The 144,179-nt window shown below is 36.1% G+C and overlaps 8 protein-coding genes, 3 long non-coding RNA genes and 1 pseudogene across 21 annotated transcripts; 6 read left to right on the top strand and 6 right to left on the bottom strand.

The window, feature by feature from the left end:
• Positions 1–37,237: 37,237 nt before the first annotated feature.
• On the bottom strand, positions 37,238–37,869 carry LOC137744266 (uncharacterized). The gene is made up of 2 exons (XR_015954508.1): positions 37,671–37,869; positions 37,238–37,583 (listed from the first exon to the last, which is right to left on the bottom strand). It is a non-coding gene; the product is annotated as an uncharacterized LOC137744266 (long non-coding RNA).
• Positions 37,870–41,975: 4,106 nt separating this feature from the next.
• Positions 41,976–47,264, bottom strand: LOC137745123 (calcium-dependent protein kinase 13). The gene is made up of 7 exons (XM_068485008.2): positions 46,243–47,264; positions 44,600–44,743; positions 44,334–44,486; positions 43,851–43,966; positions 43,590–43,757; positions 42,567–42,797; positions 41,976–42,456 (listed from the first exon to the last, which is right to left on the bottom strand). Exons 1-7 carry the CDS (start codon positions 46,862–46,864, stop codon positions 42,307–42,309), a joined length of 1,584 nt encoding a protein of 527 aa, XP_068341109.2. The 5' UTR covers positions 46,865–47,264; the 3' UTR covers positions 41,976–42,306.
• An 18,268-nt stretch (positions 47,265–65,532) lies between these two features.
• On the top strand, positions 65,533–67,267 carry LOC137746235 (trihelix transcription factor GT-3b-like). Its single transcript, XM_068486310.2, has 2 exons — positions 65,533–66,211; positions 66,537–67,267. The coding sequence occupies exons 1-2, from the start codon at positions 65,870–65,872 to the stop codon at positions 67,083–67,085; spliced, it is 891 nt and encodes a 296-aa protein (XP_068342411.2). The 5' UTR covers positions 65,533–65,869; the 3' UTR covers positions 67,086–67,267.
• Positions 67,268–75,854: 8,587 nt separating this feature from the next.
• LOC137746117 (uncharacterized) lies at positions 75,855–77,120 on the top strand. The gene is made up of 3 exons (XR_015954039.1): positions 75,855–76,110; positions 76,303–76,414; positions 76,720–77,120. It is a non-coding gene; the product is annotated as an uncharacterized LOC137746117 (long non-coding RNA).
• A 3,676-nt stretch (positions 77,121–80,796) lies between these two features.
• LOC137745914 (uncharacterized) lies at positions 80,797–82,803 on the bottom strand. Its single transcript, XM_068485947.2, has 2 exons — positions 81,727–82,803; positions 80,797–81,496 (listed from the first exon to the last, which is right to left on the bottom strand). The coding sequence occupies exons 1-2, from the start codon at positions 82,634–82,636 to the stop codon at positions 81,141–81,143; spliced, it is 1,266 nt and encodes a 421-aa protein (XP_068342048.2). The 5' UTR covers positions 82,637–82,803; the 3' UTR covers positions 80,797–81,140.
• Positions 82,804–90,637: 7,834 nt separating this feature from the next.
• LOC137744194 (omega-3 fatty acid desaturase, chloroplastic) lies at positions 90,638–93,606 on the bottom strand. The gene is made up of 8 exons (XM_068484059.2): positions 92,604–93,606; positions 92,312–92,401; positions 92,105–92,171; positions 91,907–91,999; positions 91,644–91,829; positions 91,483–91,563; positions 91,190–91,327; positions 90,638–91,063 (listed from the first exon to the last, which is right to left on the bottom strand). Exons 1-8 carry the CDS (start codon positions 93,122–93,124, stop codon positions 90,878–90,880), a joined length of 1,362 nt encoding a protein of 453 aa, XP_068340160.2. The 5' UTR covers positions 93,125–93,606; the 3' UTR covers positions 90,638–90,877.
• A 1,852-nt stretch (positions 93,607–95,458) lies between these two features.
• On the top strand, positions 95,459–96,909 carry LOC137744195 (selT-like protein). The gene is made up of 4 exons (XM_068484060.2): positions 95,459–95,667; positions 95,887–95,960; positions 96,233–96,551; positions 96,660–96,909. The coding sequence occupies exons 1-4, from the start codon at positions 95,476–95,478 to the stop codon at positions 96,750–96,752; spliced, it is 678 nt and encodes a 225-aa protein (XP_068340161.2). The 5' UTR covers positions 95,459–95,475; the 3' UTR covers positions 96,753–96,909.
• Positions 96,885–105,863, bottom strand: LOC137744193 (uncharacterized). 7 transcript variants are annotated; one of them, XM_068484057.2, is made up of 24 exons: positions 105,518–105,863; positions 105,044–105,174; positions 104,623–104,707; positions 104,351–104,404; positions 103,845–103,936; positions 103,638–103,741; positions 103,011–103,086; positions 101,835–102,294; positions 101,185–101,523; positions 100,823–101,029; positions 100,644–100,742; positions 100,490–100,562; positions 100,191–100,318; positions 99,769–100,063; positions 99,433–99,671; positions 99,227–99,351; positions 98,941–99,055; positions 98,779–98,834; positions 98,569–98,662; positions 98,291–98,477; positions 98,129–98,203; positions 97,934–98,037; positions 97,781–97,843; positions 96,885–97,305 (listed from the first exon to the last, which is right to left on the bottom strand). In XM_068484057.2, exons 1-24 carry the CDS (start codon positions 105,560–105,562, stop codon positions 97,198–97,200), a joined length of 3,354 nt encoding a protein of 1,117 aa, XP_068340158.2. In that variant the 5' UTR covers positions 105,563–105,863; the 3' UTR covers positions 96,885–97,197. The 7 variants fall into 7 exon arrangements, with proteins under 7 accessions (XP_068340158.2, XP_088536950.1, XP_088536951.1 ...); XM_088680824.1 differs by having other exon boundaries at positions 105,044–105,290; positions 105,518–105,728; XM_088680825.1 differs by lacking the exon at positions 104,623–104,707 and having other exon boundaries at positions 105,518–105,731.
• Positions 105,864–108,119: 2,256 nt separating this feature from the next.
• On the top strand, positions 108,120–112,244 carry LOC137745264 (acyl-coenzyme A oxidase 4, peroxisomal-like; annotated as a pseudogene). Its single transcript, XR_015953854.1, has 13 exons — positions 108,120–108,314; positions 108,685–108,789; positions 109,122–109,228; positions 109,346–109,423; positions 109,521–109,642; positions 109,770–109,843; positions 109,930–109,989; positions 110,120–110,229; positions 110,456–110,615; positions 111,022–111,098; positions 111,210–111,381; positions 111,462–111,554; positions 111,918–112,244. The product of XR_015953854.1 is annotated as an acyl-coenzyme A oxidase 4, peroxisomal-like (transcript).
• A 1,735-nt stretch (positions 112,245–113,979) lies between these two features.
• Positions 113,980–118,912, top strand: LOC137749378 (uncharacterized). 4 transcript variants are annotated; one of them, XM_088680819.1, is made up of 6 exons: positions 113,980–115,089; positions 116,999–117,036; positions 117,156–117,241; positions 117,946–118,080; positions 118,353–118,406; positions 118,526–118,912. In XM_088680819.1, the coding sequence occupies exons 1-6, from the start codon at positions 114,930–114,932 to the stop codon at positions 118,677–118,679; spliced, it is 627 nt and encodes a 208-aa protein (XP_088536945.1). In that variant the 5' UTR covers positions 113,980–114,929; the 3' UTR covers positions 118,680–118,912. The 4 variants fall into 4 exon arrangements, 1 of the variants encoding a protein (XP_088536945.1); XR_015953856.1 differs by adding an exon at positions 116,853–116,900 and having other exon boundaries at positions 114,949–115,089; positions 117,375–118,080; positions 118,353–118,912; XR_015953857.1 differs by adding an exon at positions 116,859–116,900 and having other exon boundaries at positions 114,957–115,089; positions 117,375–118,080; positions 118,353–118,912.
• A 450-nt stretch (positions 118,913–119,362) lies between these two features.
• On the bottom strand, positions 119,363–120,595 carry LOC148692243 (protein ZW2-like). The gene has a single exon (XM_088680818.1). The coding sequence runs from the start codon at positions 120,287–120,289 to the stop codon at positions 119,543–119,545; it is 747 nt and encodes a 248-aa protein (XP_088536944.1). The 5' UTR covers positions 120,290–120,595; the 3' UTR covers positions 119,363–119,542.
• A 40-nt stretch (positions 120,596–120,635) lies between these two features.
• LOC148692242 (uncharacterized) lies at positions 120,636–123,374 on the top strand. The gene is made up of 3 exons (XR_015953853.1): positions 120,636–121,354; positions 122,683–122,749; positions 123,327–123,374. It is a non-coding gene; the product is annotated as an uncharacterized LOC148692242 (long non-coding RNA).
• Positions 123,375–144,179: the final 20,805 nt, after the last annotated feature.

The following is a 144,179-nucleotide window of genomic DNA, read 5'->3' as shown; positions in this document are numbered from 1 at the left end:
TATCGGCAGAAAAAGAAAAGGAAAAAATCTCAAGGTATTTGAGAGGTTTTGCGCAGGACAATTGTATGCTGAGTTCAAGGGGGCTTTTCTGTTGCATGATTTCTTGTATTTATAGCACCCCATTCCCTGAAACCGAATTACATCCTTATCTGGATTAGGAGTCCTTGTCCCGTTTCAACTCTACCTCAAACAAGCCTACTCCCACTAGGACTTTGAACTTTCCCCTTTTTCGAGGCTTTATTCTTTGCCAGTCGGGAATCCTGGTCGCACCAGGACTTCCTCGACCTTTTCTATTTATCCGGACTACTTCTTAGGATAGGACTTGACCGACCCTGCCAACAGGCTCGGGATTTATCATTCAGCCCATAATATTTGACACAGCCTTAGGCCGAGCACATCCTGCTGCTCAGCCCAACAATATTATTTTGGGCCCAAACACAAGTATACAGAAAAATTAAGCAACAGACATCATGTTTTTTTTTCTGTAGAAACGGTATATAGAAAACATTATGAAGCTGAAATTGGGAAGAACCAACAAATAAGAGAATGTTACCAATGTGGGTAATGGACATAGAATTCCTGTTACCTAGAAAAACAGAGTTATTACCATTATAAGGATGAGGGCTGTGAAGATAGGTGGGTTGGCCCGTCATATGATGTGTTGCGTCAGTATTTGGATACCAAGGAATATCAGAGTACTGAACTGGCTTAGGGCCAGCAAATGGGGGAAAAGTGTCATGGCCTTCGTAGCGATGCGGGCACACAGTAACAATGTGCTGATTTATGGAATATGTGGGACACCATGGAAGGGGAGCAGTGGCTAAAAGACCAACCTCAGAAGAACGAGAATAAAAGCCGAATTGGAGAGACTGATGTGGCATGGGCTCAACCAACTATTTCCATCCAAAGGCTGGAGCCAAGGTTGCGGTACAAGAAGAGTAGGAAAATTCAATTGTTACTAATTGTTCCAGCGAGATGGACCACGATTGTCGTTGCAAGAGCTGCGATTTCCATGAAACTCTTCATTACTAGAGTCGCGATTTCCACAAGAACCATCGTGGGAAGAGGAGTTAGAAGAAAGATGAGACTGATGAAAGATTGATGTTCGAATAGAAGCATAACAGTAGAATGCGAGTTCTAGGCTTCAAAAGTGAGGCCATCCCCAACCGATCTGTCCAAAAGGCCGAAAATAGCATGAAATGTCACGAAAATCATCTCTAACTGAGGGTTAGGCCAAATAGCTCGTGGGCCCCGGGTAAAAAAAGAGGAATCAGGCCAATCGGCTGGCCCAAAGGAGGTAGCCAACTAACCCCGAGCCAGACGCAGAAGCTAAAGCAAACCGAGGAGGCGAGAACTCCTGTCCATTCTTTGCTGGTCCCCATCTTCATTAATCCATCAATCTGATCAAACTCAAATAAAAATTTTCTCTTCCATTACAACTGTGGTAAAAAACTACAAATTCGCAGGAAAATTACCACACAAATACTGAGCCAAAATTGGTCAGATTCACCTTCCCCTTCCCAGCATGCCTGATCCGACAACCTCAATCTCATCAAGATCCAAGGAATTTATTTAGATAGAGGGTTGGGGAGAGAGATAGGTAAGAAAGCTTGAAGAATAACCCATCTAAGATGACGTTGAGAGGAGTAGTGCAATGGGCATAGCCACAGTGTTGGAGTGCAGATTGCTCTAATGCAGTTGCTATGTCGGCTAGACGAAGAAGGAGGAAGAAATGAAAATAAAAAAAGATGAAGAAGGAGCAGAGAAAATTAAAAAAAAAAATAAAGATAGAAAACTGGGGGAGTGGAGAGAGACTATTAATAAATAAAATAATAATTATTTTACATTTAATATTATACCCATAGTAGCTTTATATAAAAGTTTACCAAACATCTTTACACCTTTTTTTTTTCCCTTTCTTTTTTGGTTGAAAGAGATATTGGAGAGGGCAAAGCTAAAGGTGTGTGAATTATAGGCCAATATCCACCTTATTTATGGACACTGGAAGTTGAAGATAAGAAGTGCCATGCAAATAAAAATCCTACCTAAAATTCCCATAACCAATTACATCTCAACACGGGACATTTGAAATCCTATCCGAAAAATTATTGAGATAACATATCGATCAAAAATCTGCAAAGTTACTCATAGATCGACACGTGACACTCGAAATCCGAGACGTAAACTTATTGAGATTCCTTATCGAAAAATATTGACATTCCATCTCGAAAAATTATTGAGGTAGTTTAATTTAAGTAACCATATTTAATTCAATTAAAATAATAAATTATGTTTGGTCATATGACCTTTTGGCCCCCTCGGTTGGAGATAGTTTTTTTGTCACAGGGCTATGTTTGGCCTATGACCCTCTGGCTCCTCAGTTAGAGATGGTAAGAAATATGGCTTGACACTGTTCATTAAAATATTAATTTCTTAGAGGGCTACAGGGCTAAAACGAGCCATCTGGCCCTCATTCGGTTGTAGATGGCCTGAGCAATCGAGACTGGAGACTACAGAAATCTGGCATACATGGAGCATTAACAATGGCAGTAACCAACATAGAAAAATCAGGGATGATACCATACAACACAATAGTGACTAATTCTTCATCAGAAACCGGTTTGCCTACAAGGGTAAGACATCAACCATAGATTTTTCATGGTTCAAATACTCATCAATGGTCTTGATGCCTTTATGCAAATTAAGGAGTTGGAAGCGAAAGTTGGCAATGTCGACAATAGTGCTCTGAGAGAAGTAAGTTGCAAGGCAATCCCAGATAACCTTGGAAGTGTCATAGCATGGTTATAGGGAAAACGAATTTAGTAAGAGTGGTGGTGATGTAACTGATGATGAGTTGGTCTAGACGGTGCCAAGTTGCAAAGGTAGGATTAGGAATAGAGTGTAACATCCCACATCGCCCAGGGGAGTGGATCTTGTAAGCCTTATATGTATATTCTCATCTCTACCTAACACGAGGCCTTTTGGGAGCTTATTGGTTTTGGGTTCCGTAGGAACTTCGAAGTTAAGTGAGTAGCACGCGAGAGCAATCCCATGATGGGTGACCCACTGGGAAGTTCTCGTGTGAGTTCCCATAAACAAAACCGACAAGGTGTGGTCGGGGCCCAAATGGTGGAGTCGAGCCCGAGATATGGTGGGGGCCCGGTCCGGGATGTGACAATTTGGTATCAGAGCTAATCCCTGGCCGGATGTGTGCTGACGAGGACATCGGGCCCCTAAGGAGGGTGGATTATAACATTCCACATCGCCCAAGGGAGTGGATATTGTAAACCTTATATGTATATTCTCATCTCTACCTAACACGAGACCTTTAGCTCACTAGTTTCGGGTTTCATCGGAACTCCAAAGTTAAGCGAGTAGCGCGTGAGAGCAATCTCATGATGGGTGACCCACTGGGAAGTTCTCGTGTGAGTTCCCAAACCGTGAGGATGTGGTAGGGGCCTAAAGCGGACAATATCGTGCTACGGTGGAGTCGAACCCGGGATGTGGTAAGGGCTCGGGCCAGGATGTGACATAGAGGCAGGGGTTTTATCTTTATCTTTGTGGTTAGGGTCAAGGGTGGTAGGGGAAGGACGAGAATATGACCAATTGATGAATTTTTAAAGGTCGTGACCAATAAGGAACAATTGAATATGACAGAGTCAACATAGGTATTTAGTTTTAGAGAGTTTGAGAAAATGGGTAGTGTCGGGCCCAAGAAGAGAATGAGCAACTATTGAAAAGGAGCCAAGGGATGTCTGTGGAGCCAAAATCAATCCCCAAATCTTGAGGCAACATGTGGATTTTTGGACAAAAAATACGAGATTACCCTAGTTAGATGGATGAGGCACACCTGAATTCCCACGCGCCTTCGATGGACAATAACAGCTCAAGATTTCCTCCATCCATGGAAAAGTCAAAGGTGATTATTATGGGATTTATTCAAATTTCACTCATCGTTCCCTCATTGATTTCATTCAATAAGGTAACTCCTAAAATCCCTTATTCATTTTAGAATAATTGCCACAGTAATTTCAAGATATTATTTCACATAATATCTTGAATTACTCCACACAAATTCACCATATATGGTTGACCACTCCTAACCCTAATGGCTGACAACTCCCAACCTTAATGGTTGGCCACCCTCCTATAAGGCCATCTCCAACTGATTTGGCCAGATAATGGAAAATAGGTCAAAATGACACGAAAACTGTCTCCAACCGGTGGCTAGGCCAAAGGGTTCGTGGGCCCTATCGAGCCCAAAAAGAGAAAACAAGCTAGCCAGCTACCCCCAGGCTGATCCAAAAATTTGAAACCAACGGCTACCTGGTGTTAGCATGACGCCAGCTAGCAGCGGCTAACTGACGTCATGCTAATGCTAAGTGACCGTTGGATTTGAATTTTTTTTTTTTTTCAGACAAAATTTTTTTAAAAAAAAATTTAAAAAATTCCTTTTTTTCCCTATAAATACCTAAGCCATTCCTACATCATTTCTCACATAATTTTTGCCATTTCATACTATCTTACTTCATTCTATTTCAATTCTTCACATTCTATTTTCTTACCTCATCCAATAATCTTTCCTTCAATTTTTTCAATAATTTCCAAATGGCCACATTTCAATGAAAGGTAGGGCTTGGACCTGAAAAGAAGATGAAACTCTTTGTAGGGCTTATAGATGGGTCTCAAAAGATAGTGTGAAGGGGAGTTCTCAAACAAGTAAAGGTGTTTGGACTCGTATGTCCAAAAAATACTATGAGTTCTACGAAGGCACCACTCCACCGAATACCCGAAACCATGAGAATTGTTCTTCAAGATGGAAGAAACATCTTCATCCAAGTTTGAATAAATGGCATCAAACACTATTAACGGCCGCAAGTAGACATGAAAGCGGCGCCAATTACTAGAACAAAGTAAGCGTTTTCACAATTTATTTTAAATATTTAATTATATTACATTTAATTTCATAAATTAATTTCCTTTAATTTTTGTAATTATATTTTCTAGGTACGCCAAGCGGAGGAATTGTATATGGAGGACAGCTCGAAATCCTTTAATCATCACGGTTGTTGAGAAATTTGTAAAGGGTGGGTGTTATTTGAAGATCCACCTCAACAAAGAGTAGGTCCTATGCTGTGTTTGGAAATGCATACTCAACTGCAAATGGGGATGAAGATGGATCTCCTACCATTTAAGAAACAAGCGTAGAAAATCCGTCTCCGGGTGAAGGTTCCATAGCTAGGGCTATGGGACGAAATAAGGCCCGAAAATTGAAGGAAAAGGGCAAGGCAAAGGATGGTTACACCTTTCAACAGGAAATGGTGGCCTCTTTGCGATTAATGGCGGAGCAAAATGTCATTGCCGCAGAAGAAATGAACCGTAGGCATGAAGAACGGGCCAAACAAATACAAGAAGAGATGGATGATAAGAATATGCAAAGGAACACTTCGGATTATACTCAAATGAGTAAGGCCTATTTTGATAGAAAAAATAGGGAAATTATGGCCCGACGAGAGTTGTTTAATCCCGACTATAATCCTACAATGGCAGATGATGGTGATGATGATTATAGACTTTATGTAACGCCCCTCCCTGAAATATTAATTTTGGGAAATGATATTGGTGACGGCCCAAAATAAACTTCGCTTTATTTAAGTAATTTTAAATCACAATTCTTTATTTAAAATTCTTTAACTCCTTCTCATTAAACATAAACATGTCTTAATTACCAAGGCATATGCTTAGAATTTCTTTTAAATCTAAAATTTCTTCTATAACTCAACTTCTCAACAGAAATTAACTCTTGATTATCAAATTATGAGTTACTCACAAAGTCCATAACCCATCTCATTTTCCAAGAACATAAGGTATATGTTGTAAATTAATCTCCCAATTACTCTTCTTAGACAAATTCCAATGTATGATTAATCTCGGTCATTTAAGGCTACATCTAACACTATTAGACTGCCTACGTATTTCGTAGTTCACATTCCACTTTCTACTCATTATCGTCGACATTTAAATTATTAACAATCACAAATTCGATCCAAACAACTGATTCACGTTAAATGTATTTTAAATATAGAGTCAGAATATCGAAATTTGCATGAAAAGGGCAACGTCGGCCCACTGGCTACGCACCACCGTCGGCGGCCTCAAATCGCAGGAAAATCTCAACTATTTCCAAAAATTACTAAATTTTACAAGCAAGTAGATCTCAGTGAGGGGAACAATTTGTATACCTCTGGCCAAGTCCAATTTGGCCTGGAAAAGCCTCAATTCCACAGACATCTGCCAGAACCGTAGTAATGGTTCCACTTCAATTCAATATTTCCAGTGTTTCGTTGCCCCAAATTATGTTTGGGGTTTGTTCCTGGGACCAAAACAAGTTGATCGATGGTGGTACCTGCAAAATTGATCGATCGATGCCACACCCCAAACAAACCCGTCGGCAAGCTCTAAGAGAAATCAAGGCCAATTTCACCAAATTTATGGTTGAGAAAGGAAGAAAAGAGATCAGGGGTGTTTCCTCAATATTTCCCTTGATGAAATTTCACCCAAAAAAGGGGCTGGATGGACTGATTTGATCGCCAGGGTACACGGGTCAAAACAGACCCGATCCCTTTCCTCCTTTTTCTTTCTCTCATTTCCCTCATTTCTTTTTCCTCTAATTTGTTCCCCCCCCCTCCCCCAATTCCTTCCTTCCTTTTCTCCTTTCTATTCTTTTCTTTCAATCACAGCCATCCATCATTTTTTTTATCACAGCCACACACGTGGCACAACTCATTGCTCCAGATTTTTTGGAGCCTTCTAAATGGAAGTAAAATTACCAAAATATCCCTGACTTTAAACGTTAATAACTTCTTCGTTATAACTCTGTTTCACGAACGGTTTGTGCCTACGCGTTCGTGAGATGGGGCTCTATTTAAAAATATAATTCTGACCTCAAAAGGTCTACCGATTTTAAATAATTAATTTCCAAACTTCAAACTTCATAACTAGTTTAATTTAAAACTAAACTCAAATAAATTAATATAATTTCTCGAAAAATAACATAAAATTTCAATAACACAAATACGTAATTATAATAATTCCTGAAAGCAAAACTTTAAAACTTCCTAATTCAATTTTTCCACAACCATAAATCGATTTATTTTCGATTTTCTCCACATGTGCATAATTATGAATATATAATTCATATATTTAAATTTTCAGGATATTACATTTTAAATTTAAGTTGTTGTAGTTTTTAAATTAAAATAATAAATTATGTTTGGCCCTATGGCCCTTTGGTCCCCTCGGTTGGAGATGGTTTTTTGTCACGAGATTATGTTTGGCCTATGGCCCTTTGGCCCCTCGGTTGGAGATGGTAAGGAATATGACCTGATACTATTCATTAAAATATTAATTTCTTTGAGGGCTATAGGGCTAAAACAAGCCATCTGGCCCTCCTTCGGTTGGAGATGGCCACTAAAATGCTAAGTCATTTGCTACCCACAAACTCCTAAAATTACATTCTTTTCAGAATACTAACTTTGACATCAGAGATTCTTCGGCCAAAGCTTCCCCCATTCATTGTGGTCACGTGAGGCTTTTGGCCTTAATTGAAAGTGATATTATTTTGCAGGTGCATTTTCGTCAAAGCAAGAGATGACAGAAATTTGCATCCACAAAACCATTGGAAAAGAAGGAGGAAAGCAGGATCAAAAGGAAGAATAATCCTATACCTAAGATGATACCATGTAAAGAATTATTTCGCTTGATTTCGTTCATAAGCGTATATACAATATATACAGATACATATGAGATGTTTTAGGAAAATACAATGAAATCAAATCAATTATGGAATTTAAACACTCCTAAACTTAAGGAGACAGAGAGAAATCAGCGAACCTAGAATTTTCAACAACAAAAAATATCGAAGTTGTCCTCAAAACCTTTTTTTAGCTAGATATGTTAACCTACTTTGGATCATGTAATTACTAAAAAAGCCCTCCACATAACAAATCAACACTGTAAGGAAGAAGTTTATAAATAAGGAGAACATTTAGGTACTCACTAATGAGTACTCCATATGCTCACTATGTGATCTTGGTCCAATGATATTTTAACACATGTTTCATTGTTTTAGAAAATAAAAGACATGTTAAGTAATTTTTTTTAAATTTTTTTTTTATTTTTAACTTTAAGAAACAAAGAACATGTGACATCTTTTAATTGGGCAAATAAGAAAATGAGTATATAAGGCAGAACCCTGATCATCGTCGGATCCTCTTTATGAGGATCCCAGGTAGGCCTGGCAAACGGGTCGTGTCTGTCGTGTTCGTGTCGTTTTCGTGTAACACCTATTATCATAACGGATCGTGTCGTGTCACACCCGTTATCTTAACGGGTCCTTAACAGGTCGGGTCACTTTACCCAACGGGTAAAGTGACCCGACCCGTTATGACCCACTATGACCCGTTAAGAAAAATATTTTTTTCCCTTAAATTTGCACATACCACACATTGTCACATAAATATTACTTCAAAACATTAATACACATTTGTCGTTTAAGTATTACATCTATACTTGAAAATAAGAGCCTAATAAACAAACATCCATACACTACTAATCTATTACAAAATATTAAATGTGCATGGATATGCAAAATGAAAAAGTTTTTGTTTTCAAGGTTGTGAAACCTTTCTCAAAAGTTTAAACCTTGTCAATGGAACTCAAAGCTTGCATGTTATTCCTTTTACAAAATCCTCAATTTTCATCGATCATCATGAAATAAGATTTTGTGGTATCCACTAATGTAAATATTTTAAATTGAAGATCGAATTCATCTCTGAATGTTTATTTTTTACGATTTTTGGCGTATGCGATCTTGAAGCATATACAAACAAGTTTGCCGGTTGGATCATTGAAATTATTTTCGTAGAATGTGTATCCCATCAAAACGATAGATTCACTAACACTTGGAGTTCATTTATACTTTCATTAAGTATAACATAAGATTTTGTGGTATCTACTAGGGTAAATATTTTAAATTGAAGATCGAATTCATTCATTGTATTCATATAAGGTCAAGGACTGTAGCTGTAAAAAATCATCAAAATCGGAGTTAAAATAACCGTTAAATCGTGATTTTTCGTTGATAACCGTCGAAAAGTTTTGTGCCATTACTCAATCTCTGAATGTTTGTTTTTTGAAATTTTTGGCGTATGTGATCTCGAACTATATACAAACAAGTTTGACGGTTGGATCATTGAAACTAGTTTCATAGAATGCGTATCCCATCAAAACAATAGATTCACTAACACTTAAGAGTTTATTCATACTTTTATTAAGTATAACATAAGATTTTGTGGTATCTACTTGTGTAAATATTTTAAATTGAAGATCGAGTTCAGTCATTGTATTCATATAGGGTCAAGGAGTGTAGCTGTAAAAAAATCATCAAAATCAGAGTTAAAATAATCGTTAAATCGTGATTTTTCATTGATAACCGTTGAAAGGTTTTGTCCTTTTACTTGATCTCTGAATGTTTCTTTTTTGCGATCTTTAGCGTATACGATCTTGAAGCATATACAAATAAGTTTGACGGTTGGATCATTGAAATTAATTTCGTAGAATGCGTATCCCATCAAAATGATAGATTCACTAACACTTAAGAGTTTATTCATACTTTCATTAAGTATAAAATAAGACTTTGTAGTATCCACTAGTGTAAATATTTTAAACTGAAGATCGAGTTCATTCATTGTATTCACTTAGGGTCAAGGAGTGTGGCTATAAAAAATCATCAAAATCGGAGTTAAAATAACCGTTAAATCGTGATTTTTCAATGATAACCGTCGAAAAATTTTGTCCTGTTACTTGATCTCTGAATGTTTGTTTTTTGCAGTTTTTGGTGTATGTGATCTCGAAGTATATACAAACATGTTTGACGGTTGGATCGTTGAAATTAGTTTCGTAGAATGCATATCCTATCAAAATGATAAATTCACTAACACTTAAAAGTTTATTCATACCTTCATTAAGTATAACATAAGATTTGTGGTATCCACTAGCGTAAATATTTTCAATTGAAGATCGAGTTCCTTCATGATATTCATATAGGGTCAAGGAGTGTAGCTATAAAAAATCATCAAAATTGAAGTTTAAACAACCGTTAAATCGTGATTTTTCGTTTATAACAGTCAAAAAGTTTTGTCTCGTTACTTGATCTCTGAATGTTTGTTTTTTGAAATTTTTGGCATATGCGATCTTGAAGCATATACAAACATGTTTGACGGTTGGATCGTTGAAACTAGTTTCATAGAATGTGTATCCTATCAAAACAATAGATTCACTAACACTTAGAGTTTATTTATACTTTCATTAAGTATAACATAAGATTTTGTGGTATCCACTAGTGTAAATATTTTAAATTGAAGTTCAAGTTCATTCATGATATTCATATAGGGTCAAGGAGTGTAGCTGTAAAAAATCATCAAAATCGGAGTTAAAATAACCGTTAAATCGCGATTTTTCGTTGATAACCGTCGAAAAGTTTTGTCATGTTACTTGATCTTTGAATGTTTGTTTTTTGAAATTTTTGGCGTATGCGATCTCAAAGCATATACAAACATGTTTGTTAGTTGGATCGTTGAAACTAGTTTTGTAGAATGCGTGTCCTATCAAAACAATATATTCATTAACACTTAGAGTTTATTTATACTTTCATTAAATATAACATAATATGTTATGGTATCCACTAGTGTAAATATTTTAAATTGAAGATCGAATTCATTCATTGTATTCATATAAGGTCAAGGAGTGTAGTTGTAAAAAAATCATCAAAATCGGAGTTAAAATAATCGTTAAATCATGATTTTTCGTTGATAACTGTCGAAAAGTTTTGTCCCGTTACTTAATCTCTGAATGTTTGTTTTTTGAAATTTTTGACGTATGCGATCTCGAAGCATATACAAACATGTTTGACGGTTGGATCGTTGAAACTAGTTTCATAGAATGCGTACCCTATCAAAACAATAGATTCACTAACACTTAGAGTTTATTTATACTTTCATTAAGTATAACATAAGATTTTGTGGTATCCACTAGTGTAAATATTTTAAATTGAATATCGAATTCATTCATGATATTCATATAGGGTCAAGGAGTGTAGCTATAAAAATCATCAAAATCGGAGTTAAAATAACCATTAAATCGTGATTTTCGTTTATAACTGTGAAAAAGTTTTCTCCCGTTACTTAATCTCTGAATGTTTGTTTTATGCAATTTTTTGCTAATGTGATCTCGAAGCATATACAAACAAGTTTAATGGTTAGGATCGTTGAAATTAGTTTCGGAGAATTTGTATCCCATCAAAACGATAGATTGACTAACACTTAGAGTTTATTTATACTTTCTTTAAGTATAATATAAGATTTTGTGATTTCCATTTGTGTAAATATTTTAAATTGAAGATCGAATTGATTCATTGTATTCATATAGGGTCAATGAGTGTAGTTGTAAAAAATCATCAAAATCGGAGTTAAAATAACCGTTAAATTGTGACTTTTCGTTTATAACCGTCGAAAAGCTTTGTCCCGTTACTTGATCTCTGAATGTTTGTTTTATACAATTTTTTGCTAATGTGATCTCGAAGCATATACAAACAAGTTTAACGGTTAGGATCGTTGAAATTAGTTTCGGATAATTTGTATCCCATCAAAACGATAGATTGACTAACACTTAGAGTTTATTTATACTTTCTTTAAGTATAATATAAGATTTTGTGATTTCCATTTGTGTAAATATTTTAAATTGAAGATCGAATTGATTCATTGTATTCATATAGGGTCAAGGAGTGTAGTTGTAAAAAATCATCAAAATCGAAGTTAAAATAACCGTTAAATTGTGATTTTTCGTTTATAACTGTCGAAAAGCTTTGTCCCGTTACTTGATCTTTGAATGTTTGTTTTTTGTGATTTTTTGCTAATGTGATCTCGAAGCATGTACAAACAAGTTTGACAGTTGAGATCGTTGAAATTAGTTTCGGATAATTCGTATCCCATCAAAATGATAGATTGACTAACACTTAGAGTTTATTTATACTTTCATTAAGTATAACATAAGATTTTGTGGTATTCACTTGTGTAAATATTTTAAATTGAAGATCAAATTCATTCATTGTATTCATATAGGGTCAAGGAGTGTAGCTGTAAAAAATCATTAAAATCGGAGTTAAAATAACCGTTAAATCGTGATTTTTCGTTTATAACCGTCAAAAAGCTTTGTCCCGTTACTTGATCTCTGAATGTTTGTTTTTTGTGATTTTTTACTGATGTGATCTCAAAGCATATACAAACAAGTTTGACGGTTGGGATCGTTGAAATTAGTTTCGGAGAATTCGTATCCCATAAAAGAATAGATTGACTAACACTTACAGTTTAAATACTTTCATCAAGTATAACATAAGATTTTGTGGTATCCACTTGTGTAAATATTTTAAATTGAAGATCAAATTCATTCATTGTATTCATATAGGGTCAATGAGTGTAGTTGTAAAAAATCATCAAAATCGAAGTTAAAATAACCGTTAAATTGTGATTTTTCATTTATAACCATCAAAAAGCTTTGTCCCGTTACTTGATCTTTGAATGTTTGTTTTTTTGTGATTTTTTGCTGATGTGATCTCGAAGCATATACAAACAAGTTTGATGGTTGGGATCGTTGAAATTAGTTTCGTAGAATTCGTATCCCATCAAGTTCAATGGTGTGTCTATATATATATTTATTAAGTAGATTTAAATCTATTTATTTTGTACGTATAATTGATTGGTACACGGAGTAGTACATCACGTGAGTCATTATAAAAATAGTGAGATATGTCATATGTGTGATAAAAAGTTAATAACTTAAAAATAAATAAAAAAATTCTCACCACTTCTATTAATTTTCATTTTTCCCTCTTTTTTTTGTTTCATTTTCAACTTTTCTTATAATTTTTACTTTTCCCTCTGGCAGCCTACGGTGTCTACCCATCTTTCCCTAATTCCCTCTCTTTTTTGTTTCCTTTTCAACTTTTCTTATCATTTTCATTTTCCCTCCCTTTTTCTTCAAAAAGGGCGGCACTGCAGGGAATGGAATGGAATTATCAATTATGGAATCAAATCAATGGATGCATATTAATTAATAATTATTATAGTTTTTATAAAATTTAATTCAAAATTTAATATATATATATATATATATATAATTATTATAGATAGTTAATATTTTGGGGGTATAATTATTAATTTAATATATATATATATATATATATTATAGTTTTTAGGGGTATAAAATTGTTAAATTAATATATATATATATATATATATAATTATTACATTATTTTTTTAGGGTTATAAAATTATAAAAATAATATTCTGCTTATCATGTATCGTGTTACCCACGTGTATACCCGAATCAACCCGTTATCTTAACAGGTGCTTATCGGGTTACCCGATAACGACCCGATTCGTTATCATGTCGACCCGAACACCTGTTAATTTCGTGTCGTGTCGTGTCAGGTTATCGGGTCGTGTTAGGAATTGCCAGGCCTAATCCCAGGGATCTGTCAATCTTGTCCGTTCATTGTACATCGTGTAATAAAAAATTATTTTAAATATTTTAATTTAAAATTAAACACAAACAGTACTTGACAAAAACTGACTGCACGATATACAATAAACAAACACGATTCACAGATCTCCAAGATCCTCACCAAAAGAATCCGAAGAGGATCTTATTGGTATAAGGTATTCACTAATGAATACCTAAGTATTGTCCTAATAAATTCTTGCCTTGGTCTTAAGTCATGATTTCTCCACCCACTCTCACCATTTACTACAATTATATAGGTTAAGGGTTTTTTCTTTTTTGTTTATAACAATTTCGATTTTGGTTTTTCGATTTTTACTTCGAGTGCTACTATGCCCGCCGTATAGTCTTATTTCTCCACCTAAGTTATATTTTTACCCACCACAAAAAGTTAAAAAAAATCAAATACTCTCTTCCCACCCACTTTTATTCCTAAAATATCCCTAACATTTTTAAAATTTAAATAACATAAATATAAAGGATGATTGAATCATGGATATTTTAGAAAAATGGAACAGTCACGAATGTCATTGCCCAACCTAGCCGAAAGCAACCACAACCAAGCACAACATATGACAGCGACGACTCTTTTTCTCTCTACCGTTGGGAAAGCTACATTCCTTTCTTTTTCTTCTCCTTTCTATGTTCCTCTTTTTTTCTTTCTTTTTCCCCCACCAGATCTGGATTTAAGATTCATATCTGTATTTGTTTTCGAATTCCAACTAAGACCTAAGGGTTGAAAAGTAGGGAGAAAATAATAGATAGAATTTGGGGTGGGTGGGAGTAGACGGAAGATGTAGAAGATGAAAAGGGACAGAATAATTAGAAAGGCGTGAGGGATGAAGAAAGAAAATTGGGAGGTTTGATTCGTTTCTCATTTTAAGTTTTTATTTTTATTTTTTTTTTGCTATTCCTTTTTTTTCTTTGACTACAAAGAATATATAAGAGGATTAGTTTTTTACAGGGCTTTCGAAGTCCTTTACATAAGGTTAAATTTGGTATTAAAATTTTTATTAAAAAGTGGATGGAGAAATAAGATTATGAGGTGGGAATATCAGCACTCTTTACTTTTTATGTTAGTAATACAAGAGAAATGCATGAGGAAAATGAGGGCCGAAAAAGAGTGGACGAAAGATTTCAAAATTTCACATCACTCTTCTTTCATTTTGTTGAAGATGTAAAGGTAAAAGGGTCCAACATCATCTTTCCCCTATGTATTTTCTTTATATTTGTAACCACAAAAATGATCACAAAAAACCGAAACGATTATTAAATTTGCCTTAATTAAGCTTTCACCTCCATATATCAAGATCTAGATGCCATACTTATGGTTTTAAATAATTAATCTAATATGTAATTGTATTACTGGCTGTGCACTTGACACCCAATTAAACTTTCGCGTGATGTGCAATTTCGACTGGAACACAACCATTCTTAGGGTTATAAGTGACATCATCAACGTCAATGACTCGATCTTTTTTTTTTTATTAAGGAAGCTTCATGCCTCACACCTTAATTATGATATTACAAATATAATACAAAGTCCATATTAGTATCTGATAATGTTTGGCCGACATCCCACTGGAGGGCTTAAGATTTTCCATCACGTGGGAAACATTGGCCAAGAAAACATTAAGAAAATGTGACCTAAAGCCTATATATAACCTTGGCCTTCCAGAATCGGATGCTCCCCGAAGGCCATATATTTCCAGGGAGACCTTTCCAATTTTATTTGTTTAAAATTATGTGATAGAGATGGCATATAAGAAATTAGACCATTCAACGTAAATAAAATACTTTTATAATTTATAAAGAATTTTCGTAATGTTTTTATTTTATTGGTAGGAATTATTTCACTAATTAAACGATATTAAAAAGAGTTAACAGTTCAAAACTGCTGTGGGGAGCTAACCTAACTAGTTTTTAACTTTTTGTGTTGCTTTTTTTAAAGGACACGCGCAACTTAACGTGGAATTCTAAATTGTTTTCTTTTTTCATCAACTTTTAAAGGATACGTGAAGGGTTTAAGGTTTAATATATGTCACGAGCATGGCGATTATTCTAGCACAACGACGTTGTTGGATATGTCAAGTGCGATTTCTTTTCACATTTCACTTATTATTCTAAACATATATGAATAATATCGATTCAAGGAGGTTCCAACAAGTTGTGTTTGTATATGTGTATAGGGTTATAATAATTTTTTAAGCAGTTGAATGAATGGAAAAAGCATGAAATGAAGGCACAGTTATTTCTGAATATATTTTGTGCTGATATTCAAAACAGATCATGAGGTTTTAATTTTCTCATTTTGTATTGTAATGTATTGAAATTGCTTCAATTTATGTCTTTGATCATATTAATTGTTTGATATCTCATTAAATTGATGATATGGTGACCCTTATATAGGATAACGTGTAAGCTACATTTGCACTGTATATACAAAACAACTCTTCAATTCAATAGAGGATTAGATATTCAAAGGATTTTTATAGCAAATTAAAATAAATAAATAAATAAGTGTCAAAAGATAAAGGGCTATGCTATCCACACACCCCTTTTTTATACGCACCTTCTTAATTTACGATCGTCAAATCGACTGAATTACAGATGATCAAATGACAAAAATTAACAAGGGATGTGTGAGAAGTAAAAATAGATGTATGGATAGCACACCCCAAGATGAAAATTGATAGAATTTCAAAATATTAAAATGCAATGTGAGAAAATTAAAATCTTATGGTCCCCTTAAAATCACTTTAAATTTGGAGTGTGTAAAATACAGTTAGACCTATATTTATATATACAGACTTCGTCATTTTTGTAAAGGGGTGTGCTTCTTTGTTAATTTATGTCATTTGGTCTTCTTTAATTCAGTTGATCCGACGACTGCAAATTAGTGTGTATGAAGTAAAAATGGGTGTGCGGAAAATGGTGGTTTCTACTATAAGCCACCTGAACAAGAATAGTTGATAATTTCTTTAGATAGACAAAAAAGGTGTAGGTTTGAGTTTTAAATAAGATTATATATATATATATATATATATATATATATATATATATATATGATGAGCAAAGAATAGGTGAGTTGAACTATGCATAAGATTTGGTCATCAAACTATAAAAGTAACTTTACTCTCTACTACGCGCAAAGCGATCACCAAGACCTGAGATTTACCCATCAACTACAAAAGTAGGCTACTTTCTTCCCGCTCAAAGCGATTAGAAAAGGCTAACTTCCCGACATAACGACCCCCTATCCCTCATCTTCGAATTTTTATTTAAATAAAAACTAAAAGATACAAACGGAGGACGAAGTCAAGACCTGCAAAGAACAGAAAAAAATAACTTAGCCATCTGGAGAGAAAAAAATCTAGACGTTTTGGGGGTTGCCATCAATTCTTCTTGGTCTCTTCTCTCTCCCACTTGTTTTTCTTATTTTTATTTTGGTACATAATTATCTTCATAAAAAAACGTTGTAATCGTCAAGATAGTCATCATCTTTTGGCCCCCCCCCACACACAACTAATAAAAGATTTTGACTACATTTGTTATCTCCAAAATGGATTTGGAGCTGCAAAGCGTGAAAGCTGTCAAATTACCTCGAGCTCACGTTAGCCGGTAAGACACTACGAGTTTAACCGGTATGGTGCTATGGCTCTCTTCGGGATGTCAAGAGGTTGTAAAGCGGCAAAACTGTTTGATTTGTTGGATCTACTTTCCTTCATGTTTTAAGCTCATGAATTGGACAACAATTAGGTGATGCAGTTATGTCACGCCCTAAACCCATGGTCTGTTGAAAAAACCCGAATTCGGAACATGACAAAATGGTATCAGAGCATAGGGCTTAGATATCCTTGGGATAGAATTGTGCTACCAATTAGATTGGTTGAAACTAAATGAGTTAGACCGTTTGTTCTGAACCTTTGTCTCAGCCTGAGTTCCTTTGCGTGAGAGATTAGTATCTGGTCTATGGGTAGTATTATAAGTGGATAGAAAGTGTTGTACTTCATTTCACTAGTTCATTACCATTTCTTCCTTCATGTTAGTTAGTTGTGATACAACTAACTAGTTGGAAGAGAAAATTCTGAATTTTTGTATACTACTTGGAGTCACTAGCCCATTTGGAAACTGTACATTTAGATTAAGAAGTTGGAGATTCAACCAAATAAAAAATAGTGGGTGTCTAGATTTGGTTAGATTGGCCGTTAGAAGTGTTTTCCCTAGAATTATTGTTCGAGGCAACTGTGAGTTAAAGCTTTGGGTTGACCTGTTGAACTTTTGGATTCATGGGGATTGTGTGAGTAAGTTATTTTTAAAAATTATTTCTTCGTACTAAAAGAAAACGATTTTATTCTAAATGCTTTTCGTGTTCACGTTTATATTTCCCTTTATTTATTTTGTTTCTTTGTTTTAATAAGAGAAATTTTATTCTCACCTCGTTTCAATCTTTTTTATTTACCTATTTTTATTTTTAGCTCGCGTTCCGAATTCGAGATTTTCTACCGATTTCAGGTTTAGGGTGTGGCAGGTTAGACTTGTGCGCATCATACGACCTGTAATATGATTTGAGATTTTTTTGTTATAACATAATCACCATGTAATACGATATTTATTGAAGTCTACCTTTTGTTTTGTGATTGATCATGTTTTACTGTAAATCATAGACCAAGTTTGTAAGGACTCTTTTTCTGTTGAAATCTTCATGAATATGTATTTATAATGTCTTATTCAATGAACGAAATATCATGCTTATTCTTCTTTAAAAAAAAAAAAAAAAAAAAAAAAGGTCTTCTATTTGATATTAAACTTATACAAATGCACTTGAGGTCATTATATTTTATTTTTGCTCCCCGAGTATGCAATCAGGTAGCACATCTAGTGGCATCCCTTGTCTTACGTATGGGAGGATTTCATACATGGATTCATTTGAGCCAAAGTGGTTGTTCATAACTTTGGCTTTTAATGTAAATGTTTCTATTCTAGTTTAATAAAATCTTTCTTTCGACCAAAAAAAAAAAAAAAAAAAAAAGAAGAGAAGATATCTATTTTGTTGAGAATATGAATCCTACACTAGAAAACGCTATATCTTTTTATCCATGTGTTAAGCTTGCCTTTGGGCACATACGTGAATAGCTTGCCTAATAGTTTAAATAATTTTGGATCTCTCCCTTCTATTGTTAAGTGGTTTTGGAATACGCGTTTCCATGTCACCTAATATGGCCACTTCGTGTGAAGGTGCACTATTTAACAACAATCTTGGTACATCAGCATGAGAGTGAGAGAAAAGAGGCCACCACAGGTTGATTTCCCTTAAAACTTAAAAAAGGGCAAACGAGAGATGTTAAAGTTCATGTGTTCGAATTATACCTAACTTTAAAAAGTCATAATAGCTTTTAAGTCTAAGTACTTAAAATCGATTGTGAATGAGAAATGTCTTCAAAATGTTATGTTGTTTGATTGTCGTTCTCAGTTATTGATTAAATTTACTTTCAATTTAAAGAGTTAATTGAAGTAATGATTCCCACACTTCAATAAGATAAGAGCTTGTCCTTTAACTAAAAGTCTATGAGTATTGGTACCTGAACTTAATACAATTTGTATCAATGGTTCTTTTAGATAACCCATTGAAAGTTCTGTCTCTTTTTGGCTCTTTTAAAGTCTTTATTTTTTATAAACAATTTAATGGTGCTACTCAATATAACCATTTCTCATTGTGACAAATTTATGAATCAATACTCATGATTTTTTAGTCAGTGCCTAATGTTCCAATTGAGCTAAACTTCAAACATGAATGCTTGAATTTTCTCTATTTTAAAATATAAAACTCAAATTAATATTTTACTACGAAGTAGCGTAGATTTCATTAGTATTCACATTAGAAAAAATTATTGCTTAATGATAGCACGCCATACAAATCCAATAGTAAAGCACGTGATTTGCAATTGATTATCATAATCAATCTACGTTGTCAAAAATCAATCACTTTCCATCTTAGCAACTCTTGAATATTATGAATGCGTACAGTATTCTATTCGACATTTAACTTTTCAAACAGCTTAATCCATCTAGTTTCAGCTGACTTTAAAATTTAATTATTTGTTGGTTGAGAAAGACATGCTCACAAACAGCTTCATCCATCTAGTCTTGGACACGGAAGATATTTCATACACTCAGATTTTTTGTACAGTATTCGACATTTACCTTTTCAAACAGCTTAATCCATCTAGTTTCAGCTGACTTTAAAATTTAATTATTTGTTGGTTGAGAAAGACATGCTTTCAAACAGCTTAATCCATGTGGTCTTGGACATGGAAGATATTTCATACACTCAGATTTTTGCGTGAGACACGTGGTGGCAACTAGCAGGTTCTAGCTGAATCTCATATTGATAGGAACACAAATTTTATATGAGCTTATACGGAGTTAGGTTCACGAGTGATGTTGAGCACCAAGGAAGTTGGCGAACATAAGATGTGGGATGCAAAGAACATGATGTGTGCAGCTGATCCACGTCGTGGATGGACGGTATTTAACTGCTTCAGCCATGTTTCGTGGCAAGATGAGCATAAAGGAAGTTCGAAGAATAAAAAATGTGAGATTTATTTTGAACAAATACAATGGCTGATTCAGGAAATATTATTAGAAGGGTAAGTAAGAATAGTGTGCGCAACATGCATTTTTTTTTTTTAAACAGAAATAACATGCGTATCGTCATTTCATCGAGTCTTGGTAGGCCTGAAGTCATTTGGAAAGCCATACTGCACACTTATTAATGCTTCATTTGTGTGGGTAACTAACATGTTCCAAGGCTACTCCCATATGAATGCTTAACAAAGAAATACACTTATCTTGAACACATTAACAATGTTTGATATCATGGCATCCCATTAATATGTTTGTCCAAGAATGATGATACTTTGTTATTCTCTGAGATCACCATTTCATTTACTTTGCATTTTTGGATAGTTTTTTACTTGGTTCTTTTTTCTGCCTACAATTGTAATCACAACTAACCTACAAGTCAGAGGTAAATAATATTAGGACTAGACTGTAAACGGGCAACACCTCTCTAATGCATTTTATCAAGCAGTTGAAGGGCATATATGAAGGGCAACTCCAACCATTAAAGGGGCATCACCCAAGTCATCCATGAACATTCACCGAAGTTCGGAGAGTCAGCACTCAAGTTATCTCTGGACATTCACTAAAGTTTGGGGGGTCAGCTGACCCCCCTGTCCCTCAATGCATCCGCCTCTGAACAAATACCACAATGTAGTGTTACTAATAGTCAACGTAAAAAAAAAGGAATGCGTTGTGGCCTAAAATTTAGAGAGAGAAACGACAAAGAGAAAAAAAGGGCATGATGAATTATGTGATTGATATTCCTCATGTATAGTGCCTTTATTTATAGTAATAAGTGGGAGAGGATAGCTTGGGCTCCAAGTAATACAAAGTGTGATAGAAAAGATCTCCTAGATCTCGAAAGATCCTATATTTTCTCTATTTAGGATTTATACAATGACATTGTATTAAATACTTACTACAATCATTTAGTATTACGGTCTAGTGATATTCCTCTTCACTGGTAGGTAAGAGGTCATAGGTTCAATTCTCGCCAAAAGTGAATTTGAACCACATTATTACTAGCTCATTGTGAGGCTGAGCCCACTCTCGAACCCTACTTAGTTATAGATAATATCGATCGTTAAAAAAATTACTAATTGCAACATGATGGATAAGATTTCATATTTTAGAGTATCCTCCAAATGAGACGTCCAAAGTGACAAATAGACATACAACGGTTAAAAAAAAGTAACAACACTTTCTCCAACCGATGCTTCATATCTGACTTGGAATAATGCCTAGGCTCTTGCTACCTAATTTGACGTTGATGTCAAATTTAACTTTTGGGTTTTTTAATAGATTGGCTTTCATTCAATATTAAAATTTGGGCTAGCTATAAGAATATGATTGGCTATCAGTTTTTAATATTTATTGTTCAATAAATACACCTCAAAAGGAGAGGAATTGAAATTCATATTTAACATATCAGTTAGAACACAAAATTATACAAAATGTCAAATTGCCATATAAGCTATCAAATTTAAATTTTGTATTTAAAAATTTTGATCTCCTTTGGATATACTTTTAGGATGTATTATTAAAAACAAATATGTATAACATAATTGAATTATAATATTACGTAACAAGGTGCGTAAGAGAATTTCTTAATTGAAATCGCTTTTGAGTGCTCTTTAAATAAGCATTGTTGTTTCAACCTTAATCATTTATTTTCCGTACATCTCAATATTATGTACTATTGAAGAATAATTAAAATAAAATAAAAAAATAAAAATAAAAACCCTTCTTTTTTTGATAAATGGTTACAGAGGCAAGGGCAAGTTTTGGTGCCAAAACCTTCTATTTTTGATAGCTGAGGGCTAACTGAACAGAGGGTTTGTGAGGGCCAAATTACCCTGCCAAAACCTCCAATCACATGGTAGGTGCACTCTCTCTCGTTAAGTCTCCTGCCCAATCCATGCTCGTGTTTCATGCCTCTGGTCCCGGTGTGAAAAAAGAAAGGAATATGTTGCTGATAATGTCTCGTAGCGCATTGTTACTGGTTGAAAATCTTATCGGAAGTTTATTTATAAATTGTTTACAATATAATGACATGTGATGCTACGAGATTGGTTAAAAATTTAATCGACAATTTAGTCACAAAAATTGTAATGGCAAATGATGACACAAAGCATAACATGATTGATTAGAAATCCTATCCAAAATTAAACATAAAATTATTTTTTTATTAATTATTTTTTTAAGTATAAATCTATGATACCAATTACCCGAATAATTTATTTACAAAGTAGAAATCCACTCAAACAATTACTATTTACTAGGGCATTAATGGACTTTACCCACTTATCTGAACAATTATTTTCTTAGCGGGATTGATTTGCTTTCAACCACCATCCCTTTTAGAGCAATGATAATATGGTTGATTGGTCAAAATGTCATTCACCTTTAATGATGCAAAAGTAATAACAAATTAATGTATATTTATAAAGACAATTTGTAGAAATTAGCTCTCAGTCGATTAGTGTTTCTCTTCTAAATATCTGATTCTAGAGATTAAATACTGAGTTCAAATCTCTCTTCTAGACTCTGACTGTTAGGTTTCACTTGTGACTTGAAATCGAATTCTCTTTATGAACAATTGGAGCTTTACTTTGAGAAAATGAAATTTTTACTGCTGATTGATCTAATTGTAGCTACGATGCACGGACACGTCAATTTGGTATCTATCATGTATCTAATGCAATATCAGATAAAATATTTGATGGATACAGTAAGATACGCTTCAGATACGTATTCTAGTCAAAATATACGGTCAACATCAACAAATATGCATATCGAAACTTTGGGATACGGATATCCCATTTTTCGGATACGTCTGACCTTGAAATGAAAAATCAAAACAAAAATTTAAGAGGAGAGGCCCGACATTATCTGAAAACATGATTCGTGTAGCCTCCCTTACAATTCTTCTTCTTGTTTTGTCGCGGAGAAAGAGGGATACGAATCCCCCAAATCCCAAATATTCAGAATTTTCAGTTCTTAGGGAAACTCACAAAGCACCCTATGACATTCAGGTGTGGGTGAAGACTCTGCCGATGGCATCTATCAACCTACTGCGCGGTGCTACTGCTAGTTCGATGTTTCAGAGTGTTTCTTCTCGTGGGCGAATTCTGCACCAACAACATCTATCACTTATCTTTCTAGAGAAAACTTGTAAAACCAACCTTTGTCTCCGTCTAAAAACTAACAAATATGGAAAGAGATTATCTCTGGATCTCTCATTCTAAAGCTCAGAAATCAAGTGATTCAAGACTTTAAAATTTGATCAAACGGTTAAATACAGAGAGTTAGTAAAAACTTTTAAAAGCTATAATAATTTTTAATCTTTGGATCAAATTTTAAAGGTCCGAATCATTTAATCCCTAGGTTTTGGAGGAAGAGGTCTGGAGGGGATCTCTTTCCAACAAATATATGCTTACTTCCACACATATAATATTAAAATATTTGTACTGTTTAGGTTTTTTGTTTCTAATTATTTCCACTTTTTTGTATACTTTATGAACTATGCATGTTCAGAAAAATGAGTCATAGTTTGAATTTGAAGTTGGATGATGAATTTTAATGTTTATCTTTTAAATGTTCGGAGTTTATTGTCACTTAGTACCACGATTTAGTAGTATTTTTCTTTATTTATAAGTGAGATGTCTTACGTTTAATTCTTGCCAAGATGAATTTGAATTACATTATTACTAGCTCATTGTGAGGCTTAGCCCACTCTTCATCCTCTTAATGTAGATAGTATCGTTTGTTAAAAAAAAAATTGAGTTTATTGAATGAATTTGAACTTGAGTAACAAATTTGAATTCTTATTTGATAATGTTTTAGATATATGTATTTTTAGGGGAAAACTTGATATAAATCCAACTATTTGAGACAATATTATTAAAAATAGTCCAGTTTATTAATTTTAAGATTGCTTTATTATCAATTATTATCTTTTTAATAATAAAATTTATTGCAAAATTAGATTTTATTTTCCCTAATTATTTCTATTAATTATTTTTTATTATTCCTTGTTCTACTTCCTGTTCAAAACCTCATTTATAGATTTTACTTTTAATTTTTATAATCAATCTGTTTTACAGGTTAATTGTATTTATCAACCTATATAATAGATTAACGCGTCTTTTTTGTAAGTATATTATGTTTTTGTACCTTTTAGTTAGATTTTATATATAGATAGAATATACATTGATATATTTGTTATTGGAGTTGGGTCGTATATTTTCCATATGAATTTATGTTAGTATATTAGTTTTTTTGTTAAAGATAATAAGTAAATTTGTTGAAATTAAAAGATTTTAATTTATCTTTAATACATTTAAAAGATATAAAATGAATATAAAATAAATAAAAATGGACGAACGATAATATTGGACTTCATCTAATAATCATGTTGTCTTTCGGATCCATATTGAAATGCCCCTATTTTAAATTGTTGTATCCATTTCGTATAGTGTCTTTTTTTTTCTTTCTAAACTTGATGTTTCTCCGTGTCATGTTGTGTCATATCTTCGTGTCTCTATCCATGCATTGTAGCATTAAAGGCTTGTAGCAATTGAGAACACAAAGAAGATGGCTACCCATTTTCCAATGCATGCAACATGTTTGACACAAAAAAATTCACCACATAAATAGATTATTTTTGGGTATTGACCACAGCACTAAATGTTTTGTCTCACCCAACATGGGAATCAAACTCAATGATTGAAATCTCTTTTGCCCAAGTTGATCTTAGAAAGTGAATCGAATCCAACCAATTATATATATGGAGGGTGGAAAACCAGTGTGGGGGTGCATGTGCACTAATATGTTGCAGGTAACATCAACAGTGATACTACACTTCAGATTACAAGATTTTCAACCATTTTCATATTGTCCCAATTTACAAGTGCTTTTGAGTGACCAGTCTGCAAAACCAAACATGGGAAATGAGAAACTTGTTCGTTTTGCTTGGTTTTTTATTTGACCTTTCAAATTAGCAAGTTCTCATATTTCTGAACGTGCAGAGCAAATTGATGAAAGCAATGATGACTTGAAGATGCTATTATCTTATTGTCATGTATTTCAAGATTCAAATTTATTTGTTTTTCGTTAGTAATAGATGGACAGTCAAGACGAAAACCTATTTCCTGTCTATGGAGTTTAGGGACCGTGGTAGAGTAAGAAATTCATTACAGGAGGGGTCTTTAAGCCAAATGAAAGAAATAAAATAAAAATAGTTACAAATATAATTAATTGGACAACGATTAAAGGTTTTTTTGGTTGTTTTGTATTGTCACGGAAAATTTTAATCAAACAAGACGGATGGAGATTTAAAATTTGTATGAAAAATTTAGTATTGATAAGAGTATATCATAAGAAAAGAGCTTGTTTATTAGCTTTAATAAAAAAAAATAATAAAAAAAAAATAAAAGATTAACACACTAGATTCTAACAAAAATTTAAAGTCATGCTAGCTCAAAACTATGATTATGAGATTTTTCTTTTAACATTGTTGAAAAACCACACACTAGACCTTGTCCTTTAATGTAACCAACGGCAATAGACTAAACTAGCAAACATAGAAAAATTAGAAACACACAAGACTTATATTGGTTCTGCAAAACTTTTGCCTACGTCCAGTTGTGATTTCTCTAGGTAGAGAAATAACCACTCCTTTGATTAATAATAGAGAATTACAGAACTTTTGCAAAACCTAGAACTAATCTCTCTCACTTGTCTCGGCTATCATAGTTTTTTCTCTCACCGATTTATGCCTTGCCGCAACCTGTTTATAGGCATAGGTTCGGCTTACATGTCCTAAGGCTAATTGAATTCTTATTCTAAGTGGATTAGGAAAATACACTTATCCAAATCCAAATAGACTTCTAGAAATCCAAACATAAATTGAATAAGGAAAACTAAAATTCTTTCCTAAACCCTTTAGGACAAAAATCAGTATACCTCTAATTTTCCGTAAAACAATCCTAAACCAAAGCTTGAAACCCTTAACTCAGAAGTATGGTTGTCTCATTAGAGATAACATCTTGGTTGACAACCTTTTTCTTGTTGTTGATATCCCAAAGCTTGAAACCCTTAACTCCTTTCTCAAAACCTAAGAATATGCAATGTGTAGACTTCGGTTTGAGCTTGGACCTTTCATCACTTGGAATATGTGCATAAGCACTACAACCAAACATCCTGAGCTTGGAATAGTCCACAGGCTTCTCAGACCATACCTCTTCTGCACTCTTAAAATCGAGAACTATAAATGGTGTTCTGTTAATCAAATAACTTGCATGATTAATAGCCTCTGCCCAAAAACTATCAGGCAATCCTGCATGAAATTGCATGCTCCTCTTTCTCTCCATGAGAGTCTGGTTCATCCTCTTAACAGCTCCATTTTGTTGAGGATTCTTCTTTACTGTGAAATATCTTATGATGTCTTCCTGCTTGCAGTAATCGATAAACTCATTATTTGTATATTCTCCTCGATTGTCACTTTTTATGACTTGATCTTTCTTCCAGTTTGATTCTCAGTTTCTGTTTTCCATTCCTTGAACTTTGCCAAAACCTCAGATTTCTACTTCATGAAATAAACCCAAACCTTCCTAGAAAAATCATCCATGAAAGTAACAAAATACATGGCTCCACCATTTGATTTAGTTGGTGTAGGGCCCCAAACATTTGAGTGAATATAGTTGAGTTGCTCCTTGCTTCGGTTATTTGCACTGCTACTTGCGAATGATAACTTTCTTTGCTTCCCGAGATCACAATATTCACAAAAGTCTAGTTTCCAAGATGACACGCCTTCTAACAGGCCTTGCTTGTGTAATTCTTGTCACCCCTTCTGGCTTATGTGCCCGAGCCTATGACACTAAAGTTCAGTCTTGTCTTCTATACTCTGATTTACACAAACCGCTGCTCCCCCAACAATAGTGGTCCCAATTAACTTATACAACTTATTGGGTTGTAGGTCACCCTGCATTTCCACTAGTGATCCTTTGGTTACCCTGAATCTTTCTTTTTTAGACTTGTACCCATAACTGGCCTCATCTAAAGTACCCAAGGAAATCAAATTCTTTCTTAGTCTAGGGAAATACATGACATTCCCCAAAGCTCTTATCATCCCATTGAACATTCTGATTCGAACAGTGCAGATTCCTCTTGCAGGACATGAAGAATCATCCCCCATTAAGACTTCCCTACTGCCGACTTCCTTGTAAGTATCTAACCATTCTCTTACTGCACACATATGAAAAGTGCATCCGGTATTTAAAATCCAATTTGTGAAAACCTTGGAGCCCGATGTTACTGAAAGAAGCTCCCCGTCACTCTCATGCTCAGTGACTATGCTAGCTCAACCTGAGCTTCCTTCCATCTTGGCTTTCTTCTTTTTCCAAATCTTGCAGTCTATCTTCCAATGATCAGCTGAACCACATTCGAAGCGACCTTCCTTCTTTTCTTTTTTCTTCTTGGATTTTGACCTACCTCTGTTGCCAGTTTTCTCTTCCTTTGTTTTTTCCCACCCCCTCTCCTTGCTTTGGCATAAAGACCTTAAGAGCTTTCAGTTATATCATCTAGTTTAGCACATGACTGAAGAGCTTGAATTACGTCTTCAAGCTTTAGGGACTATTTTCCAAACATTATAGTTGTTCGAAAGTGCTTGAAAGACGAAGGTAGAGATATTAGCAAGAGGATAGCCATATATCATCATCTTTGTAAGTTTCTTCGACCTTCTAAAGATTAGCTATGCAATTCTAGAATTTGCATACGTGATCTTTAATATCACCTCCTTTTTCTAGTCAAAGCCCAATTAGTTCATCCTTTAGAAAACGTTTATTGGACACGGTTTTGCCCATATAAACATTCCATTCGCCAACTTTTTCATGTTTCCTGGGCAGTCATCTTTTCGGTGATGTGTGACCAAACTGATCTTGTGAGATGGATCTCGATGGAACTCTTGGTCTTCTTGAGAACCTTAGTTTATGCTACTTCTATCATGTTTGCCGGCTTCTCACCATCGAGTGCATCATCCAAATCATGCTGTATCAATATGTTCGTCATCATTATTTGCAAGTCCGTGAAGTCATCATTGCCATCAAAGGGCTTTAACGTATGCCCTAGATCCCCATTCATCTTCCCTTTTGACATCGTAGAACACGTTGAACCTAGCTCTTGATACCAATTGTTGAAAAACCTCACACTAAACCTTGTTCTTTAATGTAACCAATGGCAATAGACTAAACTAGCAAATATAGAAAACTTAGAAACACACAAGACTTATATTGATTCGGCAGAACTTTTGCCTATGTCCAGTTGTGACTTCTCAAGTTAGAGAAATCACCTCTCCTTTGATTAATAATAGAGAATTATAGAACTTTTGCAAAACCCTGGAACTAATCTCTCTCACTTGTCTCGGCTGTCACAATTTTTTCTCTCACTGATTTATGCTTTACCGCAACCTATTTATAGGCATAGGTTCGTCTTACATGCCCCAAGTCTAATTAAATTCCTATTCTAAGTGGATTAGGAAAATACACTTGTCCAAATCCAAATAGACTTCTAGGACAAGAATCGGTATACCTCTAATTTTCCCTAAAACAATCCTAAACCAACTAGGACACTTTGACAAGCCAAAAAACATAACAAACATAATTGGTTTTTTTTTTTAAAAAAAAAAAAGGTAATTCTAAGGTTCAGATGGTAAGAAAATCATTAAATTGTTTACATAAATAAATATCAAACCTATGACTTGCTAGAAACTTTAAACTCTACTCTACTAGTGGACCATTATTAGAGCTATATCATTGAGGTGACTTCTCAAAGACAATATTCTTATCATTTACAAGATGATGGAGTTTGATTGGACTGTCTATTGCGAAAAACTAGTGTGAACTCATAACTTAACAATTGTCAATCATCAAAACACGATTTAAGAGGTCTTAAAACGTGGTAATACTTATCCTTGGTCATGGTAGAAAATATCAAGGGAATGATTTTGCAATCCTCTTAATTCTATCCATTGATTCTTCAATTATTCATTCAATCCAATAGCTAAAAACAAGAGAAGAAAGTGTAGAAGATGAAAAATGAATGTAAAAACCAATTTCCAAACCTAAATTAATCATCACTTCAGCCTAAAGCTCCTATTCATATATGTTATTTGACGATAGTAGATATTCTTACAAATGAGCAGCAAGTTGCCCTAGTAATCTTCTCGTTTCTCCTTTTTATCAAGCAATTGTCTTGTGTTTCTAGGGTTGGCCTAATGGTGAGGATGAGTCATGAGTAAGAGTATACTAGAAATCTAGAGTTCAACACCTTTTTTCACTTCTCTTAATTTCTTGACCCAATAAAAAAGTTCTAGTATTTCAGTTACATAGAAAAACCATAAATTCTAATTCCCCTTAGGGTCTGCCAAATTGTTAAGGAAGAATAATGTAATGAGTTAGTATTAGGACAAATTCAGAGTTCGGTTCCTTCTAAAACAAACTGTTAACCATCATCATCATGTTGACTGTGATGAATCAATGGTTAGATGGAATGCCAACTCATTACATCATTCAACGGTTAGATGGACTGCCAACTCAGCTTTATAGTTATTAGTTAAAGAGATAGCTTGCTAGCTAAGATTGTACTTGGCATATAAATAGTTGAAAAACACATATTGTAATTCAGTTAGGCATTTTCACAAATCAATACAATTCCTCTCTTCATTTTCTCTCTCTCTCTCTCTCTCTCTTTAGTTTCTGATTCTTTTTTGGGTTCTTCGAAGCATTGTTCTTGGTTTGTTATCATCGTATCAATAGCCCAGGACGATCATTTGGGATTCTTCCGTTGAAATTTTCGCATCAGGATGAGTGATTGTGAATGCTTTCCGAGTTATTCCTGGAATTCTCATCAGTTTTCTGGAATTTTGGTATTCTCGTTCTTCAATTCCTTTTCTGTTCTTGAAGTTTGTAGATAAACTGTTTGGTAAAATGCCTCAGTGAAATATATAAATTGTTTGGTGTGAGTATGAAATATTGTTGATCGAATAAGATGATTGTAATTGATTGAGAAGAATTTTGATTGAAAGATTATTGATTGCTAAAGAGTTAAAGATTGAAAGAATGAAAAGTTTGTTGATTGTTGAGTTTCTTACTTCATAAAAAGTCGAAGCCAGAAGTGTGAATTGTGTTTTGTACATCAAGATTCAGAAGTTGGAGAATACTAATCAAGATTCAGAAGTTTGTTGGTTGTTGCTTGTTACTTGTTGATTGTTGTTTCTTTGTTACAATTGCTATAAATTCAGTCAAGATTGAAGGATTACTTGGTATGATTACTGTAAAGTTGCAAGAAGATAATTTTGTAAAATGGAGCTATCAGTTTTCATATGTTCTTTGTAGGTATGATATGTTTGACTTTTTCAATGGGGAATCACAATGTCCACCGAAGTATTGTATTACGCCTGAAGGTGGTGTTACAAAGGAGATTACTCAGGTTTACAAACAATGGATTCAAAAAGATTCGGCGTTGTTAAGTTTACTCATTGCTACATTGAGCGATGAAGTTATGGATCATGTGATAGGGTGCAAGACTGCATAAGAGGCTTGGGAAAGTTTACAAGAAAGATTTGCCTCCATTTCTGTTGTGAGGATCAATCAGCTAAAAACTGAATTTCACATTGCCCAAAAAGGGTCTGATTCAGTTGACAAATTCTTGTTAAGAATAAAGGTTATTAAAAATCAACTTGTGGCTGCAAGGGAGAAGATTATTAAGAATGATTTGATGATTGTTGTGTTATCAGAACTACCACCAGAGTTTGAAGTCATCAAAACCATAATTCTTGCTAGAGATACATCTATATCTCTAACAGACTTTAAGACTCAGCTAATTGGAGTTGAGGGTTCTCTTGTAACAAGAATGAATAATATTGCTGGAACAATGTCAGCAATGTATGTTAATGGTGATTTGACAAATGGACAAGGAAGTCAAGGAAGCTATCAGACTTTTGAACAAGGTGAAAGTTCTAATTCACAAAGGTTTAATGGTCAAAGAAGTTTTAATGTTGGCTCTAGTTTTGCTAGAAATGGTGGAAGATCTTTTCAACAGAGGTCAAATTTCAATAATAATAACAGGATGTTCAATGGTCATAATGATAATTCCAAGTCTTATTCTAATTTTGGGAATAGGTCTTATGGTTTTAGTGATTCTAATGGTTCAAGTGGCTTCAATGGATCAGTTGACAATCAGAATGGACACTATGGTAGTTCAAACAACTTTTCTGGTGGAAATGGATTTAAACAATGAAATAATTGGCATGGTAATACAAATTACAAGGCTGCTATAACTCCAGAGTGTCAAATTTGTTCAAGAAAGGGTTATACTGCACCAAATTGCTATTATAGGACTAATGGTGATCAAGTCATTTTTAAAGGACCATTTTTTTGTTAAATCTATGGCAAGAATGGTCATACGACTATACAATGTTATCACAAGAATAATTACTCTTATCAAGGACATCCTCCACCTCAGTCATTGAATCCAACACTTATGGGTATGGCAGCTCAAACATCCAATACAACATAAGCAACTCAAATGTTCATGGTTTCTCTAATGCTGATACATGGGTGGTTGACACATATGCAACTTATCATATGACATCTAACCTTGAACATATTAACTAAGTCACTCCTTACAATGGTGAATCTAAAATCACCAAAGGTAATGGAGAAGGTTTGACTGTCAAGAATGTTGGTACATCTAAACTCATTACTGATACTCATACTTTTGTGTTGAATCATGTGTTGCATGTTCCACTTGTTGCAATGAATTTGTTATCAGTTAAGAAATTGTGTAAAGATAATGGATGTTGGTTTATTTGTGATGATTTGGTTTTTTTTTTTTTATCCAGGACAAGGCAACTCAGGTGATTTTGTACCAAGGAAAGATTGATGATGGGGGAATTGTTCAAGATACCAGTATCTGTTTTTAGAGGTTCATTTGCTGCAAAATCGAAGAAGTGTGGTGCATTTCTTGGAAAGAAAGTGAGAAGTTCAGTCTGGCATAAAAGATTGGGACATCCATATGAAGAAGTATTGTCTACAATGTTGAAGAATGCAGGTGTATCAGTTCATAAAGACTCTTGTTCTACCATAAGTTCATATTGTATTTCAGGGAAAATGTGTAAATTACCTTTTTCTGTAAAGCAAGTTAGAACAACACATAGGTTTGAAAAGATACATTCAGATGCCTGGGGTCCATCTCCTTAGAGATTTATATAAGGGTATAGGTATTATGTCAGCCTTGTAGATGATTGCTTAAGATTTGTATGGATTTTTCCAATGATAAATAAATCAGATGTGTTCCAAATTTTTGCAAAGTTTCATGTATTTGTTAATACTTAGTTTAATAGCTCAATTAAATGTCTGCAAACTGATGGTGGTGGAAAGTATGTAAATAGTATGATGAAGAGTTTTCTGGATCAAAAAGGTATTGAACATCAGATTTCATGTCCTTACACACCTCAATAGAATGGCATTGCAGAAAGAAAACATAGGCATTTAGTTGAAATTGCCTTGAGTTTAATGACAGAAGCTTCAATTCCTGCTATGTTTTGGTATCATACTTATTCATATGCTGCATTCTTGATAAATAGGATACCATGCAAAGGATTGGATAATAAGTCACCTTATCAGATTTTATTGGGTGAAAATGCTGCAATACATAATCTTAAGGTGTTTGGAACAGCAATATATCCATATCTTAGGCCTTACAATCAAAATAAGTTTCAAGTTAGATCAAGTTAGTTTGTTTTTCTTGGATTTACAATAGGGATACAAAGGTGTGATCTGTTATGATATCTATAGTAGGAAATTTATTATTTCAAGGCATGTCATACATGATGAGGATGTTTATCCTTTTAAACAGTCTTCCATTACAAAGGGTGTTAATTCAGGTGTTTCTTAGAGGTCAAATCAGAATCATATAGCTATTCAAGTACCTATTCTAGTTTCTAGTTCTCATAATGCACATAATGATGAATATGGTGTTCAAGAAGAAAATTCAGTGTCATCTGCTACTAATAGTGCTGAGATGCAATTTTCAACTCCAAGTCTCTATATTAGTTACAAATAATGATACTAGAACACAGTCAAGTGAGTCAAGGGAATCAGCTTTGGATTCACAGTAATATCAAGTTTCAAATACCCTTCATCATCACTCTGGTACATCATCAATGTTGCATGTCCACACAAATTCACAACTTCAGGTAATCTTACCTTTTTCATCACAATGTGAATCATCCATTAACACTGCAAATTCTACTGGTATAAATAATTCTAGTTCTGTGCACCAGATGGTTATAAGATTGAAAAGTGGCATTATTCAGAGGTAAGACTATAGTGCATTCATAGCATCATTTCTTGAACTACAATCTCTGAAGCTAACTGAAGAAGATCATTTTGGTGGAGGCTATAGTTTTGTACCTGCAATTACTGATGCAACAGAACCAACCACATTTAGGAAAGTTACGTCACTACCATAATGCAGCAAGCAATGCAAGAAGAGTATGACTCTTTCAGAAGCCAAGGCACTTGGGTTTTAGTACCACCTCCAAGTGATAGATCGATTATTGGAAGCAAGTGGGTATATAAAGTGAAGAAAAACCCTGATGGTAGTGTTTCTAGGTATAAAGCAAGGTTTGTGGCTCATGGGTTCTCTCAGGAGCAAGGCATTGATTACTTAGACACTTTCAGTCCAGTGGTTAGACATACCACTGTGAGAATAGTGTTGGCTTTAGCAGCAATTAATCATTGGAAGCTTAGATAGCTTGACATTAAAAATGCATTCTTGCATGCTGATTTACAAGAAGAGATTTACATGAAACAACCACAGGGGTTTGTGGATGCATCACATCCCACTCATGTGTGCAAATTAATCAATTCACTATAAGGACTGAAATAGGCTCCAAAGGCATGGAATTTGAAGTTTACGTCTCATTTAGTAGCTATGAACTTTCAGGCTTCAACTTCTGATACAAGCTTGTTCATCAAGAAAGATGATGGTGATATTGTTATCCTTCTACTATATGTAAATGATATCATCTTGAGAGGTTCAAACTCTACCAAAGTCCAGAAGATGATTGATGAGTTGTCTAAGGTTTTTTAGCTCAAAGACATGAGACAGTTGAAATACTTTTTAGGATTACAGATTTTTTATAAGGAGAATGAGGATATTTTTGTGAATCAATCAAAATATATAAAGGATGTGATCCATAAGGCAAGCATGGATTCATGTAAACCTGCGGCTACTCCATGCAAACCCCATGATCAAATGTTACTTTCAAAGGGTTTTATGATGTCAGATCCTTCTCTTTATAGGAGTATTGTAGGATCATAGCAGTATTTGACCTTTACTAGGCCAGATATTGCATATGTTGTTAATATAGTATGTCAGTTTATGAATTATCCAACACAAATGCATTATGCAGCGGTGAAACGCATACTGAGATATCTTTAAGGCACACTACATTATGGGATATTATACTCAGCTGATTAAATGAAAACATTAACTACTTTTTCAGATGCAAATTGGGCAACTGATCTCAACACTAGAAGGTTGATAACATGTTATGTAATGTATCTAGGCAACAATCCAGTGTCTTGGCAATCGAAGAAACAATGTTCAGTGTCGAGAAGTTCAACAGAGGCAGGATATAAGGTTCTTGCTCGCACTGCTGCTGATGTTGCTTAGGTTAGGTTACTGAAGGATTTAGAAGTGTTTTTGCCTTCACCTCCCACAATTCATTATGATAATATGTCTGCCATTACCCTTACTGCAAATCTTGTGTTTCAATCTCGAATAAAACATCTTAATACGGACTGTCACTTTGTGAGAGAACGTGTTCAACAAGGAGATCTAGAAGTGGTGTATATTTCAACGGATGATCAAACTGCAAATGTCTTTACAAAAGGTCTTCACAGTCCAGCTTTTCTTCGACATTGTTACAATCTTAAGCTGAGTACCCCAGCCATGATTGAGGGGCAATGTTGACTGTGATTAATCAATGGTTAGATGGAATGCCAACTCATTACATCATTCAACGGTTAGATGGACTGCCAACTCAACTTTATAGTTAGTTAGTTAGTTAGTTAGAGAGATAGCTTACTAGCTGAGATTGTAATTGGCATATAAATAGCTTGTACACACGTGAATTTCATTGCATGCAAATGATGCATCACTAAGCTCCACGTGGCATATGACTCATCACAAATAGACAAGTCATCAATAACATGTGGCACAAATCAAGCAAAAGAAGTACAAAACTTTCCAAAAATTCGGCAAAAGGGAGAAAATATCTCTTAAAATTGGCAAGGGATCCAAATTTCTCTCAAAACCAAAAAGAAAGCTAAAGCATCTTCACAAAACAAGCAAAAATTGAAGATTGCTCACAAAATAGTCAAGAATTCCCTATAGATTTCGGCCAAGCAAGGGAAAGTGGTTGAACTTAAGACATAAAACATGCCTAAATTCTCCCATGGATGAATCAAGACACATATCAAAGCCATATCCATCCAAAGGCAAGCTTTGAGAAGTCTATAAATACAAGGTCCTAAGACAAGCATAAGGTCGACAATTTCTACATTGAAGGGCCAAAATTCTCACAAAAGGAAAACCTCTGCCAAATCTTTGAAGACTAATACGCTGCTAAAACTCTCTTCAAATAACACACAACCAAAACCGAAGCTTTCTTTCGACCAAAGCCGAAGCATTCCCTTGAAGAATCAACAAGCACTTGTGCCGATTCCTTCAAGAATTTGTTGCAAGCTCAAAACTTTTAGCGACGTTCGTTTCAAGGTCAAGTCGCCAAGACCCTTGAATCAATGAAATCCTACATCAACAATACCTTTGCCGCAACCCTAAACCTGAGGTGAAGACTACCCACACATTGTTTCAAGCTCAAAACTTGAAGCGATCGTTCAATCATTCGTCCAAGATCAAGTCATTGCAACCCTTGGATCAACAACCTACGCATCTACATCAAATTTGAAGACTAAATCAGAGGAAAATTGTAAACAAAGATTGTACTCTACAAATTCAATCAATACAAATCTACTTTGTACACGTGTTCTCGTTTCATTCGTTACAGAATTTTCATGTTTACATAGCTGAAAACATATATTGTAATTCAGTTAGTCATTTTCACAAATCAATACAATTCCTCTCTTCATTCTCTCTCTCTCTCTCTCTCTCTATCTCTCTCTCTCTCTTTCTCTTTCTCTCTCTCACACCTTGGCGCTGCCTCTAAAAGTTTGAGCCTAAATAGTTAAACTAATATATTTTCCAGAGGTTTAATTTATAAGCATGCATTGGAGAGAAACAATATTTTTAGATAACATACAAAAATGAAAAATATATCCAGATTCACACAAAGGATCTCTAGAAGTTGAAAATCAATTGTGCCTGAAACTAAGGGCTGGTTTGGTATTGCTGAAAAAAAAAAGTTGTTTCTGTTGTGCTGTGAGAATAAGCGGCTGTGAAATAAAGCAGCAGAGTATTTGGTAAACTTTTTTGTGAAAGTGCTTTTTGAAAAAAAACACAGTATTATAGTGTTTGAGTAAACTTTTATGTAAAACAGCTGTGACTATATGAAATGACCAAAAAGGGTATAATACTGGATGTGCCATTAATTTAATTTTCTTAATAAATAAAGGTGAATTACTAAATATACTTTATTTTTAAAAGAAAAATATTTATAAACGTTATCTTAAATATTAATTAGTATGACAAACTACTTCAATTGAAATATTTTAGACTAATAGCTAGGATTCATTAGTACAATATTGTTAATGTACTTGAAAGTAGTCTAATTAGATGCATTCATGAAACTTGCCGATAGATATCAAGCTTTGAAGGTGATGGTAAAACACACCATAGTTTATTGTGATGAGCAAAAATGCTCCCATAAAATCGACGTAGACAGGTTAAAGGAAGCATGCACAATCTGTTTGATAAAGCCAGTAATTTATTTGATAACCCATCGGTAAATTAATTTAGTACAGATATACTCAGGCACAATTGCCACCAATTATAAAGTCTCCAGACTTTGCACATCTTCTTTTCGTCATGCAAGAATTTTACCGATTCTGGTCGTGGCTTGTGCATCAGTCGCCTTCCAGAAAGCTTTTCCGAAACTAGTACTCTTATCTGGTGGCATCAATCTAGCCCCTCAACCATGTGTTTCTGTAAGATGAATCGTCGCGCAGCGAAGCATCATGTGGCTTGTATTCCATGAGATAGCCGTGTGGAAGCTTCAAGTTCCACTTGATCGCATCTCTTAAAGCCAACACAGCCTGGTCAACAAAAGCAAGGTCAACAGATTACACTACACACACAGAAAGACTAGTCACACAAGCAGCAAATTGTTATAAATTACCAACCTGATGATCAGAAGCATTCCGGTTCCAGACACTCAATATATCCTCATTGAATCTAATGCTTAGTACCGCACCACATATGTTCTCTCCATAATCAAGCTGGTCACCCACCAAGGCAAGAACCTGCGCATAACATGTAAGTAGGTGCAGAAATAAGTTCTAGGATACACATCTCTCCTCTAACGAGCATATACTACGTTCAATTACCTCCAATCCCCACCCCCACCCCAAAATATCTGTCCTCTGATGTTTGTTCTACCTTTTAAATATACGCATATCCTAATGAGATTGCATTGCATCTGATTCATGGTCGTTCTGGAGGCACTTGCACAGGAGGCATGAGGTTGCTGTTTGATCTAGAACAAATTCAAACGTATGCCCCCCATGCTCCTACTCCTGCGCCATCTGTACGTATATTCAAATCATAGTTTTCATTTACTTTGGTGTGCAATTTTTGTGTTTTCTTTAGGATTAAGGCCTTACTTTCTCTCATGTTATTAATTTCTTATCTCTTTCAATTCCTAAGAGAGTCTCATTCAAAAATACATGGATATACCACCATGTCCGAAAAAAAAAATCCAAATTTAGCCAATCTACGAGAAGCCTTCCCGTAATCACAATACCAGCTACATTGCTACATATATCTCACATTTTTGCCATAGTTTGCATATACAACAGAAGAAGAACGAAACCACCTTAAGTTAACCACAATCGAAACGAAATGAACAACAATTGATCATAATAGATATATAAAAAGATTACTATGAACAACCAATTTTACACATAATGGCGCTTAAGATTAGGCACTTGTTCGAGTAGCCTAACCTAAACCCAATAAGGATAGGGTAGATGGATCATATGCACAAAATCAACCCGAAAAGAGAAATTATAGTAGACGACATATACACTAAGCTTAAATAATTAAAAACCTGCCTCCACCAATAAGCAGAGCAGAGTTCACAGATCAATAGCAGGACAAATCAGAAGCAGAGTTCACAGATTAGAAGCAGAGCAAAGCTTTATCCTTTCTTATATACCTAAACCCTAAGATAAATTAGAAGCAGACCTTCCACAAACCCTAATTTTTTCCCCAATTAATTTTTTCCACAAACCATATCACCTTCCCCAATTAATTTGTTCCCGACCCTCCATCCCCAATCTTTTTTCCCGACACCCATACACTCGTCCATTTGCTCTTCCCACCCCTCTTTCATTCTCACTCTCCCATCCCCAAATTTAAAAATCCAAACAAATAAATAACGACGCCGAGCAAGAGAACACGGCCTGGAGAACGAGAGAGATCGCTAGGATTGAAGTTTTCTAGTTTGGGTGCAAGAGGCATGTTGATACGAGAGGCATGTTCTGAAAGTGTGAGGAAAGGAGGGCAATTTTGGGTTATTGAAAAATTCATTAAAGATTACTGTTCACCCGTGTTTTTGAAAATAAGCTGGTTTTTGGAAGTTGCTATTTGCAGCTTCATGTAAAGCTGATTTTGAGAGTTTACCAAACACCAAAAACCCTCTCAGTTTTTTTTAAAATCATCTCAACCCCAAACCATACCTAATTCACGTTGATTAAAATGCTTTAAAAGTCCATGTCAAACCCTAGAAATTGGTTGACATGTAAATGCTAAAGTGAACACCTGGCACAGAGCCGTGTCAAAGAAAACTAAGGCCTAAGATGAAAATAAAATGGAGCCTTGCAGTACGGTTGTACCTTAATATCATTTTTTTTGTTTAACAATATTAACTCAAGAAGCATAAGATTTATGAGAATAAGAGTTTTTTTTTTCTTTATTTCAAATCAATAATACAATGAATGATGAAATTTTATGGGCAAAAAAAATATTAGGCCTAATTTAAGTAAGAGCCTAAACACATGGCTTGTTCATCTCTGGACCGTCTTTGGCCTAACCTAAAAATAAACATAAACATAAAGTTAAACGCCAACTTAAACTTAAAACAATAAGGGGGTGATATGTGGAGCTTTCACCATGTTAGAATCCATCCAAGTTGCTTTGTATTTTATTGTATTTACTTGCTTGCTTTGGTGAGAACACGATTATGTAAACAAAACTTGATGCATCATGCGCATCAGCTGCAGCAGCAATTTGGCATCTTAATCTTGTTTGGATTCGATGACAGAGACTGAGTGAGTGACTGCAGACCTGGCTACGCCTAGTACGACACGGAAATTCATCGAGTTTTTGGAGCAGAACTGTCAGCCGTCTTTTAGGGTTTCTTCCGCATATACAAGCTCAGATACTATTTATTATATGTATAAAAACATAGGAGGAAATTGTTAAACTGACTTTATAAAAAAAAAAAAATTAAAAAAAAAAAAATTTAAAAAAAAAAAAAACAAAACATCAGTATTTTCAAGAGACAAATGTCATTAGTTAATATTTTGATCTGTTCCTAGGACTGGATCAAGAAGTCATTTGGATGTGGGTTTTAAAAAACTGATAAGATTCAATGCAAAGAACAAAGATACATAGTTTCTTTTTCTTTTTCATTTTTCCTTATTTCAATTGGAAATTTTAAGGCTTCATCATCTGATGGCTTCTCAACTGTTTCTTTTTCTTCTAGAAATTATGGATTTTTTGTGTGAAATTAGGTTGGACGAACACTCTAGAACCCTGAAGTGTCGAAGTGTCACTGTTTGGACACAACCAAGACAAAGCAAGGGCTCTCTTGTAAATTTCAAAAAATATATTGGGGCAGCTTTGGAATATAAAAACTTGGGGCAGTTTTGTTAATATAAAAAACATTTTGGGGGCAGTTTTTGCAAATATTAAAACTTATAACACCTAAAGTTTATAAGTTTGGGGGGCAGTTTTGTAAATATAAAGCCCCTGGACTCCAACATTAGAGGTAAGCATTTTATATTTTGGTTGAATTTTGTGCATCTTGAATTTTCATTGACTATTGTCTAGTACGAAGATAATAGAGGTTGGTTAATTTGATTGGGTGTGTGTTGTCTTTAATATATATAATATTTATTGTAAATTTATTATATTTTAATTGTTGTGCCTTAGCTATGTCATTGTCCTTACTTTTTGAGATTTGTCGTGTCATCATGTTTGATTGTCACATGTTGTCATATTTGTGTCTGTGTCTGTGCAACAAGTGTGAATGGCTTCTAATACTCAGTTCAGGCCCTATCACTTCCTGCAATTTGCAGAAATTACAGTGAACTTACGATGAAGAAACCAAATGTTTATGTTATGCCAGTTGGAGCAAGTTGAATTGAGTCTGGTTTTGGTTTGCCATCAAAGGCCACTTATTTGAAGGCCAATCCAGTTAGTTATTAAAAATATAGAATACTAACATAAATTAAGGCTCTGTGAAGACTCCAGCAAAGGGAAGGAAAAAAAAATGCTTTGAATAAGTTATTTCTTTTCTTTTGTAAAATGTGAGACCCAACAACAACTAAAGAAATGATAACTACATATTTACTTATCCGTAATCTGAATGAAAACAATGATATTATAATTACAAATTACGCATATGTTTACTAACCAAACAGAAATGAAAACCTAAGGGGCCAACAGAACATGAAAAGATTTTTCAGTATGTACGGAATATGGACACATACGTCAAGTGTCATTATACAAATGGACACTACCAGGGGTTGCCCTACAAAATCTTGCCCAGCGAACCACATTTCGTCAACCAAATTAGGTTCAATTCTCATTCAAGTATGTTCGAAGGATGGTCGAGGGTTTCGAGGCTCGAGCTGTATCCCCGACTGAACATAAAGGTCAAGCAAGTTCAATTCAGTGCGGTGCATGTTTTGTGACGTATTGGTGAATGAAGAGATTCCAAATTTTGGCTTGGTTTTAATTTTAGATTCCATTTGTTTGAAAATTGGTTATCAAACAAGTTTTCAGTATTCCAAAAAAGTAAAAAGGAAAAACTCACCCCTGATTCGGCTCAAAAGGAAAAAGATGAAATCTAAAAACTGAAAAACGAAATAGATACCCTCTTTATTCCGCAACTCATTGGAGAAATAGACTTTTTTTTTTTTTTTACTACATTGATATTTTTACACTAAGAGGAAGAGGAGTTCGGCTAAACCACATAATGGGCCACTTAATTTGGTATCAAATTCGCCATCAACAAGATTTGAACCTAAGACCTCTTACTTCTAAGCGAAGATGAATATCACCAGACCGTAATACTGAATAACGGACAAATGGATTTAGTTGGGAAGGCTTTGTAGTCAAACATTGAGGCACTGGTGTAGTCCAGAAAACGCACACTACACAAGACCACCATTTTTCATTGAAAAAAATATAACACGCGGTAACGACATAATTCAATCCAATATGATCAACCAAAGTACAGCTACAAAACGTTGGATGGACAGGATTAACAGAGAAAACCATAAATACATGGCGTGCCGTAGCTACGAGGTACCGTGTTTTTACACCATTAAACGATTGCAGGGACAAACGAACATACCCATCCCCCCCTCCATGATCCAACTTGTATGGCACCCAAGCGAAAAGGAGCCCCGTCTAAATCAAGGGACCCTAACAATAATCACAAAAGAAAGCAAAGCAGATGATGTGCCGGAAAAGACCGAATTACTTCTTTTGCATCAACAATCCAAATGACCAAACTTGTCTATGCTTTCACTCATTCCCCAAATTTATGGAACCATCCTTCATCAGCTTTATGCTTAGACTGTTGAATCTCCCTCTTGAGTAATGCCGAGAAGCCTTTCTCCAATCTGTCCCGGTTTTCATCATGGCGACAAATTCTTCATAGCTGATACGCCCGTCCTGCATCAACAAATCAATAACAGTTTTCATCACAAATTGACCGAGAAAACGAGAGCTGTCATCACAATATCATAGTAGGTGTAACAAGCAATTCCTCCTCGGGTCCTCACCTTGTCTGTGTCCACTTCTTGAAATATGTCATTTGCTACATCTGTACAATCATCTGCCCCATCCTCCATCAATGCATCCCGGAGCTCGTCTGGCTCAATATAGCCGTTGCTGTTCTTGTCAAAGTAGGAAAATGCCTTGTGAAGATGCTCATCATTTGCCATTCTCTGTAGGTGGAGGGTCACGGCAATAAATTCTCCACAGTCCAGCGTACCCTTCCCATTAGTATCAACCTATTACCAACAAACTAGCCAAATTAAAACCAGAAGAGTGATATACCAATGGAAATTATGTTTCCCATTCAGTACTTTCGAAAAAGTGACCATGTTGCAGGCACAAAGGTCATTGAAAATCAATGACACAGCCATAACTAATCTACCGAACAAGGCATGAAACCATGAAAACAATATAAATACACCAATATATGCTTTATCATCACCTTTGCCCACTGTTCCTTTTCCCTACTACTACATTACCTTTCCCATCAAAACATTAAAAAGTGAAAGTTTAGGGTTTAGAAATCTGGGCCCATTTGGGGATGAATGTCTCAAACAATCTAAGAATGCATCTAGTACGGTAGTACCAATCTCCACGAAGGAATAATTTATAATCGGACCTACAGATGACTTAGTCATATTCATTAGAAGAAATGTTTTGTTTCCTAGGACTGCCCTTGATCTTATAAAGTGCATAGGTTGAATTTGTTAAATACGTAATACATGAATATCTAACCCAAAAATTTTAAGTCATTAGGTGCGGAGACTCATTTGATACTTCACAAATATTGTATCTAACTAATGTGTATTTGCTTTATCACCCCCACCCTGAGAACATGTCTAATTAACATAACATTAATCCCTTTTAACAGAATGGATTGGAGGATAGGTCTTGGTCTATTAAACAAATTGAGAACCATGTAAAGATCATTAGCAATATAACTTAATTGCTTGATGTATAATGGATTATATAATAGTTGTGATGCTAGAGCTAATTTCAATAAGAGTTAACGATGAAGCAATACTCACTGCTTCAATAAGCAATTCAATGTCAGAATCGGCAAGCTGGGATCCAAAATTCCGAAGTCCAAATTTTAATTCTTCAATTGAAACAATTCCATCATTATCAGTGTCTATTTTCTTAAACATCTCCTTGCTGTCTTCAACTTCATCAATGGAAAAGAAATCTGCAATAACCTGTTTGAAGTTCCACATAAATTAGTACTTGCATTGAAACATGCTACTTATACACTAAACATATTAGAAAGTTTGTAAGTGCGGTCTACCAACCCTCAAGGCCTTTCTTTTGAATCTGTTCATCATTGAAAACTGCTTAAGCCTTGACTTGACAACATCTCCAAGGGGTATGTTCGGTGCTTTCTTAGCATTTTGGAGCCAAGGATGCTCTGAAAAAAGGAGAAACTATGACATTAAGTACTAACTAAAAGCAAGCAAGAGACAACTACACGTTCTTCTTAATTCTTATACAGGACAAACAATAAAAAATTCCTATACTTCTTGACCAGTAATCTAGGGGAAAACAAAAGCATTCCTCCATTTGGAGACTGTCATATTGTCATCCTTTTATGTACCAAGATACCCATCTAGAGTTTTGTTAAAAGCAGTACTTGATATATATGAAGTATACATTAGCCTTTTTAACAGCATAATCTCCTCATAATATAAACAAGGGAGCTTGCTCAGTTGCCACATTAAAATTGTGCAACAGATCCCTACCACAAAGTATATGAATAACACAAAGAGATTCAATACCAAGAACTTGCTTCGCAGTCAATCGTAGCTTTGGGTCTGGCTCCAACATTTGCCTAACTAAACCCTTGGCACTCTCCGAAATATTGGGCCATGGATCACGCTTGAAATCTATCAGCCCACGTAGAATTGCCTGTGCAACCCCTTGTTCAGACTCTGCATAGAAGTACACAAGGTAAAATGGAAGTCTTTACAGAGCAAACTCCCCTCCCTGAGGGGGTAAGGAAGATATTAGAGAGAAAGAGAGAGTAAATGGGAGATATAATTACCAGCCCAAAAGGGGGGCACCCCACACAACAAAATATACAGTATAACTCCTGCACTCCATATATCTATTTCTGGCCCGTAATTCCTCTTGAGCACCTCAGGAGCCATGTAGTATGGACTTCCAACAATTTCTGAGAACCTCTCACCTAAATTTTTTTTTTTTTTGTAGAAGTTATAAGAAAATAGCAACATTCATACATATGACAAGAAAATGTTCCACAATTAGCATACTTTGGAAGAAAAAGAAAAAAGAAAAGAGCAGAAATTCAATCTTGCAATGTTGTAGTTATCAATAACAGTAACAATTCTTCGGAATTTCCTGCTTACCACACACAAAAGGTATTAGGAGAAATATAGTTATTTTGGACTTTTTGTTCACAGTTAAATGATATTGTTGTAACTCATAGCATTTACACTTTATAAAGTCTTTATTTCACATCAAATAACGAAAAGCTTATTTCTTCAAACATCCATGTTTTGGTTCTTGTGTATGCATTTCTTCAAACCCTCATGTTTTCCGTTTAACAAAAACTTATTTCTTTCAATGTCTGTTTAGCGCTGTTAACTGGCTTGCTCTGTTGGCAGCTAATTTGAAGAACTATTTCAAGTTTTGTCATTACATGAATGGAGCGATATCAGATTTTTTTTTTTCCTAACTCATTTCAGAAGAGAACTTTAAATTCCAGCCTCAAGTACCTAAGGTCTCTTTAGCACTATTTGCTGACATACACAAGGAATCTACAAGATTGGAGCATCAAAGACAAAAAAATCTTTGGAAGGAATGTATGTGTGTGACAAGTCCAGACACAAGTGTAAAATATACGAGCGAGAATTGATTGCAACAACAATGCAACTTCCCTAACAGGAACTGAGATAACAAGGTTACAAGTTTATTATTAGAACCTTATTATGTTAATTGTCAAAGTCCTTCATTTCTTAAACTCCCACACTTTGTTTTAACTTGGTGTGTCATTCTCTTAATTCTCTGATGCATTACAGCAAACCCAGCCAACACATTTTTCCGCACATCACCCCTTTAGACTCGCATATCAAAGTAACAAATAAAGCCAAACGCATTCATATGTTGTAACTTTAACTTGTACCAAGCCAAATGAATGCTTTTGCTACACATTCAAACCTTCGATTGCAACAATGTCAATTTTGAAATATGACTCTTTTAACTAAGAGCTGAAAAGGCAGTCACTTTCGCAAAGTATTGGACAACAGATTAAATAACAAAAATGTAAGTACTCTACTGTCTAACTACTATAAATTATGGTCAACCTCAGTTCAACCTCAGTTCAACCTCAGTCCAACCTCAGTCCAAGACTTACAAATCGCAGCACATTCTACATAACAGACAATTCATTCAAGATAAATAATCCATACAATTCATTACCCAATCATAGTAAGTCAACTAAGTATCAAGGGTAGTCAATCAAAACATTCGAAGATAATATGTACATACATACATACATACATACATATATACATACATACATATATATATATATATATATATATATATATGTACATACATACATACATACATATATATATCTGTAATTTCAAAAACCCTAAAATCTTCAATTTGAAGCTTAGCATCTCAATTTCAAAAACCCTAAATTCGAAATTCGAATCGTACCTGGCTTGAAGAAAATAGACAAGCCGAAATCAATGGCCTTGAGAGGCGAATTCTCCTTCTTGTTTGCGAACAGGAAATTCTCCGGCTTCAAGTCCCTATGAATCACTCCGTGCTTGTGGCAGAGCTGCACAACCTCAACAATCGTCCTGGTTACCGCCGCCGCGGCCCGCTCCGTATAATGCCCCCTCGCCACAATCCGATCGAAGAGTTCACCGCCCTCGCACAACTCCATCACCAAATGCACAGCGTTCTCGTCCTCGCAAGCCTCCTTCAAACTCACAATGCTCGAATTCTTCGGCAAGTGCTTCATTATCGCCACTTCGCGCCGCACATCCTCGACGTCCACAGCGGTCCTGAGCTTCCGCTTCGAAATGCTCTTGCAAGCCAAAAGCTCACGACTATGGCGGTCAATACAGAGGTACGTGATGCCGAACTCCCCCCGGCCAAGCTCCCGATCCACCAGGTACTTCTCCTCTACATTCTCCTTCGGCACGCCGGTCAACACCGTCGTCGGTGCCTTCTTCCCGGCGCTGGAGTCCCTCCTTCCATGATCGTGCCCGGAAAAGTTAGATTTTACGTCCTCTCTAGCGACGGCCGCCGGAGATCTGCAGCAATTTCCCATTGCAACGCCCGCGGTCGGTAGCTCTGTACAGATCTCGCCAAAACCCTAACTAGCCCTGGGCGAGCTAGGGTTTCACATGATAATGCCGAAACCCTAAGCCTGGAGGTAGAGAGAGAAAGTAGCAGAGAACTCCTGAACTGTGAAATCAAAGAGGTTTTAGAGAGAGAAAGAGAGAAAATTGGAAAAGTGAGAGTGAGGGTGTACGGTGGACCGTTGCTGTAGAGAGAAGAAGTGAGGAGTGATGGCTTCTTGGAGATTTAATTATTTTATGAATTTAATTTTGAATAAAATATTAAACATTTGGAGAATATTTTATGTTCTTCTTTGGTTCTGCGATTTTTGTCGGGTAATCGAGCATGAAAGAGGGGGAAAAACGGAGAGAATGAATGATAACGAAAGTAACTTACACACAAATTAATCCAGCAAAATATTTTAATTATTTCTAAAATAACTTCTTCATTGATAATGTACTAGGTTACGTATAGGATTTTTTACATTTTTTTAAAAGGAAATTACTTAGTGATTTGGTTACAGTAGCTAGTTTTTTCTAAAACCGAAAAACTCATATAAATATTTCAACCTCTGTTCGACTAGCATCACACGTTTCTTATAAATTGGTCTTTTTAATAAGGCTGAACGTTGGGGTTGTTTATAATTATTTATTTACTTGGGAATTAATTAATTAATAGTGTTACTGTTGGCCTTGGGTTTGCAATTTAATTAATTTTTGTTATATTTAACTCAACACCTGTTGCTAGAAGGCAGAGAGGCCAGATAGCAGCGCCAGAAGAACAGACAGAATGACAGGGGTTAATTAAATAATCAAATTTGTTTCCGTGCCCCTAAACTTTTGGCTATTGATTATTCTGCCTCAATTAATTAGAGAATTTTCATTTCTGTCTCAATTCTTAAATTCTATTACATATTTTATGTAATTTTTAGACCCTATTCCCTCCACCCTCTCATTATGTTCTTCTCAAAATGCACAAACAAGATTGATGGCGTTTTGGGTTTCTTATGTTTGTGTCTGTAAAGTAGAATAGTAAAGAATTTTATGTGGATACTACGCTTCTCATTATAGGTCACATGCTAGTAACGTAATCAGTTATTGTGAAAGATACTTTATATACGTTTGTTGTCTAAAAGAGTTTTATGTGATGTAAGAGTATGATAATTGAGAGCTTTAACCAGTTGCTTGCCACTTTCCGTCTCGAAACAGCCTTTGCTTTTTGTTTGGTTGAAAACATCCCTTGCTTTTCTTTTCTTTTTTTCATAATTAATTATGGATATAAAACAGTGCAATTAGTTTTTAAAAGGAAAACGTGAAAAAAACATGATCGTTGATGAGAATTGGATACTAAAATATCCATCAAGGAGATAATGCCATAACTGGTAAAAAGAAAGAAAGAAAAAAGTTAAAGAACTCAAGCAAACAAGGAAATATGCTTAAGCAAGGTAACGTGCGAAAATGGAAACAATTAATTGAACTCTAAACTTTTTTAATCGTTATTTCAGCTTTTTATAACTGTGAGCTAACCTCAAGGACTTCGTAGGGGCTTCGTTCTCTCTCAATATACAACGTAGGGTTTTTGTTTTGATACAAGCAATAGTATAGAAAAAGTGACCCGAATATGGGTTGGTTTGGTATTGCTATGCTTTGAAAAAAAACTGTTTCTGCTGTGCTGTGAGAATAAGCAGCTGTGAAATAAAACAGCAGAGTGTTTGGTAAACTTTTTTGTAAAAGTGCTTTTGAAAAAAAAAAAAAAAGCAGTATTATAGTGTTTAGTAAACTTTTATGTAAAACAGATGTGAAAAAAAAAGCCGGTTTTTCAAAGCTGGGTTTTACAGCTTCTTGTTTTTGGCTTTTTTTCACCCAAAACTGTGAAAAAAAACTGAAGCTGAAAGTTTACCAAACACAAAAACAGCTCCCAGCTTTTTTTGATACCAGCTTTTTTCAGAATCACCTCAGTACCAAACCAAGCCTATATGACCTTAAATTTAGCTGTAAATGTTTTAAACCTTTTAAGCTACAACTACATGTAATTGAACTCTGGACCTTTTTTAATCGTTATTTCAGCTTTCTTAACTGTGAGCTAACCTCAAGTGCTTTGTAGGGGCTTCATTCTGTAACTATATACTACATAGGTTTTTTGTCTTAATACAAAGAGAATCGAATATATGACCTCAAATGCAGCTGTAAATATTTTTAACCATTTAAACTATAACTACAAGTGCGTTCAGTTTTATCGTAAAGATAAAGGAAGGTGTTGGCCTTGAATTATAATACATAAGTTATGAGTGTTTAATTGAGATTAAGGAGAATAATTGGAGCACCATGAGAAAAGCCAAACACAAAAGAGAGTGAGTGCTAGAATTAAGAGAAGATGTTGCTTGTTGTCCGTGGATTAGAGATTAAAGGGGGCCTTCTTGTCAACGTCTCTCTCCCTTTGAGTGGGTCTCATTTGACACTCCACCAACCGGCTTTCAGCATTTTTTTTTTTTTCTCTGATTTTGCTTCCAATTTGCTTTTGCTTCCCTAGAAGAACTTGATTTGTGGGGGCTTAAATCAACAATATTCTATGATTGGTTTGAATGTAATGGGCTTTATGTGAATTGCTGGGTCCGATATGTTGTATAAAACAAGGTTACATTTCCAATTGTGATTGTAATTATTTGTTCAAAATGTTGAATGAGGAGGAAAAGCGATTATGGCATAAGTGCTTCTGTAAAGTTGGAACAAAAGCACCATGCAAATGAGTGAAGATCCTCTCCGGATCTCTCCATCCAGAGCCAAAAGATTCAGAGATTTGGGCCATGGAAAAGAGAAAAAGAGCGCTTCGAACCCTTAGTTTGTGAAAAGTGACCCAATGAAATGGGTTCATTAATGAGGATTGCAGGAATTAAAATAACTGGTCAGGATTACTGAATCCGTCGGCTTCGAACACAAAAATCTGAATGTCAATTCCATGCAAATATCACAACAAAGTACACTAAGGGAAAGACTCATCCAGCTCTAGTTAATTACTTAACACCACTGAAGAAACATTGCCATTCAAGTATCAATATTTATGAAATGAGTTGAAGAGGAAGTGAAAGAAAACTTAGGCTATCTCGGTTGCATACACCGTCTCCTCTAATGTGAATCTTACCTCGCACAACTTTTCAACTAAGTTTTATATATCGAGATTGGAGATGCAACTGAAAATCCGACTAGATGTGCATAGGCATGAACTTACATACTGTCCACAAAATTAATAACTCACTTGCAGTCGGTGTATACATATCAGTCATCTATTATTTTTATTTATATTTCTCATCACGTGATATCCCGTATCAACAACACCAACTTCATGTCGTTTCTCAGTTACGCAAAAAAAGCATGGGTAAGAAACGAAAAGAAAACAAAAGGCTATGACATAACAAATTCAGTCCTTACTCTATACCAAAATACTGTTGTGGTGAAAGGCATGTGCTAAATAGGTCAGTTCACCATGAATGGTACTCCATTCCTTCTGAGTTTATAGGAAATTCCCCAGTTGAAAACTCAATCTTTCTGCAGTAGTTGCGCTTTTATAAGGAAATTCCCCAGTTGAAAACTCAATCTTTCTGCAGTAGTTGCGCTAGTGACTTAGACTTCCAATAGAAAACTCGATCTACTTTGTGGAGTTGCCAAAATTGTATGTTCACTGTAGGGGAAAAGCAGTTCTGGCACGAGTGCCTCTGTAAAGTTGGACAAAGGCAACATGCAATGTCACCAAGGAAGTATACAATGCACTGCAGCTAAAGAACCATATAGAGGAAAAAGAAAAACTCATTCAACTCGGTTATTTACTTTCTGAGCATTGTCGAACCCTTGTCGTTTAACGCATTTTTATATCAAAAATATTTATATTACATGTACACCATTCAATTATAAATGCAAATATCCATATTTATGTAATTAACTTGTCACGTGAGGGTAGGTGTGCTTGTACAACGCTTTTAACTAAGTTTTTATCGAAGAGTGGAGAAGTAACTAATATTTAGTTGCTTTTAAGGCATGAACTTATATTATGTCCAATGCCCATGAAAAATAACTTTCGGGTAGTGAACCAATGCATACGAACCGTCACTTCACTTATCTCTCATTTCACATGAACTCTAGTGTCCACAGCACCGACTTCATGTTGTATATCAATTACGCGAAAAAGCATAGGTAAAAAGAAACGAAAAAAAAAAGGTACTAGGATTAATGGACGGGTAATCGCGGTTACTCAAACCCATGAGTATTTTGCCCACCCATAGCCGCTCATCTCTCTCTCATCTTCGCTGCTCATCTCTCTCTCCTCACCCCATAAGGTGCGTTTTACCTTTCCGATTTCATACTTATCTGATTAATTATTGATTTATTTGTTTATGAATGCTTATAGGATAGTTTCTTTGGTTTTTGCCTAATGCAAATGAGTCATCTAGTATTCAATATAATAACTACTTTTTGTTTTTAGAAGTTTTACTTTGTAATCATATGGATTATAATTAAAGACTTGTTTGGGTGTAGCAGAAAAATATCGTTCGTAAACTATTATTTCAATTATTGGAATTGTATGAGGACTTTAATGATTAAAATAGGGAAATGCATACTAAAATGTACCTATAACGGTGTTTATTTATCAGAAAAAGAAAATTATGACAAATTTTTCTTTTGTAATTTTCAAGTTGTTAAAAAAAAAAAAAAAAGCATGTAGACGGGTGAACAAAGTGGTAAATGGGTAAAAAAAAGAATAAATGGGTTCAAAAACGAGTAAATGGTTATGGTTAAATGGGTACATAGTTATGGTTAAATAGGTACATGGTTATGGGTATGGTTAACCGTTTATAAACGGTTATGGGGGTATGAACATAATCGGTTATGGGTAAATAACCGCAGTTACCAGCCCGTTATAATTGTTGCCCATCCCTGGGGTTATGACATAACAAATGCAATCCATGCTCCCACCTAATTGTTTTGTGAGTCTGTAGCAACGTAGTGCATTGTGTTTTTGTTGCTCAATTCACCATGGTCAAATTCCACACACTTTATTGCTAAATCAAATAAATTATAGAAGAATCAACAAATATAACTACTGGAGAAAAATATTTGTATCATTTTCGTTCTCTAAGTGCAACTCCATTGTGGGCATTTGCCTTGTGGATTGGCTTCAATTGCAACCCAATTGCTTGCCAAAGTGGCGCCAACCCATACGGGCTATTGGACTGAGGAGGAGCCCGTGGGAGAGCTCAGACGCAGGTCAGGGCCTAAGCGCCTGGGGAGAAATGATGCAAGGCTGACGTCAGCCACGTTATAGAAAAATTTGCGTAAAGCAAGTGCAAAACCAAAACACGCCCGCGTGGGGGGCGCTTCACCAACAAGATTGCAGGCAGTGGGGCTGTGTGGCACCCTGCTCAATAGTCGTTGCTGGGAGCAACGTGGCTTCCTTTATGCCGTTGGATTTTCAACGGCTCTTTTTTCTGGACCATTGGATTTCCAACGGTCATAAAAAATTCAAACCTCCCCCAACGGCTAGATGAAGAGACACAATTTTAATCGTTTGATTTCCATATCAATGGTCCATGTTTTTCGGCTTTAAAAATAAATAAATAAATAAATAATTTGATATGTTACCGTTATGCCACGTATCACAATTTGGACTATCGGATTTCAAATTTTCTGTAGAGATGTGCTATCCACACGCCCATTTTTACTTCTTACACGGCCCTTATTAATTTCTGTCATTTGATTTTCTTCAATTCATCTGATCCGACGGTCGAAAATTAGAAGGGTGTGAGAAGTCAAAAATGGTGTGTGGATATCACACCCTTTTTTTGTAATCCAACGGTACAAATTAATTAAGTTAATAAAAAAATTTAATAAAATATTAAAAATTAATAAAAAATCCAAAAAAAATTTCAATTTTTTATTATTATAATAAATATTTTACCATTATCTTCCACCTTACACCATATTTTCAAATACTTTCAACCACATTCTAATCTTTCTCTCACAGTTTTCATATACTTTTGTTTGCAAAAAAATGGCCAATGATGCAAGTGCAAATTGGTCGATTATTGAAGATGTTACATTGTATTCTAATTGGGTTCAAGCTACTCATGATCCAATTATGGGTAATGAGATGCAGTTGCGAGAAATGTGGAAGAATATTCATTCCTTTTTTCTTGAGAAGATTAGTAGCAGAAGAACGGAACAATCTCTCACAAGTCATTGGAGAATACTCAACCAATCGTTTACTTCTTGGAGAGACGCCTTGGCACAATCTAGTACTAATATTTGAAGTGGCGAAAATTACGCAGATCAGGTAACAATATATTATTTATTTGTTTGTATTATACCTAAACTCACATTAACTACTTTGATTATAATTTTTTTTCTTCTCCCACATTGTGTGGACACTTCAAGAACAAGTTTGCTACCATGTAAAAAACAAGAACAAAAACAAATCAATCAACCGGTAGGAATGTTGGAATATTGTCAAAGATTGTACCAAATACAGAGTTTCAAAGAAAAAAAAGAGTTCTTCCATGAATGATTATGCAAAATATATGTAAAAACTTGCTCGCCAAGGTGAATTGACTTTGGCGCAAGAAGTGGCTAAATTTGAAGCTGATAAGGCTAGAGATGAGACAAAAACTACAGCTAATGAGAGATTATTTCAAGCTAATGAAAGAAAAAGAGAGCTACTTAGGCAAGAAAAGGAGATGCTTAGAGAAGAAAGAAAGGCTCAACAAAATCATGACATTATGAACATGGCTGTAGAAAAAATGTCTCCGAATTCTAAATATTTTTGGAATTCGAAGAAACCGGACGTGGTGCGAATAAGGCGTGCAAGAGATGAGGGAGCAAGTGGAGATGGTCCTAGCACCACAAATTGGTTAGGTGATGACTGGGGAATTTGTTGTAAAATTAGAGCCCATAATTTTCCATTCACTTTGGGTTGTAATTTCGTATTTAGTTAATTTGGTACTCTATGTAATTTCGTATTTATTTAATTTAGTCATTTATTTAAACTAAGAGTATCTTTATTTAATTTGGTACTCCATTTAAAGTAAGAGCATCTTTATTCAAACAACATAAACACACCAAATAAATTACAAAAACACACCAAATAAACCTCATAAAAAACACACCAAATAAACTTAAAAAAACACACTAAATGAACTTAAAAACAGACCAAATAAAATTAAAAAAACACACCAAATGAACTTAGGAAAACACACCAAACAAACTAAGAGCATTCTTCTTCCACCATAAGCTTGTTTTTAAGTTTCTTAAGCTTGTTTCAATCCCACAAGTGCTCTATTGCCATGCTTTGTGATAGTATGAAGATTGGAATGAAGTATATCGTTGAATGAGCCTTTTATTGTAACATCCATCCTTTTCCAATGGCTCGTGTTGCACGGGGTCTTCGATGGTGTCATGAGCACAATATATCTATGTTTTGGAATTGTTCACTGTGTCTGGTATGTTTTGGAATTGTTCATCGTGTTTGGTTCAAATTCATCAATGGCATCATAACCATACTCATCTTTCACAATCATGTTGTGAAGAATGATACACATCATCATGATGGATCGAAACGCCTTTACATCAAACAATCTGGCAACACCCCTGACAATCGCCCAACAAGCTTGGAAGATACCAAAACAACACTCCACATCCTTCCTACACCCATCTTGACATCTTGCGAAGTGTTTTTCCTTTTCACTTTGTGGACATGACACTGTTTTGACAAATGATGTTCACATTGGGTAGATGCCGTTTGCTATGTAGTATGCCCCTAAGTGTACGGTTTCATTGATTGTATATGTGACTTGAAGAGCTATTCCTTACAAAACATCATTGAACATTGGGGATGGGCAATGACATTGAGGTCATTTTGAGCTCCTGGAACACTAAAAAAAGCATGCCAAATCCATTATCAAATGATGCCACCGCCCCCAAAATGATAGTTTTGGCTCATTTTCTGTCTCCATTAGCTCTTTGCCATGCACTTGGGCATTTTTCTAGGTCCAGTGCATACAGTCGATGTTTCCAATCATGCAAGGAAAACCTTGCGTCTCACCCTTCTTTAGAAGTCTTTGCAGATCCTTTGTCGTGGGACTCTGGAGGTACTCTTCGGTGTAGATAACTTCGATTGTGGAGTAAACCCTCATCAGGGACTCAAGAATGGTTGATTTTTCCTTCCTCACTATCTCATCCACTTGGTCTGCAAATACTCCATATGCAAGCATCTGCAAGGCAACATTAATTTTTTTGCTCAGAAATGAGACCCATGACCCCAAAAGCATCATTCTTTTACACAAAGTAAGAATCATGGTTGCAAACAACAATCATGATTTTGGTGAACAATGTTGTTGCATTCTAAAACGACGTTTAAAGTACGCATCTGGGAATGCATTGTTACGGTCAAAATAATTGTCCAAGAGATCCTTACCTCGTTTTTGCCTGCTTATATTAATGTTTGTTGAACACCTGGGCCTAGAGATCTCAACCATATCTTGGATGACTCGACAACAATTCTTCATCTTCCATCTTTCTCCGCTCCTCATCCTCTTATCTTCCATCTCATTTTCTCCCTCCTAGAGATTGAACATTTCTTCCTCTTGCTTAAACAATTCTTTCTCTTGCTCATCGATTTCTCACAACATCCTTGAAGAAGACAATTGTAAAAATGATGGAGAAATTATGAATAAAGATAGAGATTTTGAGAGATTTTGATTTTGGTGTGTGATTTCTTAGGATGGATGGTGGGTTACATGGAGAAAAAAGAAAGGATTAGGTTCTAGATTATGCCACGTGACACACCGTGATTCGTTAAAAATCTTATCAAAATCTATCCTTAAAGATTGTAAACAGACTGTGACATATGGCACGATGGGATTGATTAAAAAGCTTATCAGAAATCTATCATCAACTGTTCTAAATAGGTAATGACACATGGTGTGATGGAATTGGATAAAAATCTTATCAAAATCAATCACCAAAAATTGTACATTTGGATAATGACACGTGGCTTGAGCAGATCGGTTAAAAATCCTATCCGAAATTACAAATAAAATTATTTTTTATTATTTTATAAAATAAAAAAATACTAATATTTTAATACGATGTGCCTGAGTAATTCAGTTTATGGGTGGAGATGCAATAGGCAATTACTGTTCATTAAGGAGAGTTGTTATTCACCTGAGGGGATTGAATTGTCTATTGCCATGGAGAGCCTTTACACATTGGAACAGACCTAACAATGCGAAAATAAAATCGGGTTGAAATTATTGTTTATGATGGAACACCTCATATGTACAGAAAAGTAGAAAAACCATATCTAGGGTTGTACTTGTACATAAAAATCCACCACTCCTTAATTGGTGGTGAAAAATAAAAACAATAACCATGATGTGCCAAAATTCAAATACTAATAGGGTGGTGCTATTTACAAACTTTTCTTTATCTTTCAAATATATATATTCCTCTCAATTTTCGATCGTCGGATTGAATGAGGTTTTCGGCGGAGTATGAGGAAGTTCCATACATTCCAAGGGAAGACAAACCGAGCCACACTAATTTTATCTTCTAAGTTGAATGCTATTAGCAATAATATTGTTTCAATTTCATATATAGTTGGCCATATTATTAAGGGAGTTATTCGTCTTTTTAAAATTAATTATGTTTGTTGTAATGCTATGATTTTGTCTTGTATATAAAATAATTTATTGGAAGTAAAATTGTTTTGTGTTCAAAGCGTAAAGACTAAAAGTATATATTTGTGAAAAGACAAGTAATATTCAGAATGAATGGTAAGTGCAACTCATATACCCTTGCTCTTGCCTTGCCCTTGACCTCTTAAGACAGGTGGACTTGCTATAATAATAAGCTTTTGTTGTGGTTTTTATCACAGCATATACTTTGGCTTGACTTAAATAGCCTATTGGACTTTCGGATTCTGAGAGGTTGAACACGTTATTTCTGAAAAAGATGAGACTATAGCATCCATTGTCAATTGAGGAAGCAACAAAGTCAAAGTGTGTAATTGATTAAGATCAAAGTATCGCAATCAATCCAAGTAAAACTTCCTATGTTGTGCGTATGCTACTTCGTCATATTTTGCGTCTTCTTTGAAAAGGCCAAGTACTGCAAGCCAAGTTTGCTTCTAAGATTGTCCTAAGATATTTGTCCATTTGTCCCCTCAGATTAAAAATTACATAGTGTGGTTAATGTAGACAAATATATTTGTATGAACAAAACTAGCCTTGGAGGGCTTATCTATATATTATTAGAGAAACAAAGGGAAGGGCTTGTCTAGTCGATGCATAATTTGAGTACATGTTTTTTAACGTGCTTGTGTTTTGTAATTTATGCTAACTTTTATTTTGATCCATTAACTTAATTATTGTGTTCAAATATATAAACCTAAACCATTAACGAGTTTATCGTGGCATATTATTTGTTTCTCTCATTTTGTTTTCTCTAATTGAATATCCAGCTATGAAATGTTATCATATAATATTAATTACGACATAATGAAAACAACTTGGAATACCATAAAATTATTCCAAACAGATTATATAACATATGTTCAAACACTTTGCCAAAACATATACTTGCATAATTATAAAAAATAAAATAAATAATATTGTAGGCTAAATGATTAGTTTAAAAAAGAATTGAAAATAATTATTAGGCTAAATATTGTTCAGCCAATTTATAAAAATAATTTATGATTATCGTGTTTCATGAATAAGCAGACAACAACAGGTTATTATCGTATTAAACCTGCTATACGTTCCAAAAAAATTTGACCTGAGCACTTAATTTTTTGTGGCGTATATTATTCTTCTAAGTTAAGTTGATGCAAGAGGTTTTCACAAATTTCGTCAGGTCTCGTGTTAAATGTGAAGGATATTACTTGCGTCACTCACTGTATAAATTCCACCGTCAGAACCTTTTAGTTTTTTATCTTCAACTAAAGATCATTTTTACAAAGAAAAATCATTCTAATCAGAAATTGTTTAATCATTCAAAGGTATCAAATAAATGGATAGTTCATCATACATATGTTACTTGGTATTCATAAAGCAGATGTGATAGCCCGTTCCGGATTATTCGTACTGTAGGTGTGAAATGACGATTTTGCCCTTGGTGGGTATTTGCCATTTTGGTGTGTTGTTTAGTTGTTTTTGGTGGTTGACTCTACAGGACACACACACACCCAAACCACACACTCCCGTGACTCCCTCTCTCTTCCTTCTCTCGGATTTTCTTCCATTTCCTTTGCAAGTGTACGGACGAACTTCAAAACCAACCTTTCACGCACAGATCGACGTCTAGAAGGTAAGATTCGAACTCCTTGCAAGCTCTTGAGTTCATCCATACCATTTTTAGAACTTGAAACCCTCAAAAACCCTAGAACCTGATAACCCAATTTTCATGCACTGTTCATGCACTAATCATCGTGAAGGTTTCAGTGGATTTTAAGGTCTTAGGGAGCTTTAGAATACTCTCACGAAGCTCGGGGAACAAGTTTGAAGGATTTTGGACGTCGGGATAGCAAGTTCTAAGGTTGGCCGTATTTTGCGAGGTTTCTCCGGCCAGATTCTGTGAATTTCAGGGCTTCAAAGTGGTAAAGTTTTGTTCTACTCGTTGTAAGCTTCATTTTGGTACCAATTTCATGGAATTTGGTTGAGAAATGAAGAAGATATGAAGTTTTGAAAATTTTCCAGTTTCCGGTGAAAATTCGTGTTGCAGACGGCGGCACTGACAACGGCGGACGACGGCGGCCGGTGAGACTCATAAGAGAAGACAAGGAATATTCCGTCAATTTTGACGAAATATACTAACGGCGTCAGGTATATATAACAGTATATTCCATTTTTGGACAGAATATTCCCTAACACCATTAGGGCTACCACACGTGTCCGCGCGTGGCTGGCGCGTCTGGCCGTGCCTTGGCCGGTGCGTGGGTGGTCAGAAAATTATTTTAAAAATATGGGGATGTTTGTGAGGTTGAGTAGACCACGTTGGTGTATTCACACACACCCCATTTGAGCATTATATGAGAAGTTATTACCTAGTTTTGATTATGTGCTTTAAATTGACGTTTTTATAGTTGTTTGGCATATAGGTGAAACCTATTTGAGGACGAGTGCAGTCACTCGAGGCAAGGGGGTTACGACTCTTCCACATATCAGTGAGTGAGCTTTTGGTTTTCCGTATATACCTATATACTTATGGTTTTTCCCAAAAAATGATATGGAATGTTTATATGTTTTAAATGTCATGCATAGCGTTTGTCTATTTATTTATGCATTAGTAGTTGCATATATGTATGTTTAGTGTTGCGGACGCACAGGTAAGTTCCAGGTAAGTTTATGGTTTATGGTTATGAATTAGTGGTTATGTGAGATGCATAGAGAGCTCATAACATGCACCACCGGTGTCAGTGCTCCTGCCCAGAGTAGGGCATAGTCCTTCACTTGATGTTCACCTCTTGCACCACACGCTCATCTTGGATCTAAGTTAAGTGCACAGTCCTGTCGTACAGACCACTATAGGTGGTTCTAACTCGTAAGTGACCCGCAATTATTCGCTCAGTCTTCACGTGATCGTAGCACTTGAGCGTATTTATTTACACCCAGTCCTGTTGTACAAACCACTTTAGGTCGTTCCGACTCGTGTGCATGTATAGTTAGTGAGTTGGAGATTTGAGCTCTAGATTCAGCCGTACAGGTCACGTTAGGTGACTTCGGCTGACATGTTACATTGCATTGATTGACATTACCTGGGTTACTTACATTTTATGTGGAGGCATTCGACATGGCATATTTCTGAACATGTTTTCGATATATGTGTATATTCTATTTTCTGGGAAACTATACAGGTTTTACGGCGAGGGGTTAGAACTTTTGATAATGAAATGATTTTGAAAAGCTTTGTTTTTGCCCACTCACACTTTCTGTTTTGCGCCCTTCCAGATTCTAGTTTGGTTTGCTCTTTTGATGGCTTACGAGGAATCCACGGCATATCTGACAGATTATCTCCAGTGTAGGACCACCTCTGGGTGTGTTTAGTTAGTGTTTGTTCCTCTGAACTGCAATAGGTTTTCTGTGCTCTGAATATTGTTTTTCACATTTACATTTGCACTTGTACGTTAACTACATTGTTTTGTAGTTTGGTTTTTATTTATTCGTACTTTTATTATTATATTTTGCTTCCGCACTGTGCACATGGCTACGTGTGACATTCCACATCGCTCAGGGGAGTGATCCTTAAATGTATATTCTCATCCCTACCTAGCACGAGGCCTTTTGGAAGCTCACTGGCTTCAGGTTCCATGGGAACTCCGAAGTTAAGCGAGTAGTGCACGAGAGCAATCCCATGATGGATGACCCACTGGGAAGTTGCTCGTGAGTTCCAAAAAACAAAACCGTGAGGGAATGGTAAGCCCAAAGCGGACAATATCGTACTACGGTGGTTAAGCGGGCCCGGGAAGTGATCCGCCCCGGACTGGGATGTGACACTATGTCACCCTCACATGACGGTCAGCACACCTTGATTTCGGTTGGGGTGTGTCAGCAGATTTCTTCCATAAATTTGAATGACTAAATTTCTGATTCAAATGATTTTTTGTAGGGTTAATTACGTCTACAGTACCTTACTAATAAAAACTAAGGTAGCAGTACTATTTAATTGGAACGTTAAATTGTAATGCGATAATATCCAACTATAATATACTATCCTAACAATGTAATCTGATGTCCACATCATAAAAGGCAAAATTGGTACAGTAATATCAAACGTCATTTTGGTGTAATTAGATATAATGTCAAGATAATTATGTAAACTTTCAATGTAATTTTGAACCATCATAGTGTATCGTCTTAAATGGTATCGATCCCTTTATTTTTATAATAAGGTACTGTAGAATTTCCTAAAATAAAATATGAAATTTATATGATAGAGAAATGCATTAATCGCACCGCATTGTCCTTGTAATGAAATATTATCCAAATGTGAATACCGACCAAATTTTTTCTTGAGTGTTTCCAAACGCGTCAAGTTAATACCCTTGGATTGGACTTTTGTTGCACCACTTTGCACAGAAAACCAAATTAACGCCAACATCTTCGGTTAATTATTTACTGCGCGTTATGCATGCACACCTGCACAGCTTGACCTTCGCTTAATTTGGTGGCCAATTTGAAGACACCAACTGAGGTACCCGCGCCCTTTTTTATTTGACTCAACAAATTAGTTGTTGTTTTCTACCTAATCATGGAGAATAGGGTTTGCCCTGTGAGCTTAGGGCTAAATTCAACCACTATATACTACCAATCATGTTAATGTCCTACTTAATTATAAGCTTACATTTTTTTTTTCAGATGATATATATGAAAGTCAACTGGGGTTTCTTGGCACACCTCTTAAAATTACTTGTTCCTATGTTCTCCTTTTCAGATGATATATGAAAGCCAACTAAGGTTGCTTTGCACACCATTGAAATTTGACTTGTTCATCACTTATAACCCTTTGAATTTGAAGGAGCAAAATCATACTTAGTAAGGTTTGCTTGAGTCAAAGTCATTTCAATTTCTAACTACAAATATTGACAATCGCTAAAAGAAATAACTAAAAATATTGTCATTTTAGTTTATTTTTCTTTACGGTTTCCACTAGTGTATAATGTGTAGTAGGTGAAGTGTGTTCACCAATTTAAGGTAATTAATAACATTTTTTTTATGGACAATTTCTTAAACATCTCCACTTCTAGATTTGAGAATATCCAAAGTATGAGAAAGTTATTAATGTACGAGAATATGGTTCTAAATATTACCACCAATCAATTACTGGCCTTTGCGGGAATGTCATCTATTTTCTTAGTCAGACCTTCTTCTTCTACCTTTTCGGCTCTTATTCTCATCTTTCAACCTTGCACAGTGATCAAAATCGTTTTTTAGTCCATCGATCAACTCTGCAAAAAAATCACCCAAATTATAAATCATGCAATTGAGGTTAACGTTGTCAATTTAAGTATTTAACTAAAGAACATTGTCCTAACACTACTGAATCAGAGTTATGAATCTATAATTATGTAGAAAAACTATGAATTGCAGAAGAGAAAAAAGATGCATTGCAGAAGAAGAAAGCAAGAGAGAAAGAGAATTGAATCACAATGGTTCCTAATTAATGAACCGAAGGCAATACAGTAGTGCATGTATACTAGTACAGTGATAACTACCAAACCTCTGTGGCAATACAGTCCAATCCTATTCAATCCAACTCATTACACCATGGCAAGCTTATCTAACATAAACCAATGTGCTAATGTCATCTGGATATTCAATTATATTGGTTATTACATAGTGTCTATATATTTGGATAAATGTGTGATGACTAAACGATTTTAGATTTGTAGTAGTTTTGAAAGAGTTGATATTTAGAGGTTGGCCTTAAAAATAGAGGATTTAGATGATTGTCTAACGTTGTAAAATGTGAAGAACAACTGAAGAGATTAAACGGAAATGTAACTAGTTTCCTCATCATCTCAAAAAAAAAAAAAAAAAACAAAAAGAGATTGGATAAGTGTAAAATTAGAGTTGATGACAAGTTTAAACTTATTAAGGTAATGGTGTGGTCAATTGAGAGATTTTTTAGAGTGTTGAAATACAGACGAAACGCTACATGTTATTATACAATTGAAGAAAATTTTTCTCTTTAAAGTGTCCTCTAATTTTATAATGACAAGCAGTATTTCAATCTATATTCTGGACACATTGAAAATTTTCTCTAATCAACCACGGTACACCGTTTGTCCTTCCAATGAAAACAACTTGCTTTCACCCTGGTCTCACCATAGAAATACACAAATACAACACCATCACGTTCAACAAAAGACGTTCTACCTCTCAATTCAAATTTGTGAAATTCCACAAAATCCACCTAAGTCGGTCATCCACCCCACTCCTTCCCTCCGTTTCTCCTCCAAGTGTCCATGACCATTTTGGTAATCTACCAACCGAGAATATCTTGATATAACATTCTCGGGTCAAATAATTCGAATGGGTCACACCAGGCACAAGTGTGAACCATGAGACTGGTGGGTCCAAGGCATTTCTCGTTTATCATATCTGCATGCAGGCCACGTGGAAATACATGGTAGGCGTCAAGTTGTCAACACACGAGATATTGCAGAATAACGCGTGGCTGATTAAAATAATAACGGCCCACAGAGAGTGTATAGACTTTGGAGGAGATGGATTGTCTGCCCTCCACTCTTCATATTTTCTCATGCTCTTCTGTTTTGTACGATCACGATTAAATCATGTAAAAATTTGTTTTTTGTCTTATTATTTTTATAAAAAAATTAATATAAAATATTAACGTGACTTAACCGTGACAGCACAAAACAAAATGGCATAGAAAGAGTATGAGAAGGGGAGGGCAGACAATCCATCTCTGACTCTAGAGACAATAAAATTTTATTGTGGTACGGTAAAAACAATTTAAATTAATACTCTATAATAGAATAGCTTCTTGAAGGTTTTAAAAAATTGTCTCAATTTGAAATCAGTTGTTTATTGGAATAAATTTTATATTGTAATTTGTCGCATTTTAAGGAGACACGTCTTGATACATAGTTATATTTGTCAATAAGTACAAAAATATGCAAGACATAAAATACATAGCTCCAAAAATCCTATTTAGAAAATACATTAATCATTTATATATTGCAATAAACTCCATATGATAAATAAGTTATAATTTTTCTTGGCCCCATATTAAAGAAACACGCTTTCAAATGGTTATAATTATCAATGAGTACAAAATATATGAGAAACAAAATACTTGGCACACAAGAAATCCTATTTAGAAAATATAACATTGTTTTTTTAGTTTAGAAGAGGGAGACTACCTCATTCTAGGGTCAGAAAGTACCACAAGCTTCTTTGAGGACTTACAGAGGGGGTCTTTACCCCCCTTTTTTGGGTTTTACAGATCGCCCAGGCAACAGGATTCGCACCTAGACATTGGTCTAACGAAGAGAACGATTCTTATCAATTCAACTAATCCTAATTGGCAATAACACATTCATTAAGAATAAATAAGTCAATAAATAATATTTTTTTTGTTACACCTTAAGTAACTTATATAAAGTTAAAAATTGGTTTGGTATCAACCGTATAACTTTAGAGAGGCTATACTGTAGTAACACTTTCCAATTTTAACAATTTTATTCTATTATTATATAGTTGAAAAAAATGAAATCCTTTTTAGTTATATGATCAAAATTGTACATAATTAAAAAACTATCACGAATGTAGTACAAAAACCGGAAATAACGTTTCCCCTTCAAACAATTAGAAAGTGATTTAAAAGGTGTAGTTTACATAAATTAGATTTGTAACACTTACAAAAGAAAAACCTCAAAACAATTGAGCCTAACTAATAATATATATCGAAAGCTAACTCTTTGATAGATCTGACAAATTAACTCATTGGGTTCTTAATGAGTAGCCAATGAGTTTAATGTAATGGTAATATTGATAGTTAGTGAGAATAGTAGTAGTGATGACAATGTAATACACCTTATTACAATGAAATCAAACTAAATAGGTACTCGTTATGCCATTGAGTACCGATTAAAAACCTAATGGGTTAATTTGTCAAGTCCAATAAAAGAAAGACGTCATGTACCTAAAAATGTGGTATCAAGCAATAAAAGGGGTTTTAAGTAAGGGTAATGCTAAGGAGACTAAATTTGAAGACAATTTTAGAAACTAAAGTACATGGAAGCTGATGATTGATTTATTATTTAAGTGTTGATAAATTTGCTCATTCATATTGGCTACACATTTATTTTGCAAGTTTAGTCTACAAATTTAATATACCTAACATTACTCTTAAATAAAAAGGTATAAACATTTTTAAATATGTAACTAAAGAGCTGATTTTTACAAACTTTCTAATTTCTCATACACTGCTTTTATTTCCGACAAGTAAAAGTCTTTTCTTTTCCTAGTAAAACTCAGCGCATAAACATGATAATACAAGTGACATTACAACAAAAAAAAAATCTCTTCAAGATATAAACATAAATCCTTTTGCACCTTTAGATGTAAAAGTTCATGCAAAAGCTTGCAAATCAAGGTCCTTGCCGCTTTGTGACCCACGGAATATCTGGAAGCGACCCCCCTCCCACTTTCTCTAAATTTATTGTCACCTTCACACGCATCATAAAGCAAATACCAGAAACTTGAAGAACAAAAACTTGATAAATTAAAATGGCCATGGTTATTCACACACTTGTTTATATCTTCCGTATAACGTTGTTAATTTTTTATAATTAATTATTTTCAATCCGTCCAATTCGCCAGCCAAAATTGAGAGAACTGTGTAAAGAAGCAATTAAAAGGCTTGGAGTCCAAGATTAAAAAAAAAAAAAAAAAAAAAAAAAAAAAAAACAGGGTGCTGTGAACAAGACTTTTCTCGTAAGCGTGACGACACGTAAACGCAATGGGAACAAATGGGATCATGTATGTACACTAAAACAAAAGATAGAGAGAGAAAGTAGAGAGAGAAACAGAAAAGGAAAATGAGTTTCCGCGTAGACAGATGAGAAGCTAAACAGCAAGAAGCAATTGAGAAACACAATATAAAATAAAAGCTTTTCTTTTCCTTCCTTCTCTTTCTCTCCTTTTTCTTTGTTTTAATTCGTTCTTTTTTTCTGAAATCTATCAAATCTGAACGAAAAATAATTAAACTGCGCTTTCTTGAAGCGATTAAAAAAAAAAAAAAAGATGATCAAAATCTCTCTCTTTCCTTTTCGTCCTTATGGATTCACACCTTCCATTCACACCAACCTTCATATAATCAAAGCTTTATCCTTCTCTTTCTTTCTTTGAGTCCCATCGGCTTTTCCGAACCACAAAAGCTTCATCTTCACGAAAGCGCTTTTGTTTAAGATTACGTTTGTTGTCATGGAACATCATCCTCATCATTTCCAACATCACCACCAGCAGCAACATCATCCCCAGCAGCTTCAGCTTCAGCTTCAACAACAACAGCAGCAGCAGCTTCAACAGCAGCATCCTAGTACTGCAACTGTACAGGTGGACGCGAGTGATAGGTTTCCTCAATGGAGCGTTCAGGAGACGAAGGACTTGCTTCTGATCAGAGCCGAGCTCGATCAGACTTTTATGGAGACGAAGAGAAACAAGCTTCTGTGGGAAGTGATTTCTACGAAGATGAAGGAAAAGGGTCACCATCGCAGCGCAGAACAGTGCAAGTGCAAGTGGAAAAACCTCGTTACTCGTTACAAGGTAGACATGTTACTAAACCCAAATAATTACTAGATTAAAATTATATCTATCTAATTAAACTAATTAATCTTCCATCTAATCAACACACACACTTTGAAAACATACTAATTCATTTAAGGATTTGCTTTTCCTTATTTCCTCAACCCAAATCTTCAAAAGGTTAGTGAGAACGAACCAAAGACCTTGGGTGTATGAGTGAATGTTTTTTAATAAGCTGAGCTACAAGCCCTTGCAAAGCTTTACCACACAGCCTTCATGTGTTTGATAAGTATACAGTGCTATTATGTACGTATTTATTTCTTGCTGTGTGATTATATATAATTAGGGTTGTGAGACAATGGAGCCGGAAGCTATGAGGCAGCAATTCCCGTTTTACAATGAGCTACAAGCGATTTTCGCTGCACGGATCCAGAGAATGCTGTGGGCAGAAGAAAGCGGAGCTGCAAGCGGGTCGAAGAAGAAAACGCTTTCTTCAGACGATGAGGAAGATAACGAGGATAGCGAGGCAGAGAATAAGGGAAGCACGGCAAGGAACAAAAAGAAAAAGGTGAAGATGAGCAATATCGGAAGCAGCGGTACTAGTGGGAGTGCAAGTGGAAATAATGTGAGGGAGATATTGGAGGGGTTCATGAAGCAACAAATGCAAATGGAAATGCAATGGAGGGAAGAGTTTCAAGCAAGGGAGAACGAGAGGCGGTTAAAGGAGATGGAGTGGAGGCAGAGGATGGAAGCGTTGGAGAACGAGAGGATAATGATGGAGACGAGATGGAGGGAGAGGGAGGAGCAAAGGAGATTGAGGGAGGAGGCTAGAGCCGAGAAGAGGGATGCTCTTATAACTGCTTTGCTAAACAAGCTTAGAAGAGAGGATATGTAGCAAGCATTATGAAGACCCGGTTTAGAGGTTTGTTAATTAATTCTCAATTAGCTAGAAACTGGAACTAATCATTTTGGACATGTCCATTATGATGATACTGATCCATCTTCTTCTGTTTTGCCTACTGAGGCTTTTCATTAATTTATTGCTAGCTAGTTAGTGAAAGAAAGGTTCATTCGTTCTCTCGATCGTTTTCATAATTATAAGTTTTACCCTAGTGATTTTGATCTTTAATTATCATGCACATCTATCAACAAATAAAATTCGAGGATTTTATTTGATCACCATGGAAGTCTTAATATAAATTAAATATAAACAAATAAAATTCAAGGATTTTATTTGATTGCCATGGAAGTCTTAATATATCTACATGCATGAAGATTGAAGAGAAATGTGGTTGCCAATATTGGCTTCAAGAGTAAGCACGCGAAATTGAAATTTCATTCATGTAGGTTATTGAGATTTGCATATTCTACTACTACTATATGCAGTAAAGGTAGATCCATGCATGAAATATATACGGTCCTTATATATTTAAGGTAGTGAGGTGCATGTACATGTGTAAGTGGCTGAAGAAAAACGTGGAAAATCGAAACATCTAAATCATCTGCATTAACTATAGTATTCTGTATCTGAAATTTTATTGATAGATATAGTTTTGTTTCCTCCATCCCTGAATACATATGCAGGTCGGGGTGCTGGATGAGTTATGAATATTTTTATATCTATATATATAGATGCATGATCTGATGCAACTATATATTAAGGTTCAAGTAGTAACATGTACATGAGAATGTTCGAGCCACTTTAGACAGTTTGACATATGATGTTGTTAGACATAGTATATCAATCTAAGCTATCTCTGATGCAACTCGATCGACAATCTATAACATATGCTATAGCCGTTTTCATTTGTCTTTTCTTGAAAACTATACATTGTTGAATTTTTGTTATCTTCTCAATCGGTCCTCTATACATAATCCTACTTCCGACCGGGAATGTAATTTGCTTCAATGGAATTTCTCTAGGTCGATTGGAAATTTCTCGTGTGATATTAGTGGACCAATTTTGTCTGGTCTATAACGTAATAGGACTTTCAATTTGAAGGTGTTCATACTCTTAGAAAGCATACACACGAGTGTGAAGTAGAGCTTGTATAGCTGGACCACGAGTCCAAGACACATTTCCAAGACCGTGTTTTGAGATTCTCAAGCATTTAGTTCTCTTTTGACACTCTAGCATTTTACACGGTTACACTTACACCCATCGATATCAAGGTAACAAATATATGTGTATATATCCCTACAAAATATGCGGTTAAATGCGGCATACATCAAATGGGCTGTCGATTCGAATTTAAAGTATTTATAATCCCTAGTTTGACATCTTACTTCCATGAAAATGCCCTTTTTTGTCTTATAATTCAAATTCAACGGAAGCCAGCTATTCATCATTTTGTGATAACAAGACCACCAGCGAGTTGTAAAATAATCGATTCAAAGCGTTTTTGCAGTTAAACTGGGAGTGCCAAATTCATATTCAAACGAAAAAAGGTATCGAGAGATCCTTAAAAAAACGTTGTTTACGAAGGAGAGATTGATCTAATCCAAATATTCCTTCAAAGTTTCCATTGCAAATTAAACAACAAATATACAAAAATGAGAAAGCCATGTGCGATGTGTCATACCCTAGCTTCTTCCATCTGCGATAGCAGCAAAAGGGACATATCGAATAATGCTAGTAATAATCTTGGTCTCCAAGTTTCACATATATACAGAATCTGTTCTATTGAGGTCCAGCTATTTTTCAGACGTACGTTACCGTGTTTTTCCCTCTCTGTGTCGCTGCCGCTTCTCTATCTCTAGCTGTCACGTATAATTACAGGTCATGACTTTGTGTATTTTTCACCGACGCATGTAAATATAGGATTTTGTGCTGAACAATTCGGTGGTCCAAATATGCATGCATGTTTGCCGCCGTGGAGAACCTTAGCTTTGGTTGCAGATATGTGCAAACATCGATCGGATATATAGATACCCAAAGTTGTAATTTGATTGTTAGTGCCATTTCTTGTCAATTTGTTGTGCAATGCATTCTGCTGGACCACTGATATCAGCACAAGCAAACTGGAGCCTACTATTTCTTTTTATTTTTTATATTTTTTGCTTGAAAAGTCTTCACTTGTTCACAAGTTTTAACAGCATCTTCAACGGGAGAAGTTGTGTAAAGGAGGTTTTTGGCTCCAAGCTAAGTGGGGTTAATTTCAATATGTAAAAAGATGTTTAAATCTGAATCTACATATTGTTTGGCAACTATAACCTGATGTATTTACACAGTTTGCGCATGAACAATAACAAAGAGTGTGAAAAGAGATTGACATAACTCCTCACTTTGATTATTGAGATTGACAATTAAGAGAAGTGGTCTCTAATTTTTCATCATAAATCATTTTGGTCTTTCAGTGGAAAATCCCCTTTAAATAGAAAGCAAGTGGAGAGGTTGATTGGACAAAAATATCCTCAATTTAACGGAGATTTTTCACGGAAAGACCAAAATAATTGACGGTGGACAAACTCAGGGACCACTTATATCGATTTTCAATCTCAATGACCAATTAAATTGAGGAGCTAATTATGTTAATCCCAAGAACCATTTTGGCTAAAAAGCCTTGGTTCTTATTAGACTTGTGGATGTGTTTTAAATGTAGGAAGTTGAGGTTTCACTATAAAATTAATCAGAAATACAGGAAGTAACCAAATTATTCTAAGCACATGCAAAGTTTCGTTTATCTTCGATGTCGAATTTGTACTCTCAACACTAATTTCAAACTTTTAACAATGTGAACTGATCTAATGTGCTACATTTGTCAATAATTATTTGGAGTAATGATATCAGTCTCCATTTTGTTGAATGAACTTCTGAACTCAATTGTCATAAAATAGTTGTTGGTTGACAAGAGAAAATGCGAGTTTGTGGTGCTTTCCTACGAAACTATTGAAAATTAATTTTTCTTTTATATATTATGAACTTCAACTTGGCAACCCACATGGTTACTATTATAGGTGTAGTCGGCAGGAAAGCTTTTGTTTTGCATATTTCAATGCCATGGAATGTCTGCAATTATGCGTGCCACTTCTTAAGTTTGACCAGCTTGTATATTGAGGTGATGTTAACAAGATTACATAATCCAACTCTCTAATAAAAATAATCTCTCCCGTTTAACAAGTTCTGCCGGGCCTTGATTAATTAGTATAATCTCTTTTTTGAATGTAATCACATGGTTACAGTCCTCTTCTTTTATTTAATACTAACAAAAAGAAAAAATAATCGATATCGTATCATCTATTTGACTTTCTACAAATCTAGACTAATATGATATAGAAAATGGGAACGGACTTTTCTTGACGTGCCACTACTTTTGTCAAACATTGGAAAATTCGTAAGCTTCTTGGAAATTATTTGCTAATTATTAATTAAAAAGAAAATTATTGAAAATGACTTGAAAATTTTAAGTTTAACGATAAAGACAAAATAAAGGATAAAGTGAATAGTATTATAATTAACTTTTTAGTATAAAAATATGATTTTTCGTTAATATAAACAATACCGGAAGATTTTCGTTAAAATTCCCTTAATTAAAATGAACCACGGGAATTCGGAATTCTCACAATTTAATAAGTTACTAGAATCTCTCCAAACATATATATAGATTTTTTTTTTCATGCGAAACATTAGAGTTTTTAATTGATAATTAACGAATGTTTTTAAGATAATATTACGTCCCATACGGATGCTCATGATAAGCCGGCGCTCATCTCCTAAGATACAACAATCTTCTGTTCTTGTGATAGTAACACTCCAAACCACAATAACAAGTGAACCCAACTCTCTCAACGACTCTAAGAACAAACTTTTTTTTTTCTCTTTAAAAGGAGGAGGTGGCAAGTCACGGTTATCCATCCCTTCTGAATGCGGGAAGACTGACAGAGGCATTTCAACCTCCCCTAATCACAAATCTAGCTTTTACACCAGTAGTGGGTTTCAAACCCAAGACCTTCAGTTTTTAGTTTGAAGAAAACCTCACAATCCGTCATTCACCAGCTCGTGGTTCTAAGACACGGACTTAATTGAGTGCTTAAAATGATGCATGTTTAATATGAAAGTGTAGTTGTGAGTGAATTAAATATCTTTGTCAGGGGAATCAGATCGAAGCCTATCGATAGGAATTTCATATCTGTCGATGAAAGGATATAAACCAATAATTCAAAGGATACAAACCAAATTCAAAGGATACGTTCCAAAAGTATCTTCTGTATCTGATGAGAAGTACCCTTTCGTCATGCAATTCTTCCATCAGTGCCCAGTTGATCCATCCCTGCCTTTGATTCCAGGAAGTGTAAAACCAAAGCCACAATTACTATAGCGGCATAATTAATGTCTATACCCAATGAATAACAATAATAAACAATTAACGTAACACACTTTTACGAGCGTCTGCACTAGTTATATATTTAAAAAGACCTCTCGCATGCACTTGAGCGCAAGCAGGGAGACTAGTTTCTTATTAAAGAAGGGGATTGTTTCTTTACTATTACTGAAGCTACTGAAAATTTCGTTAATTCATTTAGAATTTTCATTTCTCTCCACATGTAGGTGGCACTCAAATGGTTATTACTTATTAGTATTTTATTTTTTCTTCAGGTGGTATTTGCACATATAACTAATTAAGAGATTGATAGCAAATGTGCCATTTTTTTAAATAAAAAAATAAAACAGTATGTGACCAATCATAGTCTTCATTCCAATAAAATAAGAAACAATTTAGAGTTTATTCATATAACAGATCGGATCAAATTTCAACACTTTCATTTAGTCCGTACCTCATTTTTATTCTTAGTTTTATTTATGTGGTAACTTTTTATTTGAGAAATGGTGTTAAATTCTTTACTAACAAGTACATGCGCAATATCCATTGTTACATTGGTCAGCGTTGCATCCAGGTGGGCATGTTGCCATGTACTTGCACTGCCAGTCCCAATAACAGAAGTGGTGAGGGTCATCATGTCGACGTCGACGTTCAACTCCAACTCCAGGACGAGAACCTGACAAAAATTAAGAAAAAATAATTAATATCATCAAATAATTAAGCAGGATAGTCTAGTTAACTACTCTTAACTAATTACTATTAAGAATTTATGAAAAGATTAATCTTTTACTGTTTCATACCAGTGATTGCTTCTGCCATGGACTTCTTGTTTGCACAGCCACAAACACATCGACCAGTTTTGCACATGTTGGCTGTGCACTCACTACACAAGCTTAGACAATCAACAGGGCGTTCACATTGCACTGATGCGTCCTTTATTGTGTCTCTTGCTTCAATTACTTTTGAAAAACCTGCAGTAATCGATTAACATTTTCATCTTCAGATTATTCATTCAGTTTCTTACCGTTATGAGTTCTTGTGGACGACAGTTTTTTATTAATAATAATAATAATAAAAAATTAAAATTAAACTTTAGAAATAAATAAGGTAAGTAGTGATTTGGCCTGGTCGATATAACATTCCTCATCAATATACTGCGTTCTGAGTTCAAACTCTCTCTTATCTTCATAGTTTAAGATGAGTAAATTTTACAATCATGTTGTCGAAACATAGAAATGCAACGTGAAAAGAAAGTGGCATACCAAAGGCAAAAACTAGAAGCGCCACCAAGAAAATCACTTTGGCTTTCTCCATTTGTTTCCCTAAGACTCGAAATATAATGCTTAATTAGATAGAATGTCGAGAATAGGATGAAAACTTATGGATTTGTGTACCATATTTATAGCGTAGTGTAGAGCAAACTCAATGGTGAGGAGGTTAAAGGGGAAGAAGATAGTTTATTCGTACGCAGGGGATTCTCTAAGCCTCAATTGATGGCAGTCATGCATGTTGCATGCTTCAGTGCCCCAAACAAATTACACTCCAGATCACTCCACATTTTTTTTCCTGTGAGGTTTAAAATAAATTACATTTCAATTTATTAATTTTAAAAAGAAACTAGTTAGTAATTTCGCCACAGCAGTCCACCATTTTGAGGACTGAAATGACTCACAAAGGCATTTATAGCCTTCATTAGGCTCTCGCACTTGTAAAGAACTCAGCCCCAAGTTCACCTTAAATTGAAGTTGATCTCGAATGAAGGCTAAAAATACAAAAACTTTCTTTTTTGGTCAGCTTAAAAAAATACAAAATATATGTGGATTATGGGCCAAACTAGAGATGCCAAATCAATTTATAGGGTCGTTAATGGGTATCTATTAAGATCCATTTAGTTTGATTTCATTTTACATCATCATCACAACTACCAACTTCGTCTATATATTACTGTGATAACAAACTAAAAGTGTTGTAAAGAGTACTCATTAACAACTCAATAGGTTGATTTGATACCTCTAATCCAAACTTCATCATACTTGAACAAAACAATCATGAACCATGTGCCATAGATGGGTTTAGCACTAGCTTATTCATACTCATACTTCCTTTCCCTTCGGAATAATCTTTCTTCTTGCCTTACAAATTAATCGCTTGTGTGGTCAATCAAGTCCTTTGAACTCCACCTTGGTTGACGGCTTTGCCAAATCGGCTGTCAAGTCCTTTCCATGATGCAAACTTTGTGGCAAAAACAAAGTAGTGATTATAATCAGCTGCAGCAATCTGAGCTTCAGCAGCAGCAGAAAAGGCCTGAAATTGGTTACCATAGTGCACCGCATCCTTTTCCATAATCGGGCCGTGATCATGATTATTTGGGAACTTTTGATGGAGTTGGCGTGGTAAACCATAAAAGAAAAAGTTACCACAACCAAACTTCACAGTGAAAATAGACTGATTAGAAACTCTAATTATTCTTCAATCACAGGTCATCGCTGATGGCCCACGGTGGGGTTTAAATAACCAGCCTGAGTTTTCCTGGGTTTATTGGATGGTTGAAGAATGTTTGATAGGATTTTTACCACTTTTAAAAGTATGGATAAAAATATTTAAAAATACTTGCAAGAGTACATGATTATCGTAGTATAGCAACTTAAGTAAGGTCGTTTTCCACATTGATTGAATGAATAATTTATATTTAAACTAATCCTCAGCTAATTATTTGAAACAAAGTTTCGAAAAAGGTTGATTTTGGAATTTAAAATAACAAAAACGAATTTAAATAGATCAACAAAGTAAAGAAAGCAAAATAAAACAGTTTTGGAAAACAATTTAAACACTAGGGTTCCACCGTCACCATTATCAATCCTATGAAATTTTACCAATTACTTATGAATTTTCACATACATGCTTTGAATGTTAGGCTTTCCTAATACATATTTTCCTCGTGATGTTCAAGCGAAAATGTATGTCTAACATGCAACCCGCCTGTGATATTTAAATCAAATATAAATATGCAAGACTCATTAAGCTTTGTGAAAACCCTTTGAAAAAACCATGCAACCCTTAAGAGTGTGATGTTCGTCCTAAGTGAACTTACAATTACTAATCACAAGAAGCCCTCCTCAATTTTAGGGTGATGTTCCAACAAAAATTGCATCAAATTACTTGTCTAAATACCCTAATGGTCGTGAATCACTAAGACAATTAGATAGTTTAATCACGATGATTAATAATTCAAAGTAAGCATGTATCCATTCATAAGCAAATTAATAAAATCACATATTCATGATAAGGTTCGTGGCCTTTCCCTAGCAAAACAACTAGTTACACATAATCATAATAAAAACTAAAGAAGATATCATTAACTAGAAAAATGATTGAAAACACCGTAAGAAAGTTCAAAATTCTCCAGAATAATGCATATTCTCTCCAATCCAAGCTTTATTTATACTACTACAAAATAAAACCCTACCCAGAGAAGGTCTTAGAATAAGACTAGGAAACTAAATAAATTAAATAAATTAAGAAACATAATCCTAAATTAACTAGTAAAATTCGCCTAAAATCTGCACAGCCACATTTTGGACCCAAATCTACTCCAAAACCGGCCCAAAATGGAATTAAAGCTTGGATTATGCTAAACACTTCTCTAGAAGGTCACAAATCCATCGGATGTCATATTGGGCTCAAAAAATCGCAATTAAGCAAAAAAAAATCACTTTCCAGCACTGCTTCTTTATTTCATCACCAGAAAATAACCACTTGATAGAAAAATGTGAAACTTTGACACGAACAAGCTAAGAGACTCACAAACATCCTCTAATTGGAATCACTCAAAAATTCTACCGTTTGACTACTTTTTACTCAAGAGGAAGTCAAAAGTCTTACATTAAGAATATAAATCAAAATATCAAAATTCTCACAAAATAACTAATAAATTAATACTAAGACAAGGGTCAAATATATATTATAATATCGACTCATCAATGTTCATTTTACCGATCGTGCCCGATACCATATAACCAAATGGTATAAATTTCTACCCTTTTAGTAATTTTCAAGTACCAATGCCTAGGGGTGGAAAAAAAATACCGAAAATCCCAAAACCGAATCGAAAAAAATACCAAACTGAAAATCCTGAAAAATTTAGGTACTCAATCCCTAACCGATCCCGAAATTTAGGTACGGAAATCGGTCTCACAATCTGACTTTTTTGGTAATCCCAAACCGAATTGAAATTAAAATATACGTAGTTTTAAATATTATAGACCGTTGGATTGGTTGATAATTAATCTCAGCCGTTGATTCAAAATGAAACCCTCTTTCAGTCTCAGCGACCTCACTGTCCTCACCTTCACTTTCAGACTGTCTGAGTCCGAAAGACTGAAACTCTCCGCCCGACCCCGAACGCATCTTCACTCTTTAACTCTCTCTCCCTCTCCCTCTCTCTCTCTCTCTCTCTCACGACCTCCACTCTTTCACTCTCTCCCCCTTACCTTCACACTACATCCAATTTTCCATTTTCTTTTTGCATTTGACAACTTCATCTGCATTCGATAATCAATACAGCCACATCTGCTTCCTTCTACTTCTCTCTTCATTAAGGTAATCTTCTTGTCTTCATCAGGTAATCTTGATGTGGGCAAGTCTGTTTGTGGCTTCAATTCGTTTTTAATTTGGGCATTTGAATTCTAGGGTTTTGGATTTGGGGTTTTGGATTTCGTGTTATATTTTGTTTGAAATTTGGGGTTTTTAATCATATGGTTCTTCTATAATTCATTTATTTCCTCCTTGAAGCTAGCATACCCGAGCTCCTTCGCCTCCTCCTCGAACTCTCTCTGTGGAATCGGGACTTGCAGCCAAGCACGGAGAGCCGATACAACATTATCATGCACTGATCTTTGATTTAGTGAGTGGAAACCATAATGGTTCATTTACCTTGATTTATGGTTGCTCTTAATCTTTGTAATGGACCTGAGATATAATATTTCTGTTTCTGGTGTATTCCTTCTGCACTGCTCGATGCATCTTATTCGTTTTGTGTTGAATAGAAAAGTTTGTTCTTCTAGATTAGGGTTCGTGAAATTTAGCAAATGGAACTGATATGGAGGTTGTTGAAACCTGTCGAAATGTGGGCATAATTTTTGGGGTTAAGTTTATATTGATTTCGGGTTTTGCAAATTGATGATCTCACACTTTGTGTTTGATGAATAGCATTTCGAGCCGGCGGAAGTTGGAATGCTTGCTAGGTGCTTCTGTATACCTCTCGTATCTATTCGTGTGGGGAAGATCAAGAAGCAAGGGACTCTCTTTTGTCCCACTGCTGCTAGGTAAACATCAGACTATCGATATCCATTGGTGCTTTGGTTTGGTGTGTTTGTTTGTTTGAAATGTTGTTTGTAATTGATGTTTTTCATTATTTTTGCTCGTTTAAATAGTTTGAACAAGAACCGTACAAAGTCAATCACTTAGAACAGCTGATTGTCTTTGCGTTTGGATAGCTTTGCTGGAAATCTTTGGCTTTCGATTTAACTGTTGTTAGTAATGTCCTGATGTTAGTACTGTCCGATGTTTCACAGTTAATCAAACATTTAATTTACTCCCGTTAGTTCAAATTTGTCCGATATTAATTGCAGAATGGATTTTGTTAATTGCAGTAGGCGATTTTGTTACTTAATAATATAGGACGGATTTTGGTTTGCTTATGTTAATTGCAGAATGACAATTGGGCTGACAATTTCAATATAAAAGGTTAAATTTTAGCCCAAAAGCTCAATATGTCAAGTTTTAGTCCAATAGCCCAAAAGCCCAAAACTATTTCGGGATTCCTGATTTGTCCCGAAATCCCAAAACTATTTCAGGATTTCCAAACATTTGGTTTAGGATCGATCTAATTTGGATTCCCAAAAACTTTGGTTTGGGAATCGAAACTAGGATTTCGGTTCGGTATCCCATACCGAACCAGCCCTACCAATGCCATTTGCATTCTAAGAAGGTTTCAATGAATGCTCTTTTTCTTGGTTGTTTATTTTCTATTCCATTTCTGTTTCATGTTCGTGGCTGTATTCTAGGGTTTCTTGGAAAGTGGAAGCACTCTGTTCTATACGATAAAGATGTCAAACGAATTACCCTTAACATTATGATCCATATGATCCTCCTCATAGTTTTTAGGGACTCTTTATAGAATCCTCAGTTCTCATTTACCAAGGAGAAGAGATTTTTTAGTGTGATCATCACAAGATGGTATACCAAGTGTTCTTATATAAATGGTGGAATGTGTGTGTTAAAAGATTATTAACTTAAAAATTTTAATTTTTCATCACTTACATGAAAACACGTGATGTATCATTCATGTTTCCGTCACAACTAAAAATTTCTCACTAAGGAGCACTTCGCATGCATGATGTGTTTTCACCCAACACGTGGAGACAGGCTCGCCGTGTCTAGATGTAAAGATTGCATGTGTTTCTAGGGAGAGAAATTTGATTGGGGCAAGCCTAAGCACTTTCATAAGAAATGGGTGTAATATGGAAGAGATTCTCTCTTACAACTAAAACATAATTTTAGCGGCATTACTCGTTTAATAATATTTAACACGGTGTTTAAAATGTAAATCACTCCTCCAGTAGCGGCTCATCCCACGTGTTTAAAATGGGTAGTCGAGCTGCTATACGGAAATTTTTTCTTGTGATTAGGTTTGCCAAAGTGCTTAATAAGTTGGCTTCCGATCCAAATAGGGTTTCTAGATAGGGCTTCAGCTTCCAATTCCAGCGATGTGAGAAATAAGAGAGAATGTATATATTTTCAAGGACAATCAAGAATCCCACTCCTTCCATTCCACATATCTCTTGTAAAGGAATGCTACCATCAGTCGTCTATGATTATAACTTATGTATGAGCAATTCTCTTTTGCTACCAAAATATAGTTTTATGGGTGAGTCACCTATCCAATAGTGTTTTACACATGTTCAAAATAGTAAATCACTCGTCCAATGACCGCTTATCACGTTGTAAATTGATGAAAGGAAAGTATATATCTCCTCTTTACGTAAGTACAACCTTTGATACTCGTGGTCCTACCTGTTTGTGAGAGTGGCTAGTTAAGTTGCTATACGGGAAATTTTCTTGTTATCAGGATTACTAGTGCTTAGCGGGGTTCCAGATAGGGCGTCAGCCTCCTGTAATCCCTTCACGCGATGTAAGAAATGGATAAACTGTCAAAAGTTTTAATAAAGGGTAAAAATCCAGTCTCTTGGGCAGTAGAAACTCACTCCGCCTTTTATTTCTTAATATTAATAGTAAATATACCTAACTGGTGCTTAGGGCGGCCTCCTTCATTTATTTCTGGTTCATTCACGAGCAACACAAGTTGAAACATAGTAAGAGAAGTCATCCTGACAAACGGTTATTATAGACCTACATGGAAAGCTTTCGATGAAAAAAGAAAGTGAGACGCAAGTGTGGCTGCCATTCCAAGGCTTTTATGCTGTCATTCAGGCCTTATTTAAGATAGGAGAATGAGGTTAAAGCCGTCGTTTGCCTACGACGAGCAGCAGACTCTAGTTTCAGGCACATCTAGAAGCCCGATTGAAGTTCCCACCCCATTTCCATTCAAAACGAGCATGTGGCACTTCTTGTTAAGAATGAGTCCCACATTGATGGGAGGAGGGATTGCATGGGCTTATAAGAGGTTAGGCTTCTCTCACACATTGATGGAATGAGGGACCTTGCATGGGCTTATAAGATGTTATGCTTCTCACCATATTGCTAATTGATTTTATGGTATAACCCCAACTTTCTTCACTTCTAAGGGACATTCACACTTGTGGTTCCACTTTTTCTTTTTGCTACAATAGGAAGACTTGTGAAAAGTCTTCAGAGACTCAGCCCCTACCTTTTTTTTCATGAAATGAAAGCTGACTAGCAATCGCTCGTTTTTCTTATTAGCATGGATTGGATGTTAATAAAGAAAGGCAGAACATCTATTAGGAGGGGGAGTTCCTATCGATTTCCCCCGGTTGCCAGACCCTTTACCAATTTACTATGTGAGGTCTTGAGTGAGAATCATAATTTCCCCATAGAAGTTCGTATTGGTTCTATAGATTATTGATTCGACTAAAGGGACTCCTAGCACCAAACTTGTATGGAAGTGCTTCTATCATCACATAATTAGCAAGAAATGGGCGTTGGAACAAGTCCTCTTAGAATTCTTAGTTAGAGCATCCTCCTTTTTCTACAACAGCGGAAAAGCGGTGAATTCACCTTGGCGAACTTAAAACAGAAAATACATCTTGATGAAAATAGTTCAATTCCGTCTTAGGTTGTACCTTATACAGGCTAGGCTGCCACTACCACAGTTATAGTCAAGATTTGGTTTTCTTTTTAGCAAGAACACGATAAGAGCATCCCTTTTGCAAAAACCTGCAGACCCCATATCCTGCCACTTTAGCACCTTGTGATTCTTGAGAAAGATCATTACGACCGTTAGCAAATTTCAATTACCAAGATTTTACTACACTACTTATAACTTTTCACCGAAGCCGAAAGAATAATCTCTCTCTTTTCACGCATCTCTCGATTTTTACCATCAGTCGTCGACGACTCTATGGCTAGTCGTCTACGATTACGACTCGCAGGCTCACATACCCTACACTGCTGATGCTATCATAATTCGGCTCACCTCATTAATAGCGACGACTTATATTGGATGTTAAGCTTTCATAATCTAATGATGGAACTGCAATGAATGTGCAAATTACTCAAATGGAAGGCGGCTAACGTTTCTCTAGGATTGTTGACTTCTTGGCCCTATGATGTACCAACATAAACTACAGAAGTCATCAAAGTTTTCACAAAATAACTGTAAGTTTCTTCTTTTTTGCGGTGGATTCTCATGCAGAAAGCTTTGTTTTTAGAGAGTTTTAACAAAACACTATTGATATTGTTCATTTTAACGAAAAATCATATTTTTATATTAAAAAGTCAATTCTGATACTATTCACGTACAACATATTTTTGTCATTTTCGTTAAAACTCAAAATTTTCAAATTCTCTTTATTAGTTTTTCTATATTTTTATTTGATTGATAATAATAATTTGCTGTAATTTACTAGTGTAGATGTGACGTTATATTGTGGCATTAAACACTCTCCACCTACCACCTTGCGGGGGGTGTATGTTCATACGTAGAAAGTACCAAAGAAAGGGACCATTTGATCACAAAGAAACAATCTTTTTGTTGCGCTAAGGTTCGTCTATACGAAAGTATTCAATTTCAGAAAAACTAAATCATAGTCAATGCTAATCAGTTTATAAGATTCTAATTATTCAACATTTTCGCAAGACAAGTGTATAAACTCATTGAAATTACATTTAGAATTTCATGGAAAATACTACAAAATCCTGCCAATTTTTATAGAGGCAGGAGGTGTACGCAATGAAATATTCCAATTGCTTTCGTTGCTGCTATACTTGCTGTCAGTGCCTCAGCTGTCGCTAAAAGGCTCGAACTCCTTGCACACCGAAATGGAAGAGCATAATCTTCAACTAAAAGTGTAGGGTTTCAAAGTTCTAGAGCCTAGAGGGAGAAACATTTGAAGAATATTTACGACATTTCAGAAAAGTTTCTTTGTTCTTCAAGCAGTAGCATTGCAAGTCCACAGATTTCCCCATATATTTTCATAAGAAATCTCAATATATTCATCAATGGTCTGGTGCACTAGCATGTCCAGAATCCGCCCTTCAAATTCCTCGCAGATTTCTTCGAAACCTTCGAACCCGACCGCATTCTTGGGCACCCAATTTGATTCTTTCAAATCCTCCTCCATCCAATTTTGGATTTTGGAAGCCAGCAGCTCTGCGTAGTCTCTGGTTTCCTCCTTCATCGGCTCAAAATCTTTCCTTTTAGCTGCGTTCACTTCTGATCTGTCACTAAAAGGAGCTTTTGGCGACGGTTTCATCTTAGAGTTCAAATCCATGGGAATTGAATATCCTATAAGAAAAATTAACCCACACAAGTGAATTTAGAATAAATTGGTTATACAATGTGCTAAATTGCAATCAAAATTGAGGAAACAAAAGTAGACATGCGCTTAGTCAAATTGATTAAATGTATGCTCATTTTACACTCGGTTTCCAATCCTTTTTTTCATAATTTAAAGATTAGAGTAATTAGAATATCATTGTAACATGAAAAACAAAATTTGAGGAAACAAAACAAACCTGATAACCAAGCTTCATGCTCGATCAAAATGTCATCAATGCCAAGAACAGAAACAACACTTGTATCATTCTCTGAGGAACCATGAAAATCCGCAGCCACTTTTTCCTTTTCAGCTTCAATTTTCTGCTTTCTCTTCTTGATTCGTGGTTCCACCACAACTTTCTTCTTCTGGGTTGTTTTCTTCATTGCAATATTTTCTCTCTCCCCCTTCAAATTTGAACCACCATTTTTAGAACTCTTCGAAGATTTGGCACCAAAATCCCTTCTGGGCTCATCTTTTAACCTACAAATGTTCTTGTTTTGCTTTATCATTACTATTTTCTCCTTCTTCTTCTCCTTCATAATCTCACCATTCTCTCTGTTTTTCTCCTTGTCCTTCCTGTTCCTCTGTTCCTTCTTCCCCTGCCTCAACTCCCCAAAACTCGACTCGGATTTCTTCACCTTCGACCCAACTTCCTTTGATTTCTCACCCACATTGTCCAAATACACAACCACAAAATCATGGCTGCTCTTCTGACGATTCATTACCTCCGGGACTTCGCGAAAAGAGACCGAGGTTCGAACCCTTCGATGCTGGTGATTCTGATGATCATTCGAGTCGAAATCCATCAAGTAATCTGCAAAACTCAGTGACCTACTCCGACTGACCAAGTCCGGGCCTCTTGAAACCCAATTTGTTTCCGGCAACGAGTCCAAACCCATCAGCCTTGCCACGATTCCAGGCGTGACAGAAGCTGAAGACTGAATTTTGGGATCAGGGTTTTGTTTTCTGGGGGGTTTTGCGAGCTGGGTTGTGTTAGAATCTGAAATTTGGTCTGATGGATGAGTCGGAACGCTTCCATTGCACAAAAGCCTGCGCAGAATGATATTGAAGCAGCCGGAGGTCTGATGAACTGAGTTGCTACTCATGACTGTAAATTTGCAGAGAGAGAGTTTAAGTTGTGTTTTAGGAGTGAGAGAGAGGGGTTTTTGGGTGTGATTGGTGCTGGTTGCTTATCAAGGAAGGATTGAAGACTTTGGTCGTTGAGTTCACATTAGGAACTAGAAATATAGAGAGGATGGGAACACTGGTGTTCAGACGCGCACTTGGGTCGCGTAAAGAATGTATTAGTTTAACACAAATTGACCTTTCAACGTGTTGCTGTCAGCCATGGAGATTTATAGTGGTTATTATTGAATCTCTTTAGCCTCATTCTTCTCATCAAACAATTCAGACTCTTGAAATTTAATTCAACGATTAAAAATACAGGTTTATTTTAAATGTTATAATAATTTTAACCATTGGATTAAATTTCGAGGATCCAAATTATTTGATAAAGAGAATTAGGAGGAAAGAATCAATCCCTTTCCATAATTTAAGTACTCTACTTGGCCTATACTATAGAATATGGTATATGAAAATATCAATTCTATTTATATCACATCAACTACTAATGCTACGTGGCGGAAAGATCGTCATATTTCAAATTCAAGTTTAAAATATTACTAGCTTTCATCTTTATTTACAATTTACGTCTTCATCCGCATGCAAAAATTAATCCAGGAAAGTCACCTGAAGAAATATTGGATGCATGTCAAATTGTAACTTATTTGTTTCTAATCAAAATCATTGTGACTTATATATTAATGTGTGTCATGTGATTTACTCGCAAAATATTTTACATGAATTGATTGGTTTATTACATGCATGGATCACAGGAGAAATCAATATGCTATTGTGATGCTAAGGCAATGTATCTCCAACCTATCATGCAACGTTAGATTTTCTCACATAAGATCATGTGACTAACTTGACGTATTGTTATATTTTTTTTAACAAACGAAAGACAATCTACACAAAATTCATCTAAACTGTAAAAAGAAGTGAGAATTTGAAGATTTAATGTGTTGAAGAATAAGACTACATCCACCAAAATAACATATTGTTTACGAATAAATGCTTTCTTGACGTCTTGACGTCCAATTGCATTTAGGGTTGGTACTGAAGTGCTAGCAAGCATGAAGAAGAATTAAAACATGAAGTTGAAAATTGAAGAAACGCGTGGGTCGCATTTGGGTCCTTCATCTCCATTTGTGTTGCCATTTTGGGGGTGTTCTTTTCTTTTTCCCCCTCGTGGAGGAGGAGGAGTAAGATGCCGAAGTTGTTGACCTGATATTCTTCCATTTTTCTGAAATTTGAGACACAGGTAGTACGAATTCCAATTTCCAACTCACCGACTTTGCTGACTCCTAATTTGGGAGCTTATCGGGTTCAATTGGTTCTAAAGCTCAGGTGGCCTTGCACTGTTGAGTGTAGTGGTCCAGCCCAAAGTTATCTGACTTGTAATTTGGTTGACCATAGAGCTTTATGGAGGGGAAAATGTAGAAGCATGGAAAAAATAAGTCCAGCTACGCAATGAGCATGTTATAATAACTTGATAATAAACGCGTCATTCATTATATCTAAACTAAATATCTTTCTTAAAAATAAAAAAATATATCATTAAAAAGTAGTACTAAAAGTTTAAAAGCGAGTTTGATTTATGTTTTAGTTAAATTGTCCATTGTTTTACTAAAGGTAATAAGAAAGATTGTAACTTTACAGGTTATTTCAGTAAATTTCAAAACAATTGACTAAAGTATTATATGCCCTAGATCACATAAGTGTAAAATGTGATCGACCCTTGGTTACAATTTGCTTGACTAAAGGTGTTGATTAATTTGTCATTTGCGGCTTTTTATATATAATAATATTCTACTTTAAAGAGACGATTAGATACATAGGTTAAATCAGTTGGGCATAGATAGTATGTCGGCCTCAACCCAAGTTCAAATGCCTCTCTCCTCCATACATTAGAGCAGCTTAATTACTCTGGCATAAAGAGAAAGCCATTGTTAATTATCAAACTAGTCGTACAATAAAAAAAGGAGAAAATACTAAGGGGATTCACCCCCAAAGAGTCCGCATAGACTTGCTAGACACGTGGATTTTAAAAACTAAACCACATGGAACCCTACAAGGGAGAGAGTCTTGGTTGGGCTCGCTTTCGAGCGAGTCCGCCTGGCAATCCTCATAAAAAAATCATAATTAATTATTAAACTTGTTATTTAAGTTGAAGGTGACACTTCATAGTAATCAATAAAAAGGAATATCAATGTCACCCTCATACAAGGCGCGGACGTTGTCTGAGGCAATGACTCGACCATTTGTTCGGAGTTAGAGATTTGATTAGTCAAATTATGCTTTCGTCGTTTAATTCGACGCATCGAGACCAAAGGAGTGGGGCACAATTTGCTTTAACACAAATTGACCTGTCAACGTGTTGCTGTCAGCCATGGAGATTTATATTGGATTATTATTTAAGAACTCTACTTGGCCTATACTATAGAATACGGTGAAATATCTTTTCTATTTATATCACATCAATTACTAATACTATGTAGCGGGAAAATCGTTATATTTTTAAATTCAAATTTAAAACATAATGAGTCTTTCGTCTTTATTTACAAGTCACATTTTTGCTAAACTAACTCAGAAAAATGACCGAAAAAAAAGTATCACACGCATGTTAATTAATTGTGACTTACTTATTTCTGACCAAAACCATTGCGACTTATTTATTAATGTGTGTCAAGTTGTGATTAACTCACAAAATATTTTACGTGAATTGATTAGTTTATTACATACCTCTATCATAGGAGAAATCTATATGCAATTGTGATGCTAAAGCAATGTATTTCCAATCTACCACACAAAGTTATATTTTCTCACATGGTATATCATGTGACTAATTTGAATTATTGTTATATGTTTTTTTAATAAACGATAGACAATATACAGAAAAATTCATCCAAACAACAAAGTGACATGAGAATTTGAAGGCTTAATGAGTCGAAGAATAAGACTATATATACCATATATTAAGAAAACCCTCCTTGTCAGCTTTTTGCCGCTTTTTTTTTTTCAATTTTGCCCTCACTTTTGAGACACACTCTTGACCAAAAAGAGGGCAAAATAGTAATTTGAAAATGACAATCATATCCTTATTTTTTCTATTTTACCCTCACTTTTGATACACAATATTTACAAAAAAGGAGGTTAAAATAGTAATTTTGTACCTTTTTCCAAAATGACAATTATATCCCCATTTGTCACACCCCAGCCTGGGACCTCACCACATCCCGGGCTCGACTCTACCGTAGTACGATATTATTCGTTTTGAGCCCCTACCACACCCTCACGGTTTTGTTTATGGGAACTCACACGAGAACTTCCCAGTGGGTCGCCCATCATGGGATTGCTCTCGCGTGAACTTACTTATACCATAGCATTTTCAAGTATATATAAATTGTCACATCCCCGGCTTGACTCCACCGTAGCACGATATTGTCCGCTTTGAGCCCATACCACACCCTCATGGTTTTGTTTCTGGGAACTCACACGAGAACTTCCCAGTGGGTCACCCATCATGGGATTGCTCTCACGCGCTACTCGCTTAACTTCGGAGTTCCTACGGAACTCAAAGCCAGTGAGCTCCCAAAAAACCTCGTGCTAGATAGAGATAGGAATATACATACAAGGCTCACTGCCCTGGGTGATGTGGGATCTTACAATCCATCCCTTTAGGGGCCCGACGTCCTCGTCGGCACACCACGACCAAGGTTAGGCTCTGATACCAAATTGTCACATCCTAGCCCGAGCCCCCACCACATCCCAGGCTTGACTCCACCATAGCACGATATTGTCCACTTTGGGCCCTGACCACGCTCTCACGGTTTTGTTTCTGGGAACTCACACGAGAACTTCCTAGTGGGTCGCCTTTCATGGGATTGCTCTCACGCACTACTCGCTTAACTTCGGAGTTCCTACGGAACCCGAAGCTAGTGAGCTCCCAAAAGGCCTCGTGCTAGGTAGAGATGAGAATATACATATAAAGCTCACTCCCTTGGGCGATGTGGGATCTTACAATAATTTGGTATCAGAGCCAATCCATGGCCAGATGTGTGCTGACGATGACGTCGGACCCCTAAGGGGGGTGAATTGTAAGATCCCACATCGCCCAGGGGAGTGGATCATGTAAACCTTGTATGTATATTCTCATCTCTATCTAGCACGATGCTTTTTGGGAGCTCACTGGCTTTGGGTTCCATTGGAACTTCGAAGTTAAGTGAGTAGTGCGCGAGAGCAATCCCATGATGGGTAACCCACTGGGAAGTTCTCGTGTAAGTTTCCAAAAACAAAACTATGAGGGCGTGGTCAGGGTCCAAAGCGGACAATATCGTGCTACGGTGGAGTCGTGCCTGGGATGTGGTGGGGGCCCGGGCCGGGATGTGAACACCATTTTCCCTATTTTACCCTCACTTTTGATACACAATATTGACATAAAGAGGGAAAAATAGTAAATATGTAATATTAAGAAAAATATGCCCTTATTAAGAGATTCCATCATCATTGTCTCATACTCTTTTTAAAAAAAATTAAAAACTAATCACACTCCTTAATAAAAAATAAAATAAAAAAATTGTTCACACACAAAGTGTATGCTCATCTTCTAGTATTTATATTTTAGTTGAATTGTCCATTGTTTTACCAAAAGCATTAAGAAGGATTGTAACTTTAAAGATTATTTTTGTAAATTTGAAAACAATTGACTAAAGTATTATATGCCCTAGATCACATAGGTGTAAAATGTGATTGACCCTTGGTTACAATTTGCTTGACTCATTTGCAGCATTTTACATATAATAATATTCTACTTTAAAGAGACGATAAGATATCTGGGTTAAACCAGTTAGGCATCCGCCTCGACCCAAGTTCAAATGCTTCTCTCCTCCATACATTAGAGCAGCTTAATTAGCCTTGCCCAAAGAGAAAGCCATAGTTAATTAACAAACTCGTCGCACAACAAAAAGAAAGGAGAAAATACTAAGGGGACGCGCCCCCAAAGAGTCCGCATAGACTTGCTAGATATGTGGGTTTCAAAAACTAAACCACATGGAACCCTACAAGGGAGAGAGTTTTGGTTGGACTCAAGGGCGAAGCTATGATTTTTTTTGGTGGGCTAGCTGAATAGTACCATAAAATCATATGTTTATTTTTTTTTGTTATATAAAATTATATAATAATCAATATAAAAGAACAACAATATAATATAAATTATTCTCAAAATCATTAATCCTAACCAATAAATTCAAGGACCATATAAATAATTAACCTACTAATTAAATAAAAAATAAGTAAATAAATATATTAAGAACGTACCAAAGGTGACATTCTTTGGAAAATTGCAACAGAAAGTAAGGAATTGCAAAGATAGAGATTTAATTGTGGATTTAAAAAATTATTTTTCTTTTCTTGAGTAAGAAGCATAGAGGCTAAATTACATAGGGTACATGGTCTTTTTCTTTAAAGAATAGAATAAAAGGGGACTGTAAATAGTAATAATTTATAATTTTTAGCGTAAAACATATTATTTACTACCTATCCTCTACTAAATATACATTAAAAAATAATCTGTATTGAAATTGAGTAGGCTATAAGACCATCTTCAATGGTGACTTATAACCTAAAATTTCCCCTTCCCCCCCCCCCCCCCCCACCCAAAAATCCACTCCAAATCATGACCCAAAATTAACCTAAAACTCATTTGAAGGTCAAATACCAGCCCTGTTTTAGGCCACAAAGCAAAATGGGCCCCACCAACTAAGATTGAAACTGAGGCTGTGAAGCCCAGTTCCCTTTCCCTACTCGCCTACGCGCTACACGCGCTAGGCATTTTCAAAAAAGCAACAGCCCCACGTGGGGGTGTTCCCCCTCCTGTCAATGCAATAAGTAGCCCAACGGATACTTTTTATAATCCAACAACTACGTTTAAATGGGCCGTTGGTTAATCCAATGGTCCAGGTTCAAATATTTTTTTTTTTTAGTTTTATATTTATATATTTATTGAATCCAACGGTTTAGATCGAATATAATTAAATATAACGGTAAAAAAAAAGATCTAACGGTCCAAATTTAAATCCAACGGCTAGAATAATTTTAAAAAATTATTTAACTTAAAATTCAACCAAAAACTCTATAAATACCTATGTATTTGTTCAAACATCCACACAAAACTCACTTTTCTCCTACAATTCTTCCAATTTTTCTTTATACCATTTCTTCTCATTTCCAAAATTTTCAAGATAGCAAAAGAGCATGTTAGAGGTCATAATTGAACCTTTGATGAAGATATTGCTTTATGTTTGACATGGATTTCAGTTAGCGAAGATGGTGCCTTCAGCACCAATCAAAATAGAAAGGTTTTGTGGGATAAAATCGTTAATAAGTTCCATTAAAACTCCAACGCTGGTCAAAGGGAAGTTGGTGGTGTTTATGATCGGTGGAAGATTATCAACAAAGCGTGCACTTTGTGGAAGGGACGAAACTAATTTGATAATGGAGGACCTCGACAAATACACTCCAAAGAGGAAGAAATACTTATGTGGTAAGCAAAATGAAATTTTACGAAGGAATGCCACATGGAGTATATTTCAAGATGATGATTCATCTCAAGACTATCACCCAAGTCTATCACCAAGTCAAGATGGTGGATATCATTATTAAGTTTATGTAGTCTATGAGTTTTCGATTGTATTAAGTTTATGTGGTTTATTAATCGTTTTTTATTTTTTTTATTTTTTTATTTTAGTTTATGTGGTTGATCATAATTTTCATGTATTGATTTAGTGATTTTTCAAAATTTATCGGAATTTAAATATTTTTAGGTTAAAATATTCATAAAATTAATTTAGGATAGTCTACATAATTTTTTTTTAAGTTAATTTAAAAAAAAAAAAAAAAAAAAAAAAAAAAAAAAAAAAAAAAAAAAACTAGCCTTAATTCATTCTTTGATAATCTGGGGCTAAAATTTTAGGCTCAAAGGGTTGGAGTAGAAAAGCTGTTTCTGGGCTAAAACCTAAATGTTCTGGGCTAAATATTTTTAGGTTTTAGGTCACCATTGGAGATGGTCTAAGCATGAGTTTACAAAAGAATAGATCTATTAACAAACCCATTTTTACTTCCAACACAACTTTATTAATATTTTGTCTGTGATCATCTTCAATTCATTCAATTCGAACAATCAACAATTAAGAGAAATGTGTAAGAAATAAAAATGTGTGCATGAATAGCACTACCCTTACAGAAAATCTTCCTGAATTACAGCCCACCTTAACCTTGTGGGTGGCTATGCCACTTGGACTCGCTTTCGAGCAAGTCCGCCTGGCAATCCTCATAAAAAGGTCATAATTAATTATTAAACTTGTTATTTAAATAAACTTGTTATTTGAGTTGAAGGTGACACTTCATATTGATCAATAAAGAGGAATATCAATGTCACCCTCATACAAGGCTCGGACGTTGTCTGAGAAAATGACTCGGCCATTTGTCCAGAGTTAGGGATTTGATTAGTCAAATTATGCTTTCGTCGTTTAACTCGATGCATTGAGACCACATGGTCCACAAAAAGAATGATTAGTACCCAACTGAAGGAATGAGATTTAGTTTGGATTTCTATGTACGAGAGATCTAGATTCTTTAATAGGGGTTCAGTTTTTGGATTTTTGTGAAACGGGCCAATGAGATAGGTTAATAGGGGTCGTAGGATTGAAATTGAGTGATCTGAATCTCTTAGTCTGCGGAAAGGCTAATAGGAGTCGTATGATTGGAATTGTGTGATCCGAAACTCTCAGTCTGCGAGTTTGGACATAGAGATTCGAAGTGGATCTCAATCCCCCACTGAATCCACGAATTTCTATCAAAGCAAAAGATTGTTACTTTCACCTACTATATATTTCGAAAAATGATTACCACACGTAATTTTTTTCTAAACAACATGTTTAATAACGTTTTTTGTTTCCGTTTGATTTCAATCAGATGACTAGCAAGTGTAGGAAGAGAACAAAAATTTGATCTTCATATTTGAAAGGAGAGTATACAATGCATGATAGCAGAAAGAGAGATTATTTTTCTCTCCATAAAGAATAGAATACAATAAATAAAAATTCCACTATTGCACTGCTCTTTTCTAGACCACAAAATTCTGAGTAAAAAACCAGTGGAAAAGGCAGAGGCCAATGCTTAGATATTGAAAACTTTTCTTGTGGTCCAAGAAACTAAGAACTTAAGCTTTAATTTGATGGAGGAAAGCCACCAAAGCTAGGGTCAGTTTGGTAGTACACAACACCGCCATTGTCGCTCACATAGTGGTCTTTTTTCAAGCTTTTGATAAAACTTCCAAGCAAGTGAAATGGTAGAGGTCCTGATTTCTTCGGCTCTCTGTAGTAGTTCCCGAATACCGGCTTTGCTGCCTCAGTCTGCAAGTTGAAGACGAAGAACATTAAATTACTGCCGTAAGAGTTTTTTGGTTATGTGAAAGTGTTTTAATCGTTCTAAAGGTAACCCCAAACATGGCCTTGTGTTGATATTAAGTTGGTACTTACTGCTTCAACCAAGTGGTAGTGGGGGATTTGAGGAAAAAGATGATGAACCACATGGGTTCCGATGTCGTGGTGGATGTTATTGATCAATCCGTAGTCTCGATCCAGTGTCGTAAGCCCTCCCCTCAGATAACTCCATTCCTGTCGAAGTTTTGAAGAACAAAATTTTAACATTTTGCAAAAACTTTAGCCACAAACTTATACCGGACAAGATAAGACGATTATGGAATTTTCTTTGTGTTGGCAACTTGGTACCATAAGAAGAAATGGCTATCGTGAACTGAAAATCCACGTACCTTCCCTCGATACCATGGTAATTTGTCGTCGTGGCCATGGTGATGCAAGTAAGTTACCAAATCCAGCCACATGACAAAAACCTAACAATAAAAGAAGAGTAAAATTTCGATTCATGTTTGATTAAGAGAAACCATAGGAAGATTAAAGATGCAAACCATACCCAGTAGGGAATGCCATAGAGCTTAAGCACTTGAACAGGACCCATTACAAAGGATAATCCCACAAGTAACCCAGCCATTGCTGTCCAACATACTGTGGAAGTGGTCACATCTTTCCTCTCATTTGGGACAAATAGATCGCTCTTTGGGTCAAAGTGGGAACCAGTCTTTCCTGGACTTCTATTCCACTACAGGAACAAATCACAATCAGGTACTTTCATATTTTCATGAATTATGTGGTTCAAATTATTAATCAAAACCTTACAAGATAGAAAGGATAAGCAAGCATGGGAAAAGGTACGGTGAAGCGCAAAATTCGTGTCATGCTATCCAATTTCTTGTAGATTTTCTCAGACAACTGCAAGCATAGAAATTTATCACCCTCAAACAGTAGGAAAAACTTGAGATGCATCAAGAAAATGAAGAACAGAGAAGCGTTACAACGAAAGGAAAAAAGACTAACCGGGTGCCATGACTCGTCATTCTCGACATGACCGTGGTTTTGATGATGAGTCCTGTGGCTAATTCTCCTGAAAAGTTCAATCACCATTTTAGTCCATACTTTCAAATGTTCGATGACATACTAACAACTCGATTACCGGAACTCACAAAACCAATACTCAAAATAAAAAATGCACCATACTGTACTAATCTATCATCAAGAACATACCATCCATGATAGGGTACAAGAATTGAAGAATGCAAGAGATGCCCCACAACACTGTTTAGCTTGGGATTATTCGAAAAGCTTCCATGGCCACTGCACGATCACAAACCAGACCAACAAGTCACACCAGAAAACACAAATTGACATATTGCAGACGTCGGTGTAACTCCCCTTATGCCCTCGAGTTTTGAAACCCCTCGCCCCACTTTAAATTAGTTTAAAGTAGAATATCGCTCGTATAAAAAGAAACACACAAAAATACAAGAAGGGAATATAGGGAATGAATAGTAATTACCAATCATGGCCAAGAACAAAGAGAGCCCAAAACATTGTCCCCTGAGCAGCCCAATACAGAGGCCAAACAAACCACTTGTTCACATAAACCGCAGCCGCAGCCAACCCGAAAACCACCGCCACATCCCTCACCACATAGCTCATTGACCTCCACGGGTCCCTAACCCAACAATGCTTCGGAATGGCAGCTTTAACGTCGGCCAATTTGAACGGCGGCGGCGCACCGGGATCAAATCCCACCTCCTCTTCTCCATCTCCGCCGCCATTAACGCCGTTAACCCTCTCCTCCTCCTCTTCAACAGCAGCTACCCTCACCGGAGCGCTCACGTTTAGACCCCATCTTCTCTCTCTAAACAACCCACCTGCGATTTTGGTCGAATCCAATCTCAGATCCGCCGAGCTCTGGTTTGACCGGAAAATCCGAACTTTTGACCGGTAGCTAGAGCAAACTGCGGTTCTGGGTCGGTTCCAAACTTGCGGGAGAGGCTTTAGGCCGCATTCAGAGAGGACCCAACTCGCCATTGGAGACCCAGATGGAGCAGAAACACCAGCACCAGGGTTTTAGTTCCGGGTCTCCCTCAGGCTTCTAGAGAGAGAAAGAGAGGAGAGAGAGAGTATTTGAAGCTGTAGCAAACACCAAAAGAAGAGACTTCTGATGAAAAAAATATCTAGGATTTTAAAATTGAGAAAATATATATATGAGATAACAATTTGGTTTTCGATTTCTTTTCCTCAAACAACTAAACAAATACAATTTATATTCTTTTTGTCTCAGAGTCCTTGGCTCTGTGTTCTTTTGGGTAAAAAGGTTAAAAAGAAATCTGTATTATTTTATATTGTTATTTTGGAGTCGGATTTTCTCACATTCGAAGTAAAAAGTTTGAACATTGAATGTTTCCGATCCCTTTTGATGAGGACGAAGAAGGGTACATGTGTCGGTTATATATAGGACCCAAGACTGAGAAAGTCTGAAGCTTCGGCCATGTCCACTTGGTCAGTGGGAGAAATTTTTTTATTGAGACGGAAAGTATTATATCACGTATTTTAATAAAAATAGTGAGAAATGCTTTTTTTTAAGTTATCAAATTTTTAGCATATATATTTTATCATTTGTATAATGACGTTTGATGTATCACCATATGTAATGATCACATTGAAAAATCTCTCGATCAGTGGGCTTCAACTTGTTCTGTTAGTTTTGTGACGTTTTCTACCATGCAACCAGTATTCTATACTGAAACTTTACTGTTTATTATTGATTAAAATTCAACAACTAGAATTATTGTTTTTTTTTTCTCGGATAATGATGTTAGTTTGTTAAATAATTAATTGCTAAAAAAAAAAAATCACATCGCATCAGAGTGTATGAAATGATTGATTTTCTTCACTGTTGCAAAATTTTTATTTTTTTATTTTTTTTAATTATAGAGAATCCAAATTCCGCCATTGCATCGGTGGCGTGTTAGCTTGCGGAACGATGTGCAAATGATATTTGTGGAAATTAAAATTTGCTAAATTTGGTGGTATTGTTGGCTTGACCTAATGAGGGAGTTTGATTGATGGGCTGTCACACATGATTTGAATAAGATGGAAATGAAAAGCAGCCCATGAGAATTGTATGGTTCATATTATTGACATGCATTTAACTACTAAACTCACCCGCCGTCCAAATAATTATTTAAAAAAAAAACCGTCCAAGTAAATCAGTCTCTTAATTACCGTTTAAGTATGTTGGGATTGATTTACTTGTACAAATTGACACTAAAAAAAAAAAAAAAAATCCTTTCAAGTAAATTAGTCTCTTAATTACCGTTTAAGCATGTTGAGACTGGTTTACTTCTACAAATTGACACTCAACCCAAAATTTGGTATTTATCTCAATTCTTCTAGGCCAAATTGTTAAAAAAAATCATTTTTTCTGCCTCGACTTTGAATGTACTATTTTTTTTCTCACTGGAAAGATTTTGGGTTCAAATTTTTTCAAATGTTAATCATAAAACACTCATATTTGACATTCTTTTATTCTCGGGACATACTACAAATAAAATTATCGCACGCTAGTCATGTTCTTTTCGTAATTGTGCAAGAGATGTTAAATGGTACCAATGATGCTTTTCGACCAAAAAAATTACCAACGATGCTTCCTATTATTTTTGAAACTCCCACTTTCCTAACATTAATATAATAGTTTCAAACTCTTTCTTCTTTTTAACTATAACAATATGTTTTTTTTGGGTCAAGTACGGATAACTATCTAACTTTAAAGGGTAACTCCAAATCGGTTCCAACTTTTGAAAACATTCCTAATAATTGGACATCCATGAGGTCTCAAACATTAAGTGATGACTTTAACAAGTATTGAAGCGGTTTTCACTCTCATCTCATCTAGAAATAATAGATTCCTTATTGAGCATTCATGTATCTCCATTCTCATACATATGAATCCGAGTATCACAATATCGGCGCCCTTGTGAAGCAACGAGGGTTTTGAGGTGAAATCAAAGTTCAAAATTTATAGCTATAAGCATCCATGTATCCCCTCCCTGCCTTATGTTCTCCTATTTTTTTAATACAAGTTATAATCTACACTAAATTAGTATCGTTAAATAATTCAACTCATGTAAAAAGAAGAGTAAACTATCCTAGCTAACTTGAAAGGATAAACAAACTTGAAACTTTTCTGTTCACTCATGCATTTGATTGGCCCAAAACCCTAGTTGGTCTCAGCATGGAGAAGAAGATCCTACAAATCTGCATGCTTCTAGTACAAGGCACGTGTAAATCCTAGGCCTTGGAACTAATTAGTTTCACATTTTTGTAAATCATAAAAATCAACTATATCCGCCATTAAAAGATGGTCACTTTCTTCTCCAATGGATCGAGCTCTGTTAGTTCTGGTAGGGTTATCGATCTTCCTGTTCTGCGCTGATATTTTTAACCTTTTCACGCTCAAACCTCCCAAAACTACCACTCATTATCCTCTTCTTGATGCCGATGATCCTCACCAAGCAGACCCCCAGCTAGAACAGCTTCTCCAAGAGCCCCTCAAATTCCCTACCCACCAGGTCTGACTATTCATTTCCAATGTTCACATGCATGCGTTACACAAAAACTCTCTGTGCGAGACGTCTGTTCTTTTACACCCATAGATATTGTATTGATATTGTTTAAAATGTATTGATAACATAGAGAGCGAACGTTTGTTCGATAGTTGGACTATTCATTATATACAGTGACAGATGATCGTTATATGCTGAAATTCTCATTTGTTTGTTCAACTGCAGAAATCTAATGGCTTTGGGGGAGTTGGCATTGGAAGCACCATCAATATTGATTTCTGTACATCTTGTTCTTACAGGTTCCTGTACATCATTTTCTATATGACATGTTCCCAATCTCTTTGATTATAAATTGTTTTTTAAAATGCTTTGTTTAACGTGATCATGCTCTCCTCTTTCGTAAAAATATAAGGAGAAATTGCTCTCGGAAAAGTGCATGGCAATTGTTTTGGGGCGTTAATAACACTTCTCAAATTTAATCATGTATTTAAGATCCTTATCCCAGTTCCGAGTTAGATAATCTTATGTTTGGATTCTTAAACCTACATGTGTTTTACATGTCCTGTGGCAGAGGAACTGCAATAACATTGAAAAACATGCTGGTAACATCATTTCCCGGGATCGATGTAATACTGGCAAACCACCACCCTCCCCTTCCAAGACGCCTGCTGAGCAAACTGGTACCGGTTGTTCAAGTAGGAATCATCGGGACTATAATGGCCGGAAAACATGTTTTCTCGAGGCTGGGGATAACGACGCCACCTCCTTGGTACCAGACCCTGCAAGCAAATAGGTTTGGAAGTATGGCAAGCACTTGGCTTTTGGGAAACTTCATCCAATCCTTCCTCCAAATCACAGGAGCGTTTGAAGTGTATTGTAATGGTGAATTGGTATAACTCTACCCTATTCTTCTTGATCGAGTTATATGTCGAAATTTCTCCATTTCTCCATTTCTGTCTCTGCTAGCTGCTCATCGTTTTGAATCTTGTCGGACATAGGTCTTCTCGAAGCTGAAGGAGCTGAGGTTCCCCAGTGAAAATGAGTTGAGGGATCTCGTCGGAAAGAAGCTTGGAGGAGGGGTCTGGCCTTAGTGCCTTTTGGTAGGTGACGTTTTAACCCCTACATGATCGACATTTACCTGATTTTTTGTTTGATATGGACGCAAGCTTGCCGTGCTGTTTGTATTCTTTCCATAAGATACTAACATGCTTGAATTGCCTCACTAATGAATAACCACAGTTCATAACATTTTATTTTTCTTCTTAATATTTTGGTACAATTATGAACGTAAAGAAAAATGCGTCCGGCGATGTTTCTCAAGCCTAGCAAAATAAATTACTTTGTATCAAGGATTACAATGACATGAGGTGGCAATTCTATACATTGTAGAACAAGAACGACCTCTTGGATATCTCCCTGATCACACTGCAGGTGGTTTTCTTAACTGAATGACTTCGCCTTTCGGGTATTGCAGAAGGATTCTCACACCAGGACAGGGATATTCAAATCTAATGTCATAAAGGTGAACCTCTTTTTTCAAATTTGCCACCATTTTCGACTTTCCAATGTCTTCACAAGCTCGTTTGCCAGTGATGCGAAGTCTTCAGCCCCATTCTGCAGATCTTCAGTACGCCGGCTGATTTTCTGATAAAAGTTTAATTCGGGGATTAGACAGAGAAAAGGAAACTAGTAAGTTTAAGAGTCATTTAAACATTTGCTAGTTGAAGGTATGCAACCTAGAAGAACAAACTTAGATTAGAAATGAAATATTGTTCACGTAATTGGCTTGGATCATGATAGCAATCTTTTATCAATAAACATATGAACTCGTTTTTGGACCCACAAAAAGAAACGCAAAGAAATAAAGAAAAATTAGTTTGTGAGGTTTCTGCTACAATTAGTTTACAAGCAAATAGTATATCCAAAGGTAATAGTTTGAAAACCCTCCCAATGACTTTTTCACAACATTCTCCAATTAACAAAAGATAAAATGAGCAGCAGTAAGCTCCTTCAATTCACTGAATCCCGTGAAACCATTTCATAGAAGTTCATTGATATCTTCTTTTTATAAAGCAAATCGAGAAAACTCTTCTGTGAACTAACATAGTAGATATCCTACCTCAAGTTTTTCCTGCCTCTCCATGAGCTTATTTCGTGCTTGAGAAGCCGCAGATGAAGCACCCTGAAATGAGTTCTTACCAGATCAGAGAAGACAATTAATTTATAGAGTAAGTTCTCTATCACCCAAACTATCATCATCATGTGAATATACCTCAGCCTTTCTATATTTAGCTCTAATTTCTTCGGCCGTTCTTACTCTGGGCTTTGTATCGCCAGTACCACCTTCAAATAACTTTTCCCTTTCTGATTCCCCTTCTACAGCACAACAATTAAATGACACTGTTATTGCATTTACTATTTTTTACAGAAAAATAAAAACACAGGTTGAATATTACAAAAGGTTTACCTCTCTTTTTGTCTTTGACATCATGTGGTGGCAAAGTAGATGCTACATATAGAGGTTCATCTATTTCAATGTCATCTATATTAAAATCATAAACTGAGTTAACAATCAACAAGGAGAAAGATGCAGAAAGGACGAATACGTGGAGATAGGATAGCACAAAACCTATATTAAGCTCCACAACTTCTTGATGGTCTACAGGCGGGGATGGTTCTGACAGTTGGGACTTTGAAAAGGTGCCCTCTAAACGATCGAAAGTTGATTTAGGAACTGCTGCAGGATCTCCACTCTGGACCATTTTTCCTCCCTTAAAGCCCTTGACAATACCACCTAAAATCCCAGATGCAGTACCCTGTTTCCAAATGACACATTATTAGTGAAAAATAATCCCTTCTACGCCAAAACTTAAACCTAATGCAACTACATTTTGTTTTTCCACAAACCTGTTTTTTCTTCAGATTCACAGAGACACTGAGTGCAGCGTCTGCAGCAGCTGCAACAACTGTATCATGGAGACAGGGCAAAGACTCTGGAATCCTACAAACAGATCAAAAAATTCTGAAATTATCTAACAGAAAGTTCATGACCAATCCGTAATGCTCAACTATCATATTCCCCTCACAGCGCTCTAGGTAAATGAATATAAAAAGTACCTGAAATCATTCTCAATAGCTAACATAGAGATGAATGCCGATTCATACCCATTTGCCTATAAAAATTCACAGCATAGAGTCTTACATTAATGAATTAACATGCTATCTTTCATGAGATTAAGTGCAAATCCTACATTCTTGATAAATTCAAGGCAACAATACCAGTGTAATATGTGTATCATCGGAACTCATCGTTTTATCCATGTTTGCCTTGCAATTCCACCTTAGAATTGACAGCAAGGAGCTTTCTTTCACCAATTCTAAATCAGGAATAGATCTGCCCACGAACAGGTATGAACAACCCATCAGACAATCAATAATGCACACATATCTACAGCGTCAATCAATAAACAAGCAGTAGTGGTAGCTTGATATGCTCTCTTTACATTTTTCAATCGACACTAGAAACATTGATAGATTGGGGAAAAGAATGGAAGAGAAACTTTACCTGATCTCAATTTCTCCAGTCTGAAACAGCAAAACCAATCCTGAAACCTTTTCAACTTTCTTAAAAGTTGCAGTCCAAATGCAAGGTCTTGTATGTTTCTTTTTTCGGATGGGTTTATTGTTTCCCTAACAAGAGGAAACCGTCTCAGCATACTTTCGGAATAAATGAAATAGCAAAAAAAAAAAAGTAAAGAAGGCAAGAGGCACCTGAATCACAGATTTTGTCGAGTACAAGTGCAGTGAATCCACACAACAAAGCAAAATGAATGAATTCAACAATCTCTCTTCAGAGTATGTATTTTCTGAATAGTCGTCATGGTCAGTGTCAGGTGAATTTATAACAACTGAAAGACTTCCTGGCACAGGCTCATTTTTGGCTGAAGAATCCTTGGCGGCCTCTGTAGGTGGATTATCATCCGACACTTTAGAGGCAGATAATCTGCCATCTGGAGTACCAGAAAGAAATGCTTAGAATTCTCTAACTATTAAGTGAAAAAGAAAACTATAAGTATTTTATATCCGCTAGATGATATCTGTACTTGCCTATAACATACATTGAAATTGCAATTGACTCCTTTTTAAAGTGCCATGGCTGAGGGATGATCAGGTTACCGGTGTTTCCATCAATCACATGTATATTTGCATCCTTCGTTAAGATGAATATTACTTCTTCTACAGGACTAACTGTCGACTTTGTTCCGGAGACCCTTGGGCTCTTCAGGAGGCCTTGAGAATTTGTAAGTTCCTTCCAAATCATTGAAATGACTGGGGAGCTAGAGAAAGATGCATCTTTTATAAAGAACAATACAGAAAAAGAACTTGCATCCAGCATCGCGACCTGAAATGGATGCATTAAATTGATAAGTCCTTCTAAATATAACAGCTTAAAATTATGGGTCAATATTCAAACTATTGAAAACAATGAACACGTGTTATAAATTCAGATATAGAAAAGTAATACTTACATGACCACACTCAAATCCCACAGCAAGTTTACCTCCATGCTTTACAAACTGAAGTGATTGAACTGGGGAATCTGTCAGACTAAATACAGCTCTGCATCGCGGTCCTTTTGCTTGAGGCGATTCGTGAACTGATAAAAAAGTTCATAAAATTGTTAGCTTCATAAACAAATGTTCCAGAAAAACTACTCACAATAAATTCAACAGTACGATCTGATGATTTTGCATCTGATGGATTGTATAAGGAAGAAAGACAGCAACCTTTTTATAAAGTCAAGGAGATTGACACTTGAAAAACCTACCTTCATATTTGGTTTCTGTGACAAAGATGAACTTTACCCCATCTGAACAGCCTTTCACGTTATAAATTCGAACCTATACACACCAGCATAAAGACGATCAGCACAGTAAAAGTTAGAAGTGAAAAATGGTATCCAATAGAGAAAGATATCTGACCAGACCACATTCATTGCCAACAGCCAGATTTAAAGTGAAGGCACAGAAATCCAGTCGTGTTACGGGAGCACTTGAACCAGCAACTTCTATACCATGCACCTGCCAGTTGTAAGGTATCACGCGATGCACGTCTCCCTTACAAAGACACAGTTTATAAGGTTTAAGTGATGAACTCTAACCTCGCTTTCTACAAGGCAGATACAAGATAAGAGTGGATATGTGGCATTCCATATCCGAACAGATCCATCCGAATATCCTGCTAGGTACAGTCTCTCAATACCGTTATTCTCAGAAATAGACAGTTGACTGGGAACACCCCCAGTCAAGGGCCATCTTGCACCAGCTGATTGGGTTTGTGCTGAGCCAAGGTTCCCAATTGAGGACATCTACGATATACGAAAAATAAATAATTATGTGATGTAGAAACAATAAAGCAAAGATGTATGAGCGACTCATGTATAAAATAAACATCCAATACCTCCAACATAGAAACGGGAAAAATATAAGATATATCCACTCATACATGGATGAAGTACAATACCTCTGATATAGCTTTTAATAAGTTCTCCCCAGTGGGTACCCTAATAAGTTTGGCAACAGTCATTGTTGGATTAGTTGTAGGTATCACCACCGGAAACTCCAAAGCAGATACAGATGGATTCCTTTCTTTCTGGGACATTAAGGCAGAGAGGGTAGCATAATCATATTGATGCAGTTGCCCAGGGTTGGTTAATACAAAAACATCAGCCTTGTGATTACCCCCAGTTGTCCCAGAACTTGGTAACAAAATCATGTCTGCAAAAGAGCCAGTAAGGGTAAGGTCTGTACGACCAACACATCTTAAATTCCCCATTCCAGGTGACCATTCAAGAGTTAAAACCTGAAACATGGAAAATTTTGTCAGCTCCTATCTTGTGGCAGTAAATAAACAAGAAAAACACCAATTCAATTGTTGTACAAAAAGTGCATTGCTTCTAGCCACGTTATACTGTTTTAAAAAAGGGATCCCTTTTATCTCTTTAAAATGAAGTCCTTACTATTTCTGAGCATGTTATACTGTTTTCAAAAAGTGAACTAATTTTGATAAATATTAACCATTTTTCCGAAAAAGCCATGAAACTTTTCAGTAACTGCTGCTATCCAACTAAAAGAATAAATAAAATGTCAAACAACTACAAACAGACAGCGCACCGTCAAAACTTCTTCTGATCCGATTTCGTCGCCACCATAGATAAATAGTTGGCCATCACAACCATTATGGGATTTATAATATGTGGACCACTGTAAAACTATGACAGGAAGTCTCCTTTCAGCTGATGATAATCGTAACTTCACAACATTATTAGATGGCGATAATGTTTTTTGACCCTTGACGGAAGGAGGAGATGATGTGTTCCAGAATAAAATGTCTCCATCTATGTATCCCACAGCCAGAATGGACCCATTCAAAGATGCCCAACAAAGAGCACTTATCTCTTTGTCTCCCAGTTGATGTTCCAATGTATCTTCTGGACAATCCACATCGATTTCATTTGTAGATTTAACAATTCCTTCTTTTAGTTGGAGATCCTTACCACCTCCAATATAAACTATTTTAGCTTCAGATACATCCCAAAGAACAACCACACCATTTTGATATGCGATCAATACTCTGCCAATAGAAAAACCTTCATATTCAGTGAACTTAATACATAAACTATACTGTTCCTGATCATTTTTACTTAGCCTTGAACAAGACAATGTAACCTCAATAAAAAATCTCATGCTATCAGAAAAACAGAAACATAACACACTAAATGGAGTAAACAATTGGATTCATTAATGGGATAGCAATGGACTTTATTTAGAGACTCAAGTACGGCATGGAGCCAAAGTGATATACCCCTCATTTATAGTGCCATCAGTCCAAACTCCTAACTGAGCCGTCTTATCTAATCTTCCACCATGTCCAAGTTTTGTGGCATCCTTCATGACTATAGGGAAAGTTAAATTTGTGTTCTCCTTATGGTGAAAATATGACACTCTACTCTTTATTGGTGAGAGTAATTGTGGGTAATTTATTACTTCATGTTAAGCCACTCTAAGAGAAAAAGAAAGTAGTCTTTTAGCCTTTACCAAAACAAAAAAAATGTAGTCTTTTAGCTGCTAAATTTCAATCAATACATGGTGGGTGATCCCAAATCGAAGAAATGAAAGAATATCAAAGTACAAGTAATCATGGGTTAGAGATAATTAACTGATAATATTAACAATTCCCGCAAAGTTATAATACTGGAAGGGACAAGAAAACAATAATAAATCAGGACCATTCTTGTTCCACACTAAAAGCAGATATGAAAAGTGAGAAACTTCAAGTTTATAACTTGCCTATTTCCAGACGAATAGGGTTGGGGAAGAATTCCAACTATAGGTTGGTCAGTTGGAAATGGAAACTCAGCAGCTTCTGTAGAATAGAGAAAAAGACCGGTTGCATTAGGTTGTTACATAAGCAAATAAAAATTACACATTCCATAATTAAATTATATTGATGTTGATGTCACCATGAAAAGAAATTTAATCATATAATTCTTCATGGAAGATATAAATATCAGAACTATCTTTCAAATTGTACCCTACAACTTCTGAAACCAAGGCCCAAGCCTTCTCAGAACAGATCTAACAGAAAAGAGAGAGACAATTTTGTGGCACAAATCATAGATATAAATAGCATCAACAACATTAACAATATTATAGGATCCTCCGGTAAAATGAGGTTCACATGAAATATATCTGATCAGATCAATGTTGGGGAAACGTTCTATTTTGAAAAGAAAAAAAAGAAAAAAAAACCCTCATCTATGGATGAAGCTCTTATATCTATATATTTAGCTTCGTCTGCGACGAGAATTGCAACATTAACTAGGAAAATCATACACTATAGAAGCAAAGAAATGATAAAATTGTAAGCTACAGTTATCAATCAGCAAACTGCAGAAACTATTCTGCATATATTACCACTTAGAGAATTTGCAGAAATATGATATGGCAATTGCAATAATTTTCCCTCCTCTGCATCATACTTCACCACAGCCACTAGAGAATACTCATCGCCAACATACCTGAAAGTTTTAATACAGCAAACAATTTATGAACCGAGCCTCTCCAGCCAATCAGTGGCTGCCTGAAAATAGTTGTAACAATTTTTTTCAGAAAGTAGTGTACATTAAACTGGAGCCATGGATTACAGAAAAAGCGGTTATATTTGTTTCCCATTCTAGACAATAAACTAGGGACCTGCTCTCGAGATTCCAAACCTGCCAAAATTGAGAAGTAATTGATCACTTGTTTAAAATTTAAATAAAAGATAGTTTCATGTTTAAGCACTTCATAGAATTTAAATTCTGGCCCAACAGCAATTTCCAAGTCAACAGTCTACTATTATCTGCTTCTATCCATCTGTATTCCCTCCTTATGATATTCACCCTTATTCAGGTGTTCCTAGAGTGTATTTTTTTTATGATGGTTAAATTATTGAATCCAAAAGTGACCATTAATGCCAAATGCCGAATACTTAACATTATAAAGACATCAATGTTGATAATTGCCTAAATATAACCGAAAGAAGATGCATATGATGCAGAAGTTTAATTGAGTCATCATGTGTCACACGGATGGAGTTGAGTTGGACACACGCAAAGGAAATTGCAGACTTGATAAAGAGCCCATACCTGAATATCATTATCATTCAAGATGCTCACCAAATAACCCTGGTTTTGTAGAAACTGCCAAAATACAGTATAAAGAATTAGTTTGCTGACCCAATAACTAATAAGACAAGAGTATAATATTCAAGGATGTGTTTGTGATTAAGAAAAAAATTGTTTTACCATAAAAGTTATATAAATATATCATTCAAAAAAAATGTTTCACCCTAAACACTTTACTATTGATATTTTATCCTTGTAACTAAACAAGGGGAATGAATGGTGCACACAGAAACCTCAATGTATTTGTAAGGCAGTTGCTTCAGGGATATAAAGAGTCCTTCAATACCATCACCACCGATCACTTTAATCCTCCCATCCCTACCAAACAAATAAGAATCAAAACAACAATGTGATTTGTGTGATGCAGGGATATCATATCTCAAAATAGATGTACGTAATCTTATGCCTTCATTGCAATATCTACAAGCATGCTTCACCAAATATACATGTGTATTTTGCCATTCAAACGTTTTGGTACCACAGAAACGAATAGCAATTCCCAGAAATGTGGAACAGCAATGCTTAGTAGCAAGATACCTCATTAACCACACGACAGTGCGCAATGCTAAGTAGATTGGTTTTCGATCAACTCACACACCGAAAACAGCATAAACAAAAAAGAAGAAAGAAGAAAGTAGGTGCATTTTAACTCACAATGTTCCAATGGCCAAAAGGCGCTGAATCGGGTCGAAAGCAAGAATGGACGCCGTGGATGGGATGCCATAGTGAACTGCAACTCGCAGGTCCAAGTCTTCCGCCGTCAAACTCCCGCGTGGCAAATTATGCTGAAGCCAACAATTTCCAATACAAAATCCCAATTAAAAAAAATGGGCAAGTATCAGGCCAAATGTCGATACCAAGAGGCTCCAAATTTATATAATCCAAGTATTCGAGCATAAAACTACACAGAAATGAATAAAAAAAAAATCATAAAAAATAATCCATTGATGCAATATCCAATTTTCCAGGATACTAACAAGATAAAGCATCGGACTTTAATCCAACCCAACAAAAAAGAAATGGAATTTTAATCAAAAAACGCAAATTACGAAGCTAAACTGAAAAATTCGAAAGAAAAAAAAAACAGAAAAAAGTGGCGGCGATCGAGTGCTTGGGAATACGATTTACCTGAGAGTTGTTTATGGCTTTCTGCGAAAGCCGCTTGGCGAACATTGCGAATTCGAATTTGCAGCTGAAATCTTTGGCTTTCTGCAAAAGCAGCTGGATTGGACTAGCGGACGAGACTTTCTATGTTTGTTTCAGTGATCATACCGATGGCGTTCCTACTCTTTAAGAGCTGTAAAAATTTTCGAATCAGCCAATGACAAAAATTGAAATTAAATGAAAAAAATAAATAATAAATAAATAAAAAGGTGCTTGGCCGTTGTTTATGGGGGTTGTATCCTCTGCGGTCGCGATTATTTCATATTCGGTACGCAGTCGGCAATCCATTCGTTGGAAGCGAAGGCAAAACGGAGTCATTTTGGGCATGTTTGCTTGCATTTTGCATCATTTGGTTGACACAAAGCCATTATAAATGGAGTAGATGAAAGTAGACATCACCAAAAGCGTCACTGAAAGCATTAGCAGTATCTTCTTTTTTTTCTTTTCATACAAGCAATTTTTTACGTTCAATTGTAATTTAATTTAATCTGGAAGAAAACACTCGATTGCATACAAAGAGTACATTTATTTTACACAAAGTAGTTACGCTTATGTCTACAAAATATAACTCGTCATGTATCAACAACTTATTCTCATTAGAGCAAATTTTATAAAGGAAACCGAACTGAACCAAATCCGGCACCTTGTTCGAATCACCAATTGATGTGTTATTATGCCCACTTCTAGAGCTTACTTTGAAGTAGGGGTGGTAGTGGGTCATGTCGAGGTACTAATCATTCGGGACATTGTTGGACTCCTAAAAAATAAATCACTCCTTATTTGTACAATAATATTTTTAACATACATACGTAAATAGCTTTTAATGAGAATAACTTTTAAAAATAAGATATTTATTATTGACACTCTAAAGATCTAATTATGCACTTTAAAATTTTTATTTAGAAAGATAAATACTCATACGAAAGTGGAGAATTAAATTTTAAAGTGCCAATAATAGATCTCAAAAAGAAAATAAGAAGAAAAAGTTTGTAATGCACATTCAAAAAAGACTTTTTAGCTAAAATAGTCTTTGAAACTAGCATAACTTTTCATTTTGGTATTTAAGATTTGAAATCGATAAAAGCAGTCTCTGAGTTTGTCAACCATCAATCATTTTGGTCATTTTGTGAAAATGCTATTAAATAAGGACTAAAATGAAAAAAAAATACTCTCAAGTTAATAAATAATGGGCCAAAATGATTTGTCAAGAATTAAGGGTATTTTTATCATGTTATCCTTATTTAATGGAGATTTTTCATGGAATGACCAAAATGATTGATGGTGGACAATCTCATAAACCACTTCTATCAATTTCAAATCTCAAGAATCAAAGCGAAGAGGTGTGTCAATCTCATAAACCACTTCTATCAATTTCAAATCTCAAGAATCAAAGCGAAGAGGTGTGTCAATCTCATAAACCATTGAGATAAAATAATAATAATAATAATAATAAAAACCTTAAAAAATGATTAGCAATAATAGTACAGGCACAATGGGTAATAGGAATATACTACAAGCCCAATATACCTAAGGTATCGTTTGGTATGCAAACGGGACGGGACGGAACGGAATGGGACGGGACGGGACGAGACAGGACGGAACGAAACAGAGCAGGAGCAAAGATGCCCTCGGATGGAAACAAGGAGAAAGAAGAAGGAGACGGAGAGGTTATAATTTTGTGTTCCACAGATGTGGAACGAGTCGTTCCAGGGGGTGAGGTGGAACGAAAATTTATCCAAAACTCGTCCCATGGAACAGCTCGTTCCACCCGTTTTAGGCGCACCAAACGTGGGACAGAACGCCTTGTCCCACTCTGTTCCGTCCCGTCCCACGTACCAAACGGTACCTAACGGACCACAAATAGGAAAAACTAAAATGGACCAACCGTCCCCGTCAATCAACTGCTTATGTTATTTCAGCAACAATTCTATAACGACCAATTTCTCTAAAAAACAAATAAGGATAATATAAAAACAAAAAGTAGAAAATATAAGGTTTGTTCATTTGAAACTTATTTTAAAATAATTGAAAATATTTTTTAAGAAAATATTTATGAAATTAATTTTTGTAAAAATACTAGTAAATTATGAAAAAAATACTTAGAGTGTTTCTTATAAGAAGGTATCATTAGTGCTTATTGCTTGATGTACTAAGTACTTTTAAAACTCAGAAATATTTTATTTAAAAGACATTAAGTCATTTTAAAAAAACTTTCAATCCAAATGAGTAGTCTTTGCTTGGAGTTTTGCGTCTACACGTCTGTCTCATCTCATTAAGAGATTTTTTAGTATGTTCGAAATATGAGATAGTACATCAAGTATAATTATACAAATAACGGGACACTTGTGCTAAAATTAGTAGCTTAAAACAATAAAACTTCCATCCACTCATACAGTGACATGTGGTATAACTAATACGGGTGTATAATGAAAAATGAGTAATGTTAAGAAGATTAAATTTTATAAATTTAAAAACATGAAAGTTAATTATTGATAAATGTGCTTATTAATGAGCTCATTCGATTTGCTAATTTAGTGTACATATTTTGATACATGTGCTTATTAGTGAGCTCATTCGATTTGCTAATTTAGTGTACATATTTTGTTCTCCATTTCATTGCTGATCCGCCACAACCATTAGGTATTATCTTTCGAACTTCATCGCTATCCAAAATAATTCCCTCCTCCTTCTCCAAAGAACAGTTCGACCTCCGAGCTCCCAATTTTCCTCCTCATCACCATGACAGTTCCGCCGTATCAGGGTAAAATATTCAGCTATTTGATTAATTTTTTTATTGGGTTTTAGTTCAATTTTTTTAGTATTTATTTTATGAATTTTAACGATCAGAAATGATGGGTTGAACAATTCTATTTTTTCACAAATTACAGTCATATGGGATCTCTTAGAACTTGGAAAGATCACAACTTGATGGAAATTATATTGAAATTTCGATTTTCTATTTTGTGGGTTAATTCTTGAGTTAGCATTTGGAATTAAGCTCTTGGTTTGAACTTGAAGCCTCTGGTTGTTGATTTGGGTATTCTGCAATTGTTATAAGCTGAGTATGTGGCTCTGATTTCTAATTTTCGACTCGGTTTAACGATTGCTATTGTTTTGCTGATGTCCTGCAGATGATGTTGAGAATAATGAGATGACGAATTACTTCAATTCCCCTGCATTGGATGTTTCAGTTGCTTTTCCGCAAGCAACGCCGGCTTCTACTTTTCCTCCCTGCAGTAAGAACATTAACCATCATTATATAATAGATATCGTATAGATAAACTTGTATGTGTGTCTATGGAGAAATTGTCTTTTGTAAAACAGTTCAGGATTTCCTCTTGTTATGTAACTTATGTGAATCCAGACTATTGATTCGAATTTTTCGGATTTGCGTTTCATTTTGTCTCACTTTTTGCATTCTGGTTTGTTTACTTTGTTTCTTTGTGAATATTAGTACAGTGCTCGTGCACCTCTCTAGTTGTTGTGATTTTGATTTGTAAGTTGAAGAAATAGGCAACTTCAGTAATTAACTTCCATATTCTTATCTCTTGGCCTTAAAAATTTACAGCTTCGGATTACTACCAGATTGATGATCTATTGACACCTGAGGAGCAGGCTATTAGGTTGAGAGTAAGAGAGTGTATGGAGAAAGACGTGGCTCCAATTATGGCAGAGGTATCCTTTTTACTCTAACCATTTCTGCATTTCATATTAAGGCTAAAACAGTCAATATTTAATTATTTAATATACATTCGTAAACAATGAGATTGATCTGCGAACTTGTTTTTTCAGTATTGTGAGAAGGCAGAGTTTCCATTTCAAATTATTCCAAAGCTTGGTGCATTGCGCATTGCTGGTGGGACAATCAAGGTGCTTAATACATAACTTAATAAGTTATTTTTAAATCTTGGGTTCGATAATTTGTTGGATGGGTTGGTAATTTCGCTTGTGGCCTTCTTTCTATCAGGGTTATGGGTGTCCTGGTCTTTCTATTACGGCAAATGCTTTTGCTACAGCTGAAATTGCTAGAGTTGATGCAAGCTGTTCTACTTTCTTTGGTTCATTCCTCAGCAGCAATGCTTACTATTGGTTAGAATTTGGATAATTTTATTTTTGACTTTTTGTTTTATAAATAACCAAACCTTCACTGAAAAATGATGTTGTTGACAAGTCAAGGCTTATAACTAGTGTAACATTTCTGGACTGTGAAGAATAGCATTATGTGGGTCGGAGGCTCAAAAGCAGAAATATCTACCTTTTTTGGCTGAATTTAAGACTGTCGCCTGCTGGGTAAGATGCTTTTTTATGATATTCGTATCTAATATCTTTTTATGCTAATGTCAAGATACTCAAATCTGTTCATCTGCATGTTAAAGGGTTTGACTGAGCCTGACTATGGAAGTGATGCGAGTGCCTTGAGAGCGACAGCAACAAAGGTCAAGGATTTCAACCCTCTTATTTGCTTCTTTATATCTGTTAAATGGTATTATCATGCTCTTTTGGTTTTTGGGTGTCATGGCTCCGATCATGCTATATCATGTATTCTTGTGTTGTTGGGATCGTCAGGTGGAAGGAGGTTGGGTACTTGAAGGCCAAAAGCGATGGATAGGAAACAGTACATTTGCCGATGTCTTGATTATTTTTGCGAGGAATACAACAACAAATCAGATTAATGGGTATGTAAAAACATAAACATACGAACAACCTCTCAATATGTGTTCGGAACTTGTTTGTCAAGCTTCAAAGTTATGCAGAATTTACGATTATTTCTTTCTGATTATGCTTCTCCTTGACTCCAAATTGCTTTGGTGTTTAGATGCCTAGATGCATCCAAAATTTAGCATGATGGTTTTCCGTAGCAGCACTCTCATGTTGAATGCTTTTTTTCTCCTTCTATTTCAGATTTATAGTAAAGAAGAATGCCCCTGGACTGACAGCTACAAAAATAGAAAAGAAAATTGGTTTACGCATTGTTCAAAATGGAGATATTCTCTTAAATAAAGTATTTGTTCCAGATGAGGAAAGGCTGCCTGGTGTTAATTCTTTTCAGGATACTAACAAGGTAAGCTGCAAAGCTGCATTATTGCAATTTGTTTAATCTTCTCCCTTTAGAGTAATTTAGACATAAATTCTACTTCTTATTCGAGCTTATGTTTAATAAACAAGACATGTTTAAGCTTGACTAGAGATTCATATTGGTCTTTGTAATATAGCTCTTTATTCCCCTTTTGAGAGATAAGGCTTGATACTGTAATGACGTTATCCCAAAGTTATAACGACATTATCCCAAATTTATAAATCTGAATCTTCTTTCTACGGAGCATGGAGCAAAGTTTTTCATTCTGTTGCCCTAATATAAAACAGATGTGCTATGGTCTCTCATTTCTCACACATGTGAGAGTGACACGTATAATGCTGTCTTCATGAGTATTTATTGATTTGATGTTGCTTTAAACTACTGAATACAGGTTCTTGCTGTTTCGCGTGTCATGGTTGCCTAGCAACCTATTGGTTTATGTTTGGGGGTCTATGATATGTGTCACAGGTATAAAAACATGCCTAAGCAGCGCTCTCTCTCTCTCTCTCTCTCTCTCATCTTCCATTTACCATAATTCAAGTTCCTCTGTATTAAGTCTATATTATAAGGATTTGAAAGGTATCTGAAGGAGAGGAAACAATTTGGAACCCCTCTTGCAGCTTTCCAGATCAACCAAGAGAAACTTGTCCGTATGCTTGGTAATGTTCAAGCTATGGTTCTTATAGGTTAGCGCCTCTGCAAGCTGTATGAGGCGGGTAAAATGACTCCTGGTCATGCTAGCATGGGGAAGGTAGAAAAAAATGACATCCTGATGCATTTAGTTATCCTATTGCTTATACATTCAAAATACTAAATGGGTGCAATTTTCAGTCATGGATCACTCTGAGGGCAAGGGAAACAGTTGCTCTAGGGAGGGAATTACTCGGTGGCAATGGAATCTTATCTGATTTTCTTGTTGCAAAGGTAATTTCCTGCTTATCTGTGGATTTAAAATTTTATATTTAGAATCTTTGGAAGGATTGGAAAACATATTACTAGGGTTTGATTAGATGAATTTTCAAGCTAGGACTTGAAGGCAATGATAGGATTGATTTTAAATTTGCTGTGTCTTATTGACTTGTATACCTATTCCTCGGTCCTACCGTTGTCGGTAAAGGGTTAGGAAACGTTTGCTATCGACTCCTTTAGTGTAGGAATCTGATTGCATTGGATCTTAAACGTGCCATTGACAGGCTGTTTCTTTTGCGAAGGGTGTTTGTTATATGCGCACAACTTTAGTTATTTCTGTCACCTTTTGAATGCATTCATTTTGTGGTCGCCTTGCAGGCTTTCGGTGATTTGGAACCCATCTACACATTCGAAGGCAAGTATGACATCAACGCCTTGGTCACCGGTAGGGAAGTCACTAGCATTGCCAGCTTCAGGCCAGCTGCATCGACCCAGCGAAGCTGTCTGTAGTGCAACTTCTCTGAATCTCAACTCCCTCCACAAGTTTCTTTCATTAAGAACAAGGTAGTATGATGTCAAAAGGGATGAAGCGAATTCATCCATTGACAACCAAAAATAAGGACACCATATAAAAATGTTGTTTTTAGACATTGTATCGGTATATAGTTCTGAAAGACAAATAAATTATCCTAGCGGACCCCCAAATTATTTGCCAAAAAAGCGCCATACCTGGGCTTGTTCGCCCCCGGCATAACACCGTGGGCGGACAAGTTTACGTCCAAATGAGTGACAAAGGAAATGAACCTTTTGAAACCTTATGTCCAAAGATTGCTAGAACTCGGTGGTTGGGTCAAAGGAAAGCTTGCCAAGGGCGTTTGTATTGATCAGATTATCCTACCACAACAGAAGCAAAAGCAAAATTCCCACCAAAAGCTGTTGGGTTTTGCAGGATAAGATTTTAACGGGTAGCTAAATGTCATAAGTAGTTACATCTTTTGACTGTAACCTTCCAAAATGTGGTCTTCTCCCCTCTCAAGGCCAAGGGAGCCCTTACGCACCCATGAGTTTCGAAGACATTTTTAATCAACAACTGTCGTCCATGAGATAAAAAGTTGCTCTTAAATGCTTGGAGTTTGGTCTAATTGGCCTCCAAGAGGGAGAAACGTTTGACTAGAAGTGTCTAATCAAGTTTCGTTCCGTTGATCATCCGGTAACCTTTTCTTATCCGATTGGAATTACTTTAGTCTAAGGTAGGAGGGGAAATCGCACTATTCATATGAACAGTGTTTTGTAAGACATTTCAGTTTATTTACAAGACTGCCACACCCTCTCTCTGCCGCTAATCTTGATGTACTGGTGTTGAAGATCGTGGGAAAGGAAGAACAATGGTAAAGTCGGCCTTTTCCATTTCCTTCTCAAACCCTCCTTGCCTCTTCCGTCTCGCAGACCCCGCGAGAACGACGCAAACGGTCTTGCCTCTGTCCTATCCTCCTCTCGCCGCCGTCTCCCTTCTCTAGGTAATGTCGTCTTATTCCACCTTTTGCGTCAGGAAGGCCCATGCGTGGTTTTTTGGGGTGGGGATTTCAGATTTCAAGGGGGGGAGAGAGGCTGTGCTTCGTTTCGATCGGGCGAAGCCTCCATGATTCGATCGGATCGAGGTGATGGGGGCAACGCGAGGGGTTGAGGTGGCGTCGGGAAGGTATGTCGCTTTTTTCTTCCCCTTGCTGATGCATAAACCCATCAGTTCCTCTGTAATTCGTTTAGGTTTTCATTATTCTTTTTCGATTTGTTTTGTCAAAATTGAAATGGAATTTTTTTTGCTGGATTTTGTATTAGGTTGCGACAGGGTTCTGTTTTTAGGGTTTTCTCTCCGTCCCACTCCCTCTCGGCTTCTCTTATTCAGTTTGACGTAGTTTTGCAAATTAGGATTCAGTGCATTTCAATCTTTTTTACTGGAATATACGTACATATAAATGTATAAATTTGTTCAATTTTTCTGTACACAGGGCTGGGTTAATTTGATTCTTGACCTATGGTTGGATATTATATTACAATTGTGGGTTCTATTTTCAGGGGTGGATGAAAAGAGACCCATCAGAGCTTCCAACAACTCAAAGGTCAGTGATTCTTCCTTGCTTCCAACAACTCAAAGGTCAGTGATTCTTCCTTCTCCTCTCTAATTCTGTTTCTGCTATTTCAATTTGTAGGATCTAATTTACGGTTTGAAGTTGGAAACTTTAATTTAACATTTTCAGTTGCAGAGCTTAGTGTATACAATAGTTAGGGTTGTTGATTTTGATTGCTGGTCTACTAAATGTTTTATAACATGTAAACAGGGAGTAGATACTTTGTATGCCATGGATAGGGAATGGATACGTAATTAGATCAATTGATGGGTGCCTTTGTTTTGGATATCTACATTCAGCAATACCTGGTATTCTGTGTTTTGTTGTTTTAGCTCTGTGTCTTGATCAATTTCATGTTGTTACTGTCTCTTTAATTTTTTTTAAACGTTATTCCAACGGTCCTACAAAGATATTCATAACTGGAATGAATAAGCAAACTAATGAATTCAACTGTGAGTTTAAATGATTGGGAGATTCTGGTGGTTATTGGATTGCTTAGGGAACGTAATTGTTGCCTCTGTTGCCATTTTGGTAGTCATATATGTACAGGTCAATTTCGTCAATTTTGCAGATTGTGATGGATGAACACCAGCGTCCCAATGGAATCCCCGTTACATGTTTTACCCTCCAGTCTATATATGCGCAAAGTGATGAAGAAAAGCTTGAATTTGAATATGAATCAGGGAGCACAAACATTTTGGTAAGATCATAGTACATGAATCCATTTTCTTAGGCCGTCTTAAAGCTATTTTGGTCCTTCAGATTTCAATAAGGAAAACACAACAGGCATATTTTTAGGGACACATCGATTTTCTCTTTGTTATTGTATTTGAGTTCGTAACAAATGCAGGAAGCAATATAATCTTATTATTTTTTTGATTGAACATGCAAATGATTACACCTTGCAGACAGATATCTCATCAGGTATGGAGGATGATGTTTTTCTAATTCTTAGAACCTTTTTTTTCATGCTTCTCTTTTGGTAGGACTATTGTTTCTTCGTCTCTGGGTGATCCAACCTTTACCAGATTATTTGAGGATTCCATGAGGGAAACTCTTTTGCATTTATGTGCATGATTCATGTTTCATATGATCTGACAAATGGTTTTAGCAGTAGTTGTACTTATTATGCTTGGCGTCTAGGTTTAGACTGCCCTTTTGCTTTTATTTTGCTCTTCCCTTCTTTCTTTCCCTTTGCTTCAGAGAGGAGCAAACTAACCTTTTGTTTTTGGTTTTGTGGGGAAATAGATATGAGAGTTGGACAATGAATCTATTAGCATTTCCACAATTGCTTTTATTTTGTAACTTTTGGGGTTTTGTCCGTGTGCTTGGATGCTGTCTGATTTCAGTCTTTTTTGCTTTCTGGAAACACTGTTGTTCAAATTTTGCAGCTAGATGTCAAGGTGCTAGCGAAGGCTATGCAGGTGTGTTCCTGTTAATTGCAATTTCGTTACATTCTATGTTCAGATCTTCTTAATTCCAGCAATTGATTTCATGCAACTGCAATTTTCGAAAGTTGCAGATATTCTCATTTGCTAATTTACTTATCAATCTCCATTTTCCATGGATTAATGCTTATCATCTGCAAACCCCATTGACCCTGTATCTTAAAGTTTTCCTCTTTCTTTTTCCCCCCTCATGTGGGTGCATATAATTTGGGCTCATTGTCATTTTTTAATTACTTACTGGTACTTTAGTTTACAATCTAGGCCATTCAGTCAATTGCTTTCTCAAATTATTGTATTTTGAGTAAAAAATTATTGGGTTAGTTAGGCTGCTGTATTTGGGGTTAGGGGTGATGTTAGTGTCACAAGCAGATTTGGGTTTGGGGGATGGGTATAGGATTTCAGGGAGAAAAATGGGGAGGATTTTCGGGACAAAAGGGGGGATTGAGTGGTCGATTTGATGGGAGAGAAAGAGAGGAGAGCGTGATTTAGGGAAAGAGAGAGAGAGAGAGAGAGAGAGAGAGAGAGAGAGAGAGAGAGAGAGAGGAGATTGCGATTTGGGGATTAGGTGAAAACAAAGCAGCTTCGAATCACTCAAATCAAAACTGACCCTTCTGTTACCTCCCTCTGCTTGCTTGCTCCCTTTCTCAATCGATGAGTTCTCTCACCATAATTCAGGTCTCTAATTTTTTAATGAAAGTAAAACCAAACAGTGTGAAGCACGGGAAGTTGACGGCAGGAAAGAGAGATTGAATTAGGGAATTCGAACTGATGAGATTATTTTGGTGAGAGAGATGGCCACGACAACGGGAGAGACGACGATTGAGATGTAGGCAGCAAGGAGTAGGGCTGCAGTTGAGGCTTTGAGTAGGCTCCAGGAAGCAGAGAACAAACTGTGCAAGTTGAAGATATTTTGATTCATCCTTTACTGTTTGATTGATCATTTGCTTTTTTAAAATTGTTATAGATATTTTGTTCCTTCATTAAAATTGTCATAGATCTTTGTAGGTTGTTTAGTTCACCTCTAGGGTTAGCTGTATGTCTTTGTAAATTAGGGGGTTGTGCTATGTTAATTGCTTTGTTTCTTGGTTGTTTTTTGTCCTTTGCTTCTAAGAAAACCGAAATTAGTTGATGAGTTGGATAAATGGTTGAACTGGTACCCTCTTATTTGTTGATGAGATAGTCTACCAAAAGGTTATGGAGTTCAACGTAGGAGAGTACAATTTTTTCATACGTAGGTATTCCTCATTTTGGTTTAAGGTACTAAGTCTGAATCAGGAGACGTTTTCTGATGAAGAAAACGTCAACATTGTATGGATGAGTTTATTGTTTTTAATTCATTGTTTACTGTTTGATTTGCCATCTGCTTTCTTCAAATTGTCATAGATTTTTTTTTTTCCTTCTTTAAAGTTATCATAGATTTGTTTAGGTTGTTTAGTTCATTGGCAGTCTATTGTTTTGCCTGGTAGAAAGGTCCAGTCTTGCTGTATCCTCCGACTCACTCCAGTCTGTCTCTGTCTTTGTGATTCTGGGTTATGTTCTACCATTTTTGCTTCTCAAAGAAACCTAATCGCAGGTTCCTTTTCCATTTCCAAGCTTCCGTTATGCTTTGTGCTGCTGTATTTTCTATTTTTAATGAGGCTCGAAGAATAACAACTTTAATAGGTCTTAAGTGTCTAATGCATTGAACTATTGCATATATTGTGAGGTATTTAATTTTTCCATTGATTTTCATGTTGAAGATATAGATTTTCATTCTGTAGCTGGAGCTAACTTTCCTTTTAAGTGAGGTATTTAATTTTTTTTTGTTTCTTCAGCAGATCATTTGTTCATATTTTTCATTGCAACCTTTTATGTGTATAAATATGCATGTGATTTTTTTTTCCAGGAAAAGAATTGCGGAAAGGGAAGGTACTTGCTACCAAGGTGCGTTTCGTTTGGGTTTCTAATGGCTAGAAAATTAGAATTAATAATTGCAAGCGAATATTCCCGAGAAACAATCACATTATTGGATCTAAGTTGCTAATTGTTTTAATTTTGTATAGGCTGCAATAAAATCTGCACCCACAAGGGCCACAACTGGAGGAGTCAAGAACCCTGACCGCTACCGCCCTGGAACCGTTGCTCTTCGGTGAGTTTTCAACACAATATAGTTCAAATCCTCTGAATCATGTTCTTGAATTTTACTATATTGCATTTCGTTATCTGAACTCTGTTCTTTCAATCTGGGTACCTGAATCGTGCCTAATATTTGATGTGGCCAGTGGCTTTGTATGGCTGGCTGGTGTGATTTGGGACTGTTTTTAGTTAATGGGAGACATGGCACAAAGGTGTGGGGCAATGAAGTCAAGTGGGATTAGGAATTTAGGGTAGTAGAGTTTTTGCTAATTTATGGGATTAAGCGTTCTCAGGTATGTATGGATGTGTGATCTGAATAATATGAATTAGGATTTTTTGGTTAGTGTCCAATTAGTGAAGAAAGGATGATTCTTTTTGTTATCATGCATATTTAAGTTGTAAACATCTGAAAAGCTGCTTAATTGAAGTGAAATTTCCAGTTTTTGAGCCTGATTTCAAGTCTTGAACTTTGAATTTGTCTATACCTAGCTCAGCTGAAGCTATCCACGTCGTAGTTTAAAGTATTTGTATTGGTAATTATGTGTTAGTTGCACAAATGAGTTGCCCCAATATCTTTTGTGTGCAATTTGGTGTAGAAGTGTGGGTTTTGATGTTTTGGCAGGCATTGGAAAAAAAAATGAAATTGGTTTTCTCTCAATGCATAGTTAATCTTAAAATATGGTTTATTAAATTGGGTTCATGATATATGGGTGGTAGCAAATTAGCAACGTCGACTCTTGTAATGAAGAGGCTGATGAGAGACTTCAAGAGGCTGCAACAGGACCCGCCTGCAGGGATTAGCGGGGCACCCCAGGATAACAATATAATGCTGTGGAAAGCTGTTATATTGGGGTAAGTTGGAAAAATGCAGTGCATAAAAGAAATCTACTGTTGTTTTCTCTTCTATTATGCAACATTAATATTTCACATTTTCGGTAGGAGACGCAGTAAGTTGGAAAAATGCTTATATTTCTTATTTTTAGAACCCTTTATCTCATTGTTTCTTGAGTAGTTTTCTGGAAGGAAGAAAAGATAGGCATTCGTAAGTCCTATCAATTTTCAATTTTTTTTGCTTTTATTTTAGTTTCTTATTACTAATTTTAATTTTGGGTGTATTTGTCAAGGCTGGTTCAATTTCAAGTAATATTTATGGCGCAGATTGGGAAAACAAACTTGAGGTATTAATTTTTCAGAGATAGTTTATGCTTGAAATTAGCATTGTTTTTATATCTTCCAACATTCTGTTTTCTTGGAGTTACTATGTGCTTGAAAACTTGCTAAAACAACAATGGAACAGTTTTTGTTTTTTATTTACTGCTGAAACAGGTGCCAGGCCTATAGGCCATATATTTTGCCACCTTAACCACAAGGGCAAAATATGTGTGGACTGCATCTTGCTTCTGTTTCTTACGGAAATAGGTGTCCTGCATTTTTTTTTCTTTGAACTTTAGTGCTTGAAAGCTTAGCTGTTGAAACAAAAACGGAATACTTTTAATGTTTTTTGTTAACGGCTAAAACAGGCAGCTGTACTGCAAGACATATTTTGTCGTCTTAACTTCAGAGGCAATATATGCGAATTGCATGTTGCTTCTGTTTCTTATGGAAACAGAGGATTTTTTGCAACCGTATCTTTTGTAATCAAGAATGTTCAACTTCATCCTGTTAATTGTACAATTTCTTTTCATATCAGCCATGTTGAATGTATATAAAATCCAAGCTGCTTATCTTACCGTCTCCTTTCACTCATCTATCCCTCTATTCATTCATCATTATGTTTAATTTATTCAGGTTTAATGTGTCTTATTCATGCTGTTAAGGCTGATGCATTCAAGTCCCGCAACAACGCGCGGGCATGTTTTCTAGTTTGATCTAATTGGACTCCAAGCAGGAGAAGAGTACAAGTAGAAGTCTGGTCGAGTCTCGTTGTGTTGACCATACATTCTAAACATCATACCTTTCTAAGTTCTGGCGAGTCTCGTTCTGTTGACTATACATTCCAAAAATCATACCTTTTAGTAATATTTTTGGTGTCTAATCGAAACTTATAAAGTGTCATTTTTCTTTGTAACTAAAACAAATTACTTCATCATTTCCAATTCATTGCGTTCCAAATTTAAATTTACTGTGTCCCAAGTTCAAAACTTTCCTTTATATCAATTATATTCAAATACATTTTCATCATCCAAGCTCCATTGCAAAATGCAATCATATTAAATATAACATAATGCACATCTCAAAATTACCATTACCATCCATAATCAAAATTATTAGCCTAACCCACCATACATGTTCCTCCAAAATATAAAACTCAATTCTACCACCTACTACTAATTGGACTCCAACCACCACCGTCTCCGCTCATTTCCCGCTGCTTCTCGGCGTCCCTCTCCAACCCCAAACACCGACTCTTTAGCTGAAACTGCATCATTGCCGTCAGAAACCTCATAGCCTGCCCCGAGCTCAGCAAATCCACCAGCTTCGTCGCCATTGTCGTCTTCAGCAAGTTGGCATTCTCCACCACGGTCTCCAATGCCGACTTAAGTGACTTGATCACCGCATCGTCCTCCACAATCTCCCCGTGGCCGGCCCTCCCGTACCGCCGCACCGCATCCATGAACGGCGGTGCCGCCACGCTCTCGTGAATCTTGGCGAGCTTGTCGTTGAGCGCGCGCTCCTCGACCCAGGTCGCCTCCTTCAGCCGGGCCATCCTGACCCGCTGCTGGTCGCTCAAATCGGGCACCGACTCGGTCACGAGCCGGAATACGATACCCGATTTGTACCCGGCGATCCAAAGCAGGCTCCTTTCGTAGGAAGTATACCATGTCGGCGAGGAAACCAGTAAAACATCCCGCTGTCCAAGTCGCGATTTCTCGTCGTAATACTGCTGGTAATGGAAGAGAACCCGAGACACCAAATGTCGGAGGTCTTCATCTCGGGCCTCGTCGATCGTCTGCTGGGTCGATAAGAGCTCATCGAGGAAGTGTTCTTGCCGGACCAGCCAGCCCTCGTAGAATGCCTCGAATGTGTTCGACGCATTGCCGCTGTGAGAGCCGTTTGTCATAACCAAAACAAAAACAGCAAAGCTTTCTGGGGTTTTAATGGCGGCGAAAAACAGAGAGATGGGTGGGATTAAATAGGAGGTGGGGTTCGAAAGGTGCGGGATTTCTTTTGGGATTTTGGTTTTTGATTATCTTTGTGGGCAAGTAATGCTAATGGGTGAGGATACTTCGAGAGCAAGGTTCATGCATTTTGTTTTTTTAGAGGGAGAGAGAGGGAAACAGAGGAGGTGAGGCTCAGACGGAGACGCGTGTGCAGGTAGACGCCATTAAAGAGAGAAAAAGAGAGAGAGAGGAAGAGAGTGAGAATTATCTTTATATTCCTATTATTTGACATAATGAAAGAATTACTTTAGTCTAAAGAAGCTGGCAAAATTGCACTGTAGAAATGAACAGTGTTTTGCACCACATTTCAGTTTATTTACAGGATTGCCACTCGGTTGCTTTTAACACACTTTCGTTTTATTTACACAATTGCCACTCATGCTTAAGAATTGATTTTCAACCGTTCGCAGCTTTCGACTCGGCGAGAGAGGGATATCACGGCTGACAGATTGGAGAGAGACGATGACTCCAATTTTTCACTCGGAGACAGCTGGGTGTCGCTGTGTCGAGCGGAGAGAGAGGGGGACAGAGCGACTACAGAGCATGGAGACACAGAGCCTGCATTTCAGCTTTCACTCGGGGAGAGAGGGGAAGGGGACATCACAGCTGACGAACTTGAGATAGACAGTGGCTCCCATTTTTGACTCGAAGACAGCTGGGTGTCGCTGTGGCGAGGGAAGAGAGGGGACAGAGCGACTAACATAGGGCCTGACAGATTGGAGACAGATGGGAGCTAGGGATTTGGACTGAGTGAGAGAAAGATTTTGCTAGCTCCTCTGCCAGGATCTATGGGATTTTCTCCCATTTTAGAGAGAGAGATGGACAGGGAGAGAGATACACAGCGGAAAGCATGGGTGTGTGTATTCTTTAGGGTTGAGGGGTTACGCACAAAGTCGGTGAGGAGGGCATGCCTCAGGGACGAATGGCAGCGTCTGGGTTTTCATTTTTCTCCCTTGATTCAAAAGGTATTGCACTGCTTTTGTTTTCATTGTTTGGTGCCTAATTGCCATTTGATTTGTTAAAATTTTCTTTTATATTTTGTTCTTTCATTCAAATTCTAACGGATGTCTATAAATTGTTCAATTGGGTGCTAGATTATGTCTCTGTTTTTGTCAATTAGGATCTTCCACTGATTTAATTTGTTTTTTTCTCGATTACTTTTTGTGTGATTGATCTTTTTCTGTTTTAGAATTCTTAGGGATATTTTGTTCCTCCATTAAAATTGTCATAGATCTTTATAGATTGTTTAGCCCACCTTAGGATTTAACTCTTTTTCAGTTTATTGTTTTTAATTGTTGTTTACTGTTTGATTAGCCATTTCATTTATTAAAATTGTCATAGATATTTTTTCTCTCATTAATGCTATCATAGATATTTTATATTGTTTACTTAACTATTAGGGCTTGCTCTTAGTCTTTAGCAGGTTGTTTAGATCACCTCTAGGATTAGCTATATGTCCACATTTTCCTACAACCTAATCCATTGTCCTGACAACCATAATGTAGATAAATTTGTGCTGCTCCATTGCACATAGGCAGTAAGCTGTGAAGTATATCAAATATTCCATAAGATTAACCAACGTTCAACAGTTTAAGCAGATACACCAACACAGAGAGAAAACACCTAAATTTACAGCAACATGAAAGCTTAACAAATAAAAAAAAATTTCGTAAAACATATCTAAGTTTACACAGTTTATTGTTTTCCATTTGCTGTTGACTGTTTGATTTGCCATTCCCTTTATTAAAATTGTGATAGCTCATTTTTCCTTCATTAAAGTTGTCATACATATTTTAAAGTTGTTTAGTTAAGTTTACAGCTTGCTCTTTGTCTTTGTAAATAAGGGGGCTACACTGTTAAATTGTCACGCCTAATTTTCCCTTCATTATAGCTGTCATAGATATTTTTAATTGTTTAGCTAACTGTTACAGTTTACTCTTAGTCTTTCTAAATTAGGGGACTGCACTATGTTGATATTTGTGCTTTTCAGAAATTTTTTTTCCTTTGCTTATGTGTAAACAAAATTCAGTCTCCTTTTTAACTTTATTGTTTTTTAATTAGGGAGTTTAGGCTTTTTAGCTTCCTGTCTTTATAAATAATGGGGTTACACTCTGCTCATTTGTGTGTTTCTTCATACTTTCCTACTATTTGCTTCTCACCAAATCACCTTCAGGTTCCTTTTCCACTTCACATCATTCGAATATCTCTATGTTCCTAGGTTGTTTTTCCATTTCTTGGTTGCTTCTGTATTTTTGGGATGCACTTATAAATTTGATTTTTCATATGCATGTAGATCCAGCAAAAGAATACACATCAAACCCCTCATTCACACAACAGCCACCAAAGAGACCATTACTGAGGTATTTCTCAATCCATTTAAAATTTTTTTGTTAACTTTTGTTTGAATTTTGCTGTTCACTGTTTGATTTACCATTCCCTTTATCAAAATTGGCATGGCTAATTTTTCCTTCATTAAAGCTGTCTTAGATATTTTAAAATTGTTTACTTACCTATTAGACTTTCCTCTTAGTCTTTGCAAATAAGGGGACTACACAATGTTGAAAATTCTGATATTTCTGTTTTTCATAATTTTATTTTCCTTTGCTTATGAGTAAACAAAATTAAGACTCCTTTTTAAGTTTATTGCATTTAAATTAGGGTGTGTAGGCTGTTTAGCTCACTGTTTAGTTCACTGTTTAGCTGATATTTCTGTCTTTATAAACAAAGGGGTTGCACTGTTTTCATTTTTTTCTGTTTCTTCATACTTTCCTACTGTTTGCTTCTTAACAAATCATCTTCAGGTTCATTTTCCACTTCACATCTTTCGAATCCATATGTTGCTAGGTTGTTTTTTCATTTCTTGGTTTCTTATATATTTCTGAAATTAACTTTTGATTTCATTCTTGATATGCATGTAAATCCAACACAACCTTACAGATCAAACCATCCATTCACACAGCAGCCGCAAGACAGACCATTAGTGAGGTATCTATATATCCATTTTAAATTTTGTTTATACAAAGTAATTTCTGATGCAAATCTCTTTACTGTGTTTCAATACAAACTCTTTTTCCTTCCAATTTCTTTACTATGTGATGTATCCTTGCAGCACAAGTATACGCACTTTTTTCAGAAACAGAGTCTCATCCAATTGAATCTGGATTTCCTAGCAGCAGGTATATCCTAACCCTTTCACAGTCATCTGTTTCAGTCATTAGAATTTTTTTCCTTCTAATTTTTTGTTGATACAACAATGATTGAGTATGAATACTTGACTTCATCTTTAGGAATGGGTTTAACAACCAAACTTAACTTTTTCTACTTAAAGCATTGAATTTTTGCTTTTGGTTTTTTTGTTGCTTTGATTGTGGTTATCAAACTTTGTTGTATGTCTATGTACAAATGTATGTGCAAGTATATGTATCAATATATACCTAAGTATATGTCTAAATATATATATATATATATAGGCATCTGTATAGCTATATGTATATGTGTGCATATATAAATGTGTATGTATGCATCTTTGTTTGTATGTACATGTATATGTATGTATGTATGCATCTATGTGTGTATGTACATGCCTATATAGGTATGCATGCATGCGTGCATGTGTATATATGCATCTGTTTGTGTACGTGCATGCATATCTATAGACATGACTAATGTTAAATAACAGCCACCAAAAGTTTTGTTTCGCAGAGTGAGTTTTATGGTTTTCCACTATGTTTTTGTGAGTTTTATGGTTTTCCACCATGTTTTTGAAGTTACCTATTTTCTGTTATGTTTTGCATAATTTTATGCCTGCAAGTGGTTTGGTTTAGGGTTCTAACAGAGAGAGGTTTGGGGTATCGCAAGAGGATTTGAGACATTAGGTTTGGGGTTTGATTTGTGCGATTTGCAACGAGAAAGAGTAGGATTTTACGGATTTGGTTTAGGGTTCTGACACAGAGAGGTGGGGCATGTCCCAGAGAGGGGATTTTAGGGATTACGTTTGGGTGAGATTTCAGGGATTATTGATGCGAGATTTACTTGACACTCAAATTAAACCCTCGTTTGACAATTGTAGTAGAATGGATAAGTGAGGGATCGTTCTAGACCGGGGATTAGGAGGGCTTGCTAAAACCTTCTAAATTGACTTAAAAACATAAAAACTAAATTAAAATACTCTTAACTAGACTACTATGACTCAGAATGGCTTTGAAAAAACTCAAATTGTCTAAAACAATCAAATTGACTCAAATAGAAGCTAGAACTTGATTTAGACGAATTTGCAAGTGTTTATGACTCCAAAAGCTTAAAGATACAAAAATAAAACAAATACGAATGATTAAGACTTAACAAAATAGGGGGGGAAATTGTGGTTGGACGCTATTAAATTAAATGGACAGAATATAATTAAAGGCAAAATGTAAATATGAATGTGATGAAAAATATGGATGATGGAATAGCTAAGGGGTTCTTCTCCACACATGTTACACTTGCAATACAAGATTGATTTTCGGTTGGTCTTTCGATAAATTATGAAACTCAATGCTCCAAGTTAATTAGGTCCGCTTACATTAACTTTCAGATTTCCCTAGATTCGTTGGATTGAATGGAATACGCATTACAACCAATTTATTCTTAATCAAAGTCCCTAACTATGGAATACGCATGATAGAGACATTCAACAAAGATCATTAAGTTCAACGGAAATCATAAATATTGACGAGGCATTCGTTACTATGGAATACGCATGAAACTTATGCCAAGAATTCGTTTAACGCGATTGTTTATAAGCAACATCCACTACTTGTGAATATAAGTTCGTAACTATTAGGTGAAACTCACTTATATTCTAGCGTCATATTCATTCAAATGGTTAAACAAATTGAATCCACAACTTATAAAATTCCAACCAAAAGTAATCAATTCATATTGCAAGCATAAACATGTATTTTGAATCACCCCCTAGCTAAAGGGGGTTTAGTTCCTCATAACTTTGAAATCAAAGAAACACCTAAACATTCCAACAACTCAAACGTGAATTGTACGAACGTTTAGGCACTCTTCTCTTCCATTCTCATACGTACAAAACAAAGAGAATTAAATTTAAACTTTGAAATCAAAGAAACACCTAAACATTCCAACAACTCAAACTTGAATTGTATGAACGTTTAGGCACTCTTTTCTTCCTCGTTGTTGTAGCACAAGGTCTAAGGTGAGCTTTGGGGATTATGTGAAGTGTTTTGGAGGGATGGGAAGTGGTTGGATAGTGGCTGCAATGAAGGAGAAAAACTGCACAGAAAATGGAAGGGGAATTGCGGCAATGGATGTGTATTTGTGTTGTGTGAAGTGTTGTGAATGGAAATATGAGATATGAATTGAATGAATGAATGCAAGGGTATTTATAGGAGTAGTGGAGGGAACATATGGCTGTTTGTTTAAGATGCAAGTGGCTAATTAATGATGGAAAAGTATGTGATTGAATTAAAGGATGCAAAGTGAATGAATCATGAATCATTGTGGATGAAAGGTGGAAGTGCATGTGTTGATGACTAGGTTAGTGGGTGGAAATCTGAAAATGGCATATAGGAATGGGAGCTCACGGTTTGAATGTGTAAAGTGTGTGTGAATGCATGTGAAGATGCAATAAATAATGCATGTAGGGTTAGGAAATAATGAAGAAATGCATGTGAGATGTTTGGAAAGGAAATGGGAACCCACGGCAATGAAGTTGTTTTGTGTTGTGAATTATGATGAATGCATGTGAGTTAAAGAGGGAGAATGTGGTGAAATGATGAAGTAGGAAGGTGGAAATGCATGTGAGATGTTTGGAAAGGAATAAAGAATGAATGGTGGAAATGTGAGTGAATGATGTGCATGTGTGAGAATGCATGTGGAATTAAGAGGAGTATGGAAGTGAAATAAATGAATGATATGTTAAGTGATAAGTGAATGATATGTGGTGAGTGATAAGTGAATGGTTTGATAAGTGATAAATGAATTAGTTTAAAGGGCTAGGGTTTAAGTACATAGAATGGGCCTAAAATAGGTTGGTTTGTATGGCATAATGTGTTTGATTGGGCTAGAGCCATTGTTTTGTGTCTTCAAGTGCATACAAGGCCTTCAAATTCGTCCATCCTCTTGGCTCCATGGATAAGCTATCCAATCCATGCCCAAAAATGCTCCAAATGGCCTCAAAATGCACTTTCTTGCTCCCTAGGCCCTTAGAACCTGAAAACACACAAAAGAAGCATAAAGGACTAAAATAACGAGAGAAACATAACGTAAATGCACGAGAACAAGCCATTTAAGTCGCATGAATATGCTCCTATCAAATACCCCCACACTTAGCTTTTGCTAGTCCTCGAGCAAAACAGAATAAAAACAAATAAACAAAACGACACTAAACACGTAAAACACAACCTAAACCTTCCAACAACCGTCTTAGGGATTTCCAATGCACATGACAAGTTAAAAATCATCATTCTCACAGATTTTAGTCATCTTCACATTTAAGTACATTCTTAATCATAGTCACCATATACTAGTTCACAATTAAGCATTTAAAACCATGTTTTGAATGTAGTAACATGCCTTAGAGAATTTGCTCAATTCCTTTCAAGATATGCACTCAATTTTTACTCAGATTTTCTAACTACACACCCTAATCTAGTCATATGTGAGAAGATTGATGTAAACATGAAAACGACACTCACATATATGTATCACAAAGAACGCAAATTCTGGAGTTAATAATCAAGTTTATATATGATCTCATGAATGGAATGCTACTACTTAGACGCGAGAACCAGTGACACCATAAGCTCATACCAAGTTCAAACTCCACAAATTGAAATACACAACACTCAAGATAGAAGTCAAGGGTTGTAACGGGGCTTGGGGTATGTGGATAACAAAGAAGGGATATGGAAAACAAAGGTTCTTAAAGAAATAGTGAGCAAAGCAATTTTAATCAACTTAGAATTCACTTTTGAATGAAAACTCAACTTTTGAACAAAAAGGGAGAATTTAGACAATTTATGCCCAGAATTGTTGTTTTGGAACCTTTCTTCAATCACTTATTCTTTTCTCTCTTTTTTTTTTTTTTTTTTTTTTTTTTTTTTTTTTTTTGAATCTCAAAACAAAAACACTTAAACATTCTCTCCCCCACACTTATTTTCTTTCATAATGTAACTCAAAAGGAATTCAATTAAGTCATGCTCACTATCTTTTAAGAACAAGGGTAAGGACGGTCATATTCTAGGTTAGGTGAAGATAAAGTGGGTTAACAAAGAACATGGGTTAACATGGCTCAACGGGGGTAAAACTTACAACATATATACGAAATATGGGAAGCGAGGCTCTATTTGGCTATGGTGGCAACTACACAACTTCATCTTGATATATGTTATGCAAATCAATAACATGCTTTGAATGAAATGGGCATGAGTTCTAGCATTTGGAACTATATGATGAAACGCCTTCTAAGTAGTAACCAAGCAAAGAATAATGAGATCATGCAACGATTTTAGAAAACAAGAAATCACAGATTATACTCTCCAAAGAACGTTATAGGCTCAAGTCTCTCAGGGTTGTAGCATTTGTTTGAGTTCCTTCCTTCAGGCATGTTACAAAAACTAAATTTTTTTTTTTTTTTATTGCATGTGAAGTTATACATTATAACCATAACCAAGCATATACCAAGAGTAAATCAAACTTTTCTCTATGTTAATAACTCTTTTTAACAGTCATGCAATTACAAACCAAATCCTTATCATTGTGTTGGAAGGTATCCTAAGACACAAACACACACACAAAAACAACTTTAAAACAACTCTTTTTTGGGTTTTTCAAAACAATTTTTCAAATTTTTATGGGATTTTCGAATTTTTAAGACAAAACACACTAAAACAGTTTTAAAACAGTGAGAAACAACATGTGAAGTGATAGGTGATAAAATCCAACGAATTTGCATCAAATATACTTAGTTACCCCCCCACACTTAAATCAAACATTGTCCTCAATGTTTTAAGCATAGATTCACACAAAGCATAAGTAAATACACAAAAAGCACTTAAACATACTAAACATGGCATAATGTAATTAACAAAGAGAAGAGTTTAGAGACGCAAATCTGGTTATAGAGTGTAAATTCCATCTTCTCCTTGGTAATTGCATTGAGGCTTTTGATCTTTGTGATTCCACAGGCTTACTCTTGAACTGGTTTCTGCCCATCGTTGATTTTCCTTTGTGCTACTTCTTGAACTGGGCAGCAGGATGGTTCATTTGGTCTCCCCCGAAGGTCTGAGCATACCCTTTTGGTCTGTTTCTTTGTTCAATCTTTCCAATTCGTATTGAAAAGGGTTGGAGGATAACTCAGCCTATGTTTGTCTCCACATGCTTCAATGTATCATTTGCACTTGCCTTACTCGCTCCCCTTTGCAGAAGTGGTCCCTTCTCCGGAAGTGTATCAACCGTTGAAGATGACTACTCGAGAGCAACGCTAGGTAAGCAATCAGGAATAGATTCCAGGCAGTTGGCTCCAGAACGGAAGACTGACTCCAAGTGCCGGCTGATTGCTTGTTTTACTTTGCCATGCGAGTAAGAACAAGGACAAAGAAAAAGACAGGGAAAGAGCATGATATGAGATACTTTTGCTTTTGACCTTGATGATATGAGATACCTTTGCTTTTGAAGAAGCGGTGAATGAATCAGCACATGTATTTGTTGTGCTGTTTCCTCCTGGGTCATATGTACTCCAGGCATCTGGTATCATCTTTGGGGAAGAAGAAAGAATTGAGTCTTTCGAAAGGCTTTGCTGGGAGTACGCCCTCAGAGGTGAGGGAGAGTTGGGCATTTTTCTTCAGGTTTGCCCTGCCATAAAAGACGAAGGTCGACATATATAGAGATAATATCAAGTGGTGGTACTTTTTACCTTTGTCGACAAACGTTTTGATCCCGCAAATCCGGCTTTTTGAAATAATGGCACCTCATCGATCTCTGAACACGCCTCTTCGATTTCTGAGCAGGCGCCCCTTCGATTTCTGAACGACACGTGGTAGTGCAGATGCGGCTCCTTTTGACAAAGCTGCACGCGTCTTCTGAAAAGCAGAGAAAGCGTCGCCGAACTTTGCGCTTGTCGGCTAAAGAGGTGTAGTTGCGATGATGGCCTCCACGTGTTTCTGAAAAGCCGAGAAAGCGTCGCCTAAATTACGCCAGAAAATCTGGCTCTTTGAATCGGGGGACGCGTCGCCTTGGCTTTTTATAGAGCTATCAAACACCACAACAAACACACTCTGCAGATTTCCCATTCTTGAAAATCGACTCCGGCCCTTTGAAATTTAACTCCATCCCTTCTCTTTGAACACTTTTGAAAAAAAATGGCAAACTCATCGAACCTTAGCTTGGAATTGAGCCTTAGCAGTGATACGGGCGCGCCGCGTCAAGGTAACGTATGGCGCCCTTCTTTCTTTTCTTCTAACGGTCATCTCACAGGTGAAGACTCCGTGATGCAGGACGCCACAACAGCTACAATAGTAGCTAGGAACCTCCTCACTCCGAAAGATAGTAGGCTGCTGTCAGGACGGTCCGATGAGTTGGCCGTTCAAGAGTCCCTCGCACTTAGTGTTCAGTGTGCGAGTTCTGTGTCCAACATGGGCCAACGCCTGCTTGCCCGCTCCCGTCAGGTGGAATCATTGATGGCAGAGGTGGAAAGTCTCAAGCAGGAGATCCAGCAGCTGAAGTATGAGAATAGAAGTTTGCACGTGCTTGCAAACAACTATTCGACGGGCATGAAGAGGAAGCTTGATGAGCTGCAAGAGTCTGAAGGTCGGATTCACAGTGACCGTCAAAGGTTTTCGTCTTTCCTCCAGAGGCACCTTTTTCCTGGCTCATCCAGCGCTTGGCCAAGTATTGAGGCCTGGAATGCTCTATCTTCGATGCCTCCCGCTCCGATGCCTTCTGTTCCTACGCCTTCCGCTCCGATGCCTTCCGTTCCTACGCCTTCCGCTCCAAGAGTAAAGCCACGTAGTGGGGCCTCAAGCAAACAACCTTTGTGAAGCACCATCTTTCTTTGTTTAGCAGTGCCTATCAATAAATCAAACATTTTCTCAATGTTACAATCATAGACTCACACAATTAATAAACAAACAAACAATAACAACTAAACAACCTAACAAGGCAGAAACGAAATAGCAACAAAGAGAAAAGTTTTTTAGAAATCTGGATCTGGAGTGCTTTCTAAGTCTTCCTTTGTTGAATGCATGGGTTGCCTCCCAAGTAGCGCTAAGAAACAAACAAACACCAAAAATGACTCAAATGACTCTAAAAACACATATTTTTGGGTTTTTCAAAAGATTTTTTTTTTTTTTTTTTTTTTTTTTTTATCAAATTTTCGGAGTTTTATACCAAGACACTATAAAACACATTAAAATACTCTAAAAACGCTTAAAACAGCAAGAAACAACATTCTAAGTGATAGGTGAATAAATCCCACGAAATTCATGCAAATACAAATTGTTTACCCCCCCACACTTAAATCAAACTTTGTCCTCAATGTTTTAAGCAGAAAGTCACAACAGAGCAAGCAAATAAACAAATACGAGAAAGAAAGCAAAGTAAAGGCAGTAAAGAAAAAGAAAGGAATAAAAATAAGTCTCTTAAAGGGGTTTCCAAGTTCTTCTCTATTCGGATGCATGGGTTGCCTCCCACGAAGCGCTTTCTTTTACGTCTTGCAGCCGGACGGTACCTCCGTTTAAGCTTGACTAGGTTCCACGGCATGGAGGGGTACCTCCTCCACGACATGCTCCTCAAACATCTCGTAATAGGGCTTCAATCGATGCCCATTCACTTTGAATTCTTGCTGCGTCCTTGAACTTTTGATTTGCACTGCACCATGAGGGAAAACATTAGTAACAACAAACGGGCCAATCCATTTAGAACGCAACTTACCAGGAAACAAACGTAGGCGAGAGTTAAAAAGTAACACTTTCTGCCCAACTGTGAAGGTCTTGGTTCGAATCATTTTATCATGGAATGCTTTGGTCTTGGCTTTGTACATCCGGGCATTCTCATAGGCTTCATTCCGAATCTCCTCAAGTTCATTCAATTGGAGCTTCCTATGAACTCCCGCTGCATCTATGTCCATGTTGAAAATCTTCACGGCCCAATGTGCCTTGTGCTCTAACTCTACAGGCAAATGACATGGCTTACCATAGACGAGCCGAAAAGGTGACATCCCAATGGGTGTTTTGTATGCCGTACGATATGCCCACAGTGCATCATCTAAACGTAAGCTCCAATCCTTCCTTGTTGGTCCAACGGTCTTCTCCAAAATTTGTTTTATTTCTCGGTTAGACACCTCGGCTTGGCCATTTGTTTGAGGATGGTAAGGTGTGGAGACCTTATGGTTGACATGGTACTTTTTTAGCAACGCCTCAATGGTCCGATTGCAAAAGTGAGACCCTCCATCACTTATGATTACTCTCGGCATTCCAAACCTAGCAAAAATGTTAGTTTTCACGAAATCTGCAACCACCTTAGAATCGTTAGTACGGGTGGCTTTTGCTTCCACCCATTTAGAAACATAATCAACGGCTAGCAAGATATAAGTGAAACCATAAGATGGAGGGAAAGGGCCCATGAAATCAATGCCCCAAACATCAAAAATTTCAACATTAAAGACAGGGGTTTGCGGCATTTGGTCCTTGGTACCTATGTTACCCATTCGTTGGCAACGATCACAAGACATACAAAAGGTTCTAGCATCCCTAAATATAGTCGGCCAATAAAAACCACACTCTAGAACCTTGAGGGCAGTGCGTTGTGTGCCAAAATGACCACCACATGCATATGTGTGACAAAAGCTTAGAATTGAGTGAAATTCAGAATCATGCACACATCTACGTACAATTTGATCCGAGCAATACTTCCACAAATAAGGGTCATCCCAAACATAGAAACGTGCATCATTTTTAAGCTTATCACGTTGGTGCTTGTTTAGTTCATTTGGAATTTGTTTAGTCACCAAGTAATTCACTAAATCTGCATACCATGGTTCACTTACCTCAATGGATAGCAGCTGCTCATCGGGAAAAGTTTCAGGGATAGGTACGGCATGTTCATGCTCCTCGTGGATCATTCGGCTTAAATGGTCAGCCACTACATTCTCGCTTCCTTTCTTATCCCGGATTTCAATATCAAATTCTTGAAGAAGAAGAATCCAACGGATAAGCCTCGGCTTTGCTTCCTTTTTCGTGAGCAAGTACCTCAAAGCTGCATGATCAGAATAAACGATTACTTTAGTACCAATTAAATATGAACGGAATTTATCTAAAGCAAAAACCACAACTAGAAGTTCTTTTTCCGTCGTGGAGTAGTTCAATTGGGCATCATTTAGAGTCCGAGAGGCATAGTATATGACATGCGGCCGCTTGTCTCTTCTTTGTCCTAGAACAGCTCCTAATGCATAGTCGGATGCATCGCACATGAGCTCGAACGGGAGGTTCCAATCTGGAGGTACAATAATGGGGGCCGAGACTAGCTTCTCCTTGAGTTGGTTAAATGCCGAATTACACTCTTCATCAAACTTGAATGGCACATCTTTTTGAAGCAATCGGCAAAGAGGGTTGGACATCTTGGAGAAGTCCTTGATAAAACGCCTATAGAACCCTGCATGGCCAAGAAACGAACGTACCTCTCTAACCGAAGTAGGAGAGGGTAAGTGACGTACAAGGTCTATTTTCGATTTATCTACTGCAATTCCTTTTTCTGAAACAATATGTCCTAAAACTATACCTTGTTTCACCATAAAGTGACATTTCTCCCAATTCAAGACAAGGTTAGTTTCAACACATCGTTTCAAAATTAAGGTCAGATTATCCAAGCAATTATCAAATGAACTCCCAAATACACTGAAATCATCCATGAAAACCTCAATGATCTTTTCAACAAAATCGGAAAATATACTTACCATACACCTTTGGAAAGTGGCCGGTGCGTTGCATAAGCCAAATGGCATGCGACGATAAGCAAATGTTCCAAAGGGACATGTGAATGTGGTCTTCTCTTGATCATCCGGGGCTATCACAATTTGGTTATATCCAGAGTATCCATCAAGAAAACAGTAAAAAGCATGACCGGCTAACCTTTCGAGCATCTGGTCGATGAATGGCAAAGGAAAGTGATCTTTCCTAGTCATGGCATTTAGCTTCCGGTAATCGATACATACCCGCCATCCAGTCTGAATGCGTGTAGGCACGAGCTCATTCTCATCATTCTTGATAACAGTTACTCCGGACTTCTTGGGAACGACTTGAACAGGAGAGACCCAACGGCTATCAGAGATAGGGTAGATCACTCCGCAATCCAAAAGCTTGATTATTTCCTTCTTCACCACTTCCATCATCGGAGGGTTGAGACGGCGTTGAGCCTCTCGAGTTGGTTTAGCCCCCTCCTCAAGAAGTATACGGTGCATGCATGTGGTAGGGCTTATTCCTTTAATGTCGGCCAAAGTCCACCCTATGGCCGTTTTGTGCTCTCGCAGCACCCTCACAAGCTTCTCCTCCTCCATTGCCGTGAGACTTGATGAAATGATGACGGGCAATGTTTCGCCTTTTCCCAAAAACACATACTTCAAATGGTCCGGCAACGGCTTAAGTTCAAGCGATGGTGCCTGAACAACAGAAGGTAGCATCTTAGTGGAAACTGAATTTGAAAGTGAGAGTGGAACCTTACCATATTGTTGTGGCAATGACTCAAGGGCTGCCACAACCTCAATTATTTCTTCACTAGAACCCATTGCAAAGAATTCCTCCTCCTTGCCGTGGCCTTGCATTGGCCCAAATCCTTCATTTTTGCGCTCTATGGCCTTAGTGATGGTTGTTTCCAGGGCGTCCTCGTTCAATTCTTCAAGGTATACCTGCGCCAAAGAATCGATAACATCAATGGAAAAACAAGAATGGTCATCAACGGGATATCTCATAGTTTCAGAAATATTAAAATCAATCACTTCCCCATCGAATTCCATTGTCAAGGTGCCTTTGTATACATCAATCTTCGTTCGGGCCGTCTTCATGAATGGCCTACCAAGGAGAATTGGCAAAGATGTAGAATGGGCTGAATCCTCCATGTCTAGGACGTAGAAATCAGCCGGAAAAATTAAATGGTTCACCTGCACAAGCACATCCTCCAAAACTCCTTTTGGATACGCGTTAGAACGATCAGCCAATTGTATAATTACACCATCTTGCTTTAATTCACCCAAATTCATAGATGCATAAATAGAATAAGGCATGACATTTATGGATGCACCTAAATCAAGCATGGCATGTTCAAAACGATTATGTCCAATTACACAAGGAATCGTGAAACTACCGGGGTCTTTGCACTTGGTAGGCAGTTTACGTTGCAAAACAGCGGACACATTCTCGCTTACCTTCACTACCTCTTTGCTTGCCCTTCTTCTCTTTGTATTGCATAGGTCCTTGAGGAATTTAGCATACTTTGGAACCTGTTTGATTGCATCGAGAAGCGGTATGTTCACTTGCACTTTCCGGAACGTTTCAAGAATGTCCTTCTCGCTTTCTTCCTTTTCTTCTTGCATGAACCTGCGAGGAAAAGGTACATTGGGCAGATTAGGACGTGGAGTACATGAATTTGAACTTAAATTACCTGATTTGGCCGAGTTAGGGTGATCTGCCTCAGGTTGTGTCGTCTCTTCATCTACTTTCTGGGCAGATTTGGGATTGTTTGGCTCGGTCCCAACTTCTTTTCCACCCCTTAAGGTGATGGCCTTGGCGGATTCGAATCCTCCCTTTGGATTGACTGTGGTTGAGCTAGGAAGCTTTCCTTGCTCTCTAATCTGTCCAAGGAACTCAGAAATCTGCCCTATTTGTTTCTTCATATCCGTCATCTCCTTCTCGTTATTTGCTATCCGGTTGTTTTGATTTTGCAACCCCTGCGAAATAGAGGTTAGTAATTGCATAGCTTGATCACTTTCCAAGGACGTACCTGAATGAGATGATGTCGAAGGTTGTTGGGGTGCATACGGCTTGGAATAAAAACCAGGGGGGTTTGGCCTAAATCCTCCTTGTTGGGCAGCTTGTTGTGGCTCCCTCCATTTGAAGTTTGGATGGTCCCTCCATCCGGCATTGTAAGTGTTCGAGTATGGGTTGTTTTGATTTTGTCCTTGGAAACCAATTGCATTGGCAGATTCCCACCCACCATTCTCGATTAGTTGAGGGCACTTGTCGGATGGATGCCCTTGAATTGAGCACACGCCACAAACTTGGTGTTCTTGTGCTTTTGGACCAATCACAACCTGAGAAACAAGAGAAGTAAGATTAGCAAGTTGTGATTGAATTTCAGAAATAGCACTCACCTCATTTACACTTTGTTGCCGTGGGGCTTCCCTTTGGCCCACTCCTTCATATTGTTGAGCGTTGAGCGCTCGGTTGGCTATGAGAATCTTGGCATCCCTTGGTGTTTTGTCCACCAATGCTCCTCCCGCTGATGCATCAACCATTTGACGTTCGATAGGAAGGAGGCCCTCATAGAAATATTGAAGGAGAAGTTCCTCCTTCATTTGATGTTGAGGACATGAAGCTACAAGGCCCTTGAAGCGCTCATAATAAGCCGGGAATGTCTCACCATGATTCTGTTGAATACCACTAATTTTCTTCCGTAGGAGAATCACTCTCGAAGTAGGGAAGAATTTCTCCAAGAAAGCACGCTTCATACTCTCCCACGAAGTCACAGTTCCCGGGGCTAGTTCGTAGAGCCAATCTTTGGCCTTGTCCATAAGTGAAAATGGAAAGGCCTTCATCTTCAATATACTCCCATCCACATTGACGGGGGTCATGCTCGAACAAACCACCTCGAACTCCTTCAAGTGTTTGTTGGGGTCTTCCATAGACAAGCCATGGAACTTCGGAATATGGTGTAACAAACTGGATTTGAGTTCAAATTCCTCAGTCTTCCCCTCTGCAGCCGTGGGGTATTGGATACAAAGAGGCAATGCATTATCCAAACCCGAGGCCGAAAGCTCCTTGATGGTTCTATTATCTGCTGCCATGGCTTGTTCTTCTTCAAAAATCTGATCCGTGGGCTTTTCTTCTACACCTACTTCGTCTTCTTCAAGCCCAGGTTGTGGTGGAGGTTGTGGTGGCTCTTGTTGACTCCTCGTTCTCCTCAAAGTGCGTTCAAAATCACCGTCAAAGTCGGAGATGTTCTCTATAATAGGCCGAGAGCGACGAGTCATACACAGTACCTAAAAAACAAGGAAACAAACAAACTAAGAATCTGAAAGAAGAATGCACGAAAAACTAAAAAAATATAAAAATAAAGACAAAGGATTAGCAAAGTTGCTAATCCCCGGCAACGGCGCCAAAATTTGATGCGAGATTTACTTGACACTCAAATTAAACCCTCGTTTGACAATTGTAGTAGAATGGATAAGTGAGGGATCGTTCTAGACCGGGGATTAGGAGGGCTTGCTAAAACCTTCTAAATTGACTTAAAAACATAAAAACTAAATTAAAATACTCTTAACAAGACTACTATGACTCAGAATGGCTTTGAAAAAACTCAAATTGTCTAAAACAATCAAATTGACTCAAATAGAAGCTAGAACTTGATTTAGACGAATTTGCAAGTGTTTATGACTCCAAAAGCTTAAAGATACAAAAATAAAACAAATACGAATGATTAAGACTTAACAAAATAGGGGGGGAAATTGTGGTTGGACGCTATTAAATTAAATGGACAGAATATAATTAAAGGCAAAATGTAAATATGAATGTGATGAAAAATATGGATGATGGAATAGCTAAGGGGTTCTTCTCCACACATGTTACACTTGCAATACAAGATTGATTTTCGGTTGGTCTTTCGATAAATTATGAAACTCAATGCTCCAAGTTAATTAGGTCCGCTTACATTAACTTTCAGATTTCCCTAGATTCGTTGGATTGAATGGAATACGCATTACAACCAATTTATTCTTAATCAAAGTCCCTAACTATGGAATACGCATGATAGAGACATTCAACAAAGATCATTAAGTTCAACGGAAATCATAAATATTGACGAGGCATTCGTTACTATGGAATACGCATGAAACTTATGCCAAGAATTCGTTTAACGCGATTGTTTATAAGCAACATCCACTACTTGTGAATATAAGTTCGTAACTATTAGGTGAAACTCACTTATATTCTAGCGTCATATTCATTCAAATGGTTAAACAAATTGAATCCACAACTTATAAAATTCCAACCAAAAGTAATCAATTCATATTGCAAGCATAAACATGTATTTTGAATCACCCCCTAGCTAAAGGGGGTTTAGTTCCTCATAACTTTGAAATCAAAGAAACACCTAAACATTCCAACAACTCAAACGTGAATTGTACGAACGTTTAGGCACTCTTCTCTTCCATTCTCATACGTACAAAACAAAGAGAATTAAATTTAAACTTTGAAATCAAAGAAACACCTAAACATTCCAACAACTCAAACTTGAATTGTATGAACGTTTAGGCACTCTTTTCTTCCTCGTTGTTGTAGCACAAGGTCTAAGGTGAGCTTTGGGGATTATGTGAAGTGTTTTGGAGGGATGGGAAGTGGTTGGATAGTGGCTGCAATGAAGGAGAAAAACTGCACAGAAAATGGAAGGGGAATTGCGGCAATGGATGTGTATTTGTGTTGTGTGAAGTGTTGTGAATGGAAATATGAGATATGAATTGAATGAATGAATGCAAGGGTATTTATAGGAGTAGTGGAGGGAACATATGGCTGTTTGTTTAAGATGCAAGTGGCTAATTAATGATGGAAAAGTATGTGATTGAATTAAAGGATGCAAAGTGAATGAATCATGAATCATTGTGGATGAAAGGTGGAAGTGCATGTGTTGATGACTAGGTTAGTGGGTGGAAATCTGAAAATGGCATATAGGAATGGGAGCTCACGGTTTGAATGTGTAAAGTGTGTGTGAATGCATGTGAAGATGCAATAAATAATGCATGTAGGGTTAGGAAATAATGAAGAAATGCATGTGAGATGTTTGGAAAGGAAATGGGAACCCACGGCAATGAAGTTGTTTTGTGTTGTGAATTATGATGAATGCATGTGAGTTAAAGAGGGAGAATGTGGTGAAATGATGAAGTAGGAAGGTGGAAATGCATGTGAGATGTTTGGAAAGGAATAAAGAATGAATGGTGGAAATGTGAGTGAATGATGTGCATGTGTGAGAATGCATGTGGAATTAAGAGGAGTATGGAAGTGAAATAAATGAATGATATGTTAAGTGATAAGTGAATGATATGTGGTGAGTGATAAGTGAATGGTTTGATAAGTGATAAATGAATTAGTTTAAAGGGCTAGGGTTTAAGTACATAGAATGGGCCTAAAATAGGTTGGTTTGTATGGCATAATGTGTTTGATTGGGCTAGAGCCATTGTTTTGTGTCTTCAAGTGCATACAAGGCCTTCAAATTCGTCCATCCTCTTGGCTCCATGGATAAGCTATCCAATCCATGCCCAAAAATGCTCCAAATGGCCTCAAAATGCACTTTCTTGCTCCCTAGGCCCTTAGAACCTGAAAACACACAAAAGAAGCATAAAGGACTAAAATAACGAGAGAAACATAACGTAAATGCACGAGAACAAGCCATTTAAGTCGCATGAATATGCTCCTATCAATTATATTTGGGGTTTTATTTGTGCGAGAGAGAGAGAGAGAGAGAGAGAGAAAGAGAGAGAGAGAGAGAGATGGGACAAGGGTAAGTGAGAAAGAATGTAAAAGTCATTTTTAGGGCCCATTTCGAGGGGATTTGTTTGCCTGCCCTTGCTGCATCCTTTTGATTCTAAAGGTAAAAAGGTGATCTTAACGTCATTTGTTTCGAGATGTCGAATCCCATATTGGGAATTCAAGCCTTACGTAAATAGTTTGAATGATCTCGGGCATCTCCACCCATCACCAATTGGTTTCGGATTGGATGCTCAAATTGTAATGGAATAAAAGGTATTGTTCTTTTTTTATTATCTTTGATTGTTTGAGTGAGGAATGTAAAGTTTATACAAATTGCTTCCTGATGGTGTTTATGACTGGTTTCTGTCAATTGGTGTATCTTTTGACATTTGTGCTAAATGCTTCGTGAAAATTGATGTATGTTGTCTAAATAGTTGTGTTTCAGTTGCCTTTTCTGAGCGTCTTCCTTCCTGTATGATATTTGTTTTTCTAACCTTTTTCGTAGGATATTAGCCCCATGATCTGCTGGTTGCCTGTGAAGTTTTGGTGTATAATTTCACTCCCCAATTTCTAATTTTGTGGAATTTGATTTTACCCAAGTTAATATTTTTACGAAAACCACACAAATTACATTAGAAATTGTCTCGATGAGAAAGTGTAATTTGGGATTCTGCAAGTTTGTAACTTTTGATGTTGTTCTGATGCTTTCTGTTTCTTAAGCATAATGATGTTACCTAAACGTGTAGATTTTGCATTGCTTTTGTATCATGCAATATTAACATTCTATGTAGCCTCTTAGATAATATTACAATGAATTTACATAAACTTTTAGTTAGTTTTCATAAGACAATTTCAATTTCTTCACTTTGTTTGAAAATTGGTGTGTTTACCTTCTGACTACTTAATCGATTTAGCTTGCAGTTTAAGTATTGCAGTTTTTATGGATTATGGATTTATATGGATTCCATTTCTGAAATGAGCATGTGTATCTCATTGTATCTAGAAGTTATTTCGGTTGAAGTAACACACTTAGCATTTGTACTTTGGAGTTGCGTAATTGTCCTTGATGTGTTTTTTTGTTTGGAAAATTTTAGATGAGAAATATTGGATAATTTAATTATAGCCATAACTTGCAATTCTAAATAAAAGGCAGTTAAAAAAAACAACATGGATAAACATGCTGTGAAAGGACTGATTCCAAAACACATTTTAACAGCTTTATCCGGCTGATAATTCAGAACATTATCAAGTATAAATGATTGGTCGTCAATTAATCCTTTATGACGTTTACCCTTTGTTTGTTGCACTTTCACAAATTTAATCCATTCCACCATCACAGTTTTTTTTACTTTTACAGTTTTCCCATGGTTTCTAGAATGCGTTTTCGATCTTAATGCTATCTGCTCTGTTGCTTGCAATTATCAGTTTTTTAAAATTGAAACAACATTATAGTTCTAAGTAAAATTTGTGAAGACCAAGGATGTAACCATCTTCGGTTTCATATTGTTCGCCATTAGATTTCCTAATATAAGTTTTTTTTCACATGATCTTACTGGTGAATTGTTAAAAGGCACAAAGAGAGAAAACAGCCTCCAATTTTATAAACTAAAGGTCACATGCATTTTGTTTAGTATGGGGTGTTCGAGAAAACAAGTTTAAGGATTAGGTTTGGTTGGATTTCAACCATTACATTTCATAGATTCCAAACCTGTTTACTATCTCATTTAATTGGTGTACGTTAGCTCATTTAACTCAAATTTAATGAGATTTGGTCCTCCAATTTCTCGGACTTGCTAACGGATTTACTTTCTTTGGAAATTTCAGGAACCCTGATTGTGGGAGGAAGAAACTGCTTCATTGCCATTTTTAGGTATACAATTCTGCACACTGATTGCATGTTCAAAGCCTAATTAGTTATACACCATCTTTTTGTTACCTTTGCAAAGCTTTTGTACTTGGATTCTAAATATGTGATTAGTTTGTGAAGAATAAACAAGAAAACTAATCATGGGGACATTCTTCTTTTTCGATTTTCTCCTCTCCATTGTTTCTTGAATGAAATTGGATTCATAGATGTAGGGATACAGCAACAACCGAGGTGTAAATAAAAGGTCTAGGCGTAATGATTTCAGGGTTTAGAATTGATTCGAAAATATGAAAAAATGCTGCTTCTCTGTTTGTTTTTGCGGTTTGCTGTAGTGATTCCAACTTAGTATATACTCATTTTTATAGAACCATGAATGCTGGTTGTTAAATGTTGTGCCATTTGAAAATCCTTAGTTCTGTGTTCGTTGATTTTTTTGCTGTTTTCTGTTGTGATTTCAGGTTAGTTTATACTTATTTTTATAGCACCATAAATGATGGTTGTTAAATGCAGTATCATCTGTCAGTTAAGCATGAATGCCACATAATAAACACACTCATTACATAAATGTACACCATTGTACTGATAATACTTACAGAACCTGGAACTAATGGCTATAGTGTATTACTAATTTGGTGTAGCTTTGCTAGGATCTCTGTTTCACCGATGTGTGATTAGTGGTAATAAAATTTTGCCACTGTCTCTGAGCTATTATTTTCATTGCTGTTCTATGAGTTAGTGCTAATTGATTTCCTTTGTTTGCGATTTTCAGAAAGTTGGATCGTTAGCCGGAAAACTTGCCCTTTTGACTTCTGAGGTATATTATTTAACACTGGTTTAATTACTGTTCTTACATTTTTTTGTGCACATCGGGATTATATGTAGCTATCTAATTATGCCATCCTTTGACTATGTATGAGCACGATAGCAGTAGAATGTGTGATTGTTACATCCTAAGTTGGTGTAATGTAAAAAAAAATCATGCCATCAAAACTACACTGACACATAATTCTAAATAAAAGGCAGTTAAAAATGATCAGCGTGGATGGACATGCTGTGAGAGGACTGATTCCAAAATACATCTTAACAGCTTTATCCGGCTGATAATTCAAAACATTATCAAGTCTAAATGACTGGTCGTTAGTTAAACCCTTCTGAGATATACCCTTTGTTTGTTGCACTCTCACAAATTTAATCCGTTCCACCATCACAGTTTTTTTAGCTTTTACAGTTTTCCCACGGTTTCTGGAATGCATTTTCGATCTTAATACTATCTGCTCTGTTGCTTGCTGTTATCAACTTTTAAAAATTGAAACAACGTTATAGTTCTAACCAAAATTTGTGAAGGCCAAGGATGTAACCATCTTTGGTTTCACATTGTTAATTTGAATTATGAAGTTATGAGTGAATAAATTGGGAGTCTGAAATGTGTGTCTGCCACATAGGTTGGGTTGGGTTGGGTTGTATTAGCGACTCTGTGTGAGTGTAAAGGTGGGTGTGGAGGTGGAGGTGGAGGTGGTGGGGTGGTGGTTTTGTTTTTGCGCCATCCCAAGACCAAGGAGAATGCATGTGAGAAAATGTGATGAGTTTTAAACTCATCACTCACTTATTAGTCAAGTCAACCATTTTCCACTCAACTCTGATCTGCCAATTTGCCAATTGCCATATGGTTTTAATTTGAACAGGTTTAAGGATTAGGTTTGGTTGGATTTCAACCATTAGATTTCGGATTAAAAGCATTAGGTTGAACGATTAGATTTGGTTGGATTTCAACCATTACATTTCATAGATTTGAAATCTGTTTACTATCTCATTTAATTGTTGTATGTTACCTCATTTAACTCAAATTCAATGATATTTGGTCCTCCAATTTCTCGGATTTCCTAACGGATTTACTTTCTTTGGAAATTTCAGGAACCCTGATTCTGGGAGGAAGAATACACTGCATTGCCATCTTTAAGTATACAATTCTGCACACTGATTACATGTTCAAAAGCCTAATTAGTTATACACCATTTTTTTATTACCTTTGCAAAGCTTTTCTACTTAGATTTTAAATATGTGATTAGTTTGTAAAGAATAAACGAGACAACTAATCATGGGTACATACTTCTTTTTCGATTTTATCCTCTGCATTGTTTCCTGAATGAAATTGGATTCATAGATGTAGGGATACAGCAACAACTGAGGTGTGAATAAAAGGTCTAGCCGTAACGATTTTAGGGTTTAGAATTGATTCGAAAATATGAGAAAATGCTGCATTCTCTGTTTTTTTTTTTTTTTTTTTTTTTTTGTTGCTGTAGTGATTCCAACTTAGTATATACCCATTTTTATAGTACCATGAATAAAGAATATGCAATTGCTAGGATCTCAATTTGATGATCCCATTATAAATGGATCTATATAAATCAAGGCTAATTCAGTCCAACTTGATATAGTATGACTTAATATAACATATCCTTTGATCTTTATATTACTTATGGTTTTCTGTAGTGGTAGTTTAATTAAAATCGAAAAATGTAATAAGAATGAGGTTACTCATTCATTATATTTTAATATTTTCTAGGTTTTAAATTAACTTTGATCTATCCAAATATGATGTTAATCGATTCTGAATCAATAAATAAGATTTGGTGATCCAAATAGGATTCAAATCTGTTAATTCGATTTCAAATATGATGTTACATGTACTGTAGATTGGTCACAGCCTAATAAGAAGACTAACTGGAAGTGATTTAGCCCTTCATTCTCATTTTTTTTGTTCAGTCCAGTAGCAAGAAAAAATAAGGGTGCCTGAAAACCAGTTACCTAAGCATATATGTTTAACAGCTTCCTTCACTGTAGATTAATACCCAACGATTCTAACCTATATTATATTGTTTATATACTTTTGGAAGTATGTCATAATCAATTTGATTTTCTATTGGTATGTGTGAAACCAATTTGATTCAGGTTACAAGGTTGAGGGTTGCGGATAGTTAATCATGTTCAATAACCTTAGTTACAGTGCCATTCACTTAAATTTTGTTTTCAAGTTATAGAAATACGGCTTTTCATTCTTACTTAATATAAGCTTTCATTACATCTTCAGTTTCACATCATTCATCATTGTATTTGCTAATATCAGTTTTTAGTGTGATAAGCTTACTGGTGTATTGTTAAAAGGTAGTGAAATAATCTGTGCTTGACGAC

The sequence above is a fragment of the Pyrus communis genome, chromosome 12, assembly GCF_041283825.1.
Source record: "Pyrus communis isolate YQ-2024b chromosome 12, ASM4128382v1, whole genome shotgun sequence".
NCBI lineage: Eukaryota > Viridiplantae > Streptophyta > Magnoliopsida > Rosales > Rosaceae > Pyrus > Pyrus communis.
This window is presented reverse-complemented; position numbering and strand designations above follow the sequence as displayed.

Excerpts from the sequence above, each read along its gene's own strand:
- LOC137744195 (XM_068484060.2), top strand. The coding sequence starts at position 95,476 with ATGGATCGAGCTCTGTTAGTTCTGGTAGGGTTATCGATCTTCCTGTTC. Across the intron at positions 95,668-95,886 it reads TCAAATTCCCTACCCACCAG|AAATCTAATGGCTTTGGGGG; the intron begins GTCTGACTATTC and ends GTTCAACTGCAG. Across the intron at positions 96,552-96,659 it reads TGTATTGTAATGGTGAATTG|GTCTTCTCGAAGCTGAAGGA; the intron begins GTATAACTCTAC and ends TGTCGGACATAG.
- LOC137745123 (XM_068485008.2), bottom strand. The coding sequence starts at position 46,864 with ATGGGAAATTGCTGCAGATCTCCGGCGGCCGTCGCTAGAGAGGACGTA. Across the intron at positions 43,967-44,333 it reads GACTGCGAAGCAAGTTCTTG|AGCATCCTTGGCTCCAAAAT; the intron begins GTATTGAATCTC and ends TCCTTTTTTCAG. Across the intron at positions 42,798-43,589 it reads TTGAATTGCTTATTGAAGCA|GTTGATACTAATGGGAAGGG; the intron begins GTGAGTATTGCT and ends TGTTGGTAATAG.
- LOC137749378 (XM_088680819.1), top strand. The coding sequence starts at position 114,930 with ATGAATCTATTAGCATTTCCACAATTGCTTTTATTTTGTAACTTTTGG. Across the intron at positions 115,090-116,998 it reads TGCTAGCGAAGGCTATGCAG|GAAAAGAATTGCGGAAAGGG; the intron begins GTGTGTTCCTGT and ends TTTTTTTTCCAG. Across the intron at positions 117,242-117,945 it reads CCTGGAACCGTTGCTCTTCG|CAAATTAGCAACGTCGACTC; the intron begins GTGAGTTTTCAA and ends TATGGGTGGTAG.
- LOC148692243 (XM_088680818.1), bottom strand. The coding sequence starts at position 120,289 with ATGACAAACGGCTCTCACAGCGGCAATGCGTCGAACACATTCGAGGCA.
- LOC137744194 (XM_068484059.2), bottom strand. The coding sequence starts at position 93,124 with ATGGCGAGTTGGGTCCTCTCTGAATGCGGCCTAAAGCCTCTCCCGCAA. Across the intron at positions 91,830-91,906 it reads TTGCTTATCCTTTCTATCTT|TGGAATAGAAGTCCAGGAAA; the intron begins GTAAGGTTTTGA and ends TTGTTCCTGTAG. Across the intron at positions 91,064-91,189 it reads ACTACCACTTGGTTGAAGCA|ACTGAGGCAGCAAAGCCGGT; the intron begins GTAAGTACCAAC and ends TTCAACTTGCAG.
- LOC137744193 (XM_068484057.2), bottom strand. The coding sequence starts at position 105,562 with ATGTTCGCCAAGCGGCTTTCGCAGAAAGCCATAAACAACTCTCAG. Across the intron at positions 98,835-98,940 it reads ATGATACACATATTACACTG|GCAAATGGGTATGAATCGGC; the intron begins GTATTGTTGCCT and ends GAATTTTTATAG. Across the intron at positions 98,663-98,778 it reads GCTATTGAGAATGATTTCAG|GATTCCAGAGTCTTTGCCCT; the intron begins GTACTTTTTATA and ends ATCTGTTTGTAG.
- LOC137745914 (XM_068485947.2), bottom strand. The coding sequence starts at position 82,636 with ATGAGTAGCAACTCAGTTCATCAGACCTCCGGCTGCTTCAATATCATT. Across the intron at positions 81,497-81,726 it reads GCATGAAGCTTGGTTATCAG|GATATTCAATTCCCATGGAT; the intron begins GTTTGTTTTGTT and ends TTTTTCTTATAG.
- LOC137746235 (XM_068486310.2), top strand. The coding sequence starts at position 65,870 with ATGGAACATCATCCTCATCATTTCCAACATCACCACCAGCAGCAACAT. Across the intron at positions 66,212-66,536 it reads ACCTCGTTACTCGTTACAAG|GGTTGTGAGACAATGGAGCC; the intron begins GTAGACATGTTA and ends ATATATAATTAG.